The sequence below is a fragment of the Drosophila sulfurigaster genome, chromosome X (genome assembly GCF_023558435.1).
Source record: "Drosophila sulfurigaster albostrigata strain 15112-1811.04 chromosome X, ASM2355843v2, whole genome shotgun sequence".
Lineage (NCBI taxonomy): Eukaryota > Metazoa > Arthropoda > Insecta > Diptera > Drosophilidae > Drosophila > Drosophila sulfurigaster.
In genome coordinates this window covers 9,409,611-9,537,407 of record NC_084885.1, presented here as the reverse complement: position 1 = coordinate 9,537,407, position 127,797 = coordinate 9,409,611, and the positions used below count along the sequence as shown (strand labels likewise).

At 36.4% G+C, this 127,797-nt stretch overlaps 8 protein-coding genes and 2 pseudogenes across 10 annotated transcripts; 5 read left to right on the top strand and 5 right to left on the bottom strand.

Moving 5' to 3' along the window:
• Positions 1-53,853: 53,853 nt before the first annotated feature.
• On the bottom strand, positions 53,854-58,202 carry LOC133849235 (transcription factor btd). Its single transcript, XM_062285170.1, has 2 exons — positions 56,757-58,202; positions 53,854-55,987 (listed from the first exon to the last, which is right to left on the bottom strand). Exons 1-2 carry the CDS (start codon positions 57,473-57,475, stop codon positions 54,478-54,480), a joined length of 2,229 nt encoding a protein of 742 aa, XP_062141154.1. The 5' UTR covers positions 57,476-58,202; the 3' UTR covers positions 53,854-54,477.
• A 13,854-nt stretch (positions 58,203-72,056) lies between these two features.
• LOC133849223 (histone lysine acetyltransferase CREBBP) lies at positions 72,057-95,785 on the top strand. 2 transcript variants are annotated; one of them, XM_062285140.1, is made up of 14 exons: positions 72,057-72,204; positions 73,963-75,604; positions 76,100-76,666; positions 76,788-77,159; positions 78,109-82,470; positions 82,532-82,821; positions 82,924-83,081; positions 84,728-84,808; positions 84,901-85,849; positions 85,923-86,153; positions 86,216-86,446; positions 86,523-86,920; positions 88,288-89,938; positions 91,050-95,785. In XM_062285140.1, the coding sequence occupies exons 2-14, from the start codon at positions 75,550-75,552 to the stop codon at positions 91,956-91,958; spliced, it is 10,254 nt and encodes a 3,417-aa protein (XP_062141124.1). In that variant the 5' UTR covers positions 72,057-72,204; positions 73,963-75,549; the 3' UTR covers positions 91,959-95,785. The 2 variants fall into 2 exon arrangements, with proteins under 2 accessions (XP_062141124.1, XP_062141123.1); XM_062285139.1 differs by having other exon boundaries at positions 84,698-84,808.
• A 5,000-nt stretch (positions 95,786-100,785) lies between these two features.
• On the top strand, positions 100,786-101,238 carry LOC133847777 (ataxin-8-like; annotated as a pseudogene).
• Position 101,239: 1 nt separating this feature from the next.
• On the top strand, positions 101,240-102,210 carry LOC133847776 (putative uncharacterized protein DDB_G0271606; annotated as a pseudogene).
• A 126-nt stretch (positions 102,211-102,336) lies between these two features.
• LOC133849233 (nose resistant to fluoxetine protein 6) lies at positions 102,337-107,261 on the bottom strand. The gene is made up of 6 exons (XM_062285168.1): positions 106,824-107,261; positions 105,280-105,688; positions 104,263-104,336; positions 103,665-104,194; positions 102,741-103,397; positions 102,337-102,669 (listed from the first exon to the last, which is right to left on the bottom strand). Exons 1-6 carry the CDS (start codon positions 107,161-107,163, stop codon positions 102,403-102,405), a joined length of 2,277 nt encoding a protein of 758 aa, XP_062141152.1. The 5' UTR covers positions 107,164-107,261; the 3' UTR covers positions 102,337-102,402.
• Positions 107,262-110,581: 3,320 nt separating this feature from the next.
• Positions 110,582-115,603, bottom strand: LOC133847344 (F-box/LRR-repeat protein 4). Of its 2 annotated transcripts, XM_062282319.1 has the most exons (12): positions 115,470-115,603; positions 114,663-115,411; positions 113,403-113,496; positions 113,107-113,332; positions 112,669-113,035; positions 112,291-112,541; positions 112,116-112,225; positions 111,885-112,049; positions 111,645-111,810; positions 111,371-111,562; positions 110,890-110,959; positions 110,582-110,805 (listed from the first exon to the last, which is right to left on the bottom strand). In XM_062282319.1, exons 2-12 carry the CDS (start codon positions 115,008-115,010, stop codon positions 110,731-110,733), a joined length of 2,064 nt encoding a protein of 687 aa, XP_062138303.1. In that variant the 5' UTR covers positions 115,011-115,411; positions 115,470-115,603; the 3' UTR covers positions 110,582-110,730. The 2 variants fall into 2 exon arrangements, with proteins under 2 accessions (XP_062138303.1, XP_062138302.1); XM_062282318.1 differs by having other exon boundaries at positions 114,663-115,602.
• Positions 115,604-115,914: 311 nt separating this feature from the next.
• On the top strand, positions 115,915-118,470 carry LOC133847347 (tRNA-dihydrouridine(20) synthase [NAD(P)+]-like). The gene is made up of 3 exons (XM_062282321.1): positions 115,915-116,194; positions 116,263-117,249; positions 117,316-118,470. The coding sequence occupies exons 1-3, from the start codon at positions 115,966-115,968 to the stop codon at positions 117,564-117,566; spliced, it is 1,467 nt and encodes a 488-aa protein (XP_062138305.1). The 5' UTR covers positions 115,915-115,965; the 3' UTR covers positions 117,567-118,470.
• On the bottom strand, positions 118,252-121,191 carry LOC133847346 (mRNA-capping enzyme). Its single transcript, XM_062282320.1, has 6 exons — positions 120,665-121,191; positions 119,632-120,597; positions 119,384-119,522; positions 119,038-119,311; positions 118,607-118,803; positions 118,252-118,531 (listed from the first exon to the last, which is right to left on the bottom strand). The coding sequence occupies exons 1-6, from the start codon at positions 120,863-120,865 to the stop codon at positions 118,410-118,412; spliced, it is 1,899 nt and encodes a 632-aa protein (XP_062138304.1). The 5' UTR covers positions 120,866-121,191; the 3' UTR covers positions 118,252-118,409.
• Positions 121,192-121,924: 733 nt separating this feature from the next.
• On the top strand, positions 121,925-123,707 carry LOC133847957 (nuclear envelope integral membrane protein). Its single transcript, XM_062283303.1, has one exon. The coding sequence runs from the start codon at positions 122,037-122,039 to the stop codon at positions 123,456-123,458; it is 1,422 nt and encodes a 473-aa protein (XP_062139287.1). The 5' UTR covers positions 121,925-122,036; the 3' UTR covers positions 123,459-123,707.
• Positions 123,478-124,572, bottom strand: LOC133847958 (uncharacterized). Its single transcript, XM_062283304.1, has 2 exons — positions 124,347-124,572; positions 123,478-124,289 (listed from the first exon to the last, which is right to left on the bottom strand). Exons 1-2 carry the CDS (start codon positions 124,404-124,406, stop codon positions 124,011-124,013), a joined length of 339 nt encoding a protein of 112 aa, XP_062139288.1. The 5' UTR covers positions 124,407-124,572; the 3' UTR covers positions 123,478-124,010.
• Positions 124,573-127,797: the final 3,225 nt, after the last annotated feature.

Genomic DNA, 127,797 nt, shown 5'->3' with positions numbered 1-127,797 from the left:
CCAATCAAAAGAAAGTTCAGCAGCTGTCAAGCAGATTTGAATAGGAGTTGCCTCAACTGTCTGTGATTGGGCTCAAAGTGTTGCAGGAAAATCCGTAAAACATTTGCGTGAAGAAGGTGAGCAGCCAAACGAGGCCAGCAACATCCGGCCACTTGGCCACATCGTCCAAAGGGATGTGCTGTGATCTGCTGTGGTTGTGGTTGGTATTCATCATCAGTTTTGTCGGCGAGACGAATAGTTGAGATGACAGATGCGATGGCAGCGCCGCTTTTGTGGATTCGCCCCATTCATGCCCAATTGACTGATTGTAGCGCCTTGCTTATGTAAGTGTGTTCTTTCTGTGACATGCGACACACTCATTGCGTGTGTGTGAGTGTGCGTCACAGTCTGATGTGGGGGCGAGGGAGTCAACAGCAACACATCGTGTGTGCGCTCTCTTCTACACTCTATGGCAATTGCTGTCTCATTCACACTGCCTTGTCGTCAATAGAGACGGGGAGAGGACCCCAAAAAAAAACTGTCACCGGTTGGCTGGTGGTTACTTTAAGTGGTTACCTTTTCAGTTGATCCAAACCCACAAGAAAAAAAAAAAAAAAATACAAAATGCAAAATGCCAAGCCACACATCAACCAACCACAGCAACACGATTCCGACTCAAGTGCGCAACAGTTTTCGCATGAATAAACTTCTCTAATCCCACGTTAATGTCTGTTGTATCTGGCGACTAAGAAGGCATTTCGCATTCAGCACACTCGTCGTATACGTCATGCCTCAAGTTCAACTGCCAGCTGAGGAGCTGAGGGGAGTCGCTGTCACACAAAAGACTCAAAGAAGACAACACGTTGGCATGCAAATTTACAACTGAAATATGACAGAGAGAAATCAGCTTGAGTACTTGACTTGAATGCCGATCTACTATATTAATCGCTTATTTTACAAAAGACTTAAAATACAAGTATTATTCTTTTTTATACTAAATGCTTTTCGTAACTAAAGCAATCCATTTTATGTAGATCACTTAAGACATATTCAAAACGGAAAAGATATTTTCGAAACATTCTCCATAAATAATTGTATTCGTTATTTCAATGAAATCATAATAAGAATAACTTGGAATTATCATATATTTCGAATAGCGGAATATTGTTTTAATTTATTCTAAGTTGTTAAAAAAAACTTTTGAACTAATATACATATTTCTAAATTAGTTTCATAAAGCAAATCTGATAATATTCTTAATAAACAAGGACTGACGCTTTAATATATTCTTTGATATATAGAATTTAATTTTATTGTTGTACAATGCTTAAAATATATGTAAAAACTGATGTTAGTAAATTGAATCCAGTGATAAATTCAGTCACATTTCACTTCTTTAATGTCAAGTTTACATTGTAAACATTGAACAATTCATTAACGAGTTACTGATAGAAAAATAAACACACAAAAAGATCACACCTTCTATACTTAGAATTGTTGTTTTACCGTTTATAAATCGATTAATATTACTGACAAATTATAATGTTATTCTTTAAGAAAGTGGGCCAAAGAAAGAATTTTTTCAAAGCGTATTTATAATTTACAATTATAAGTTAAGATATTACTTTTCAATTTATTAGTTTCCTTTTTCTTTAATTTCATAATTTGTAATGAAATATAATCAATTTGATCAAAACTTTTTTGTAATATTTCCACTTGTAGATCATATTTATTTTATATAATGTATCCTAAAAAGAAATATAACTAAATTATTAATAATTTACAATTATAAGTCTATAACTTAAATCTATAATTTTAAGGTATTACTTTTCAGAGGTTTGTTTTTAATAACTTTCTCTTCCAGAAATATCATTTATATTCGTTTATATTGTTTATTTTTCTAAAATTTCATAATTCTTAAATAAATAAAATCGAATTGACGTAAACTGTTTTTTTTTCGACTTGTAAATTATTTATATATTTCAAATAAAGTGTCCTAAAATTAAATATAAAAACTATACTATATAATTAAATTTACAATAAATGAATATAATATGAAATCTGCAATATAGAAGTTATCAGATTTGCAAGCTTTACCCCTTAAAGTCTGGCTGCCGAGTTGAGTTCAAATATAGACTCGTAATTATGTGAGTTATTTACACGTGTTGTACAATTTGTCACATAATATTGATTAGCGCAGTTAAACGTTGGCCTTTTGTTCAATTTGATTCCCCGCTGCCAACGAGTCAAAGGAGGAGGAGGAGGAGGAGGAGGTCGGATATGACTTCATTTACAAATTCAATTATTCAATGCACGCACAACATAACGGAAAGTGGACTGTGCGACGTTTTGTGTCATCTGAGTTCAGCCTCAGCTTCTGCTTCAGCTTCTGCTGCTGCTTCAAATTCAGCTTCAAGTTGACTGTGGGGCGTAACCCTGGCAAGTGTGTAAGGGAAGGGGAAGGGAGTAAGGTGATTATGGCGGGGCGGGGCGGGGCGGAGCGAAGCGGACGGAATCTTTGCGGCAATGATTTGCACTTTTCGTCATTGGAGCCGGCAACAATTATAATGACACTTTTATTGTCAGCCATTTGTACTTAATTAAACCATTTGCGATTTCTCAACAGCTTTTGCACGACAATCTTCCCCAAGTTCCCCAATCGAAAGACACACACCTGAAGCACCCAACAAAAACAAAAACCACCCAAAATTGAACAATTTACCACCGCTTTTATTACAAATTACAAATTAATTTTTAATTGCATTTATTTTATAGCACTTTCTTGCACTTTAATTGTTTCAGTTGCCACCTCTAAATTACGATTAAGTTATGCGATGGATCAGATTTCATTCGCTGTAGTCAGGTGATGATAGGGTAACTCATACTGTATAATGATTTATTTAATTCGATACTGTCAACTAGTTTTAGTTGTTGCTCGCTTAAGCGTTCTATTAAGAACTAAATAATTATCGTGTTCATTGTTCACATTCATTATTTTGATTGACAATGACTTTAACTACTCATTGATTAATGTGATCATTTTATCACATGTCTAAACACTAACATATATTTTTAATTCGAATTATAAAATGTTGTCAAATTCTGTAAAATTAATTGATTAATCTAACGATGTAAAAAGTACATTTCCTATTAATATTTTTCATTGATTCGCAATGTTTTTATTTGAAACTTCATATTAAATAAGATTGTACAGATGATAATCAAATGAATTCATTTCGTTTCATTAATTCTATTCAATTGATTTTAGGATACTCTCTCAACCATACAACATAAAATAGTTTATGCTTAACTCCTGATGTTGAATTTAATATTGAGGTTAATATTAAATTATTATTAAGCGCAGCTGAAAGGAAGTTAAAAGATGTATAAATAAATTTTAGCAATAATTTTTATTATTATGTGTAGCATAATATTTAAATTTTTAAATTTCTAATATCTATTACTATTAACAGCACTAAATTAACTTTCAGAGTATGAAATGTAACTACAGCTGACGAAATGTTTACTTAATCAGGGCTCTATAACCTAATAAAAGATACTTGTAAGTCAATTTTCGAGAATGGTAAATATATACTTATACAAGACATATGACGATTGACCCTATTTGTGCTATTTAATCAACCAATTCAATTACATATTAATTTTTTTAAGAAGTTTTATGTAAATATTTGAATTTAGAAATTATTCCTTAAACTAAATTAGAGCGACCGCAATTGTAATTAGTTTTAATTAGATAAATTATTGTCGATTTCAGTTATTGGGATTATGACAAAACGTCATGGATGGATTTCCTCCAAAGATCGTATCCTTAAATTGTTGTTGTAAGTGGTGTAAGACTTTAAAATACTTTTATACTTTTCATTCTTTTCTTTTTAATGAAGTTTCTTAGTAATTTCAATATTATTCTAATGGAATGTTTTAATTATCTAAAGAAGGAAATTTAAATTGATTTTATTTATACGCTCACAGAAATGTGTGTAGTTAATTCTGTTTCTAGGATCAGCGATCTGTCTCACTTTGAGGTCATTTTATGGCTATGTAATCGCCATACGCACAAAATATAATATAATATTCAATAGAAAAAAGGAGACATCAATGTGGGTCTTGGTGCCAGCATTTGGGGTGCATGGGAGCTGGGAGATGGGAGCTGTGAGCTAAAAATAGCCCATGAATGCGAATAGACGAATAATAAAGTTGGGGAGCCAAGCCAGAGGTAAAAGTTCAAGTAGTATTGCGTGGAATAAAAAACAATAAGGGCAGCAGCCAAAGCAACCAAAGCAGCCTAAAGCAACTAACCAACCGCAGTCGCAATATAGCTGTCTGTGCTAAGTGCATGTGTATGGAGATAAGTGTGGATATATGTATATATAATACATATTCGAATACATCTATATATGTATGTGTGTATGTGTGTCTGTGTGTGTGAGAGTCTCTTGTTGTTTTTTTCCGAAGGGGGGATTCATTCTCTAAATTGCTAGGCGAAGGCGTGTCGCAAAATCGTAAATCACTTTGAAGTGGGTCGTAGACGTCCAAGCGACGTTCGAAAATTACGCCGTTACAACAAAGACAACAACAACAGCCGCAGTCGCCGCAGCAGCAGACACTAAGCAAACCGTCTATTGTTCCACGTCCACGTCCACGTCCACGTCCAAGGCGAGGGCTAGTTGAAGTTGAAGTTGAAATTGAAGTTAAAGCTAAGCTGGGCAACCCCTCAATGCCCGCCAGCGACAGGAAAAATCACGCTAGGAGCTTCGAGTTGGAAGCTAAGAGACTCAGACTGGCGCTGAAGCTGAAACTGAAGCCGAAACTGAAGCTGAAACTGAAGCTGAAACTGAAACTGAAACTGAAGCTGCCTGCTGTCCTGACACACAGTAGCAATTGAATGTCAAAGCCAAACAACCTCAAATTTCGCTGAAATTGATCGATCGCAAATGGGAATCAATCAACATTTCAATTTCAATTATAAACCAATTCAAATTGAAGTATCAACAAAAGACGCGGATCCTTTTCGCATACAAATACTTTTGGCTTTCACTGTTTTCATCACGATGACAGACGTTGACACATTAGGGTTGTGACTTTATATTCATTTCTTTTTTGCTCGAGTACTTTCAGAAAGATCGTTTGCTTTTTCACATTTGGTATTTGGTATTTATTTATTCGTTTACAAAATCAGATATACCAACAATTTGTTCATTCTCAATTAGTTAAAAATGGTTTCGATTTAATTTTCAATTTATTGCTTTGTATTCCCTTTAAGCTTATGACATTAAAGGCTAGACACATTACTATTCTTATGGGTAATAAGGTAGCTTTGCTTAATAATCTGGTATATTTTGTACCCTATGGTATATCATATAAATAATAGTATATTGATATATTAAAATGTAGCTTTTAGTGTATTATATTATTAGCATAGATTTGTTTTTATGAAAAATATAATAGCACATATGATATATTTTATAGCCTTTGGTATATTTTTAGTATTTTTGGTATAACAAATTATTATATTATTGACATGGTTTTGCTTTTATGAAAAATATAATACCTTATATGGTATATTTTATACCCTTTGGTATATTTTAGTATTGTTGGTATAATAATTTATTATATTATTATTTTGTGAAAAATATAAGAGCACATATGGTATATTTTATACCCTTTGGTATATTTTAGTATTGTTGGTATAATAATTTATTATATTATTGGTATGGTTTTTGCTTTTATTATAAATACAATAATATATCGATATACCAAATGTAGTCTTTGGTATATTTTTGTATTTTTGGTAAAATAATTTATTATACAACATTATCAGCATATTTTCTTGAATTACAAATTGTTAGCGGGTATCTCACAGTCGAGCACCCTCTGAATATTTTCAAATGAGTAGGAAATAAATGTAATCAATATACGATTCATTTTGTTAATTATTGTAATACAAACTTGTTTTCATTAGCACATAAATAAATTCTCAACTGGTGCTGTCTTTTGGATATTTCATATATAAAATACTGAAGCTGCCAATTTGCATTTACTACGCTCAATTGCCATCATTGACAATTGTCAATGGGCCAGCGTTAATTATGAGCTGTTAGGCAATTAAAATTGAATGCCAAACGAATGCAAAAAAGGGACGGTTGCATTGATGAAACTGGGCTAAAAACCAGAAGCCAACAAATCGATGGCGCCATCAATGAAAATGTTCTGACCGTTTAGGCCACCACACGTCGAGATATTCGACGTTGTGCTAACCAGGTGTGAGAGAGTCGGATAATGACACAGGGCAGCGCGAGCAAAAGAGCAAGAGAGAGGGAGTGAGTGAGTGAGAGAGTGAGAGAGAAAGCGAAGCGTACGTTAAAGAGTGACGATAAACGTCTGATAGAAAGCAAGAATGGGTATAAAGTTGATGTGAGGAGCCATTAGCTGGCCGGCTTGTTGACCATTTAGTCTAATTATGATCATTTTATTAAGCTCCTCGGGCTGCAATCGATCAATTATAATACACAGAGAGGCGAGAGCTCACAAACACTCTCAGTGTTCACAGTCTGCAACAATTTTTGCAGTGTGTATCCTTGCTGTCTGTCCGTCTGTCTGTCTGTCTGTCTCAACCTTAACTTGAACTTCAAGTTGAAACGGTGGTTATATTCACACACAGTTGTTTTGTGGAACAACAATTTGCAAATTCGACATTTCGTCAACATGTTGCTCAACATCTCATCAAAACTATTTAAAAATAATAAATAACAATAATTAAGTGCAATGAAGCCGTAAAGGCGGCAGGCAGCACGCACAGCAGCGACGAAGCCCTCTAAAAAGATTGAGGAGTGATGACTACAAACGAGTGTGTGTGTGTGTGAGTGTGCTAGTGTGTGTGTGTGCGAGAGTGTGTGTGTGTGTGTGTGTGGAGTACTCGTGTATTGCAGACCACTGCACGTTGGCACCCTTTTCAGTTTAAACACAGGTTGTGGACCACGACAACAGCCGTAGCGACAGCAACAGCAACAGCAGCAGCAGCCACATCGAGTAACACCCTCAACTTGGCCCCAAAACAGAGTGAAAGAGACAAAGAGACAGAGAGAAAGAGAGGGATGGCGAGCAAAGACAGCTAAAGCTAAAGGTAACCACAGATACCCAAGTTGCAGCGCGAGTGTGTAATCAAGGTAGGTAGTCATTATATAGTAAAGCCAGCCTTAACCTGGGATTTATGTATAGCATTATATACGTACGATATACTCGTAACATGCGGTTGATCCATCAAAATTTTAAAAGCTCTATTAGCGAATAAGATTCAATTTAACTCCTCTTACATAATATTTATTCTTAACAAGTGAGAACGCTCCCCACATTTAAAGATTTTTGCTTTGCCACGCTGACGAACTGACACTCATATATAGTATTTATGTCATTACAATATGGGATATGCTGAAAAGAAAATGAAATTTCATAGCATTGCCTGATTTACATGATTTCTCCCGCTTTCGGAGTGATTTCAATTAGTATAGTTAACTGTTAATAATTCAGTACTTTGTTCAAGAGATATATTCAAAAATGGTTCTGAAATTAATCTAACTGAATTCTGTGTACAGAATAATGCAATGATTATTTAACATATTATTCCTAACTTCTGAGTGAAAGAAGAATTACGGTATTAAAGACACGGCAACGATTGCAAGAAGTCGTTTATAATTGTATTTTTCAAGCACTGCATAGAACACAGCTGTATGTCCATAATTTCTACTCACTACATACATACATACATACATATGTGCAGAAGGTAAACTCTTACATAATTCAGATATAAAAGGCCTTTTTTCTTATAGATAATTTTGCTACGCATATAAATACATATGCATATATTACAAAATAATGGATTTACTTTGTTGTATTTTATTTTTCAAAAACTCATATTCAGTTGGGCTGATCACTCTTCCATTTAAATACTTTTAGTGACATATCTTCGATTCCATAAAACGTATTCTGCCTCAATAGCGTTGAGATAATATGAATTTCGTTTAAACTCATATTTCTTATATTTATATAGCTCAAGAATATAACTACTATACTAGAGCTAGATGGATCTTAGAAACTGTTTCTGTTTTATGATAAAATATATAAATTGGTTTATTTTGCTTTGCGTACGAATTCTTTTATTATCTTAAAACAGAAAAATCATATCAAAATCAAGCTCTAATTATTTTTAAATGTATACAAAATCAAGAAATGGAATAAAAACATTGTCAATTTACATTTTCAAATTGAATTTTCAGTATTTCAAATTTGTGATTCAGTAGATTCTTAGATGAATCTTTACTGTTACTGACTCACAACTGATTGAAATTATAGTTGTGATTATTGGTTACTAACATTAATAATTAATAGAATTGTTTTTTTTCTAAAATTAAGTGCTTTGCTTATAAGAAAATAAATGCAAGCAATCAGATGACTCAGATGTTCTTCGAGTGAGAAACAAATTTGGCCAATTTGACAATATGGAATTTTAATTAAACGCTTCTACGCATTTTTGCTGATCGACAAGGAGAGAGAGAGAGAGAGGAGAGTTGTAAGTGTGTTCACTATCTTACTTACATTCGAGTGTTTCGCTTTGGATGGTCCACACAATTAATTACTATAGTCAACAACGTCAAAAAGTCGGCAAAGTCATCCACGGAATAGAGGCCCAGTTGAGCTGGTGTCCCAAGCTCCACCAGCTGAAGTCCAAGACGAAGTCGCAAGTCGAAGTCGCAACTCGAAGCTGAAACTGAAGCTGAAGCTGAAGCTGAAGCTCGATCTCGAATGGTGGATTGGGAACGGCGAGCGAAACATTTTTCTTCTTACCGCACAACCTGTAATTAACATTCGATACAAATCGAAAACGAAAGACACAAAAAAATTTATTATTGTGTATTAATAAATTTTATTTTGTTTGACCGCCGTTACCAACTTGTCCAGCGCACAGAAACTCCAGCTAACTCTTCCTTCCAGCGGCATAATTTTTTCTTTTTTCTTCTTCAGTCTCTGTTTTTTTACCTCTGTTTGCAGCCACAATTTTAATGCTGAAATAATTATACCCTGTGTCCATTAAAAATGAGCAATAAAGGGTATTATTGCCATTCTACAGACGTATGAAAAAAGGCTAACAAATTTCCATCCATCGTTGAATATCTATATATAAAGAATTGATGTATCTGAATAATGTTTTCTCTATTCATATCCAGATGTGAATCAATTAACATAATTTCACTTGTTTTTCTATTTGTCAGTCCTGAGGCTTTGGCCAGGGTATCCAATAGTCGATCAGTCTCCACACCCAGTGCTCTGACTTCCCGATATTCTCGGTACAGAGAGCCATAACTTAGTGACAATGGATAGTATGCGAAGAGGTGGGATTTTCATTCTCAAAAAACGTTAAAATATATACTCAGCACACACAGCCGATTCTATATGGACATGTCCTTCTCGCTGTCCATTCGAATAACCTCCAAAAAGAAAACTTTATTTATAGTACAACATCATCATACTATTTCTAGACTCAGATGGATCTGAGGTTAAACGATTTAATCAGATATAACCTCCGAAAAGAAATCTTTATTTATATTATAACATCAACTCTAATGCTTTAAACTACGAATTTTACACCCAGATTTAATAAGAATATATATGGATATTGTTACAATATTCAAACAACAAGATTAAAATAAAACTATTATAATAATCATTAATAAAAACTTCATAAATTGAAACTTGTTCAAAAACTAATTTCAATTTTCTTTTATTTCCGATCAAATTGTATAAAATTTATATATTTGTTTATAAGCCAGTTTTAATATAAAGTTTACCGGGTATACCATAGTCATGCACACTCGCAGCTTATGTTTATTCATACTTGTATTTTATTTTTCTTTTCTTTTGCGTTTCTTGTACTTTTTCTTTGCATTGAGTTTTGTACCCCTTTTTTTTTTTTTTTTTGTGTTGTTTTGCAATTTGCTTTTGTTGTCTGACAAGGCGCATATATCTTAGGCATTATCTTGTCATACAATCAGGCAGTCGCAAACCACAAAAAATTAAAAAGAAAAAAAAAACCCAAGATGTGAAAAATGTGAAAAATATGAAAAATGTAATGCTAACTTATGCGAACAAATTAAATAACACTCAAACGAGAACATCGAAAGTCTGTCTTGGGTGACAAATACATACAAAAACGAGTATGTGTGATATGTTTTAATTAAAATAACGTGTAATTTTTAACAATAATTAAGTGCTTTTTATATGAGAAACAAGTCGAAAAGTTTAAATTTTGGCAAGTGAAGTGAGTAAGTTGACGAACAAGTTTATTTTGAAGCAAACTTATGAGATTTGCAAAAACTAAATTACATAATTTCAGTGTGCAAAGTTTTAATTATATCAATAAATAATATATAATAAATACGTCCTTATGAAGTTTAGTCTTAAAAAGATTCCCATAAAATGTTCTTGTTATGGTACTTTATTGCTTCTACTGCAAATAAGAAAAGAAACAAATCATGTGACAAACTGACTTGGATTAAATTAATATTTAATACGTAATATTTTTATATTTCTAGTACTATAATTACTATACTAAACTTACTATAAATCCTATCACTCTTTATAAAACCCCTTTTTTTTAACTCTAAAGTAGCTTCACTTCTACAGCAATCACTTTTGTACTATCTATTTAAATTTCATTAAGATTTATATAGAGTCACCATAAGAATCGTACTAACTTAATGGAAAGCGATGGAACATCTAGGTTAGTTGGTATTCATAAAAACTTCTGATATTCACATTTTCAATATTAATTTGTTTTTAAAAGAAAGTTATGACTACAGCTGTGATATTTTAATATTAAAGTTGTCCACTCACTTAATTTTGTGACTGAATTTACTTAATTGTTAAAAAACAAGTAAGAAGATACCCGCCACCTATTTTCAATAAAACCATATTTTAAAACTTACCGAAAATACGAAAATATGCGAATACTGATATATCGATATAGTACTGCATTCAAAATATAACAAAGAGTACAAAATATACTATCTTGTCAGCCAAGTCTCGGTTGCAGTAGGCGTTATTTGTGTAACAAATTTTCAGTTATCATAAATACTGTTGCTATAAAAATACGAAAATATACCGAAAGCTCTATTTGGTATATACATGTAGAATTACAAATATACAATATGTGGTATTATGCTTAAAATATACCAAAATATCCTAAATGATACGAAAATATACCGAATGCTATATTTGGTATATCGATATAATACTACAAATATACCACGGAGTGCAAAATACGCCAGATATTAAAGTGAAGACACTTTTATCATTATTTACAAGTACATATTTTCATACATTTCTGAATATATGGCGAATATTATATTCGCACCACAAACGTTTTTTTAATAACAAAATTTAATAATTGTTTAATGAATAGGGAATAAACTAAACCGGGCATAAGTAATGGCAATTCTTCATAATTTTTGCATCCACCTGCTGACAGCATTTTCCACTTTCTTGTGGAAACTTTGAGCTATGCCAATATAATGAGGCATAATGTCAAATGGGAATTTCTATGAATTTTCCTTAAATATGTTTTCCTCGATTGGTGTGTGTGTGTGTGTGTGTGAAGTGGGCGAGGCATTTGAAATTGAAAACAAATTTGATCTGCATACTTTTTTTTCGAGGAGCCTACGTACTCTCATATATTGCAGCAAACTTTCTGCCTGTTAGTCTGTTAGTCTGTCCGATCTGGGCGATCTGTCCGATCTGGCTGGCATAGCATGAAGTGGCTTTTGGCCTGGCCCCATGTATGTGTCTGTATTATCCAGTCTCGCCCGTCTTTTATTTTGACATACAAATCTTTTGTCTGCGGCATATGACCAAAAAAAAAACAACAAAAAAAAAAAAAAAAGAGCGAAGAAAAAAACGAAACGAAAAAAGTGGGTTGGAGCAGAAATCTTCAACGCGTCGAGACACGTCGTAGTATGTGGCAAGAAAGCTGCAACATCGCTATGTGGCATATACGAGCATGTAGTCAGCCCTTGGGCCAGAAGACTTGCGCAGAACTCGCGAGTCAACGAGTCAAAGTCGCCATGTTCAAGCTGCAAAGCTGCAAAGCTCCACTCCACAGAGATTGTGGCAAGTGGCATAGCGACCGTGTGGCACCATCAAACGCCACGCCACGCCACATCATGCCGCGACCGTCGTCTTGGTTGCAAGTACATTGATAATGCAGACAAGCGATCCACCAACAGCATCCACAGCAACAACTTTGAAATTTCGAGAGCGTTGCGAAAGTGTTAAATGTTTACATTACCTGAAGAGTATGTTGCATACCACACAACAACAACAAAGCATTGCCAAAGTTTCGCTAATAAAATACCTAATCTTTATTTACAATCATTGAGCGATTAAATTCGCTAGAATTATGTAAGCATTATAATTGAAAATTAATGTTAACTATTGAGATATAACAGAAACACACACTGCGATCCTTAGAGCTTACTTACTTTCAACAACTTTACACTTAGAAACAAAAAAGATCATAAAATTGTAAATGAAATTAACTGCTGTATATTCTATTTAAAGACATGATTTTATACTTTTTCAGAATCAATTTAAAGACTCTGATAGATAACTTAATTTCTTGTAATTAACATGGAACAGTTTCCATTAATTTTCTCTCAAGAACTTCACTGAAAAGAGTTTAGAAATGTTCATCACAATTAATAATTAAAATAGAATTCACTTTATTCGTCTAATGTTTATTTAGAATCATCAGTTGATTAAATTCACCGCAAATAAATTAACAATGTAACTGAAATTCAGTGTTTACTTTTGTGATACAATACTTTATATACATTTTCAACTAATTTCCTCTCAGAAACAACTTCGAAATAAGCTTTTAATAAATAAACTAGACTGTAGACTAGAATCTTATTAAAGATGCAATAAACTAATTTAATTCTGAATTAAGTTTTGTATTAAACTCACTGCACGGATGTTAACAATATAATTTAAAATGAGTGTTAAATTTGTAGATACAAAAAAACCTTAGTACTTTATAAAGAAATGTGTACTTATCTCAAAGATGTCAAAATAAAATTAAACAGTAGATAAACATATTTATTTTGTAGAACATATTTTACTTTTTCGCTTCAATCAAATGATTGCGAGTAAAAGAAAGCGTAGATAGACTTGAAGTTTTTTGAAGAATATTTTATTCAATAAGAACTTATTTAAAATTATAGTTGTAATCCAATAATTGAATCAAGTGATATTCTGCAGATTGAAACCACTTTGTTATTAAAATAATTCTAATTTCTGTAATACTCAAATTATTGAAAAACTTTTTGGAAATGGAATTAGAAATAGACTTTAAATTTTATTTTACTTTATTGAACAAAATAAATAAGATAACGAATCTAAACTTGCATTCCTTAACTATATATATACATTAGAATTATTTCGAAATATTGTATACTAATTTCTGGAAGATTCTTAGTGCAGAGGATGGTAATAAATAAGCTACTGAATATATCAAATAAGTAATACTTTAATTGCCATCAGTGATTAACTGTGATTGAATTTCAAATGAAATTCATTAGCAGGATAGAGATAAATCAATCGTAAACATAACAAGCTAGTCTCAAGTTTATTTTCGTAGACTTCACACAATATGATATTCTGGGTCATTTGTGTTAGCTGCGAAATTGACACGTGCATTGATTTTACAGCTCTGATGTTGTGAACTTGTCAAAGAGTCTTCCCCCGCATGTCACAACAAGTCATCATCATGGATGGCATCTCGTCGTCATCATCTCATGGTAGTTGCTCTTTTTAATTAGCTGCTGTGGCATTTTTATGAGCTGCCAAAAGGGGTTGGCATCAGATCTTCAGCATTTCAATGGGCAGGTCTCTCTCAGTTCCACTGACAGCGCAATAAAAATAAATTGAGTGGCAGCAGAGTGTGTGTAGTCGATTGTATAGTGTATGTGTGTGTGTGTGTGTAGAATGCCACCCGCACTTGCAGCAGCCCCTAAGCAACACAGCAAAATTCAAAGCAGTTCAGCCAATTCACCCCCCACTCACTCATCCTGGGAGCAGTTCAGCCTCCTTCCTCAGCACTACCTTCACTTCAGCCCTCAGCTTTCTATTGTTGTTGTTGTTGTTGTTGTTGTTTGTTGTTTGTTGTTGGCCTCATCTGTTTGTTTATTGCTCGTCGGCGGTTGTGTTACCCTCCAACACACACACACACACACACAAACACAAACACAGTGAGAATATCAGCCCAATACTTGTTTCACTTGTACTGTGCTCCATTTTAATGCGTGCGCTCTCACTTAGTACTCTCTGTTGTTGTTGTTGTTGTTGTTGTTGTTGTAATGTTGCTTTCGCTGCCTTGTTGTTGTCAACGGCAATGGCCACGCCTTTTTTACGTTAATTTCATTGGGGAGCAAATTGCAGCGCTATTCCCTGAGCAAACTTGAAGCCGAAGCCAACCCAAACGCAAACGCAAATGCAGAACTCAAACCCAAACCTCAACTCAACTCAACTCAAACCCAACCCAAGTAAAGTCAAAAACAAAAATAGTCGAGTCCAGCCCAAACCCAATTCAAGCATATCCCTTCCTTCCCCCTTCCTATACATGTGTATATATATACATATATATCGCTTTGTAGCGCTTTATATTTTCTCATTGTCATCAACATTGTCAACGGTTTATTTGATTTTTTATTTACTTGTTTGTTTCTTTTTATATTTATTTTTATTGGTATTCGTATTTTCTCTTGTTTTCTTTTTTTTTATTGCCTTTCCTTTGTACTCGTGTCAATTGCGTGCACACAAAAAAACACACAACAAAAATTCAATTACAACTTTATTAAAAGTTGCATGAAAACCGAGAAATTTATCCACACTAATCAACCACATAAAAAAACTTTAATCTCTTTAAAATATATGGAAAATGTTGTCTACATTAAATCAATTGGATTTCTTATTATAAATTTGAGTTATTACACAAAGAGAAAATTGACTTTTAACAAATCATAAGTCAAATTTATTACCATAAGTTTCTTGAAATAAAAATACAATCTCACATGCAAGATTGACACAAATTGATTTTTAAGTTCTTTGTATGCTTTGAATTTGCAATAATAAAAAAATGAAAATCAATTTTTCAACATATTCTAGAGTTGACAATGATTCTATAAATAATTCAAATTTATTGTTCCAATTTTAAAATATAAAATAAAATATAAAATAAATTGTCAATATTCATAATTCTTTAAATAATAATATATATAATACATAGATGCTTTTAATCAATATATTATTTAAAAATTATCTTTTATCATAAATTTTGAAATAATTTGAATATCTCTTAAGATAAGTAAAATAAAAAAACGAATTAAGGAAGCAGCACTCAAGTATGTTCAACTGCGAGATAGCCGCTACTCATTTTGAATAAAAGGAAAACAAAGCTGTATTATTATGAAAGTATATCAAATTAATATACTTCTAAAAATACTATAAAATATACCAAAATATATTATTTTTATATATATGATACTACATTTAAAATGTATATGTACATCTCTTATAGTGTCTGAGGTCAAGGTGTTCATACGGACGGACGGACAGACGGACTGACGGAAAGACTGACATTGCTATATCGTGTCGGCTGTTGACGCTGATCGAAAATATATTATTCTTTATGGGGTCGGAAAGGACTCGTTTTGCCTGTGAAATGCATTTCCTATGGATAACGTGTATAAATATTCGAAAATATATTCTTAATTTTAAAATGATTTCATTTTGAATGGGTTTAAAGATACTATTCTCTATATTGAGAGGTATTTTCTCTATGGATTCAATTTCGTAAATGCTAAAAGATATTATTCCCATTATAAGGAGATCTTTTTTTTTGTGAAGTCAATTTTATAAAAGTTTAAAGATATTGATCTCCATATAAGAAGACATTTTCTGTATGGATTCATTTTCGTAAGGATATAAAGATATTATTTAATATTATAAAGGTTCGAAGATACTATTCTATAGATTAAGAGGTCTTTTCTCTATGATTTCAATTTTATATAGGTTTAAAGATATTATCTCGTATATAAGGAGACCTTTTCTCTATGGATTCAATTTTATGTAGGTTCAAAGATATTATTCCCATATAAGGAGACGTTTTCTCAAAGTTTGAAGTTATTATTCCACACGTATATTCTCTATGGATTCCATTTCGTAAAGTTTTAAAGATATTATTTTCCACTTAAGAAGGTTTTTTCTCTACGTGTAGCAAATACGAAAAACACTTGCCATATTCATTCATGGCAATTGCAAAACTATTCTGAACATCTGCCCAGCAAGGAGACAGCTACTTGCTGTCATTTATCTAAGTAGGACAGTTAGAAACAGTAGGTGCACAGTAGGTGCACTGTAGGTGCATTCATGAGTGCATTCATGGGTGCATTCACAAGTGGCGGGCCATCATCAAAGGGAGCAAATGAAACTCATTAGTTAATTTTTAGGTTGAAATTCGTAGAAGTGCATGGGCAAAAGTTATTTCAGCAATTGACCTAATTACATGCAAGTGCAAAACATTAAACAAAATTGCAGCTTCCAGAGCAAGAAACGAAAGAAAGAAGAAATCGTTTATTCATAGTACGAGCTCGCCTGGCCTGATCATTTATCATTTATCATTGAACTGGTTGCTTCTGATACTTCAGCCGCCTTGTTTAATTAGGCTAGGACAGGACCACAACAGGGCCAAGGACAGGACGGGGACAGGACAGAAGAGGGGTAGAAACTAAAATGGAAAACGAAAACGAAAAACAAAAAAAAAAAAAACGAAGAGCAACCTGTGCTATTAGTTTCTATGATAAATTGTGAGACTTTGCCTGTAATTTAGAGGCAACAAGAAACAATTTTGTAATGAAATTAATTAAAGTCGGCTTGCATGGATGCCTTTGTTGCTCCAATTAGGATGACGCCCAGAAATTTTCGAATTTAAATCTAATAAATGTTGCAGCTAGCTGCAGCATCTATACTACATACATATGTTGTGTTAGATATGTGTACCTCAACCTAGACCTAGATCCAGTCAAACACACGAGTGTGTTTGAGTGTTGTTCATGGCAGATGCACAAGGATACAAGGATGCATTGAGCATCCTCGTTGGCACCTGTGTGCGGTTGTCATGCGGTTGAGTTCTCTCTCGCTCTCTTCTCAGCCCGTTAGTCCAACAACTGTCTACAAATCATTCATCATTTGCACAACGTCTGACCCCTAGTAACATTACCATTTCAAATAAAAAAAAAGGCTTCAACTCCTCTTTCGCATCTACCAACCAACAAAAAAAAATTAAATGAAATAAAAAAAACCCAAACAACAGCCTCTCTCTCTCTCTTACTGTGCCCATCTCTCATATAAATAATTTGATTTTATTTTTTTTTTTGTTCGTTTTTTTCGCTGTCTGTTTGTTTCATTCCACATTCACTCTCTTCCGTTTCTTGAACTGTCCGCTAACCCATAATTATACGTCTTTGACCCAACGTCTGATGAGCTCTGGGGCTCTGTGTCTTGCGGATTGCTAAAACTTCTAAGGAAAACAAAATGAAAATATTCCTGGAAATTTTAGAAACCCTAAAAACTTAAAGCCCACGGCAAATGCATTCTTACATTCGCCACAGCCAAATTGCTTGCATTCTGCAAATGCAGATACCTCAAAAAAAAAAAAAATACAACAATAATACATAAAATATTTGGCATCATAATTTCATATTCTCAATTATCTAATTGCGAGATTAAACATATTATGTGAAAACAATCTTTATAAAAAAAAACAAAAAAACACTTTTAGTTTACTCGAATTTGTAGCGCAAATTAATTAAAGCACGTTTCTAACTTGTATACGTAATTTAATGAATACGCGCTGAGAAATTCTCAGAATATTAATCCTCTTAATTCAAAATGTGTGTAAGGTCTTGCGAGCTATCGCTTAAACGTGGGAATTCAGTTTGTGTATCTCGCGTATTAAGCATAAATTTAACCAGTCCATTTATATTAATAAACGAATATGACAGACTCCGACTAAAGATTGCTGAACCTTTTGTGGGCTTTCGTAGCGTATTGAAAATGTCAATGTTCGATAAAATTCAATATGTAGTAAAAGATTCAAGAAAGAAGACCAGACTAGACTAGTTTATAAGTTGTATTAGAGAGCTGAAAAATCAATCACTTGGAAGTAATAATAATAATAATAATAATAATAATAATAATAATAATAATAATAATAATAATAATAATAATAATAATAATAATAATAATAATAATAATAATAATAATAATAATAATAATAATAATAATAATAATAATAATAATAATAATAATAATAATAATAATAATAATAATAATAATAATAATAATAATAATAATAATAATAATAATAATAATAATAATAATAATAATAATAATAATAATAATAATAATAATTGGAGAACAAACTAAGCTGTTGCAATTTCACCTTATCACATAAAGTCTTCTTACTACTACTGTTATTCAGTTGGCACCAAGTTATGTTATAATAACCTTTTAAGCAGTCAATAATCATAATTGATTTTTATGTGGTGTCGCTGGTGGCGTCTTAAATGAAAATCGATCAGCAAGCGATGGAACATAAACAAATTTGTAAGCAAACTACCAGATTTGAGAGCCGTCAAAAACCCAACCGGAGATCATTCAGACCTGGCGCCACTAGGCTGGCCTATAATTAACCAAACAAAGAGCCGAATGGGCCGTTAAAGTGTCGAAGCCCAAGTCGAGCGTAGAGAGCAGCACTCTTCAAACCAAACCAAAAAAAAAGGAGAAAAAACAAAGAGGTGCAGCAAGAAGCAAAAGAATAAAGAAATACAACTATTTGAGCATTCAAAAAAACCCAATCAAAAATGCGGCAAACTACAAAGTAAAAGAAAATCAGGCCATGGAGGATTGCGGTAACACTCTCGATACTGTAACGAAATAACTGTCTGTGTGTGTGTGTGTGTGTGTGTGTGTGAGAGAGAGTGTAGGTGAATGTAGGTGAATGTGTGCGTGTCGGCATTAGTGAGGTGCCACCTACCCGACCTTGTCTCGGGATGAGCCTTCTTTTTCTTTTTTTTTTTGATTTCTGTTGTGTGTGTGGGACCTGTTGGTCTTCACAGGTTCCATGGGGTAAAGATTGACCTTGTTTGATCGCACGTTGAACTTGAAAATCAGTTCGGATCAGCAACCAACACCAAAAAAAACCATTAAGCCACAAAAATGTGCGCAAAAAAAACAAAAAAAAAAGGATTTCAATTTAATGACCTGCATATCAATTATTCCCTTAAATATCTCACAAATCCTTTAACTGATTTTAGTTAATCGTTTTCATTATTGTAATTCTGTTAATTATTATTTACAATGCTTTATCTTTATCTAATTTATATTGTGCAGTCTATAATAAAAGAGAATACTAAGTGTGTAAAACTTAATAACATAGTTAGAAATGAAACTTAGAATACAAAGTGTGTATTTTAACATAACTTAATGACATTGTTAGAAATTAAGCTTGGTTTTATTTTAGTAGAATAGTTATAATAATATTTGTTTTGCTCATCATATTTGTTTTGTTCTATAACACATACATAACATATTTCTTACAAATGCATAAAACCTTTTTTGGGGCTCTGCAAATTAAAAGCGCAGCGACAACGACTTTAATATATCATCTCAGTTGCTGTTGCTGTTCTTGATGTTGATGTTGATGTTGATGCTTCTGTTGCTGTTGCTGTTACTAGCAGTCCTGTAATTAGCCACAGAAGTTGCTGTCATTGGCAACTTGTCTGGCTTTGAGTTTTTTGGTCTGGGTCCCAGCCCGCATTCGAGTCTGTGCCTTCTATCTTGTGCCTTCTGCCTTGCTGCCTTTTGCCTTCTGCCTTTTGGCGTCTTCAGCTGCCGGCTGAAGGCAACTTCGCAACTTCCCAAATCCAAGTCAAGTCCATGGCTATGGCTTTGGCTTTGGCTTTTGCTTTTGCTGCCGTCGCAATTTTAACGTTGCTGTTTGACCACGCTGCCAGACTACGGCAACAGCATTTTAAATGTGTGCAAAAGGGTATAATCAAATTGAGCAAATATATCCGAATCGACCTATTTCAATAACACTTAATGAATTCATGTATTTCCACATTAAAATTAATAAAAAAAACTTACTTATTCTGTCATTTAAAGTAATAGATAAATCATTTGTCTAATATTTGCGATAATCTCGAATTTACAATATATTTTTTTGAACTTTTTTAGCGGACATATCAATAAAATTATTCCAAATTTATGAAATTATTTATCTGGAAATTACTCATAAGTAACCACATACAAAATTCATTAATTCTATGCGAAAGTTTTATAATAAATATAAAATATATATAATTATGATCAGTATTAATAAATTTGATCATTTGAAACCATAAAAAATAACTAAAAAAAAAAACATGTATTTTTGATAATGTTTTATTAGTTTTTTTATTTTAGTTTAAAGTAATTAATTATTTTATTTTTATATTTAAGTTTAAATTATTTAATTACTTTATACAATATTGCTGCTCATTTATCGTTAAGATTGCTTTATAGAGTATCTTCAAGTCAATCTCAATCGAATGCAACTTTTTTTTCTCTTAATTCTTTTTTTTTTGATTTTGTTTTGGTAGTAGGTGCAACTCATAACAGTCTAGACGTGATTGTATCACGAATTCTGTCGCCATTTTTGTTGTCTTTTCGCGTCTGCCTTGTTTTAGCCATTTTAGTCCACTTCGGTTCCTTTCTTGGCCCCTGTGTGCTGTCATTCTGCACAGATCCATACGGTAATGTGAAGAATTCCTGGTAATTTTCGGCCAGGCCCTTTTAAAATCTTTCAAAATTTTCTCATTAGCCACAAATGGCAGCTGTAGCTGTATCCAGAGCAAAATGCGTACACAGTGAGAATTATGGCAATCTAAAATCGAGTCAATAAAAGTTCACTTAAGAATTCACTTCATTTTAGTTCAAAGAACACATTTTGGATCGCACCCTACGATCTATAGTATCGAATCTCGAAAACTTATGAAAAGAATGGGCAATGGATTTTACTACTAAATAAATATTAAATATTACAAACATGATATTCTATTATTACTATAATTATAATTATTACTTTATATTGATTAAGTTTTGTTATACGAAATAAAAGACTTAAAAAAACAACAACACTGTCTAGCATCTACTAGTTTCATATAAGAGTATGTGTGTGAGTGAGATGGCAATTTAACTTAGAGCTTGCGCTTAGTCTCTTTGTTAAGGGACAGCATTTGTACTGTGGCCAAAATAGTAAATTTGCATACAAACAGAAAATTGCCTTGCAGAATTGTGTTGGTGTTAGTGAGATACATAGAAACTAATTTCAGCACATTTCAATTCCTTTCTCATTTGCACGCACACACATTTGCATTAGTTCTGTGTGTCGTCCCCATAACGGTTGATTTGATCGTGAGAGCAAAAATCCTTTTCAATTAGCAATCTGGACACAAAAATGTCCCAGCGTTGGCATGGGGCAATTATCGACGCTTAGTATTGCATACAGCGTGGCCGAAAATCATCGCTCTGGATTGTCCTGTAATTAATACAATTTATAAGCCGCGAATTGTGGCTTTTGTGTTGTTACGTGGTGTGTATTGTGTTACCTGTTTATCGTTTTAGTATTCAATTACTCGTTTGTTAATGCTTAAGTGCGTCTTTGTTGTTTTATTTTGTTTTTTCTCTGTGAAAGTGCAAACAGTAGCGTAGCGTCTCTTTTCGTCTCGTTCTCACACTCGACTACCGTTCCAAGTCCATAATTGTGTTAGTGTTAGTAAGTGGAGTCGCGCATTCTAATTGTCTCACATGTTTGCAAGGCAGTGAATTTCATATGAGTGTATGTGTATATAAGAATCAGTCTTGTAAAATAGTTGTGTGTGTGTGTGTTTTTTTTTCTTTTTTTCGGTGGCTATAAGTGTGAGCACATAAAAATATTAGTAATTATTAGAGCCTGGCTTATAAATATGTGTATATGTTTTTTTCATTTATTTTTGGTGATTATAAGTGTGAAAGGATTAGCATGCTACCTAATTACAGCATCTTCAGTAAAGGCGTTAAAAATGGAATGCTTGAGTAGTGAGGGTGAGTAATTAAAAAAGATACATACTATTTATGTACACTTCTATGTAAAATTGTTTTCCACTTAAGTGTTAGAGTTAGTTACGAAGCACGTATGCATAAGTGAATACACAAATAAATGCTCCACATGGTGAGCACTCTCTCGAACACTGAAATTTCCCTTAACTTTCTCTCTTTGACATTGTCTCTTTGAGCAACTTAAGCATGCGCTCTCAAGTTAAATTTTGCCCCTTGTTGGATTTCTCTTAAGTAGATAAAGTCCTTTAGCGTAAGCAATGCAATAATTGAATGTGCAGCAAATTTGTATATAAAATACGTGAATAAAAGTTGGCCATTAACATGAACAGATTTTTCTTATAGGTTGCAATAATTGAATTTTTGGTAAATGATTCAATAGCATCTCAATCGACTTTTACCTTTTTTATTTGTTTTCAAATGAACTTTCACATTTATCCTAGACATTAAATAGCACATTAAAAACAAATGTACATATGACTATAAATTTGTAAAAAAAAAAAAATTGCATTTTGCCAATAATTACTTTCCTTTGAAAACAACAAGGTATTTAAAACAAATTTATGATGCACAATTATTTTGTTAACGACAACACAAAATTATTATTTTTTGCATGACAACAGTGAAACATAAAAATTCAAACAAAAGCCAACCTTCCATTTACCGACTGATTTTTCGAATAACAAATATTAATTACAATTATGTAACATCACCTTAAATATAGATCCAGAATCAGTTAAATTATACAAATTCAAGCTTAGTAATTGTAAACTTTACAATCTGATCTAGATTCTATAACGAGATTTTGAATGGGAAATTATTATTTTATTCTTCGTTTTCACTTCTCTCCATACATTATAAAATTTGAATGAATAAATCGACTTTACTACTCGCTTATCATCCATTAGTTAGTAACTAAATTTAAAAACAATATATGTTTTAATTAAATACGAGTAATTAATGTACATATGCATAATCAACAATTGATCTAGAATGGACTTTCTTCAATTTTGTTGGTAGATGTTCTATGTGTATAATATTAATTCAGGTAACAAATTGCAGTCTTGTAAATGAGTTATTATATTTAAATTGTGTTATTAATTGGAATCAGTTTAAAATAACATTTTAACAGCACTAATTTAGCAGTTCACAGTTCCATCTCATATCCAAGCTTGTCAGAATTTAATTGAGTTGTCACGTAGACAATAAGAGCTAATGGATAAGAGATCATTAATTAATAAAAGGCAGACGGCAGAGAGAGAGAGAGAGAGAGAGAGAAAGAGAGAGAGAGAGATATTTGCTTTACACATCAGCAATGTAAATACGCGTTTATACAAGAGCTAAGTGTTTAACCCTCTATGGCAAGTTGCTAGTATGAAACAATATAATGTAGTAGCTACAAAATATTTTAATTTATACAAATGACAAAATAATTAGCATTACTACGTTGACCGAATATCATTAGTATAACGATATGGCGTCGCAACAACAACAACAAATACAAAAAGGAAAAAAAAAACATCGAAGCAGAGCTTAAATGAGGTACAAGCATGAAAACAGCGGCAACGCCTAGGGAACCGCAGCAAGTTGACGAAATACACATAACAAATAGTAGAACAGAGTAGAGTAGACTGGTTAGCAACTACATACATACATACTACAATATATATATTGTGGATATAGCTAGAGGGTCAGAGGGTTCGTCTCGACAGTGGCAGTGGTGACAATTTTCATTATTGACAAATTAATTGTCACCTTTTAACAAAATGCGGATCAACAAAAGAGAGACCTAAGACAGCGATAGCAAGTTAACCAGGTCCCCAGCAAGCTAATGGGCCAACATTTTCATACAATTATTGCCGAACAATTGTGGCCCATTGAAATCGTATAATTATGATCAGATCGGCCAGATACTTTGTGGGGGTCCCTTAAGAAAACCGTAAACGCTAAACACGTCAAACATAGATTAGCGCCTTTTGTCAGCCACCCCAAGGCCCAAGGCCCAAAGCCCGAGCTAAACAAACTTGTCTAAGTGTCATTAGTTAGCACAGGATATGAAACAAGTAAAAATGCTCTATTCGAGAACGAGCGAAGGAAACCCACAAAAAAAAATACAAAAATATAACAAAAAACCCTGCGACCTGCCCAAAAATACTCTAACATAGGTTGAGTACTTTCGGTCACATATGTGAATATATATATGAATGCAAAATCTGGGAATAAGAATGCATAATTTCAATATCTAATATCTCGTTAGGACTTGACTTGAACTTGATTCATTTTTAATCATTACAAATAGCATAAATTGTTTGTTTTATTATTGCTCATTAGTATGGAACACTAATATATAATTAAAATTATTTTTTATTTGAAATTTCTATACCTTATAGCTTCAGTATTTCTCGCCAGAACATACTGAAACTTTTAGAATCTCGCCAGACTAGACTAATTTTTAATTTACCGTCTCAAAAGCATCATAATTCAATTATTATTAAGTCGAAAATTATGTTCAATAAAACACTTCTGATCTATAATTTCTGTGCCTTACAACTTCAGTGCTTCTCTCCAGAACGTACTGAAACTTTTAAGATCACCTGAGACTAAAATAACTTTCAATTTACTATCTCAAAAGCATTATAATATGTTCGTTAGTATAGTTAGTTAGTTTCTCTTCCAAACTTTTAGGATATGCCGAGCTGGGTTAGCTTACAACTTGCATCACAATTTAATATAAAACAGACTTAAATGTATACATTTCTGATCTGTAATTTCTAAGCCTTACAAATTCAGTATTTTTCGCCAGAACTTGCTAAAATTCTTACAATATGCCAAGACTAAACCAATATTTCATATATTTTGTAAAATGCATCACAATTTATTTTATTAAAAATACAAAAATGTTAAATGCATGATTAGCCACATATGCCAAAAGAAAGCGTACAAGCTCAACTTGAACTAGACTCCAATTTTAATTAAATAGACACGCCATCGGTATGAACCACAAAGTTAATCATATTTTAATGTGCCACCCTCGCTGAATAGAATACACTCGGCAGCTCGGTAGAAGCTCAGGCGGGCCATTGACCAAGCTAATTACAATAACAAAAGCAAGAAGCCTTAGCCACTGAACTATGGGGTGCCATTAGCGAGACGTCCGAGTCCTGCTTTCACCCTGTGTGTGTGTCTGTGTGTGTGTGTAGGTGGACGAGACAGACTTGCATTGATTTCTGTACTCGCTAACCAACGAGTGGAATTGTATAATAACTTCGTGTCATTGTTCGTAACTAGCGGAAAAGAGCGCCTCCGGTTTTTTGAGGAACAGCTCCATTTGGGAATTGCTTTGATATGTACTTTACAAAATAGTTAACAAAGAGTCCTTTAAAAGTTTACAGAATTCAGCATAGATTTTTAAAAAGTCGAACAATACTGAAAGCATAATATATATATTATATATATTATTATTTAAAAACTATGATAAAAATAATTTCCTCAACACATATTTTAAATTAGTTTAACAATTCAAATATAATATTTAAGATGTATTTTACTCATAGTTTTAATATGAGTTCAAGGTGCAAGTACTTGGCTGTCGAGCATTCTCAATAGTTCTTTAGTTCTATCAATGGGTAACTGGCAATTTGTAGACAGTTTGTGTCTATTTCTATATCTTTGCGCCCTTGCAGCCAGAATGTAATTTATCAAATGCAGTCATTAATTTCATATTAACAAGGTGTGGATAGTAAATTATCTTGAGAGCATTTGCCTAAACAACAAAGAGAGCACATTGAACACTTGACAGCCAAGGAAGGAATATGTCATAGGTTGAGTGTAAGTGGGAATGTGTCCTGAATTATGATTAGATCTTTCTATGAGTACGTTGAATGCAATGAAAATAAATGCACGGCGAATAGATTTAACACTAATGATAAATTGAGTTATACATTGACTTTATAAGTATATAACCAGGAACAGAAGATACCACTCAAAAAATTGATTACCTTTGGCATGCAGTATAATACTCAGTATTATTTTAAAACTGTTCAGTATTTTTTATGTTTATTACCAAATTTATTATTGAGTTATACATTGACTTTATAAGTGTACAACCAGGAAAAAAAGACACCACTAAAAAAATTGCTTACCTTTGGCATGCAGTATAATACTCAGTATTATTTTTATACTGTTCAGTATTTTTTATGTTTATTAACAAGCTTCTCAAACAATGACAACACAAAAATATGCAATGCAATATAATAATAATAATAAATATGTTCAGTATATTACTTGGTATATTTAGTATATTACTTATTTACCACATTATAACTGCAATGAATATTATATCTAATTAAAATACTTCGAATTACATTCATGATCATTTTAAAAGACCAATATACAGAATATATAAAAACTTAGTATATTATTTGGTATATTAAGTATATTGCTTATTCATCACATCCGAACTGAAATAAATATTAAATGTGATGAAATGAGTTTGAATTACATTCTTCACAATTTATAAAAAGAAACTTTATTCAACTTATTGAATATATAGTGTACTATATAATAATACCATCCTAAGTATATTTTTTTGATTTTGTAGACATACTATAAAATACTTTGTATAGCATCTAATTGCAGAGATTTTTATTGCCTTTGATATAAAGAATGACACTTAATTGCTGAGATTAAGGGAAAAGTTGTGTTTTTATTGCTTTTGGCATAAAGAATCATTTGTTGTTCAATATCAATTTAAAGTTGATTGTATCAATATCATAATGAACATATTGCGGCACAGATGAGCGCACTCGATTGTAAAGTAGAATAGCATTCATTCTAGTTAATGCTGTGAATGTTGTACTTTCCAGAAGGTTTCATTTAATCCGTTTGCCTATTATATGATATTAAATTATCTGTCATTATGCCACACACATACACACACACAGAGGCAATTTGTGAGGCATACACAGAGGCAGAGGCAGACGTCGAAAAGGCACACTGTGGCGAGACACTTTCTAGTTTTAAGCTGATAGATAAATCTAGAAATGTATCAAACGAATGGCACGTGACCTTTGACACATTAGTGTCGGTTGTTGTCTGCTAGATGCAGCCATTAAAATTGAAAGTCGAAACACACACACAGAGTGGGAAAGAGAGAGAGAGAGAGAGAGAGACTTGAGCAAGTAGAAAGACAAACAGCCTGACGACGCAATTTACGCAATTGTTGTCAAATTAAAGTGCATCCGCTTCGATGGTCATTTAAAGCTAAAAGTCGTCGCCAGCAGCATCAACACCCACCCACAGATGTGTGTGTGCGTGTGTGTGTGTGTGTGTGTGTGTTTGTGTGTGTGCACATAATGAGGCATCGCATCATGTACGCATTTCAAAAACAGTTGCAAAATCTTCACTTCTCTTGCCTCCTCCTTGCTTGAAATGTGCGACAATGTTGACGCTAATAAATTATAAAATGAAACTAATGACAAAACACAACACACACACACACGCCATGGGGAGGGGGCGGAGGGGTAGGTTGACTGTGAGGGTGCCTTTAAAATTGAGATTCACAAGCGAGACAATCGAGGGGGAGAAAACCGCGTAATAATCGCAAATTGTATGAACAGACTGTCCGAGCGTACACACAACCTCCAACTCCAACTCCGACTCCTCCCCTCCTGTCCCCTTCTGTCCACCCATTTCCCACTCCCCCTCATTAAACTACCCTCGCACACTCACGTTACTTGTTTTTTGGCTGTTGCTTTAGATGTCAGCAGCCAAAAGCATTATTTTTGGCATCTAAAGTTTGCGGATAGTTTCTCATTTGATTTTTGTCGAACAACAACAGCAACAACAACTACTACTACTACGAAAAAAAAACGCTCTTTTGTAATCATTTCAAATTACTCATACGCCATGTAAGTTAATTAAAAATTCCATCCTTTTTTCATGCTGTATGCAACATAAAATTAATTTCGCGACGTGTTTTGCTAAGCACATCTGCAAGCAGAACCAGACCTGACACGCCCCCCAAACCGAAAACAAAACCCCCCCTCCCAAAAACAAAAAAAAGACTGCAACAAAAAAAAACAGAAGAAAAGAAAAAAACGTTGGGCGGCTTGTAGAGGCACACCTGCAAGTGTCATGGCAGCAAGATCGGAGACGAGGCAGCCACGTCGCCAACGGAGTCGTCGCCATTTTCAACATACTATACTACACACACACACATATATATGTATATATTGTATATTGTATCTGCTTGCTGCGCCATAGTGCAAAGTGTGCCTCAAACGAACAACTGCGAGTACACTAAGCAAAGCCACAGCGACAGCAAACCAGGCAAAAATAAAAAAAATAAAGAAAAATTATAAAAAGCCACATAACAGCGCGCAACAAAAACAAAAACGAAGAAATATAAAAAAATAATTTCCAGAAATTGCTTGCAACACTATACCAAGCACACACACACTCTCACACATGCACACACACACACTCTTACGGACAGAAAGCATTTGCCTTCGCATGCTCGCATGGCTTGTGGGTTCGTTGGCTGAATTTTATTTACGCGTTGCACTTTATTAGATTTTTATCTGGCTATGTTTAAAATGACGAGGTCTCTCTCTCTCTCCCTCTCTCCCTCTCTCCCTCTCTCCCTCTCTCTTTCTCTTTGGTATGAGCTCCGACAACGAGATGTTCCTAAGAAGTTCAAAGATACTCTCCTGTTTACATTATAACTTTCCACAAGGAACCAACGCTCAACTCGTTTCATTACACTTAGGCACTTACTTTTTAGTATTTCTGATCGATTTCGAGATGCCATGGAAGTAAAATGGAAATTTTACACGTACTCGAAATTAAAATCGCTGCCTGCCTAATGCAAAGCTTAATATATTAAAAGTTTTTAATAAACAAGTGAGAAAACTTTAGTCGAGTGTGCTCGACTGCCATGCTAAAAATATACCAAATTAATATACTGAATTAATACTAAAAGCTGTATTTAGTATATCAACATAATATTACTATTAATAGACGATCAACTAAGACAACTAAGTCTAGACCGAAGCAGACGTATTTTTTGGGCAGTATTATTATAAAAATATCACAAATTAATATACCGAACAACATGATAAAATGTACCGAAATCTGTATTTGGTATATCTATATACTCTTATACTCAAAATATACCACAGAGTATAATATATATTCCAGTTTGTCAAGTAAATCAACTAAGACTCGACCGAAGCAGACGTTTTTATGGTATCATTATCCTACAAATACTAAAATGTACTGAAACATGTATTTGGTATATTGACATACTATTACACTCAAAATGTACCAACGAATGTAAAATATACTAGATTGTCAACAAAATCAACTAAAACACGACCGAAGCAGAAATAGAAATGAAATGGATCAAATATGCGTTCTTTTATCTATAAATGTGCTTACTTATAAGTACATTATAGTCATACACTATTCCATGACTATTCTATGCTTTTATATTATTGAAAATTCAACGAAAATTTAAAAGTTTATTTAAAGCTAACTACACTAACAATCATTGCTTTAACCTTAATTAGAAGTTTTCTTTTACTATTTTACACCATGTTTAAAGAATAAATTATGTTATTTTCTACCTACAAATTGAAGATTAAATTAAATCAATGATCGATAACAATGACTAAGTACCTTAGCTCTTCCCTGCTTATTGCTGTTCTTATCAATATCGAAAGCCATCAGCAAAGCGTGATGTTACAACTGATCGTACAGATCAGATATGCAGTTAATTTAATGCACTTTTTTTTTATAAAAAGGTTAGCACGTCATAGCATGAGCAAAAAAAGGATTTGGCCTCCAAAATGTGATGCGAAAAGCGAAAGTTGTCCTACAGATGCTCGTCATCTTTTCAGCTGAACCGGTTGCTATTGAATGTTATACGAGGATACGAAGCATCTGGTGAAACCTCTCTTACGCACAATACAAAATTTGCAGCTTCTTTGTCGCTGTATGAGAAACAATTTTTATTCACACTTTGGCATTTCATGCAGTGATAAAAAGATACAGAATATCTCACTCTGAACTAGCTAGTTCATTAATAAAAACTAATTTATTGCTGTTGCATGTAGATAATATTCATTTCAGAAATCGAAAAAGTTAAACAAGGTACATATAAAATATAGTTTATTTGCTGCCCAACTGATATATCACTTCCTTGTTCATAAATAATATTTTTCACTTACTACAGTTGTCTCTGTTGCTCTGGGAAATTGAAAAAAAAGAAGATTCGGAAAACAAGTCAATGATTCTCGTGGACAAAGGCTATTAATAAATAATCTATAAGCTTAAAAACTTTAATCCTCTTTTGAGCGCGAGTGCACGTATGAAAATTAAAAAATTCATTGATTGTTATGAATGTATAGTAAGTAAAGGTGTATTGTCGGCTGTCTCTCTGTCCATTCGATAAGTAGAACAGGGTGTTACTCTGTAGTAGTCGGCAGCAACAGGCGCGCTACAAAAACCCATCGACAAATTGCATTTAAAGCCCACACCAACAACACACATACACATCAAGTCATTCAGACAGACGAACTTAATCTACGACTCATCTTGCTGACAGGCATCAATCAAAGCATTAATCTTAAATCACTAAGTGCGTATTGGGCAGAAACGTGGCGGGCATGTCTAGGGCGGCAACAAAAGATCACCGGTTCATGCGCTCAATTGAGCGTTCAATCAATGCTAACGCCCCTGACGCCCACCTCGCCACATACATCCACACATTGTACGAGTATGCTATAGTAGAGTAGAGTAGAGTAAGGCGCACACACACACACACACACACACACACACACACAGCTTCAACTACATCTCTACAGTAGTTAATATATTTTATTTATTTATTGATTTGTTGGCGTTGTTCGCGATGCTTTTCGTATTCATGGTGTTCTTCTTCATGCTCTTTTGTTGATTTTAAAGTTGAGTTGAAATTGCTATAGATGTTGTTGGGGAATCGTTGGTGATGTTGTTGGTGATGTTGTTGTTGATATTGTTGGTGATGTTGTTGGTGAGTTGTTGGTGATATTCGTGAGTATGACTGAGTTGGTGTGGTTGTTGGTGAATTGTTGGTGAGTTGTAGGTGAGTTGTTGGTGATGTTGTTGGTGAGATTGTTGGTGTGGTTGTTGGAGATATTAATGCTGCTGTTCTAGATATGATAACATTACTGATTTGGGTATTCGTGAATATGAGTGAGTTGGTGAGATTATTGGTGATGTTGTTGGTGTGGTTATTGGTGATGTTGTTATTGATGTCATTGCTGGAGTTCTGGGTAACATTGCCTGCTTGGTTATTAGTGTGTATGAGTTAGTTGGTGATGTTGTTCGTGTTGGTGAGGCTGTTGGTGATGTTGCTGCTGCTCTACTAGAGTGAGTAAGTTGGTCATGTTGTTGGTGTTACTGATGTTGTTGAAATTGTTGTTGGTGTTCTTCGTGATGTTGTTGACTTTCTTTGTTGGGTGATATGGTGTTGTTAGGAAATTTTATAGTATTGAATTTTTGTGTTGGGTTGTTGGTGAGATTGTTAGTGTAATAGCTAAATCGTTGGTGCTATTGCTGATGAAATTGTTGGTGTTACTCGTGTTGTTAATGTTGTCGATGTTGTTGAAATTGTTGATGTTCTTGGCGATGTTGTTGTCTGTTTGAAGATGACTATTTTATAGTTGGCTTAGGCTATTGATGCTGTTAATGTTGATAAAGTTGGTGATGTTTTTGTTGTTTTGTTGTTGTTGTTTTTATACACTGGTATTCTTATTATTGGTGATTTCGTTGGTGTTGTTGGTGTTTTAACTATTGTTGGTGCCTTTTTTGTTGTTGATGTTTTTACTGTTGTTGGTATTTTAACTGTGTGTTGGTGTGTTTACTGTTGTTGGTATTTATGTTGTTGTTGTTGTTGTTGTTGTTGATCGTCTTCTTCTTGAGCTTTTTGTTGGCGCTGTCACGCAGCTCTGACATTCAATTAAGTCGGCAAATAGCTGATACAAAGAAAGCGCCGCTCTTCGGAGTTCCCCAGTCCTGCAATTTCAACAGCACTGTCTTCTTTCAGGTCGCTCACAGCCTCTGATCGAAGCGACCGAAGCGACCGAAGCGACGTGGCGTCTGAACATGTTACACACTCCAGTGGCTGCTGCTGCTGTGGTTGCTGCTGTGGCTGCTGCTTCGACTGCACCTGTACATAATTTGCCTATTCACGCGGCTCCACTTTGAAATCAAATTAACAGCCACAACGCGCCGCCGCGCCGCAGCATATTCACTTTTGAAAAATCTCACAAAAATAATGTGCGGTCATCTTTATATCAGCAGTTTCTTTTTATACAAGCCGACCATTCAAACTGGGCAAAAAAAGAGTCTGCAATCCATGTAACAGGCATTAACAGGCATATCTTCAACAATGTATGAATATACGAATAACATACAAGATCAAGTATACACTCATATGCTACATACAGCTGCTTATTTTTGATCATTACCAATTGACGCTGCGTCTTCGTCCTGGACTATGTTATGTACTTATGTATGTCTAGAGAGACTTAAAAACTCTTCCTCTTATCATGATTATGTTTAATGCAAGATTACAAGCCAACTTCTCAAGCAGATAACAGCATTAAAGGAATACGTAAAATGTCTCAAAATAACATCAAACTTTGTGGAAAGATCTCAACTCGATTTAAACAACTTTGAAGATAATACATGACATACATTCTTATGGTATGTTTAAGATTATAAATAACATATATACTTAGACTTATACATAATCTTTAAAGTTGTCTTACGGCTTAAGACTTTTCACTTTAGTAAACTCTTTTTTATAGTATATTTGGTATTATTTAAGTAACTTAAAATTAAGGCAGATTACATTTTCAATCTTCTTACCATTTTATTATATTCTATTCTAAAAAGTTAAATAGAATAAATTAAATAATAAATCAACCATAATTCTAAGTTACTGAAATAATACTAAATATACTATCAAAATACTATCATCTTGTTCTTGCATAAATGCTTTGATCTCTTTAAGATATGATGAAGCAATTTGAGATACATTTACACCAAATTCGAATAATTTCATCCTTTAATGAGATGCTCAACATTGGATTTATATGAGCGAGAATTTGAAAAAGAACAGAATTCATAAAATAAAGAATTAATACAATACCATATACGACGAGTACATTTTCATTGAAGGAGATTATAATATATAGCTTACATTTATGAAGGTGATTTAAAGGTGAAAGGTTACTTTTATTAAAATAGTTTTCAGCAGAATGCAGGAAAATTCCAGTGCACCACAAAATTTCCATGGCCGTGAGAAATTCTACATATTGTAACTACACCCCTGTATATATATTTATAATTAAAGGGATTAAATATCAAAGTAAATTTGATATTCAAAAAGAGCAAGCAAGCGTTTAATGTAATAATCTATTAGTTCAGCTTACATTTGCTCTAAGCACATGACAATTTGGTTTTCTCAGCAGGCGAAAAAACATCGAGACAATAGTCAAAGTACACGCTTCACGTTGTTTGGGGCAAAGTCAGCAAAATGATCAACTGAGATTACATGAAGTCAATCAATTGAACAAAAACCAACAGCAACAACAACAACAGCAGCAGCCAAAGTGAAAAAAAAAAAAACAGAAATACAACAGGCATAAAATGGCAAACCCAAATCAAAGTAGAAGTCAGAGAGTCGAAGAGTCGATGCCACAACAGCAGCTATTTATTATTTTTTAGAAATAAAAACCGTTTGGGCGTGTCCCCTCGGCATAAACCGCCCCAGTCCAGCCCAGCACAGCCAGGGATCGACATTTGGTTTTGAGTTCTGAGTTTTTGGACTCACTACACCGCTACACCGGGCTCGATTTGATAGGACTTTTTGCATCAGGAGACTCAGCGCCGGTCTCCTTTTCAGACTCTCGAACTTACTCACAGCCATAAGCTTCGCCCCACTTTTTGAGATATACTCGTAGTAGAAAATCCATGTGAATATGAGTTCAAAAAATGCCGAGACAAGTGGAGCATTTGAGGTGAAAGTTTTGGGACAATAAAATACAAAATAATACACACAGAAGTAATTGTAAGTTTTACAAAATATCTATTAACATTTTCAAGCTAATGTATATAATTATAATTTTCGTTATTGTAATGTGTTTATAATGTCAGCCTTAGTTGCTGTATTTTTTTGAATAACATTATTTTTCTAACATATATAATTTTTCTAAAATTGTTTGTCTCTCAGTTTTGACCTTAACTTATTTTACGGCATCCTTAAAGTTGATTTTACGAAGTTACACAGACTGATTGATTACTCTGAGATTTTAATATGAATCAAGCGTGTTCCTATTGTAACTTCTATAACACTTCTTTTTCCAACAAATATTTTTATTCTTTTAAAGACAAATGTTTTAAGATCCTGTCTTCTTCCTTGTTCAGAACTGAGCCTAAGAAGTGGATCAGAAAAAACTGCAATACACAAAAAAATCTATGAATTCTTATAAAACTTTATCAGCAATCTTTAAAAATAATGTTTATTTAGTATTCATTAGTGTTAAGCACATCTGAGGCTGAAAACTCATACCACAAATATTTTATATCACTTCTGTGTAAACTAAGCCGTTTGAAGTCGTTGTTATTTTTAAATTTTAAATATATTTGAATTTATTTATAATATTTTCAAAGTATCTGCTTATAATTTTATAAAAACTAAATAGAAAAATATATCAAAATAAAAAATTGCTAAATTTTAGATATGAATAAAGAGATTAAACGAATTGAAGCAATATTGTTTCGTGTGATTGTACGGAAATAAATGATATTCTCTAAGTACCAATTAGATCAGTTAGTCACAAAAAACAAAAGCAAAAGAAAAGCAAAACCGTGCGGTATTATTTTATAATATACCAAATTAGTATACCGCAAAAAATGCTAAAAATATACATAAATATATGTATATTTGATATATTGTTGTAGTACATTAAAAATGTATCATTGAGTACATAGAATTTATATTTGGTATATTGATATAGTACTACATTCAAAGTAAAGTATAAAAAATATACAAGATATGAAATACGTAAATAGACAATTTGAGTACAAATTTTAAAACATACCGATTCAATACTTCACAAAAAATACTACAAATATACCGAAAGCTATGTTTGAGTATTAATTTTAAAATATGCCGAATTAATATACAACATTTTTGTTACAAACATTGACATAGTATATTCAAAATATACCATAGAGCACCCGCGCAATATTTAGTATACTGATATAGTACCATATGTATTTAAAATATACCACATTAATGTACCGGATAAGTAGTAAGTAGACAATTAGATTAGATATACCACTAAAATACTACAAATATACCAAATGCTATATTTGGTATATTGACATAGTAATTTCAAAATATACCATAGAGTTCCATAGGAGCTATATTTAGTATATTGATATAGTACTATACTAAAAATATACCAGATAAGTAGTATGTAGACAATTTGAGTATCTGCAGCCTAGCTCTAAAGTGTCCTTGCTCAGTTATCTGCTGCGCATGGCAAACGAGTTAAAGGACAACAACAAGAAGCAGAACGAATTGGGTGTCAACGCATGAAAATTAAACAAACACTCATTTTGTGCTGTGCGGTGCGGTGCGGTGCGGTGCGGTGCTGTGTGGTGGCGAATGCGAATGCGAGGAGGCCATAAAATGCCGAAACCCGAGCAGAACTTCAAAGACTTTGACAAAGTCAAACAAACGAGTGAACGAAAGAGTGAACGGGTGAACGGGTCAACGGGCTGCAAAAAAACCCTCCATTAAAGGCGCCCGTTCCTTAGTCTGAGGCAATGCCGCAGTGGCAGCCACAGCCGCAGCCCAATTTGCCCACCGCCACCCGCCTTCCTTCCCCCCCACTGCCTCTGGATTATTGGTTGTGTGTGTGCGGCACAAAAGGGTTCAAAATTGTTGGTCCACAGCGACGGCGACGTCGTCAACCTCATTTCAATGAAACGAGCAGAGGAGAAGAGTAAACAACAGCGTTTGAAAATTTGAATTGGGATGAGCATTACGTCGACATATTATGGATGCCAATGCCAACAACTGCGACTGCGACTGCGACAACGAACAGCGACCTCGACTACGACTAATTTTGCGTTTTGTATTCCCGTTCGACGTTTCCGGTGAACTTCCTCGTAGCTGTCACACCAATTCCATGCCACAGAAGATGTGCGTGAATTGAGTGAATTGAGGGCTGCCATCATCATCCTTCTAATGCTAATGCTAATGCTAATGCCAAAGCTAAAGCGCAGGCAATTGGAAAATTTATTCAATTGTTGGCAATTCAACTAAATAACTCATTGGCTTTATTATGTGCACCTAATTTAAATATCTATATACGTATATACATACATATGTATATAATCGTAGTCAGCTCTCGATTTTCTCTCGGTTTTCTGCTTGAATGTGCCACCCATTCCATTAATACTACTCTCGCATATACCCCATAATCATTGCCATCACATAATCAGTGTTGGTCCCCTTTGCTGGAAATAATTTGAAAATTTCAATTACTTTTGCTTTAGCTGGCTTGATTAAAGGCATATTGCCAGGACGTTCGTCTCTTCAGCTCTTCAGCTCGCCAGCTCTCCAGCTTCCCAGCTTTGCTTTGACCCCAGTTGAAGTTTTGTCATTCTGTCGCATCCACTTAACTCTTTAGTATGCATATGGAACTTCAGGCAGACAATAAAACCTAATTGTATCTTTCTGCACATCTAACACTTACAAAAGTGCAAGTATTTTTCTAAACAAGTAAGAAAGTTGCTATAGTTGTTATTGTATTGTAAAATTCTATTCTTTAAATTCTGTAGCTTTAAAATGACGCTTGTTATTCGATTTTTTTGATTTGCGGGGGCGGAGGAGGGCGTGGCAAATATTTGAAACAAACTTGATATGCGTGCAAACATAACAAATGCTGTCGAAAAAAAATTGTAGCTCTATCTCTTATAGTCTCTGAGATCCAGTGTTTCATACGGACGGACGAACAGACGGACAGACGGACATGGCTATATCGTCTTAGCTGTTGACGCTGATCAAGAATATATATACTTTATAGGGTCGGAGATGCCTCCTTCTACCTGTTACATACATTTCCTGCCGGCACAAAGTTATAATACCCTTCTACCCTATGGGTAGCGGGTATAATAAGTCGATTTTTTAGAAGTGCCCGTACTCAACTTAAAATATTAATCAATATTTTCATACCTGCTATCCAGTGAGTAGAATGATATTTTGTTGTTCTAGGCCAAAGAAGCCTGCTTGATCAGGCGAAACATTCATAACATAGATCTCTGGGACTCTAAGAAATATAGATATAACTTGTTTGTTAAAACACTTGTTAAATGAATATACCAAATTTCGGTATATTTTCAGTGGATTCATTTGGTGTATTTTTGATTGAAAATACTGCAATGTTTTGTTTCTATTGAGATTGCTAACAAATTGCTTGAACTAAAGCCAAGCTAAGAATTTGTTACATAATTTGTACAATTTATAAAGAAAAGTGTTTCAATCTATTATTTACAAAAACTACTGTCACAACTAAATGCTTCATCGATTAAAGATATTATTGGTAATTGATTCGCTTTAAGGTGCATTTGTATTGTACAACTTTACAAACTATTATCAATATAAAATTGTTTTATTTCATACAAAAATATTAAAAAAAAAAACTGTTAAAATGATGTATTATAAAATATCATTCTTTTATATTTTGCATATTTTTTTTATAATTTATATTTTATATGAAATTATGTAGATGAAATTTGAAAATACCAAAGTTAGTTTCAATGAAACGTGATTAAAAAGAGTTACACATATTTTTAATCAAATTCTTATCAAAATGGTATAAATAGATTATTGATATGTCTCATCTTGTATCGGAAATCTTCATATTTTCCATAATTTCCGTTGATACGAAATAATTGAAAGATCTGAGTATTGCAAAAATTAAAAAGATATTTTACTGATATTACAATTGTGAAATGATGAAAACTTATTTACCCTCTTCTCCGTTCTCATAGAGAGCATACAATATTGATTCACAATTCCGACACAGTAGCCAAATGAATGACAGAATTGCATTACTTGAAAATGCAACTATTAATGTATTTAATTACACGACATACACGACTCGAATAATACGATGTGGGACTTCACTTCACTTCCCGTCAGGTGTTGCGCGGTGTTCGGTTCGCAGAGTGAAATACGAGAGCCAATCAATGCTGAAGTACTGAAATGCAAACAGCTGATAACAGATCGCAAATGTATCTCATCGCATAAACATACTTACATATAAGGATACTTGAATACTTCGCTACAGAAACCAGAAATGTGTCGCATTGACAAAAATTGCGCACAATGCTTGAGTTTGCTTGAGTGCTCCCCAAAGTGACAGGATATGTCAAGGATATCCGCTGTGCAGAAATCTTTCTCGCTCTCCATATGTGTGTTTAATTTCGTTGTGTTTTTTTTTTTCGTTTTCGTTTTTATTTTCATTTTTCGCTTGCCAAAATGATAAATGCGTTTCGGACAGCATCCAATATTCATTGACCTGCGACAGAAGTGGCAGAAAGAAACATGGTGTCGCCATACAGGAAGACTAAACTTGACACATGAAACATCCTGTTTCGATAAAGGCAGCATCAGGCAGGACAATAAAATACAAATGCAAGCACATAACAATGAAGCACACCGAAAATTGCATACCCTAATATTTCCCCGTTGTTGTCGTAATATGCCAAACAGGATTTAATGAATAGAAGATTTGAAGAATTGGATTATTTTAATTCTAAATATTATAATTGATATACATATGTACACAATCAAGTTTTAATTTAAATAATATAGGTTAACAATTGCAGAAACTAGCTTATATTTGAAAGACCTTTAATATATAATCAAATCATTCTTATTATAAATATTTTTAATAACGAAATAATTTGAGAGATCTTTAGTATCATAAATCTAATAAGTCACGAACTTAATTTAAAAATGTAAAAAGTATGTTTGAAAGATTTTTAATAATCTAATAAATCTCATTATAGATATTTTAAATAACGAATTTAATTCAATAATTTGGAAGTCTGTTTAACAAATCTTTAATAATCATAAATCTAATTCCCGAACCCCATTTTCTAGAAATATTTTAAATCTCGAATTTAACTCAATAATTTTTAAGTGTGTTTTGAAGATATTTTATAATCATAAACTTAATTACAAAATCCCATTTTCTTTAAACATTTTAAATCACGAATTTAACTCAATAATTTTAAAGTTTGCTTGGAAAATCTTTTATAATCATTTATCTTATTATAAAACCACATTTTGAATTATATTAAATCACGAATTTAACTCAATAGCTTAAAATTTTTTAATTTTAAAAAGGAGATAAATAAAAATGAAGTATTTTAGAGCAAATTAGATTCAATATTCCTAAAGTCCAAAAAATATCAAGTGTTCTGTCCAATATAGAGAATGGGACTGAATGGGATTTATTGGAGTGTTGTCAAAGCTAATGATATCCTGAGATATCCTGCCCGCTGCTTGGCTGTTTCCTCACCCGCTGGCAATTGTTCGCTGTCGTAGGAAAGTCGGCATTTTTATGCATTTTTTATGCATATCGAGTATATGGACTTGTTGTTGTAACGATGTTCGACAAGTTCATAAAAAATTCAAACTCGCTGCTTCAAACAAAAATGTTTGTATACACCCCACACCCAAAAGTATCCACTCTGCTGCTGAATACCCTCTCCTCGGGTAATGATTTATGCAGTGAACACTTCTTTTTGTTGCCAATGTTATTGTTATCTTGTTTCTTTTTTTTCTCTGCTTTTTTTTTTTGCTGGTATTCCCGTTATTGTTGCTGTTGTTTGCATACTTGCGTCAAGTTCTGGTCAATGCTGTGTATATCGAACACAGCAGCGTTGACCATGCGGCATCCATTTTCGTTTCCGCTGCTTTTTTTGCTTTTGCTTTTTTTGTCATTGTTGTTGCCTCATTGTTGTGCACACAAAAAAAGTTTATTCCAATTGCGTGCCAGATATACAAATATGTATATGCATTTATTATTTTCGCCTTTTTTTTGCAAAATAAACGTTTGTTTTGTATGCACACAAGTAGTTTGTATTTATTCGGAAATTTAAATGTACTTTTTAAGTACCAACAAACAGCATATGTACACATGTAAACAAAAACAACAACAAAAAAAAACAAAAATATAATGATAACAAGCAAAAACGTTCTTGTTGAGAGTGCTTAACTGGGAAGTACAAATACGTAGATACCTCAGACCCTCTCAAATAGAAATATGAATCGAACATCATGAGTAAAAGTTATGCTATCAGTTCAGGATACATACATACATATACATATATAGAATAGTGTGGTGGACTAAGTTTTTTAAATTGCATTGAAAGTTTCAGGTGTTTTTGTTATTGGTGAAACCAGCATATTTCATTGATTGAAATACTTTTTAAATTAGTTCTGCGCTCGAGTTTAATTAAATTTATGCAAAAATTAACCACTAACTGAAAGTGATTGAACAGAATGAAAAATCAGCGAACCTATAAAGCATTCTATTCGAAACTGAATGTTTTTAGAGACTATAACAACTAGGGAAACTTGGAATTAAAACCTATCCGTATCCAAAAGTAAATATCTATCTCAATTCTTTAACGTAAACTTCATCATTTATAATAATAATAAACAATATAAAAGTTATTCAAGAAATAGTTTTAGAATACAGAAATTAAGCTCACATGTACATATGTATATATAGTATCGTATCTTATCTCAACGGTTGGTATATTAATCTACCATTTTTAAGCTTTATGGTATATATCATCATTTATGGTATATATTTGGTATATACTAGTGGATACTAAAAACAAAAAATTATGGAATATATATATGATTTATGATATATATTAGGTATATTCACTACTATACACAATTCATACATATATGTATGTATATACCCCAACATTTTTATTTTTTTGCCTTCCGTCGATAAGTCGTAGTCAAAATAGTGCAGACTCTAGCCTTATAATAATTAAGATTATCGTATTTCAAGGAAATTTGGTCGGGAGTGGATAAACAACGTAACAATTATACAAGAAACAATTTTTATATCAACACTATGTATTTATAGTAATTTAAACTACATGGCTTACTATAATATACTTTTATATCAGTCGACTTTACTAGTAATTTAATATACCATTTATTGAGTATTTTTTATTTTACTTTTATTTTTTTTAATTCTTTAAAACGAGTAAAAAAAGCAATTGAAAACACTCGACTGCAGCTTTCCCATAACTCGCTTGCTTTCTGATAATTGGTCCCATAAAATAACATTAATGTAATCTCTCTTTTTTTGGAGTGATTAATTACGTTACGCTAGAGCTGTCCATTGTGCGGAGGCGCCAGTAATATGTGTGGTACATGAAACGGATAGATTGAAGCCATTAAACTGACCATCTACTGCTATAAACTAAGCGATTATTTTGCATTAAACATGAGTCATGACATTACTAGTAATGTCGAATTGATTTGGGCAATAATTCAACTGCATTGCAGTTAGGAATTCTTGGCAAAGTTCCTTAAGCCAAACCCATTGTCTTTTCATATTTGTACTTTCATGGATATAGACCACAAGATACAATAGTTTAAGCAAGAGAAATGAGTTGGCGACTCTATACAAAACTCGTATGTAAACAAGAAAGTACTTCAAGCCTTACAAAGCGAACAAAAGCACGATTAAGCGGATTAGCTCGCATTAGGAACATCGAAACTGGGCAAAAGGGAAGATCATCGAAAGGTAAACAAGTAAGAAAGCCACAGTCAAGTGTGCGATCTAGCAAGCTGTCTATTTTCGGGGAATACAAAAGAGATTTTGTGTGACCAAAGTAGAGAAAATAGTGTAACTACATCTGATTGTTAACTTATTAATTTGCTTCAATAAATAGTTATTTGTTATCTTGAAAAGATTCTTAAACATTAACTGCATAGGATATATAGTCTTCAAATTTGTATTCTCAAAGAGAGATTCAATACCATATTAAAATAACAATCTTAAGTCATTTTGTTAAAAAATATTACTTAGTTCCTTTGCGCTTTTTCAATTTTGCACAAATATCAACATTCGCTGAAGAATTTTAAAAGTAAAAGTTAACAAATAAACCAACAAAATATGATGAAGTAGTTTCTGCAGCAGAAGTTATTATAGAAATGTACTCGCAAAAGACTGAACGGAGATTTCTTGACCCAATTTCGTTGAGTCATAAATTGAGTTAGCATTATTCTTATCTAGGCATTCAGAAAAGTAACCTTCAAAGGTGGTCTGAGTACTACACTTGACATCACATTGAGCTGATTAATAGTATTTGAAGATCATCGGACCCCATGGACAGAACAACTTTTAATCAATTATAAAAGAATTCAATTTAAATGTCTTAAGTACTTGTTAATAATGTGTTTGTAGTATATTATACTCTGACTCACAACATGGCATTTTTATATACCATTTCTAAGCGGTTCAATATATTATTAGTATAAAACAAGCAATCAATAATAAAATGTTGTGGAAACATTTTGTAGAAGAATATACTAGTTTATTCAGTATATACTAATATATTTAGTAAAATCTAATCACAAAGAAATTCTCAAACTTAGTTAAATAGTCAATTACCAAACTTTTGATAATAAAATTCAAAGCTACTTTTTTAATGCTGACAAATTTTCGAATGCAAAACTAATACATAAAAGTAGAAGACTTTAACTTTTACTTTTAAGGAACATTAGTTTTTTATTAAAACGAACAATAGTAGAGATTTCGATATTCTTTTTTGATTTACGTAAGTTTCATTCATTCATTCGTCATTGCTTAAATTATAATCAAATTTTTCTCACATAAGTATTTAAATAAATGAGAATAGCCCAAGCATCAGGTCCGGAAGTTCGATCTTTAGATTTTGCAAGAGTTTCGCAAAGGCTGAAGCATAAGAGGTTATTATGTTAATATACATGGACTCATATATTTAGTATACTCTAACAATGAAGATATTCTTAATCTAAGTTACATATAAATTTTTAAACTTTTTAGGTTTTACTTTTTGCTTGCTGACTAATTTTCTAATTATTAAAGTTAAAAGACTTTGACTTTTAGCGGTATGCTGATGGAGACTGAAAGTACACTTATTTTTCTCCTTAAACCAAGAATAGTAGAGATTAGGATACTTTGAAAATATAAAATAAAATACATTAAAATTTATTAGACATAGCAAAGGCGGCATAAAATTAACTATTTGATTTTTTTGTGTAAAGAAGTTTCATTCATTCATTTATCATGCTCAGCTCCGGAACTTTGATTTTTAAGATTTTGCAAGAGTTTCGCAAAGGCTGAAGCATAAAAGGTTGGGGATACATAGGAACAAGTTTGTAGGTTGTTTGTAGGCAATACTAAAAATACTAAAAATACTAAGAAGTATGTTAGTGTTGCTGCATGAAATGAACTGGCATGTCAAGCTTGTACACACTTTGTATTTGTAAGTGTTTTGGTCATAAATTTCAGCATATATAATTCCATAGTTGTTGTTGTGTCGTGGCCGCGCTGCTGAAGTTTTGTTACATGCATAAATCAAAATGTTGATTTATAATAATTGCAAAAACACACACACACACACACACAAGCAATGCTTAGAACTGTCAACCACATGTCAACGGCGTAACAACGTTTCAGGTTTTTCTCTCTCTCTTTCTCACTCTGTATATATAGTATATAGTAAATTTGGCTGGGGCAAATAAAAAAAAAATGTATGTGGGATGTATGTTTGTAAGTTTGGAAGGAACACAACGTAACTGTCAGCCATCACATCAAAGGCAGCAGGTTCGAGACAAGGCAATAGCAATCTGACAATCTGACAAACGAACCACAAATGAATTGTGGCGCCGCAACGCGGCAACAACAGCAACAACAACAGCAACAGCGGCAAAGGATACGAGGCGAGTGCACAAACAAAGGCCATATTAAATTAATTCGCTACGCCGTTTCTCTCTCCTCCGCCTCCGCCTCTTCCCCCAAATGCAACGAAAAAGCAAAGAAAATAAAAGAAATCGAGGGTTCTCGACTACTTCACTCTACTTCACGTTCTTCTGCGGGAAATGCGAAACGGGAAACAATTGCTACACTTTTCACTTTTCACGATCAATAAATTTTGTGGTCAGGCTGGAATTTGGATTTACTAATGCAAACACTTCTTTTATTTTAAATTAATCATTAAATTAGTTTTATATTTGAGAAACTCTCAAATTTCATATTTACCTAATTTCTAAATTTTTTACAATTATTACTATTTTATATTTTAAATATTTGTTACTATTATTTGAATGTTTTTCAACTTTTCCTCTAATTGTCAATTAATCAAATTATTGTATTCTATTTTACTATTCTCTTATTAATATTATTTACAATTATTATTATTTTATATTTTCAATATTTGTTACTAATTTTTGTAAGCTTTTCTAATTTTTCTCTGTATTCTGTTTTATTATTCTCTTTTCAGAGAATTCCATACTCATCTAACTTGTAAATTAATTACTATTATTACTATTTTCTGAATGTTTATCTACTTTTCCACTATTGTATTATATTTTACTATTATTTAAATGTATTTCTATTTTTCCTCTAATAGTCAAATAGTAAATTTATCAAATTATTGTATTGTATTTTACTTTTCTCTTATTATTATTATTTACAATAATTATTGTTTTATATTTTAAATAGTTGTCACTATTATTTGAATGTAATTTTACTTTTCGTCTAAATGTAAAAAAGAAAATATATCATACTATTGTATTGTAAAATAAAAATAACTAAATTGATGTAATCTTATTTCAATTTTATAAATTCATTTATTTTAAAATTTGTAATATTACTATTTCTATTTTTCATTTCAATTACATATTTGATTAAAATTATTTTATTTTATTTCTCAATTTCATATAATAGTAAAGTAGTCATTAAATTGTTAATATCTTTAACCGAAATAAATATTACTATTACGAATAACTAATTTTGTTTAAAATGTGTTCTATTGAAATGTTATATAATATTTTACTATACATAAAAAACACATAAATCCTTAGATTATTCTACATGAGAAATTCAAATAACCTAAATTACTAAATTTTCAAAATATTTGTCAAATAATTTAAAGTTTCATTCGTTTTCAATATATAGAAAATATAAAATTCATGCAATAATTGTCTTAAAATAAAAATGAGAAATAATTTGATCATTCTTCATACCAAATTATTAACTTACTTACATTTATTACATATAATTTTTTTTTTTAATTTCAATAATTTTTAATATAATGTTATAATTTTTCTGTTTTCTCTTAAAGTTAGAATATAAAAGTTAAAAGCAACCTTTTTTCCCAAAACATTTAACTTGTAATATAGCTTTTAAAATATTTAGTTTTTCTAATAATATCTTTTAAGTGTAAACTATTTGTTAAACATTATTAAATGGGATTTCTAGTAAATTCATCAAAGTATTTTGACAAAAAATAATTTTATTACGAAGTTGTATACTTGACTAATTTTTCCTGCTTTCCGATCTGGATTCCGATTACTTATGAGTGGCATCGAGGAGGGTCGAAGGAGGCACGAGCTAGAGAGGCAGGGGTTGAAGGCATAGGTGGAGGGAAGGGGAGGGGAGGAGTAAGGGGGCGCGGCATATCGACAATATGAATGGAGGCAACGTCTCGACGTAAACAAATGTGCTAAGCGCGAAAGAATAAAATCAAATTAAGTGCACCGCAAATGCATAACAAAGTAAATGCTAAAGAAAAAGAGAGTTCTTTATGTTAATGTGTGTGTGTGTGTGTGTGTGTGTGTGTGTCGCTTGTACTAAGGTGTGTTCGTGTGTGTGTGTGTGTGTTGCCTGGGCTCAAGTTGTGTGCATGTATTGGAAAATGCGCGTGGTCATTGTGGAGCCATTAGCGCAAAGAGTAAGAGAAGGAGATAGAGTGAGAGAGAGAGAGTGAGAGAGAGAGAGAAAGAGAGCTGGCGTCCGTCCAAAGTCCGTCCTTTCGGTTCTGTTCCTTTTTTATGTGAAGTCAGCATGAAAAGTCGAAAATTTATTGACTGCACATATGTCGCATTTTCCTTGGCTCCTGCTCAACTCGCTGCTGCTGTTGTTGGCTGTTGTTGTTGTTGGTCTTTAGAGTTTCTTAATACACACATCGCACAATGTACAATCGACTAATAACATGCCGCATAGAAATATTTTAATTTGTATGCCACAGATGTCAACAACGGCGCTTTCTCTCTCTCTCTCTCTCTCTCTCTAGCTGGCTGATAGAGTTGTTATTATTGGACACTTGACTACTTAAGTAGGCGAATCCAACTCGTATCCTTCCAATTTCAATGTGTGTGTGTGTGTTACGCTTTAATAGGCGAGACATTGATTGAGTCACGTGCTCTGTCCACAAAGATCGATCAAAGCTACTCGAACTATTAACACATATTATACAAATATGCATCTGAGGAACAACAATAAAATCAAATCGTCAGGGTCTAATCAGTTTCACATCTGCGCATTTAGCATTTAGTTGACGCTTCATGTAATCAATTATTCATTTGACATAGGCTGATGTGAAATATTCTTATAATTTTGATATCAGATTTAAGCCATATACTTCACCTAAAAACATACCAAATTTTGAGATGTAAGCATAACACATTTTAAGGAATCAACTTAGATTTAAAGCTTAGATTCTAAACACCTAATAATTGGAGTTACATATATCCAAATTTTGTAAAGATAACAAATAAATTTAAAAATAAAAATAAAAATTTAATTAAATTTAAAAAAAAATCAAGTAACCAAACCTTATAAAAGTTTATATGAAACTCGATTCAATGCAACTAAACAAAAATATTAAAAATTATTAAATGAATAAAAAATGTTTTATACGAAAATTCACATCAAAAACAAAATCAACATAGTATAGTATACATAACATATATCAACTAGAACTAGAAACTAGAACATTACCATTTATTTGTATGATTTTGTTGACATTTTCAAATATTTTGTATCTTTATGTCTATACGATTATTTAAATATTGCATTAGATACCAAAATACTAACGGTAACCATCCTGTAAAGGGTTTCAAATATATTTACACACTTATATTACATACTACATATATATCCTATAATTCATTCACACATTTTTCAGTCGACAGCTAAATTGTAAACTAGATTCTTTTAATTTTAATAAGAATTTAAAGGCTTTTCATTTATTAATTTATTTGTATTTTCCATTACAAATGATCAATTTAATTGATAACAAGAATATTAGCAAATTGAGATTCTCTAATCTTTATAACATATCTCTAAAGTCAGTTTTTGTTTCTTGACACCGTTCAAGAATATTCTACACATGGAGGCACAAAGATATCCCTTTTTTCTCTGAATTCTGTTAACGATTTAACATCTTATCTAGGGAGAGGGAGAGGGAGAAGAGATCTTAGACAAAAACTGTGCCATGTGCCATGTGCCATGTAATATTATTTTCGAAATAACAAGAAGCTGGTCAAAAATAAAGGAGCAACTGAGACACAATTTAAAAGTAAAATGGCAGGCAACAAAACAACATAATACACTCACATACAGAAATTTATAATTATCGTGGACCATGTCAATGACGCCCACAGCAAAGAAAGTATTTGTATGCAGGAGAATAAAAAAAAACAAGTAAGAAAGTTACAGTCGAGTGTGCTCGACTGTGAGATACCCGCTACCCATTTTAAATAAAGGCAAAATATTGCGGTATCATTTTCAAAATATACCGAAAATACTAAAAAAATACTAAAAAATATACCAAATGGTATATGTGGTATATCGATATAGTACCGCATTCAAAATATACCATAGACGGCACAATGTACCAGATTGTCGGCCAAAGCAACTCAGACCCCTAGTAAGTAGGAGTTTTTGCCCATACGAAAGTATTTCTTTAATAACTTCCACAATTTTTATCTGATCGCAACCAAATTTTCAGGAATCATAATTATTACAGTAATTATTGCATATACCAAAATTCGTGACTCTAGCTTTAAAATTACGCTTGTTATTCGATTTTTTTGATTTGCGGGGGCGGAAGTGGGCGTGGCAAAAATTTGAAACAAACTTGATCTGCGTGCAAACATAACAAATGCTGTCGAAAAAAAATTATAGCTCTATCTCTTATAGTCTCTGAGATCCAGTGTTTCATACGGACGGACGGACAGACGGACAGACGGACAGACACACAGACGGACAGACGGACAGACGGACAGACGGACATGGCTATATCGACTCGGCTGTTGACGCTGATCAAGAATATATATACTTTATAGGGTCGGAGATGCCTCCTTCTACCTGTTACATACATTTCCTGCCGGCACAAAGTTATAATACCCTTCTACCCTATGGGTAGCGGGTATAAACAGACGAAGAAAAGACGGCGCAAATTTGAGGGAAGAGAACGAAAACGAAAATGAAAACGAAAACGAAAACTAAAAAACAAGAGAAGAAAGATACTCAAAACTAAATACTTGTAAATACTAAGTGGGAAATGTTAAGGATTTTCTCGTAAAGTCATGCCCATGTGGTTGTTTTTCGCTCCTTCATCTTTTGTGCAGAAGGGTCCCTTAAACCGCATTCTCTCTCGCACCTTCGGACACGCTTGCTTAATATATACGAGTATAGTACAAAAGATACTCAAGAGCCTAAGCAGTGATAATCTCAACTTAATTTGCAGTCCTCTAAGGCCAAGAAATGCTGTTGTATATTGGTCGACAAGGATTATTATTTAGCCGAGGCGCTGCCACGTTTTGTCAAAAACATTATTCTGTGGAAAAAGGCGGTCTCGGTTTGTGTGTGTAAGCTGAAACACACACAAAGTGCGGTGCAGTGCAGCGCAACGGGTCAACTGTCAAGTGGTTGTATAACATTTGTATTATTTATAACTTTGATCAAAATTAGAGCGATCACAAAAGAGAGCGCGCCACTTGAACCAACAACAGCAGCAGCAGCAGCAGAAGTGTGTCATGAGAGACGTCGAGAGTGCGGAGAGTGCGGTTTTCTCGATTACCTCGACTCTCCAAGAAGAAGACTATTCAGAGAACGTGTGACAAATCCTACATACAAGATATCTAAGAGTACCTGCCCTTAAGTGTGTGTGTCAAACGGTTGTAGGTGGTGTCAGTTAGCGCCAAATTCTGAGAACCGATTCGATTTCTTGACTCCTCAAGAGATCCTCTACTTCACATATAGTATACAAAACGCTTCAACTACTTGCTATCAATACACATAGATGTAAGTACGTGTCTTTGCGTGTTGATTGTAACAGTAACAAGCATAATTAGTATTCAATTATTAGTCAAGAGGCAACTGCGGTGCGTATAAAATAAAGCAGTAACTGAATCTAATAAATGATAAAAATATATCACAAATATACCAAGCTATAATCGATAGCAAACTGATCTAACAGAGAGTCTCAGAAGTAGAAACTCTTAGAATTAAACGAATTCTTTTATGATTCAATCCTATTCTAAAATTTCGTTAATATATACAAACAAGATATACCAAATTAATATACTGAAAAAATACTAAGATACTCTATTACATTCAAAAAATACCAAATAATACAAAATATATCAGATTGGTAGTTAAAACAGTATATGTGGTATACTATTACATTCAAAATATACCATAAATTACAAAATATGTCAGATTAATATCCAAAGCAGTATATGTGGTATAATAATATACTATTACATTGAAAATATACCATAGAGTATAAAATATGACAGATTTGTAAGCAGTATATATTTATATGTGATATATTTATATATATATATATATATATAATCAAAATATACCATAAAGTAGAAAATATGCCAATTTGTTATTCAAAAGCAGCTTAGACCTGATTGCTGTAGTCTTTTTTTTTGTGCCATACAAGATAATTTAAAAAATAACTATTATAGTTATTATCTGATCTCAACCAATCTTTGAGGAATCATGCAGACTGTAATTACAATAGCTTCTAAATTACGTTAGCCATTCAATTTGTACTCAATTTAAATATTTCTCATCATAGACTTTAATTGCAAAAGCAGAAAATCAACACAAAAATATGCTAAATATATTGCGTATAGAGTCGAATTCGGATTAGCTGATATAATGAAAAGAACTGAGTCGAATTAGCTAGAAGCATAAATAAAATAAAAGACAGTCTTTGAATGTTAGCCAAAGAAGACGTAACAACTTTATCTTCGGGGCCTCAGCAAACATCTGAAAAAGGCAACTCTTAATCGCTTGGCATTTGTCGGCGAGCATAAGATCAAATTCAGCACCACAATTAAAACGTCTTCCTCTAGACAGGTGTGACAAGATCAAATTGTCTGCATCATCGTTGAACTCATGACAGTCTGGCTAAAAAGAACATTTGACTTTGGCAAACTACAGAAATGAGAACGCTTTTTGAAGTCAGAAAACTGATCTTCCCTCTGAATCACGAGTGGAAGATGATTTAAGGGCTAATCTGTTGCACACAATGTTTTAGATTGATTAACAAAACAAATAAGAAAGGTACAGTTGAGTGTGCGATATCTGTGAGATATCCGCTATCAATTTTGAATAAAATTTACGAAATAATACACCGCAAACATACTAAAATATACCAGAGGCTATACTTGGTATATTGATATTTAATCTGTAAAATAGCCGCTATCCATTTTGAATAAGAGATAAACTATGTGGTATGTAAAATATACTAAATAATACCCGCAAAAATACTAAAATATACTAGAGACTATTTTTTGTATATTGATATCTAACCGCTATCCATTTTGAATGAGAGAAAACTGTGTGGTATTAAAAATATACCGAATTAATATACCACAAAAATACTAAAATATACCACAGGCTATACTTGGTATATTCATATTTAATCTGTGAAATACCCGCTATCCACTTTGACTAAGAGAAAAACTGTGTGGTATTTAAAATATACCGAATTAATTTACCACAAAAATACACCACAGGCTATACTTGGTATATTCATATTTAATCTGTGAAATACCTGCTATCCATTTTGAATAAGAGAAGAACTGTGTGGTATTTAACATATACCGAATTAATATACCACAAAAATACTAAAATATACCAAAGGCAATATTTGGTATATTGTATGTACCGAAAATTGCGACATTGCTTCAAAGTTACGATTGTTATTCTATAAACTTATATTCCTCTATTTAAGACTTCTATTTGTATCCAAAAATTGCCTTGAAATAGCTGGCAACCGAAAGGCGTATTACAATTCATATTCGAAAAAAACAATTTAAACAAATATATACTGTTATGGTAATACAAATAACAATATACAAAAACAACATTTTATTTTCGTTTTGGTAATAAAGATGATGGCAAATAAAAATAATTAAAGATCATCAACAGCAAAAATGTATTTTAAGGTGTCAACATTTTTTGAATTCGTAATCATATGGAAAACTCTATTATTATATAATATTGTATTTTGTATTTTGCAGAGCATTCCATTTTCCAATTTGTATATATTTTAATATGATTTTGAATTATTTTTATTCGCAAATGAATTGTATTACCAACATTGGATCTTTCATTTAGCGATTTTAAATTCATTAAAATTCCTTAATCGTAGTTAAAGTATAAGATTTAAGATTGATAAGATTTACTAGTTGTAATCAGTTTGAAAAGAACAAATCGAATTAAACTAAAATGGCAAATAAAAAAAGTCGAATCCACATTTCCAATTTGTAGTAGTTTCCTTCGATTCGAGGAATGTGCGATGGAGACTACAATGAATTAATTTACTCGCATGTACTCGAATTCAACTGGACTGTTGTGGCTGGCATCAATCAATGTTAAAGTGGCACAAGCGCCACGACCAAAGAAACGAAGCGAAACAAAACAAAACGAAGCGAAGTGAAAGAAACAAAAAATCTGTATAGATTAATCGATTCACTCATGAGTTATACAAATGTTGACACCGCACTGGGGAACCTTCGGTGGCTGAGAGAGTTTATTGCTGGGGGTTTTGTGGCCAAAAAGGGTTAGGCGTAGTACACACTAGAGTGAATTGTGGATAGGAGATTCACACGAGCGTTAATCATACGACGCGTTGACCGCAAAATATATTTTTAGTGCGCTTTTTCGCCTCTCCTTCGTCTTCACTTCTCACTTTTCTCTCTGAATGCATAGACTCGGACTCTGAGGCTGACTCTGGACTCTTGGGCGCATACTAAATAACGAATAAATTTTATTGATTTATAACTGAAGTTGTGGCCATTGCCGTTGCCGTTTGCTTTTGTACACACACTCATAAACCTGGAGCCCCTTCGCACAAAGTTTAACACGAGTTTACTTTGAAGTGAGACTGAGACTGAGACTGAAACTGGGACTGCGACTCAGTCTCTGTGACTGAGACTGAGACAGCGGCTGAGACTTCGGCTGGGACTGTAACTCTTGCCTTAATGATGATAAATGATCATGTTATGATTTGTTAATTTTTCTTCAACTTTTTTTTTTCTCTCTTACAACAAATTTTATTGCGTGTAAAATACAAATATCCATCGAGCAACTTATGAGTAGTTATGTTTTCAGTTTAGCTTTCTGTTGTGAGTTTCTGTTTTTTTTGGTCAGTTAATGGCTCTAAAATGTTAACTTTGTACTCATCTGGAAGAAAAGCAGTTGAAATTCTGTTAACCAACAAAAATGGCCTAAAAAATGGGCTTATCATTTAAAACAATACATGATTTCAGCAGGGCATTAAAATAAACTATACTTTTATCGATGTCGATTTCAGCTCTCAATTAAACAACCACAAACCTAATTAATAATCATTTCAATATTAAGTAAACATTATATATAAAAGAATTTCAGAAACGATTTTTCAAAGATTTTCCCATTCAACTTGTCCAACATTTTTAAATATATGTGTGAATATTATTATATAGACTTAATTTACCGACTCATTATTATGATATTTCATTTATTAAATGGATTTAAAATTTTTGAAAATTCATTTTGGGATTTGAATGAAATTTCATAATTTTTATTGAAAATTGAAAATTTTTGAATCTTCTTGGTTCAAGTTTGAGATTTACTTGAAACAAGATTATAATCTTAAATTCAAAATATAGGTCAATCTAGATCTGTTTATAGATTTTCGAGCTTGATTTAAAAATAAACCTTCTTGACATCAAAGAATCTGGATTCGAGATTTAATTCTTGATTTTAGCACGTTTTTGTCTTTCTCCTAAAATATTATATAAAACATTCAGAAATATTTGAAATATATTAACTATATTTTCAGAATATTAACGCTTACTATATTACAACTGAAATAGTTTTGGAAGAAACTTCTGCTCGAAAAGAAATGAAAACTCAATTCGCAATTTGGTGTTGAATATTTTGTTATTTTTATTACAATGCTTTGTGCGTGTTTTTTGTGTTATTCGATTTTTCGTTTATATAATTTATCTTAAAGACAATTAACAAATCTTACAATGTTATGGTACACACACTTATACATATACAAATACATATATCTTATATATATTGAGAGAGACTGAGTATCTATGTACATACAACTACGAGTATAGCAAAAAAATCTTATTCTATTAAAAAAAATGCAAAAAAATGTTCTTACTTGTATTTCTCTTACACATCTAAATGTTTTTTGTTAATATCAGTTTTTTGTTTTGTTTTTGTGTTTTTTTTTTTCTTGTGTTTGTTTGTTCTTGTTTTTGATTTACTTAAAAACAACAATTAAGTTACTAGCAAAACAAAATGTAGACGACATCGGTTAATATTTTGGGATTGATTAGAATGCATTATATATATATATATAGTATGTATATATAGTATGTATGGCGGTTTCAACCGACTTTTCCACATATCGTAATAAAAAAAATGCAAAAAAATGAAACAAAATTCGAAAATTGTTGTTTGCCTTTTTGTCGAATTCTGTGTGTTAACAACATGGATTATTTTTGGGTGTTTGGGTGTTTGGGTGTTAATCCGCACTTAATGCCTAATCCGTGGCATGGGGATGATATGCGGCGGTCCACGCATTATGATGATGGTGCCCATGGGCGTGGGCGTGTGCATGGGCGTGGGCATGGGCGTGGGCGTGGGCGTGAGCATGGGCATGGGCAGCATGATGATGATGATGATGATGATGGGCATAACCATATCCCGGACTATTGGCGAATTCAGCGGACGGATAACTTCCACTGCTGCTGCCACTGCCGCCGGCATACTCCGATTTCATTGGCCCAATAATGCTTGCATATCCGCCATTTGAATTGTTGTTGCAATTGCTGCTGTTGCTGTTGCTGTTGCTGCTGCTGCTGTTGTCGCTGGCACCGCTCGCCAATCCGGACATCGTCAAGCCGTATTCCGCCGCCAGCTGTGATTCACTTTGCATCGCCAGCGCCGCATAATGTTGCGTCTGACTGTTGCTGTTGCTGTTGCTATGGCTGCTGGTGTTGCTGTTGCTGTTGCTGGTGCTATTACTTGTGTTGCTGCTGGACACTGCCGACGATCTCAACGATACGGGTCTGGCACTTGCTGAGGTAGTTTGATTCTGATTCATGGCACGATTATTACTGTTACTGTTGCTATTACTTGTGTTGCTGTTGCTGTTGCTGCTGCTGCTGTTGCTGGACCACGGATCGTAGCTGCTCCTGTTGTCGATGTGATGCTGCGGCTGGAACAATGGTGGCGGCAACGGTGGCAATCCACTCGACACAGCCGACTGATGATACAGATTCACTGCATACGGCGTGTAGCCCAAGCTGTTGCCGCTCGGCGTCTCTGGTTGCTCAAGTTTCAGCTGCTCGCTGCTGATGATGGGCAACGTTGTTGCCGATGATTTTGTTGTGGTTGCTGTCGTCGCTGTTGCTGTGCTGCTCTTTGCTGACTTTTTGCTCGACATCATCAACTTGTCATCCTTTAACTTCTCCTGCTTAATGGCAGCTCCTTCCACTGTTGTTGTCGCCTTTGTTTCGGCCGCCAGCGCTTTCTTTGTCTTCTTGTCCTTGAAGTGCGTCTTCTTGTGCTTGCTGAGGTGATCGCTGCGTGAGAATTTCTTCGAGCAAATGGGACACGCGTATGGCCGATAGTTGGTGTGCGTGCGTCCATGGCGCTGCAGCTCATCCGATCGCGAGAAGCGCTTGCCACACGTCAGACAGAGGAACGGACGCTCGCCGGTGTGCCAGCGGAGATGGGTCTTCAGGTGCGACGCCTTGCCGTAGAGCCGCTCGCAGCCGGGTATGTGGCAGATGTGCTGTTTGCGTCCCCGTTCATCGGGTCCCACAATCGGTGGCAGGCCGCTCATTTCGTTGGTGCAATTGGGGCACGTGCAGCGGACGGAGCGACGTTGCAGTTGCGTTTGGAATGCGATGTCATCGAAATTGAAGCTGGGATAGCTTTGCGATGACCATGGCTGGTGGGAGAACCACGCTGCTGAGGCTGATGCTGCCGCCACGCCCACGTTGCCATAGTAATCGGAGGCGTATTGCGCATATGGAAATTGCGATCTGCAAGAGAAATCGAGAATTTCAATTAGTATGTTTCATTCAATTCAGTTTTTCAACTAGTCTCCATTTATATAACTATCTATAAAGCACTTGCCAAAAGTTGGCAGTTTTTAGCCTTAATATTTGTGGAGATTTCAGTGTTTAAGTTAAGCACATGGACAGAAAGACGGAGGCGCAAATTAACTCGATTGTTTTACTTATGTGTCGATAAAGCACATGCAAAAAGTTGCGCTTTCTAGCTTTGCTGGGTTGTGGAGATTTTCGGACGAACAGACAGATACTATAGCTACTTAAATTATTTTATTCATTTAAATTAAATTATTTCATCATTATACATTAACGGTTTAACCTTTGAAACAAATGCAAAGAGTTGGCACTCTCGAGCTTTATTAGTTACGGAGTTCTTGTGGTTCAAACTTGCGGACAGACAGATACTACATCAAGAGGTAATATAACTGTATGCCTTTTAATACCTTTGCTATATACTAATTAGTCAATACACAAAGTTTGCAGTCTTTAAGTTTGACAAGTGCAAAGATCTTAGACTTCAAACTTGCGGACAGACAGATACTATATCAAGAGGTAATATAACTGTATGCTATTTAATACCTTCACTATATACTAACTAATCAATACACAGAGTTTGCAGTCTTTAAGTTTGACAAGTGCAAAGATCTTTTGCTTCAAACGAACGGACAGACAGACAGAAGTAATTTCACTAAATGTCAGTTAGTTAATAGATAGATAAAGGGGGAGAGAAAGCACCTACCTTGTGGGCAGTGATGTGTAGGCAGCCGTATTCCAGCCATAGGCGGCGCTGGCCACCGCCGCAGCACCCAAATCGGCTGCAGCTGCTGCCGCCGCCGCTGCTGCGACCGCCGCCGATGATGATGAGGTTGAGGATGCGGATGAAACGGCGGAGGAGATGGATGTGCCATTGGACTGGGCGGGATTGCAGGGGAAAATGCTGGGCGAGACGGATGCCGAGGAAGCTGCCGATTGCGATATGCTCGAGTTGGGCGATGCACTGCCCGTGGATGATGCCTGTGGCGGATATTGCATTTCCATTTTCATTGGCACCGACACCGACACTGAGTTTGTTGCCGCTGCTTGTGACGAGCCGGCGATTGTGGATGATGCATTTGACTGTTTGCCAAATAGCGTTAATGGCGAGGAAGCGTTTGAATTGCAACTGGAGGCGGGGGCGGAGATGGAGGCGGAGGTGGAGGCAGCTGCTGCTGAGGCAGACAGCAAAGATGCGTTCATGAAATCATGCATTGGTTGCTGTTGATCCTGCTGTTGCTGTTGCTGCTGCTGTTGTTGTTGCTGTTGCTGTTGCTGCTGCTGTTGCTGCATCAATTGCTCCTGCTGCAACTGATGCTGATGTAGCTGTTGCTGTTGATGTTGCTGATGATGTTGCAACACCACAGCCGATGTGGGTTGCGACAATGCGTATGGACTCAAATAATTGCAGGCTGCTCCAATCATATTGACAAATTTTTGCGAATGTTTCCACTTGTTTTTCGTTAAAGCTCTTAAGTTGCTGTTGCTATTATTGTTATTGTTAATGGTTGTGTGTAGTCGCTTTTTACATAGCCTTTTTTTGGTGATTTGGATTATTGATTTGTAAGTGTAATTATAACATTGCTTTGCACTTCAATTGTTTTAGACGCCTACGTTGGGCACACGTTCATTTAATTATAGCTTTCCACAACGCGCGCTTCTGCACAAATTTGTTCAAGTTGTTGTTGTTGTTGCTGTTCTTTTTGGCTTTGATAATTGCACTGCTCTTCTGTATGTGTGTGTGTGCGTTGACGTCGACGTCGACGCTATTATCAACAAAAATAAGTTTCGGACGCGCAACTGCAAGTTAGCGCAAATTTCGAATTTCGTTTCGTTATAAGTATTTTTTCATGCACCAGCCACGCACTAGTTGTATTTGTAGTCACACTTTAGCTGTGTTGCTGATTTTAGCTGTTTTAGCTGTTTTACTGTTTCTTCACACTGTGTTGTTTCGTCTTTCTCGTTGTTGTTTTGCGATGTGTTTTTTCGTTTGATGGGGCGAAGAGCGCGCGCGGGGTTTTCTTTCGCTTGTGTGTTTTGCTCGGTCGGTCGTTCGGTCGGTCGGTCGGTTTGTGCTTTTGCTTTTGCCTCAGTCGCTGCGCCGAGATACAACCACCGGTAATTATCGTTGTCGACTGAATTCCAAAACGCAGCGAGAGAGTCTAACAACGTACAAAACGAATCGCTGATGACGGCAGTAGGCAGCGACGGCGACGCAAGCAGCGCATCGGGCCGTCCTCTTCTATCGCACACAGTTTCGCGCCTCACTTCTGTGTGTGCTCTTTGCTGTGTGTGCTGTGTGGTGGTGGTGGTTGTTGCCTCCGCTTTGCCCGCTGGCTCTATCAATGCTGTGTGTTTGGCTCTTCATCTCGCTCGCACGCATTCGTTGTGCGCACACCCTGTTCGTGTTGTTGTGAGTGTGCGTATAACGACTTGCTGTCTTCGTGTGTATGAATGTGCGTGTGTGTGTGTGTGTGTGTTCGCATTATTATGTTGTTGTCTATTGGACCCGCAGGCGTTTTGTTTTAATTTCTATGTGTGGGTTTGTGTGTCAAAGCAATTGGGTGAGCAATATTCGTATGCGTGTGTGTGTCTATGTGTGTGCGTGAGTGTGTGTGTGTGTGTGCTCGTATTACTGCACTTTTGTTCCTAGTTATGATGCTACGGAACCGTTTGTACTTTAACACAAAATTCATAGATATTCGATGTATGTGTGTATGTGTATGTGAATATAGGGCCGTTATGTACATGCCTCCAGTATATTATTATCCTGGCAGTCATATTGAACTTGAGCCAAAAACTAGAATTAACACACACACACACACACACACACACACACATACATACCCACGGCTTGCAGCATAAGAATTTAATATGGGACAAATAAATGTTTTGTACAAATTGCTCTTTAATTTAATCCGTTAATCAACTATAATAATTTACACTCAATTAAATCAGATCACAATTTAACAAGCATATTTTTCAGAAATTTCAAAAATGTTTAAAGTAAAGAAACATGCGGAATAATCCAAATCAATTTCATCTCATTCATTTATTTATTTAAATATAATATAATAGCATTATAAAAAAAAACAAACTTATTGCTTTTAGATAAATACAAGAAATGAAAATCTCATGTCATCTAAAAAGTGCAATTGAAAATTTTCGATTCTCTAAATAATACCATCGCATTTAACACCTTTAAATTAAAAAACACACACACACACATACTAAAAACGATCCATTTTTATATAGCAAAAGAAACAATAGAAAGGGATGACAAAGCATTTTTGGTTGTTCATAAATGTGTCGCAATCCTTCTGGTAAGGATGAAAAAGTTGCAGGATAAGTATGCAAATTGTTGGCGGGTCAATAAAAATACAAATGTCTGCAGGAAGAATATTTATAAAAAAAAAAAAGGGTATCTGTTGCCTGCTACATTGAGAGCATAAAAGTAGGGTAGGGTAATCAAAACAAAATTGCACAACTTAAATCGTCTAAGTAAATGCGGAAAGCTGCAGATAAAAGTATTAAAGACATGTGTTCGACGTGTAGCGCATAATTCAAATATCAATACAATATCAGTAAAAACTAATAAATTTGTGGTCGCGCTCTAACGAAATCACTGTATTTAAAGGGGCGTTACCAGACACCACAGAAGTACTCTACTCAGAGAGAGGGAGCAACAACCACAACGAGCTACGAAGCTACGAAGAGGAGAGAAGAGAAGAGAGAGCTGACTGGGCAAGAGTGCGCTCTCGCTCTCGCTCTCGCTTTCGCTCTCATGCTGCCTTTCGAATAATGTCATGCGTGTGTGTGTGTGTGCATGTGTGCCTACATTAATGTGTGTGTGTGTGTGTATTAATCACACTACACTTTGTTGTTAATAGCTGCTCCTGCTAATGCTGTTGTTGTTGTTATTGTTGTTGTTATTGTTGTATATTGTTCAGGGAGCGGCAGCTCCATTGAATACGCATACGCAACGTGGTCCAACATATCACATATAGTATCTAAATAGCTGCTGCTAATAATGCTGATGAGCTGCATGACATGTAATGAAACCGAACTCACACACACACACACACAACTTTTCGTCGATTCCTTTGTCCTTGTACTTGTAGAATAATTAATTAGCGACTCTGCTTTAAGCACTGCAAGTAACGTTCTCCCAATCCCATCGAGAATAAGCTCAACTATATACATATACATACAACTATATATACATACATACATATATGTATGTTTCATTTATTCCTGTCTGTGTGTGTGTGTTCAACCTCTTTTTAAATTAGCTGCAGATATGAAGGACGTTAGTAGGTCAGGCAACAAATAACATACGAAATAATAAATCAAATACAACATTTATTATATTTGCGTGTATTGTTTTCTTTCCTTCTTCTTTTTTGGTCATGCAAGTAATCTTTTATTAATCAAATTAATTAGTTAACAGGACAATGGCAGTAAGTTCAATATTTAGTCCTAAATTCATTTATTTATTTTCACAATTAGATTCCATACAACATCATATGTACTCATCAATAAGTAACCATAACTAGATCGTCAAAAATTCAAAATTGAAATATAATAATACAAAAAAGAACAAAAATATATAATACATAATATCGTAAAACCTTTTCAGAAATCTTTTGTGATATCTCTCAATTAAAAACTCTAAAAAATACTCTAGCAAAAGATTTGATTTTGGTGAAATATTTATATATGTAATAATATTTAGTAGGGTTTTAGAATGTTAAGTATTTTCATATTTTTAGTATTTTAACATGTATTATAGTTATAAAAATGTAATTTGTATAAAATAAAATGTTCAATTGACAAATCTAAAATTGAATATTACAAATGTTGTTCATAATATCGTAAAAATCTTTTCAGAAATCTTTTCTGATATTTCTCAATTAAAAACTCTAAAACTTACTTTAACAAAGAGATTCGACAACTGAAACATTATAAGCAATGTTGTGAAATATTTATAATATTTAGCTTTACATGTTTTTTGGTATGTTTAGTATTTTTAAGAGTTTTAGTATTTTAGTATTTATAGTAATTCAATAAAGTATAGTTATTAGTCATTAAAATTTGATTCGTATAAAAAAGACTATAAGTACAAATATTTGAAATTTAATATTAGAAATGTTGTTCAACAATTTATAGTTTTGATGCTGCATTTACCAATTACCATAGAATAGGATAATAATCACTCTTTGCAAAACAAAATTGAACAATGATATTACAATTCCTTTCTTTTTGAAGCAAACAAAACTACATATTTCAAATTCGACTATTAATATTGTAGATTTAACTTTACATTACATTAAAATTGAATTCTTAAACAATATTCTTTGTAGTGTTTTTGTCTTGAAATTCTTTCGTATTTTGAGAAATGAATTTTTGAATTACAATTTTCATTTGGAATATTTACAATCCTCTGAGATCATAGTTTTTTATATGTGGATAATCCAAGATGGAAAGGGTAAGAAATGTATTTGTATGTAAAGTAATTTTTACCTGTTGTTGTATTTTAGTATCTCAGTTTTAGCTTTTGCGTTGACTTCTACGCGATTAACCAAAACAGTCAAACAAACGAAGAAAGCTTCTGGATGGTGTCTGCTTGGATTTTCTGGCAAAATGATATGCTAATCTCTTGGCTCGGATTTAGTGAGGATTATCCTGTAGTACCTAGTAAGAGAGAGAGATAGGTAAAGGGAACACGCTACGCCTGAGATACAATTTGCATCCAACTGAGCAGATTAAATGAACGCGCCATGATCTTTTGTTGGTGGTCTCGGATTAAACCGCACCCAGCCAAGTTTGAAAAGCGAAAGAAAGAGACTTGAACTGAACGCGAGACTGAGAAAGAGAGAGACAGAGACAGAGAGAGAGAGAGAGAGAGCTGGGAGGTAGCTGGGGGCCATAAATGCATAATCCACACTTTATGATCGCTTAGCAGGAAAAGTCAAAGGATCGTCTGCGGTAATCCGCAAGCAAAGTTGTGCATCAAGCGTCACCCCTTTTTGGCCTGACTTTATCGAAACTGTGTTGAACATCAGGTAGCCAAAGAGTCGAAGTCGAAGTCAACTCTCTATCTGCATATCTTGGCACATGGTCAGTCTTTCAGTCAGTCAGTCAGTCTCTCAGTCAGTCAGTCAGTCAGTCACTCGGTCAGTCTTCCAACTTCATATGAAATGTTTCATTACATTTTTCGGGGTGACCCGAAACGCTGCTTAATCTGTTTTCAACATTCTAACCCGTTACAGTCTCTCCCTCTCTCCCTCTCTCCCTCTCTCTCTCTCTCCCTCTTTCGCTCTCTCTCTCTTTCTCTCTTTGCCTGATATGCAGCTTAATGTTAATTGGATTTATGGGATTTTCGCATTTAAATCCTTTCACTGTCTGCAAATATTTTGCTCGTTGTGCTCTATGCTTTCAAGGATTAGAGCACAAATCTGGGGGTTTCTCAACAATTGCCTTTCAGATCTATGAACACATGCATGCTCGCAAATATTATATCTCACTTTTGCAATTCCACAAACATTTCCACTCTTCGATCCAAATACTTGATTTTTATATGCTACATTCAAAATAGTATCTTTTTCATGGTAGAACAGTTTTAATAGAACAGCTTTAATAGAAAAGTTTTAATAATAGAAGTCATAGAAAAATATGAAATCATCCAATTCCAAAAAATTTACAAATGCATCAAAAATCCAATACTTAGTTCCAAAAAAGACATTTTTAAAACTATTTAGTCTTTTTTGAACTAAGTATTCGAATTTTTATGCATTTCTGAATTTTAATATTGCATCATTTTATATACATATTTCTATTTTTATAATTGAAGTACATGGTCAAATATTCAATAAACACATCTAGCATCATTTCAATTTATTTATTTTTTTCATTGTGCATTTTGCATTTATTATATCATCATTTTATATATATGTATATTATATATATCATTCCAAAATTCTTTCATTAAAAAAACTTATTAACATTACATCTTTACTTAACTTTTATTGCATTAACAAATAAACAAAATTCTAAATAAAAAATTAATCTTTGGAATATTTATTACAAGATCCAACATAAATTAATAAGATTTTTTTAAGGTGTAAGTCTCAAAAGTTTTCTAAAGTTCAGAATTTCTCCTGAAAGCAAGCAAAAGCAGCACAAATGAATTTGAACCATAGTTTATTTATATTTTTGATACAATATACATCATTATAATGCTAATCAAATTATTATAACAACATAGTTGCATCCATATTATAATTTTACCAAAATTCGCATACCTACTAATGAAATTTGTATTAATATTTTAAGGCAAATTTAAAGACCAAAGAATTTTGTCTCATAGTCAGATAGAGTAAATTATAACTTTTTACTTTTGTTGGGAATATCGTGAATATCGTTTTACTTCTGAAGGGAACATTAATAAATCTTTTATCTAGCGTTCCGTAAGATAAAAAGATTCAATCTTAAATATAATAAATATATACAAATACGTATGTTTTATGAATTGTATTAGACCTTTGGAAACTTTGTATTTTCTTTCAAGGTTAAAATGTATTCAACTCTTGGCGAGGTAATTTCTTTTTAGTTCATTGTTAAGATTAGGTAAGCAAGGTGTTGGACCCATATAAGCTCAATATTCTTAAGCAAATATAATTTGTCTACTCCATTATTCACATGATTGTTGCTATTGAATTCATAATGCAAAATTGTCAACATCAAAAATTAATTTGTATATTTGTATGTTCCCTAAAGTGTTAGAATACTTCTTTAAATGACCTAGAATTTACATTTATATTATTTTCATTATTCTGCTCTTAATTATTATAATAACTTTAAAAATATTTAAGTAAAAGCAAATGTAATTGAAATTAAAATTCATTTCGCATTGCAACAATTACCATCATAACGGTTCTTGTATCTTGAATTAAATTCATTTTTATAATTGATAAGCATCAAGAATTTTCATTTTAAGAATCAAGAATTTCATAATCAATCAATTCAAAATTTATTTCAATATTGACAAGATAAATAAATACTTTGCAGTTGTTTTTAAGATTTCGGATAAAAATCATGTTAATTTAAGCAAGTAATCGACTGTAAGATAAGATTGAATCCAAATCAATATACCAAAAAATAAACCTAAGGCTATTAAAGGCCATATTAAAACTCAGCAAAAATAATGAAAATTATCTAAAGATTTAAGAAATTGAAAATGTTGGAATATATGATATTATATGAATATACCAATACAATCAAAATATATCATAAAGAATACTAAAACTGGAAAGAAACTGAAGAAAATAAAAATGATCGAAACTTTTTTGTGGAAACTCAAACAAGTAAGAAAGAGTGTCAATAAAAACATATTCTACAAATATACCAAAAATATGCCACAAATATACAAACATGTGTCGATATTTGGTATATTGATACAATACTACATTCCAATGATACCATAGAATACTAAACATACCATTGCAATAGATTTTTTTTGCCATACAAAAGTATTTCTTAAATAACTTTTACAATTTTTAAATGATCGCAATGTATTTTATACATATTATATTACCTTCTACCCTATGAGTATATGGACTATTGTGGTCAGCGTGCCGCAAAAATACTATCATATACTGAAGGCTATATTTGGTATATTCATAAAATACTTCCCCATTGCATTAGATGTTTTATGCCATACAAATGTATTTCTTAAATAACTTTTAAAAGTATAATACCATCTCTCCACATTGTGGTCGGCTTGTACACTTGTTTTTTACAACTAAAATGGATACTAAAACATAATAGATAAGTATTATAGGGATACCTATAAGTCTAGAAGTACAAGTGCAGAAACTGGAAACTCTAAGAAATTTGGAAGGGCAACAGTTGGCAGTTGGCAACAGAAGTGTCTCTCGGCTCTCTTGGATCTCTTGGCATCGAGAATGTGGAATGTGGAATGTTGTTGCATGCGCTATTTGCACTAAAAATGTCAACAGCATCAATTTACAAGCATGTTCGGTCTCTCTGCGAAACGCCGACGATGAAACAATAGGATTCTAACACATTCCTGGAAATCATATGACACAAATCTCAAACTATCTTCGATTGCGTGCACTTGTTCACGAGTCTTAAGCAGAACCAATACATCACACACACATACAGATGAGAGAGAGGGAATCGGGAAAAAGGCAAAGGAAAAACGAGACACACACACACACACGCAGATAAAGAAGAGCCGCCGTTTGTAGTACACACAGTAAATGGGGTGTCGAAATGATAATCAGTTGGGCACCCCGCTGTTCTCTCTCATTCCCCTCTGATCTTCAGCCGCCCTACTGTGTGCAAGTGTGTGCGAGTGTGTGCGAGTGTGTGTGTGTGTGTGTGACGGCGTTTTACTTTCGCATTCAAACGGGGGCAGCAAACACATTGTTCTTGCTTTAGCTGCCCTTTTGCGAAATACAAATAAAAAGGTGGTCAAGTCAATGCTGCAAGAAGAAGGCTTCAAAGCAACGTGCGACGAACGCAAAACTAGCTCACAAATAGCCACAGACAATGAGACATTAATTGGCCCAACTACAAATTGCAACTGGTTGTTCTTTTCTCTTCTTCCTTTTTTTTTTGTTGTTTTTAATGCTACCTGTCCTCGAGCCTTTGAATTTGTGTGTCCCTTGAGTAACCTGCGCCAATTGAAAGTGGCAAACAAAAACGTTCGTTATGGGAAAATCCGTGTGACAGGCAACAACAAAAAACAAAAAGGGAAAAAGACGATAAAAGGAGGCGACTTTGAGCCAAGTAAACTATATTTACTCCTCGATTAGCGCCAACTGTTGATTGGCTTTATGGGGCACGTGGCGTCTCAACTGAAATGTTTATTTCATTTCATTTACATAAAGACGATTAACATCAAATTTACAAAATTACCTAACAATATTATCAATCTCAATTTAAAAGTAGATTACAAGTCTTAATTTTCAAACTTAAAAAAAACTGCTTGAAATGAGATTTTTGGGTAGAAAAGATTGAATTAAAAATTTTATTATAAATATTATAAAATTAATATAAATTCATTTTAAACGTTTTATTTTATGATTAATGTTTAATGGAATGTTTTATTTTAGATTTTAAGGTAAATTGCAAATCTTGATTTACGATTTGTTCGCTCTTAAATATTAAATCAAGACTTTTATGCATTTTGAGATTAAAAACATCTTATTTTAAAATTCAAATCTTGTTTCAAGAACACTATATACATATATAGAATTCAAAAAAGAAGATTGCAAATCGATCTAAATTCTGTCATTTAAGATCTTTTCGATCTTCAAAAATCTTTAAACAAGATTTTTACATTGAATAATCATAAAACAAGATTTTGTTATTAAATCATCGTTTTTAAATTTAATAATCTTTTAAGATCGAAAAGATCTTAAATGACAGAATTTAGTTCTTGTTTTTTAAAATTGTGGAATTTCCTTCCTTCAAAATTAGAACTTTATTTCTGGTGTTGATGCGCTTGGCTCAGAAAGTAGAGATGCCGCAATTCATTGTGCCTTGTGGTCGTAGGTCTTGGGTTCAAACTCCAGCATTCGTTTTTTAAAATAGTGAAATTTCCTTCCTGCAAAATTAGAACCTAGTTTCTGGTGTTGATGCACTTGGCTCAGAAAGTAGAGATGCCGCAATTTATATTTTGCCATGCGGTTGTTGGTCTTAGGTTCAAACTCAAGTCGGGTTCGTATGCAAAAAGGTTTTATAATGACAATATTTTTTCTGTGTAATTATGTGAAACTAAAGACTGTAAAAAATTAATAAATTTGTTTGTGAGTTCACTGACAAAAAAAGAACAAAATCTTAATGACCAAATTTTCACCAAGAACGTCAATTCTTAAGTTAAGATAGAAATGCAGATTATTTGCATTAGCTATATTAATAACTAGAGAAATTTGGAATTAGCCAAATATCAAAAAGTATAAAAAAAATTAGTGCCAGCAATACATTAATTATACAAAGAAATTATTCCAGTAATAGTTTTAAAATGATTACAATATATGTATAAGTCAAATATAATTTATTAGATACATATAATAAAAAAATTAATTTTTAATTTAAAAATTATAAATTAATAATTAAAATTTACGAATTTAATGTATTCTGGGGGTACTTAAAAATTTGAATATAATTCAGCATTCATTCCAGAAAAAACCTAAACTTCTTGTTTGATTTAATTTACCCACCATTTTTCATTTGATCAGATTTCCAAAAGAAAATCAATAATCTTAATATTTAACAACCCAATACAAAATTTAGAAATTCAAATTCTGCGCCAACTTATACTCCATTATTTTGGTACCAGATGGTCTCATTACTTGACATATTGTACTGCAGAAAAGCTGAATGATATGACTCGAAAGCCAGCTGTTTTGAGTTGTATTTCGCGACACCAGGTGGCGCTAGCCAATTTGCTGTTGATTTGAGTAGAAAATTTCGATCTATTAGTATATCAATTAATAAGCGACTAACAGTTTGTAGCTATTTAGCACAAATGTCAGTCAGAAAGTGTTTTTTTTTAACTTAATCAGATAGATCGGCAAATATGTACACATATCCATTATTGACTCAGTGTACTAGGGCCAAAGCTAATTGATGTGACACTATTATCAGCAGATTCATGTAATTTGTTTCAACAGATGGCGCTATCTTAATAATATCGTAATTTTCGGTAGGTGGACTAAAGATTCTGCTGCACCTTGCACTGCAAGCCGAAGATAGTTTTTGGGATTCATATTTAGCGCTAACGCAAAATATGATTTTTGACATTAAATCCACAGTATGGATTTTCATATTAATTTTTAAAAGGCTGAATGAGATTGCAAAAAAATAATAAAATACTTATTACTGCGCTGTTCATAAACAGAAAATTCTTTAGATTATAAGTTGCAGGATAGTCTTTACTATATATTTTGAATTAGCTTCTATATTGCTGGCATTGGAAGATTTTACGATCTCAACTCAATGTTTGCGAGGTAATGCAATTATGAATATCACCCGATTATATATAGGCGGACCGTTCTTATCGTAAACAGCGATGGCTAAACTCACTCCATAGGGACGACATTTAGTTTGATTCATTGCCATCTGCACTCTCCTGCAAAAATTGAGGATGCTGAGATTTAATTAAGTTTTTATTATAGACAACCTTTTATAATATCGAATTATCAAATCAAATTCTTCTTCCATACAAGTAAAGTATAAAATGTTCGTTTCAAAGTTCTCATATTGTCTGAGTTTAGGCGACCGAACATTTCGGCAATTGCTTATTCCCTTAATTAATATCCTGCTGTTGTTTTTTTTTTTGTATTATTATAGCTATTTGCTGCTTGTTTTAGTTAACTATCATATTCATCATATATTAAGAATAAGTATGTAACAAAAGCATTTGTAAATTTCTTCAATAAGCTAAGACACTAACCAAAGCATATACTTCAATCAAGGCTTATCAAAAATACGAACAAGCTTTAGCTTTTGAACATTATTTTAAAATGCAGCCGTAAATGCAAATTATGTTAGTATTATATGATTATGACATAAAATCAATCTATTGGAGATAACAATTTGTTGTTTTGATTATGACAATCAATTTGCATATGCAATTACATTCAGTGCAACTTAGATATTTAATTATAGAGATGCAGCTGCTGCATCAGTCTTAAAGGTTGAAAATACGCAAATGTTGACAGGCGTAAGACTAAAAATAACCAATTTGTCTAAATACTTGACTATTCAGCTAATGCGTTTCAAAATATGTATTATTGTTTACTTCCGACAAGGTAGGCTCCAAATCGAGTGGACTGTAAAATATAAGGATTGTTACTATATTTTTTAATATGTATGTATGTAAATATATGTGTATGTATATATGTATGTATATACTCAACCAATCTATTCGAACACATTTGGTGGCCAACAACTGTTGATATGGGCATTGAGGGAAAGTTCACGTAATAACCAAATTGTTTATATGACTCTGCAGCTCATCAGCATCTTACCATTGTAGTAAAGATGTTATTTCATAAATGTTGAAATAACATTTTGTTTAATATTTACAAACTTTGTAGAATTAAAGTACCAATCGATGCACCTATATCGACAATAACATTTTTCCCTATCGATATAAAGAATATTCGATAATTGATTGTGGGCTAAAACAATGTGACCATTATAACATGTAGTACGCCACTTGTTGCTGTATACGTTCTAAGTACTTTAAATAAAACTTGTAAACTATAAAATAACAGAAAAATTCCTTGTTCTCAACTGACTCAACAAAAAAATTTAGCGATATTCCAAATGCAATATGCATATTTAAATTTTTTTTTCATACTTTTCTGATAAATTTTGTATAATATTTTATTTAGTTAATTTAAAAGAGACAAATTGGACAACTATGTATATTGAATTATAAAATACGTTTTTTTTTAAGTTGACTTTTAATATACATATATAGAGTTCACTTAACAAAAACTATAATAAAATATTTATGTTCTAATCCTAAATGTTCTAGACAAATGTAAAACCTGTTCAGCTTTTCAAATTTTCGCGCCTCATTGTAAGTATTTTAAAAATATACTAAACATTTTGTTTGTACAAAAAGATTAAAATTTAAAAAAAAAAATAATGATTATAGACCAAATTCTATTAACAGAATGCAACAGACAATAATTCTGAATTGTTTTATATTATTTGGATGTAAAAAAAAAAAAATACAACGATGTTTAAGCACTGTCAAAACTATCGATGCATTAGCAATATCGATATAGCAACTCGATAACAATTTAGCTCATTGGATTATCATAGAAAATGAGCAATTTTGCATGACTGTAATAGAGGAATAAACAAAAACAACTATTATAACATTATTTATGAATAATGCATAATTTCAATATTAAATTTTAATTTTTTTGTTGTTGTTTCCATCGTGCTAGTTGTTGTTTCTCAAACAATGGGCATAAAGTGAGCTGTTTGTTTGCCGACTCTTTTTAAATACGAATAATATAATTTTCAAATAGTCATATTCGTACATAATACTACAATAACTAAATATTAATTTGCTATTGTTACTTCCTCAGTTTCACAATTGCCACATCTATTTAAACGGCATTTTATGACTAGATATTGTGCAGTGCTTCCAAGTAAAAATAATAATAAAGCAAGACGACACTTTTAACCAGCTGTGGATGCACTTTTATGTAAAATGTATTTCAACTGGATTTTAGCTTGTATATTTTTATGTTTGTGCATTATCTGTATTGCCAACAAGATGACAACAAGTTACAATAATTGGCGCAATTTAGAGGGAGTCAAAAAACTGATGCTCATTTCTACGCATGTTGTATATTGATGTGTAGGTACACACATACACCCATACATACACACATTCATACACTCATACGCATACATCCATGGTTTTGAAGTCGATTCAATAATATATACATAGTTTAATTTGCCGGCTAACAATACAATAATAAAAAAAAAAAAACAGAAAAAAAATTAATTTTTAACTAAAGAATAAACCACAAAAAGTTAACAATAAATTTGAGGATTATAATAAAAGTGTAAAACATTTTGCTTGTCAATCGTCACATTGGCTTTTTCACAAGCAAATTAATTTCATGCTACTGCGGCTGGCTAACCAGCAGCGAAAGATACTCGTTGGTGCGTCTCGTTGAAGAGTGCTACATTATATTTGTCCCACTCGCACTCCTTCAAACTTGCCAGAATTGTGTATAGTTGTTATTTTGCCATCTCTTTTTTATCTGTGCTCTCGATTAATTTAATGTTCAAGTGCATGTGTGTGAGTTGTATGTGCTCGTTAATATTTCGTATGTGTGTGTGTGTGTGTGTGTACAAAAGTGTGTAGCAAACAAAAGCGCGCAACAGCTTTAACAAAAAATTAAATAAAATTACATTTAACTGGCAAAACAAAAATCATTGATAAAAATTGACAATTGCATATTTATTTATTTCGTCGGTTATTTAAGTTGCAAGTGCCGGCTGCTAGACAAGGACAACGATAGTTCCACATCCTGGTAGAAACTCCGCTGAATTTTGGTTTTCATGAAACCACATAGCGTTTAGTGTGGCCGCCACGACTAAAAACATGCACATTGGCCACACTCTACACCACAATGTATACACTCGTTATTTTGTTATCTTGCGATTCTCTCCTACACTCAGGCATACGCACACATACAAAACTCACGCACACACACTCACGGCGCATGCCGCCTAAAATGTCCAATTTCGATACCTAGTGGGAATTTGTGACTGCGCTCTGTTTTGATATACACATAAATGTGTTAATTCCAACCAACCGGCAATTTTATATGGCTTATTAAATGTTTATGCATGTTTCCATATTTTCAAAGTGATTTTCTGTTGTCTATTCTTTTATTTTCTATTTTACTATCTCTTGATTTCTAAAGTAACTACAAAAAAATAATAAATATATATATATTCATTTGTTATATTAAAATAATTTCTTTACAAATTTTATTTTTTTGAATGTACAAAATTCGTTTTTAATTAAACATACGTATAAATATGTTTGTATTTGACAAAGTATATAATATTTTGCATTTTCCCAGGCATATATGAATAAGTAGAAAATATATGCCACAAACACCATACAAAGTAAACCAAATGTGTATAGCGTAGTGCTAGTTCCCAAGTCAGCAGTGTGTAGTAAGCGATTTCATCACCCAACTTTGCAGTTAGCCATTGCTTAGCATGACACTCTTTTTGGTGTCTCTCAATGAGAGCGAATCTGAGCGCGAGAGCGTGTGCTCTCATTCTCTCTGTCGAGTACCCTTACTCGTCACTGTCGCCACTGGCTGGCTGGCTGGCGTTACTGGTCGCGCTGTTGTTGCCGTTGTCGTTGTCGTCGTCTGGCACTAATACACAACACAGAGTCGCGGTCGTTTCAGCTTCAGTCTTTCTTTCTAGTTCTGTTGCTACTCGTTCGCGAAATCAGTTGACTTTCTGCTGCAACACAAGCGGACTGAAAATTTTTGTTTTAGTGTTGCAAAAATTTTTTTTATAAATTATCTAAAATAACAAAAAAATGTGAAAAATATATGGTAAAAATGCGAAATTTTAGAAAAATACAACAAATAATACAAAATTGAGTGCGCTGTAAAATAATTTTTTTTTATTAAACAAAACAAGTGCGGAAATTGTACGAATTTTTTTTATAATTTTCTACACAATTTTATCGAATTTCGTATTTTGTGCAAAAAATTTACAAATTTTTGTAGCGCTGTCAAAAATATTAAATACGCGTTCAACACAAAAATTTCTGCAATAGAAAACTTTGATACGACGATGAAGAAAACGGACGAGCAGCGCCACAAAAAAAAAAGGAATATATTTTCTGCCGTCTGTTTTTCTTTCTTTTTTCAATGCTGCTCGCACTCGTTGTCAGTTGCCTGTGCTGTGTGTATGCGCACACCAGTGTGAAAATACCAATACCAAAGTAAACCGACGTTTATTATGTGCGCTCTCTCTCTCTCTCTGTCTCTCTACTCACTGTATACTCGCTGACATTATTGTCTCGCTACATTTTGCTGCTACGTGTGTGTGTGTGTGTGTGTGTGCGCGGACGGCGCGTCTCAAGCGAGACGGAGAATAAACGTTTACGAATATGTGTGCGTGTGTGTGTTGCTATATATGTACATGTGCACTGGGCGCGCGCCTATTGTATCGAAGTGTGCTTTTTTTTTTGTCTGCGTATGCGTGTGTGTGTGTGTGTGAGTGAGTGAGTGATAGTGTGTATGTATTGCGATGTACTCGCCAGCCGACAAGCACAAGCAAGCATTCGTAGCGGCGGCAGCGACGTTTCGCTTATAAGCGAAAAAGCTTTCGAAAAGCTTCAGCTGCACGTCGTCTGCTAGTGTATGTGCATGTGTGTGTGTGCTTTACTGTGCTGTGCTGTGCTGTGCTATGCTCTGCTCTTTGCTGTGTGTTTACTCGTCACTCGCACTCGCACTCGTCTCTTGAAAACAACCGCCACTGTTCCAACATATGCGTGTGATGTGATGGAGCCGCCTTTTGAGATGCGGAAGCAAAAAAATAAATAGAAATTTTTTATAGATATATTTTTTTCTTTTGATTTTTTCTGTAAATGATAGATAATGAAATGAATGCAAAGCATAAATCAAGTATTTATTTTTCCCCAATAATTTGGGGCATTGTTTACAAAAAATTGCGCGCGATTTAAAAAGTGGCGCACTTGGCGCACGCTGCTCTGGCACATTTTGTGTTGCGTGCGTGTTGGCCAAGTAAAAGTGCACACACACACACACAAACACACACATGCATATAAAATCATGACACATAGAGAGTGAAACACGTAGACGAATGCGAGGCGAATACGAATATACGAAGCACAAGCACAAACAGCACAGAAGAGCTCAGCTCGCGCGTTCAGCGAGTTGGCGAATACTACGAGAGCAACACACACAACACATGCACACACACAGACACAGCCATGTAGTGAGAAAATAGCAGCGAGTTGTATTCAGTCGGTCGGTTGGTCGCGGTCAGCAGGCGGCTAAGACAGCAGCAGAGCGGCTGAGGCAGTGAAACAACAGCCGCACCGCACCGCATGCGGATAAAATACGAAAAATCAAATCAAAAACAAAAAATAATGAAACGCATTTTGCAATATGTTGTTGTTTAAAAATATATATTTGTATTTCAATTTCAATTTGATGTTCAGTTAAAAAGTTATGTGCGTGCAAAATTATAAATCGCGCGATGCTGCGAATTCGAATTCGAATGTGATGCGTTGTGTTGTTCTAATTTTTTTTTTCTGTTGTTGTGTTATGTTTTTACAGTTATGTGCGATGTTCAATACAAAGCGAATGTAAACAAGACGACAGAAGCAGCAGCAGCAACAACAACAACCGAGCAGCAACATCAACAAAAATAAAAGACATTTTCAACATGTGAATGCGCTTTACAAGAATAACAGCAAGAAGAAGAGGAAGAACAACAACAAGAACAGCAAGAACTAACTGTAAACCAAAACGAATATGAACAGAAATTGAAAGTGGACAAAAATGCAAAAATAATTCAAAAATGTTGCGGCAACAACGGCAATAACAAATCATTATCAACAACAACAAGAACTGCGACGACAGCAGCAAATGCAACAATTTCAAATTTGCGCGCATTTGTTGCTAGGGAAACAAGAGCTACAAAATCAGCGGCAGTGTCTTCTTCTTCTTTTCGGGTGTCCATCATTCAATTGCACTGACAACAGAGCAGCAACAACAACAGGAACAACAAGAAATTTACAAAAAATCCTAGCCAAGGCCGATTTAACAAAATTCGGCCAATTTGGTGGATTTTGTAGATTTTAAACACAAAATGCACTCGTCCGCATGCTGCTGTAAGACAAACAACAACAATCACTACAACAACAACAAGAACAGCAACAGCAGCAGCAGCAACAACATTAACGAGCAGCAGGAAGAAGAAGAGCAGCAGCAGCAGCAGGAGAAATATCCAAGGCGGGAACTGGAAGTGGAACTGTTGGAAAGTGCATGGGACGCCAGCAGAAGTGGAAGCAGCAACAGGAACAGCAACAACAACAACGATCTCAACGGCGAACCAACGGAGGAGGAGGAATCAGCGAGGACGTGCTCAGCTGGAGCGCTCGCGGACGTCGCGGTGACGATAACGCTGACGACGCTGACGTCGTCGACTTCGTCGCAGCGGCAGACGGCAGCAGCAGCAGCAGCAACATCAACAAAAGCAAAAGGAGTAACAATAACAAAGGAGTTACGTTTGTCAACAACTCCCGCAACAACAACAACAACAACAACATTAGTAGAACAATTTAACAAGCCAGTGTGGATCAAGAACATTTGAAGCTGCAGCACTTAAGGATAACGTATATATAGAGAGAGGATATACAAGCGATTTTATATATAGTTATATATATATATGCATATGAGTATGTATATGTATAAATAAGTGTATGTATATATATATATGTATATGTACAACATATGTGTGTGTATATATATGTATATGTATGTATATATATATCCCCATATATATGTATGTATGTATGCATGGACATATGTATGTGTGCATGTACAAAGGAGCTACGATATCCGTGCGAAAACTGTCAATCAAGAAACATATTTATTGTTCATACTCCTCGTCAAACTCAACTCACAACTCAAGAATTTGTCGTCGTCGATCCGAGTTTTGTTTTCTGTCACATTTTTTTTTTTACGGTCTTGCAAAAAAACAAATCAACAAACAAAAAGAAAACAAGCAATCGCTATCATCGCAGGCAACAACAACAACAACAACAGCAACCACTCCAACAACAACAACAAGAACAGAAAAACTTTATATATATTTTCTAAGACGCGTTTTGCTGCCAAGGCAAGCAACAAAATCTATATATGATGGCCGATCACTTGGACGAACCACCTCAGAAGCGGGTCAAAATGGATACAAGTAAGTAATCCTTTCTTTCTTCGATAACCTTTTGTTGAAGTCCATGCTACACACACAAACTGTGTCTCCACTTACACTCAAATGCTAAATATTTCGATTCCGGAATTTTGATGTCCTCCTCAACTATGTTGTGTCAAAATTAAAACTGTGACAGAGTGATTTAGCCAGCACAAAGAATATATATAGAAGACATCCAATTAGCTTTATTGACTAATATGTCAAATGTAGAGTCACTTTGATGAGTGAGGTGCACAACCGATAACTAATTCTTATTGATATCGAAACCGATTAACATGAGAAACTATGCAACCGATAACTAATTCTTATTAATATCGAAACCGATTAACTTGAGAAACTATGCAATCGAGGACTTATTCTTATAAATATCGAAACCGATTAACATGAGAAACTATGTAAACGATAACTTATATCGAAATACTAGACAAAAATACCAAATTGTACTCACCTTTTCTTTTCTTTTACCGTTTCGTTTAGCGGATCTATTCTTTTTGGAAGAAAATCTACCCGATGAGCTGGTTTCCTCCAACAGCGGCTGGCCAGATCAGCTAAACACCGGCGGCGGCGGAGTTGGCGGCGTTGTCACAACGACAGCAGCCAACGCAGGCGGCGCTGGCGGACCAAATAAAACACCTGCCCAGGGACCCGGCCCGGGACCGGGTGGCCCAGGAGGTGGTGGCGTTGTGGTGCCACCGCAAATGAATGGTGCCGGCAGCGGCAATGGCGGTGGTGATGACGGCAGTGGCGGCAACGGCGGTGGCGGTGGCCCAGCTGGCAATCAACTGCGTCAAATGCAACATCATCAGCACTTGCAGCATCTGCTACAGCAGCAGCAGCAACAACAGCAGCAGCAGGGCAATAAGGGAGCCGGCGGCGGTGGCGGTGGCATGGTTGTGCCCAGCATGAATCAATTGGGCAGCAAATCGCCCAACCTGCAATCGCCAAACACGGCCGGCATTCAGGTGCCAACACAAATGGGCATGGTCAACTCGATGCCAATGTCCATCTCGAATAATGGGAACAATGGCATGAATGCCATACCGGGTAAGTCTTCCTTTCGGAACCCGAACCTCAAGTTCATATTTCATTTGTTCCTCAAGCTGATGACAAACTTGACAACATTTCCCTTTCTCTCTCTCTCTCTCGGTTGCAATCGTTTTTACAGGCATGAACACCATCTCACAAGGCAATCTTGGCAACATGGTGCTCACGAACAGCGGCGGCATGGGCGGATTGAGTGGTGCCGGTGGCATGGTCAACACATTGAAGCAACCAAACGCGGCATCCATGATGAACGCCGTGCCCGGTGCGGTGGGTGTGGGTGTCGGTTCCGTCACCGGTTCAGTGCCTAATCAACAGGGAATGCATATGCAGAACGGTCCGATGATGGGTCGCATGGTCGGACAACAGCATATGCTGCGTGGTCCCCATTTAATGGGCGCCGGTGCCGGTGGCAACGGTCCTGGCGGCAACGGACCCGGCGGTGTTGTTGGCGCCAGCGGTGGTCCCCGCATGCAAAGTCCAAATATGCAGCTAGGTGCGTATCTTTTCTTCTTCCTTCTTCTGTCACATTTATGTATGAAAAATCTAAAGATCTATATAAAACGAACACTATGCCCATTGATTTTGTGAGTCAAAATAGCTATGATGTTCTATTCTCCTGTTGTATTTAAAGCCAAATAATAAGTTGGTATATTACTACCACAAAATACTAAAACAATTGAGAGGAGCACCGATAATAAGTTGGTATATAACAACCACAAAACACTAGGAAGGAAATTCCTTCGTATCGAGAGACTACAAATTGTGCATTGTCAAAAAATGAGTAATTTGTAAATGACTATGATAATCCAGACAGAGTACATTTGGTATATTAATGCCATAAAATAATAAATTTCCAAGTTTTAAATTTCAAATCGAAAAACAAACAAGAGAAGTGAGTTTAGATTTGATTTTACTAAATTTGACAGTCAAATAATTAGTGAATTTAGAAACCACAATGATAAACGAGATGCTACCGAACAGTATATATAATTAGCTGTAAACAATTGGTATATTAATGCCACAAAATACTAAATTTGCTAGTATCGAATGTCAAATTAATAATCAAGCAAAAGAATTGACAGAATTGATTTTACTGAATTTTTTGGCAGTCAAAGAATTAGTTAATTTAGAAACCACAATGATAAACTAGATGCTACCGAAGAGTATATTCAATTGGTATATTAATGCCACAAAATACTAAATTTCCCAGTTTCAAATGTCAAATCGAAAAATAAACGAAAGAAAAAGTGAGATCCCAAAATGAAAGAGTTTTAGTTTGTTGAATAACGAGCATATTTCAAAATCACAATGATCACAAGAATAAATATATATTAGTATATTACTACCACAAAATACTGAAATACTGAAATACTACCAAAATGGGGTTTCCACTGTCAATTTGTACTCACTGTGTGTTCTATTTCAATAACGTTTTGTTAAAGGCCAACTAAATAACATGCCTTTCGGAGTTGGCAACTACGGAGCGCCCGGCGGCAACAATGCACAACAGCAGCAACAGCTGTTGACCCAGCAGATGGCCCAACGTGGCGGAGGCGGCGCCGTTGTGGCGCCCAACATGAGTGCGAGCATGCCACCGCAGGGCAATCGACCCATTGGCACCGTCGTGCCCATGTCCAGCTTGGGTGCGGATGGAACGCCAACTGGAGCGCCTGGTGGCCTGCAACAGCAACAGTTGGCGGCAGCGAATGCACAAATGAATCCCCAACAGCAACAGCCCGGTGGATTAGGACCACGTGCACCGCAGCCTCAGCTCTTGGGTCATCCCCAGCAACAGCAGCAACAGCAGCAGCAACAGCAACAACAACAGCAGCAACAACAGCAGCAGCAGCAGCAACAAGGGCAGCAACAGCCGGGCACATCTCAGCAGCAGGGCGTTCCACCGGGAGGAGTACCAAACGCATTGGGCGGCGGAGGCGGCGGGGGTGCTGCCTCGGCGCCAAGCATGTCCGATGAGCGCAAGAAGCAGATACAGCAGCAGCTGATGTTGCTGCTGCACGCACACAAGTGCAACCGACGCGAGAACCTCAATCCGAATCGCGAAGTCTGCAGCGTCAACTATTGCAAGGCAATGAAAGCTGTCCTCGCTCACATGGCCACATGCAAGCAGAGCAAGGACTGCAGCATGCAACATTGCACCTCATCGCGTCAAATACTGTTGCACTACAAATCGTGCACACGCACCGATTGCATCATCTGTCTACCGTTCCGCCAGAATCATTCGCTGTTCCAGAATGCGAGTGCTGGCACCCCAACCGGAGCGGCTGGCTCGACGCCGCTCCAACAGCAGCAGCAGCAGCAGCAGCAGCAACAACAGCAGCAGCAGCAACAACAAGGACAACAGCAGCAGCAGGTGCAGCAAAATCCGTCCGGTGTTGGCGGCGTTGGTGTCGTCGATGGCAAACCTGTGCCACAGAACGCTGGCGGTGCACAGAACACGGCAATTGTGTTGCCACAGCAACAACAACAGCAGCAGCAGCAACAGTCCGCTGCTGGTGGTGCTGGGAATGTGGCCAAGAGCAATGCGGATATGGCACAGCAATTGGGTCAGCAGCAGCAGCAACATCAGCAGCAGCAACAACAGTTGCAGCAACAGGAACTGCGTCGCTTTGAGGGCGTTGGTCCCACGGTGCCGGCTGGAATGCTTGGAGTGCCAGCTGGCATCCGAATGCCAGGCGGCGGACCAGCGGTGCGTGTGTTTGGCGGCGGCGGACCCGGCGGACCGATGCCAGCCGGACAGCAGAATGTGTTGCCGGTGGCGAACGAAGTGAACAGTCTGCAGCAGCAACAGCAGCAGCAACAGGCCACTCAACAGGCTGGACAACAGATGATGCTGCAGGGATGCAACACAGTTGCGCCCGGTGGACGCAGACGCGCCATTCCCAACATGGTTGAGCAGCAAGCGAATGCGCAACAGCAGCAGCAGCAACAACAATTGGGTAACATTCCAGCGCCACTGTCGGTCAATGTTGGTGGCTTCAATTCCAATGCCAATTTCGTTGGCGGCGGCAACAATGACAAACAACAACAGCAACAGCAGCAGCAACAACAACAACAACAACTGGTTGGTCAAGCCGATCAGCTGGCAAAGATTAAGTTGCTGCAGGCGCAAGCGCAAGCAGCGGCAGCCCATGGCAATGCCGTCTCAGGTGGTGGAGCACCACCCGGCGGCGGTGGCGGTGTTGGTGGTGGAGCGGGTGGCAACAATGCCGGCGGCCCAGCTGGCAGTGTCCTGATGCCGGCCGACACAACGGGTGCCACGTCCGTCTCGAGTGTGACGGGCGGCGGCAGCAACGCTGGAAGCGGAGGCGGTAGTACAGCTGGTGGCGCGGGAGGCGGCGGTGGTGGAGCGGGTGGTCCGGCTGGGGACAATGAGAAAGACTGGCGAGAATCGGTGACGGCAGATCTGCGCAATCATTTGGTCCACAAACTGGTGCAGGCCATCTTCCCCACCTCGGATCCGACGACGATGCAGGACAAGCGGATGCACAATCTCGTCTCGTACGCTGAGAAGGTCGAGAAGGATATGTACGAGATGGCCAAGTCACGATCCGAGTACTATCACCTGTTGGCCGAGAAGATCTATAAAATCCAAAAGGAGCTCGAGGAGAAACGTCTCAAGCGCAAGGAGCAGCATCAACAGCAGATGCTGCAGATGCAACAGGGCGGCGGCGGCGGCGGTGGTGGAGGCGGTGGCGGTGGACCAAATGGACCCAGTGGCAATGTGAATGTTGTCAATGCCACCTCACTGCCCAACAATCCACTCCAGCAGCAGCAGCCACTTCAAGGCGGCGGCGTTCGTCCCATTATCAGTCCGATTGGACCAACTGGCATGCTACAGCAACAGCAGCAGCAGCAGCAGCAACAACAACAGCAGCAACAGTTGCGTCCACAGGCACCGGGCATGGGCAACTGTTCGAATCAGCAATCCAATATGGTTGCTGTGACCGCAAGCATGCGCAGCCATTCGCCCGGCGGCAATATGCTGGCGATACAGCAGCAACAGCAGCAACGCATGCAGTTCCCGCAACAGCAGCAACAGCAGCCACAGCCTGGCCAACAGGGCATGCTCGTTGGACCGCCCGGACCCAGTCCCGGTGGCAACATGGTTGCTAATCCGGTGTTGTCGCCATTCAATGCGCAGCAGAACATGCAAACGGCGGCCGGCGGTGTGCTGACCAGTCCGGTGCCCAGTCAGCAGCAACAGTTCATCAATGCGAACGGCGGCAGCGGAGCGCAGAATCAGCAGCAACTGAGCGAGATAATGAAGCAACGATTGCTGCATCAACAGCAACAGAATGCGGCAGCAGCAATGCTGATGCCCCAATCGCCCTTCAACAGCAATGCATCGTCAGTTCCCAATCAACAGCAGCAGCAGCAGCAGCAACAACAAACGAATGCGTTTAGCTCGCCAATGCAACAGAAGACACAGCAACAATCGGCGGTGAATGTGCTCAACAATATGCCGCCGACACCAACCAGTTTGGATGCATTAAATGCTGGCGGCGGTGCAGCTGGAGGAGGAGGTCCTGTCAGCGGTGGCGGTGGCGGAGGCGTTGTTGCAGCGCCAAGTCCATCGCCCAGTTTCATGTCGAATGGACCAATCGGCACGCCTTCGAACAACAATCCGCCATCGGTTAGCAGCAGCCTGATGCATCCGCTGAGCAATCGAGCCACGACACCGCCTTACATCGCCGGCTCTCCAGTGCCGCCAGCTGTGGCCAGCAGCAGCACACCGACAGCGTCTGGTGCAGCATCGGGAGGTGCTGGAGCAGCGGCGACGGCGGCGGCGGCAACATCGGCCAGCAACAACAGCAGCAACAGTAGCAGCAGCAGCAGCAGTACGACTAGCAGCAGCAGCAACAGCAGCAGCACGGCAGCGGCGGCAATCACAACAATGACCACAACGGCAGTGACAACGCCGCTCAGCTGTGCCTCATCCTCGGTAGCAACACCCACATCCACATCGATTGCATCCAGTGGCAATGGCAGCGGTGGCGGCGGCAATGGCAATGGCAACGGCAACAGCAACTCAACGCCATCCGCCAGCAGCACGTTGCTGTTGATGGCACGCAGCAGTGGCAGTGGCAGCGGCAGCGGTAGCAACAACAGCAACAGCGAGAACAGCAGCAGCAGCAGCACGACAACAACAACGACGGCAACGACAGCAGCCACAGCAGCAGCAGCAGCACCTCCGCCCAGTCGCATGATGATGAGCACCTCGAGCAGTTTGTCATCACAGATGGCGGCACTGGAGGCCGCAGCGCGTGACAATGACAACGATACGCCATCGCCATCGCCCGGTGCAGGCAATGATAATACGAATGGCAGCAATGGCGGCGGTGGGATGTCGTCGAAGGGTAAACTGGACTCGATCAAGCAGGAGGATGAGATCAAGAAGGAGTTCATGGACGACAGTTGTGGCGGCAACGGCGATAGCTCGCAAATGGATTGCTCCACCGGTGGCAAGGGCAAGAATGTGAATAACGATGGCACCAACATGCTTAAGATGGACATCAAGTCCGAGGACGGCGAGGATGGTGATGTCAAGATCAAAACCGAACCGATGGATGTCGATGAATCGGGCGCCGGACGTGGCGGCAGCGGTGTCGCCCATGGGCCCGATGGTGCTCCAATTGTCGATGGCAGTGGCAAGGATGATATGAATGGTGCCATCTATGTGAATGCTGCGGGCAGTGCGACGGACATCAAGATCAAATCGGAGACGAAGCCACTTGTGCCCGAGCCACTTGCACCCAATGCTGGTGACAAGAAGAAGAAATGCCGTAAGTTGTTCTTCAATCTTTAATCGATATGATAATAAAAAAGTTTTCTAATCATTTGCAGAATTCAATCCAGAGGAGTTGCGCTCAGCGCTGTTGCCAACGCTGGACAAACTGTATCGCCAGGAGCCGGAGTCAGGGCCTTTTCGTTACCCAGTCGATCCACAAGCGTTGGGCATACCCGATTACGTTGATATTGTGAAGAAGCCCATGGATCTGGGCACCATACGAAACAACATTCTCACTGGCAAGTACAGTGATCCCTGGGAATACGTCGACGATGTGTGGCTAATGTTCGACAATGCCTGGCTATACAATCGCAAAACATCGCGAGTCTATCGCTACTGCACCAAGGTGAGTTTCATCATCCGTTATCATCCGTCACCGTCATTAAATATATACTGATCTCGAATTGAATTCATTCATTTCATTCATTTTCTTTACTTTCACCTTTAGCTATCGGAGGTGTTTGAGGCTGAGATCGATCCCGTTATGCAGGCGCTGGGATATTGCTGTGGTCGCAAGTACACATTCAATCCCCAAGTGTTGTGCTGCTACGGCAAACAACTGTGCACGATTCCACGCGACGCCAAGTATTACAGCTATCAAAATAGGTGAGTTGTTGCGACTCTCGTCATGCAATACGTACTACTTCATGCAATACATCCTTTTTTTAAGTGTACCCAACACTTGTATACTACTTACTATATACTGTATATACTATGTATTTATACTACTATATACTGAATATACTATATGTGTATAGATATATACCACTATATACTAAACATACTGCATATTCTATGTATTTATATGTATACTACTAAATACAGTATTTATAGTATAGATAGTAGTATACTACTATATACTGAATATGCTATCGATATATACCACTATATACTGCATATACTATGTATTTATACTAGTATATACTGTATATACTATATATTTATAATACTATATACAGTATAGTATAAATAGTAGTATACATTGTAAAGTAGTATATGAGTATAGTATATACGGTATATAGTAGTATTTATATTTAGGTTATACAGTATGTATATGTATGATACATTTATACTACTAAGTGCTTTATAGACTATAAATGCATACTAGTATATACTGAATATATTCTATAGCAGTATATAACTACTATGTACTATATATACTATTGATATATCATACTGTATACTATATATACTATAGATATATACTACTATATACTGTATATACCATATACATATATAATACTGTATACTATATATATACTCTATAACACTAAACTCCCTTTTGGCGCTTAAGTAAACTTCCAAAAATGTTTCTCAAATCAACTCGTGCTACAGTCGCCATTTGTCCTAGTTCCTTTTGCTTTTTTCTGTTTGTTCGATGTTTGATTAATACTGCGATTACCATAAGGAATATAATTAGGATGCACACTAATGTGAATGTTTGGGGTTTGTCCTTAAGGACATATGTGCAAATGCTATTGTCAGTTGTTTTATAATTTAAATGGATGTCAAGTGTCAATTATTTTCATTTTTTTATGATTTCTTTTTCTTGCTTGCTTGCATACATAAATGAATAACTCTACATCGACTGAACTATCGAAAGTACAAAGAAGAATAGCATAGCTTACATTTGGGTTCAAAATTGCATTTTTAATGATGTGTAGAAATCTCGTTGAAGAAGTATAGTTTATTTCTTTGACATTGTATTGTGAATTATCTCTGACTTCTAAGTATGGTTTACAGAGACTGGGTATAAAACAGCACAGAATTAAGGAACTTTTTTTTTTGAGAATGTTTTAGTTTTCCCTCGCCAAAGCCATTTATTTATTTATGTATTTATTACTGTTCTTGAACATTAATAATAATGACTAACAACATATATTGGAAAACAATAATATCGGAGCTTTTGGATGTATAATAGAATACAATTTTATACATTAGTCGCGTATGTTATTTTGAAATCGAAATATGATGATGAATACATATGAGACAGCAAGAGAGACAGAGATTATTATTTTTTGATTCATTTTGTTTGTTGCTGCTTATATTTTGAATTGAATTTTTATTATTTTGTAAATCGTGTGTTGTGCTTATCGTTAATTGTTCGTTCTATTGTCATCGCCTCCCCCAAAAATAAATCTCATCGTCATCGTCATCGTCTCATCGCAATCGCAATCGCAATCGTAACTTGTTGTTGCCCATGAAAATCACACAACAAACAGTCTAAAGGAATACGGTGTTGCATCAAATAGATACACGTTCTGCCAGAAGTGCTTTAATGACATACAGGGAGACACTGTGACCCTGGGCGATGATCCGCTGCAGTCTCAAACGTAAGTTGAACAAATGAAAAACGAATTCAACATCACAAACTGTTATTATTATTAATTATTATTATGTGTTCACTTCACGTTTTGAAACACAGGCAAATCAAGAAGGACCAATTCAAGGAGATGAAGAACGATCATCTCGAGCTGGAGCCATTTGTTGATTGCCAGGAGTGCGGACGCAAACAGCATCAGATCTGTGTGCTCTGGCTGGATTCGATTTGGCCCGGCGGCTTTGTATGTGATAATTGCCTCAAGAAGAAGAACTCCAAGCGAAAGGAGAACAAATTCAATGCCAAGCGTTTGCCGACCACCAAACTAGGCGTCTACATCGAGACGCGTGTCAACAATTTCCTTAAGAAAAAGGAAGCCGGCGCCGGAGAAGTGCACATCCGTGTCGTCTCATCGTCGGACAAATGCGTTGAGGTGAAGCCGGGCATGCGACGTCGGTTCGTTGAGGGCGGCGAAATGATGCAAGAGTTTCCGTATCGGGCCAAAGCTTTATTCGCCTTCGAGGAGGTCGATGGCGTCGATGTCTGCTTCTTTGGCATGCACGTGCAGGAATACGGATCGGAGTGTCCGGCGCCGAATACGCGACGTGTCTACATTGCCTATCTCGATTCGGTGCACTTCTTTCGACCTCGACAATATCGTACCGCTGTCTATCATGAGATATTGCTCGGCTACATGGACTATGTGAAGCAGCTGGGCTATACGATGGCCCACATTTGGGCGTGTCCGCCGTCTGAGGGCGACGATTACATATTTCACTGCCATCCGACTGATCAGAAAATACCAAAGCCGAAGCGCTTACAGGAATGGTACAAGAAGATGCTCGACAAGGGCATGATTGAGCGTATCATTCAGGACTACAAGGACATACTGAAGCAGGCCATGGAGGATAAGCTTGGTTCCGCCGCCGAATTGCCTTATTTCGAAGGCGATTTTTGGCCCAATGTGCTCGAGGAGAGCATCAAAGAACTCGACCAAGAGGAGGAGGAGAAACGCAAACAAGCTGAAGCCGCCGAAGCAGCTGCTGCTGCCAATGTAAGTACATTTAATTCGACGATTTCTTTATTGTGGATATACATTCGAATCTTCTGTTGCATTATTATTACAGCTCTTTTCCATTGAGGATAACGAGGTGAGTGGCGATGGTAAGAAGAAGGGGCAGAAAAAGGCGAAGAAGTCAAACAAATCGAAGGCAGCTCAGCGTAAGAATAGCAAAAAATCCAATGAGCATCAATCGGGCAATGATTTGTCTGCCAAGATCTATGCAACGATGGAGAAGCACAAGGAAGTGTTCTTTGTCATACGCTTGCACTCGGCACAGTCGGCTGCAAGTCTTGCGGTAAGTTCATTAAACCTGATGCAAATTGAATCATGTATTTAACTCTCCCCTTCCATGCACAGCCTATACAAGATCCCGATCCGCTGTTAACCTGTGATCTGATGGATGGTCGTGATGCGTTCCTCACACTGGCGCGCGACAAGCACTACGAGTTCTCATCGCTGCGACGCGCCCAATTCTCCACGCTGTCCATGTTGTACGAGCTGCACAATCAAGGCCAAGACAAGTTTGTGTACACGTGCAACAACTGCAAGACGGCTGTCGAAACGCGTTATCATTGCACAGTCTGTGATGTAAGTTTTATTCTCCTTTTCCTCTTAGCCACCATTCTTCATCGCTCACTTTTTATACTCTCTCTTTTTCCTTTAGGATTTCGATTTGTGCACCGTGTGCAAGGAGAAGGTTGGCCATCCGCACAAGATGGAGAAACTTGGCTTCGATCTGGATGATGGCTCAGCACCGGCCGATCTCAAGCAAGCCAATCCACAGGAGGCTAGAAAACAATCCATCCAGCGTTGCATTCAATCATTGGTCCATGCGTGCCAGTGTCGCGATGCCAACTGCCGTCTGCCCTCGTGCCAGAAGATGAAGCGCGTTGTCCAACACACGAAGAACTGCAAGCGAAAGACAAATGGCGGTTGCCCCATCTGCAAGCAACTCATCGCTCTCTGCTGCTATCATGCCAAGCATTGTCAGGAGCAAAAGTGTCCAGTACCCTTCTGTCCGAATATCAAGCATAAGCTGAAGCAGCAGCAACTCCAACAAAAGTAAGTACTGAGAGCTAACAATTTATAGTTAAGAGTTACGATTACGAGAGTTTTCCTTTCGCATTATACCCGCTACTCATAGGATTGAAGGCCGAAAAAGTCATCTCCAATTCCTTAAAGTATCTATACTCTTGATCAGCATAAACACCCGAGGCAATAAAGCCTTGTCCGTCCGTCTGTCTGTCTGTCCGTATAAAACATTGAAGCTTACAGACTATAAGAAATAAAAGCTATAATGTTTTTCGACACTTGACACACTAAATCACTAATCAAGATTTGTTCAGATTAGCAAGCGTAATACCAATTACGATCCTATACAAGTTTTTCGAAGTTTTTTAAGAAATACTTTTGTATGGCAAAAAAAAGCCTACTGCAATGGGACTGACGATCTGGTATATTTTGTACCCTATGGTATATTTTAAATATAATTCTAAGTCGATATACCAAGCATAGCATTTGTTCTATTTTAGTATTTTATCGATATGTAAGTTCGGTATCTTTCGAGTAGGTATATTTTGAATGTAGTACAAAACGCATATACCAAAACGTATCCTTTGGTATATTTCAGTATTTTTGGTATATAAATTCGGTATATATATTATGAATATAGTACTATACCGATATGTCAATTATATTTCCGGTACATTTCAGTAATTTTCGGTATAGTTCAGTATTTTTTCGGTACACAAATGCAGTGTATTTTTAGCATGTATATTGAAAATGGAATACTACACATACCGATATACCAAACACAACCTTCGGTATATCTCAGTATTTTTTTCGGTATATAAATTCGGTATATATTCAGTACATATTTTGAATGTAGTACTATTCCGATATGTCAAGTATATTTCCGGTACATTTCTGTATTTTCAGTATATTTCAGTATTTTGTCGGTATATTAATACGGTATATTTTAAGCATGTATGTATATTGAAAATGGAATACTACACGCATACCGATATACCAAACATAATACATTTGGTATATATATTTCAGTATTTTTTCGGCATATAAATTCGGTATATATTCAGCACATATTTTGAATGTAGTACTATACTGATATGTCAAGTATTTCCGGCACATTTTCAGTATTTTTTGTTATATTTTAATATTTTGTCGGTATATTCATACTGTATATTTTAAGCATGTATATTGAAATACTACACACATACCGATATACCAAACATAACCTTTGGTATATGTCAGTATTTTTTCGGTACACAAATTCGGTATATTTGTAGAATATGGCTTTATTAATAATAGGTAGCGGGTATACCACACTCGTCGATCTCACTCGACTGCACTTTATTTAACGCTGTACTTAACCCATCACCTCAAATTCATTCTTTCCTCCCTCCCCCCAGATTACAACAGCAACAATTGCTGCGCAGACGCGTGGCCCTCATGTCCAGAACAGCTGCGCCAGCGGCGCTACCTGGGCCAGCTGTGAGCGGGCCCGTGGTAACAGCCGGTGGCGTCGGAGTCGGCGGCGTCGGCGTTGGAGTGCCAGTGGTTGGGATGTCGGGAGCCGGTGGCCCGGTGGTTACCCAACAGGTGATACCCGGCCAGGCGGCCATAATGCCAGCGAGTGCCGGCGATATGAGTCCATCGACAGTGCCGGTGCCGTCACCGGTCTCGGCTGCGGCTGGGATGGGCGGCATGGCATCGCCGCATCCACCGCATCAGCCGGGCATTGGGATGAAGCCGGGCAGCGGTCACTCGCCGTCGCCGAATGTGCTGCAGGTGGTCAAACAGGTGCAGGAGGAGGCGGCACGGCAGCAGGTGCCGCACAGCTTCGGCAAAGGCGTCCCGATGGCGCCGCCAGTGATGCAACGATCGATGGGCGTCGGTGTCGGAGTCGGCGGCGTCGGTGTTGGTGTCGGGCCCAACCAGGGCCCGATGGGCGGCATGGTCGGCAATGTGGGCGTCAATCAGCTGGCCGGCAATGTCGGCGTGGGCGGACCAGGAGCTGGTGGCCCACTCTCCGGTGGGGCCAACTGCAACAATGTGCTCAACGCCAACAATCTGCTGCCCATGGAGCAGTGGGGCGGCGGCGTTAATGTTGGCGGTGCCGGACAGCAGCGGTATGCGAACAATGCGCCCAACCAGCAGCCGGGCGGCATGCGACAGTCGAACCAACAACTGATGCAGCAGAACCTCCAGCAACAGCAGCAGCAGCAGCAGCAACAACAGCAGATGATGGGCATGCCGCCCAATCAGATGGGTGTTGGCGTTGGCCTCGGTGTCGGTGTTGGCGTCGGCGGCGTTGGTGCCGGTCAAATGCCTGTTCTGGGCGCTGGCGTTGGCATGGGCGGCGGTGGCGGAGGCGGTGGTGCACCGCATGGCATCGGCATGGGTGCGCCCATGGGCGCGGCAGCTGGAGGCGGTGGCGGTGTTCGACCGCCGGGCGCTCAAGGTGGTCCGGTCGGTGCCGGTGGCTCGGGTGGCGGACCGAATATGGTGAATGGACCGCCGCTGAACACACAGACGCTGGCCCAGATCATGCAGAAGATCAAGAACAATCCGACCAACGAGAGCAACCAGCACATACTCAGCATTCTCAAGCAGAATCCACAGATAATGGCGGCCATCATAAAGCAGCGGCAGCAAAGTCAAATCAATGCTGCTGCCGGCGGAGCTGGCGGCGGATCAATTCAGTCCGGCAATGGACCCCAAACGGCGCAACAGCAGCAGCAGCAACAACAGCAGCAGCAACAACAACAGCAGCAGCAGCAACAACAACAGCAACAGCAAGTTATGCAACAGCAGCAAATGCAGCACATGATGAACCAACAGCAGCAACAGGGTCCGGGTCCTGGAGGTCCCGTTGGTCCCGGCCAGCAAATGGGACCCGGCCAGCAGCAACAGCAACAGCAGCAAGTGAACCTGATGCAGGCGACACAACAGCAGCAACAGCAACAGCCGGGGCCACCGCATCAGCGCATGGCGAACATGCAGAATGCAGCGATGATGATTCCAAATCTGCCGCCCGGTGTGACAACGCAAGGCAACATGGTAAGTTCAAGTCGAAAGCACTTTCAATAATGAACCCCCCAATGAACGGAAGCGGCGGCGGAGGCGACGGCAATCTTTAGAGGATTGATTGTAATTCTTGTTTTCTGAGTAGTAGTTTAGCCAAGATGACAAAATCCAAAACAAAACAAAAACAAAATTTTAACGAGTTTATGTTTCTTTCGTTGTTCCTATTGTGTTATGTTTAAACTGTTTTTGACCCCACAATAATAATTCGCATTCATTGATGCCAGTTAGGGACAGTTTAGTTTCAAATAAAAAATTTATGTTAATAAATAGAGTTCGAAACCATATTGCTTTCAAACGTGCTTCTCTCAAAGTTAGTGTTTGATTAAATTGAAACAAATTATAAAAGTGAAAGCTCATTAATATTGTCTCCAGTGTTTGTTACAGCCAAAACAAGATTGCTCCTTTGTATTATGTCAAGACACGAAGAATTCGTTGTTGTTGTTGTGAGAAATGTACCAGAAGTGCATATATATATTTGTCTCCTTCTTTCTAATACGATCAATCTCTCTTAATATCAATTATGCAGTGTTTGTTACAGCCAGAAGAAAAAGATTGCTTTATTCCCTACCTCACTCAAGAAAAGAAGAATTTGTTAACAGTTGGGAGAAATGTACCAGAAGAAGTTTGTTTGTCTCTTTCTTTCTGATACTATCGATCGATTCTTTTATTTAATATGTTGATTGCAAACAAAGTTCGCTCAAAATTTGCAATTGTATTTGATGAAATTTAGAAAATATGATTAAAGTTAATGCCCATTAATGTTACATCCAGTGATTGTTACAGCCAAAAGAAGATTGCTTTATTCCCTACCTCAATCAAGAAAAGAAGAAAGAAGTGTGTTTGTCTCTATCTTTCTGATACGATCGATCTCTCTTAATATCCATTATCCAGTGTTTGTTACAGCCAAAAGAAGAAGATTTAAGTGGAATACCATTCCTCAATCAATCAAGAAAAGAATGATTTGTTCACAGTTGTGAGAAATGTATGAAAATCGAATTGTATATGTATATATTTGTCTCCTTCTTTCCGATGCGATCTCAATCTCTCTTCTCTCTCTCTCTCTCTCTCTCTTTCACACACACAGGGTGCTAACCAAAACTGGAACAAGATGCGCTACATGCCATTGAATCAATACCCACCACCATATCCTCAACGCCAACGCGGTCCACACATCGGTGGCGCTGGCCAACAACAATTTCCGGGCGGCGGGGCAGCTGGCAACTTTAATCCCGGCAATGCCGGACCTGTTGCTGGTGTCCCAGTGTCTGGGGCCAATGTTGGCGGCAGCGGGGGCGGCGGCGTTGCGGGTCCCGGCTCTGAGCAATACTCGTTAGCGAATGCAACGGTGCCCAATATGCTGCAGCAGCAACAGGGCGGCGGCGGCGGGGGCGTCAAGCAGGGATCCCAGCAACAGATGGGCGTGATGCAGCCGGGCATGCAGCAGCAACAGCAACAGCAGCCACTGCAACAGCAGCAGCAACAAATCATGCAGGTTGTGGCTGGCGGCGGTGGCGGCATGCCGAATACGACACCGGGAGGAGGCGGTGGCGTTGGCGGTGGCAACACCGCATCGGTGATGGGTCCACCGACGCCGCATACGCTGCAACAGCAATTGATGCAATCGCAGCAGGCGCGCTCATCGCCACCGATCCGTTCACCGCAACCGACGCCATCGCCACGCTCAGCTCCCTCGCCTCGCGGTCCCTCGGCATCGCCACGTGCCCAGCCGTCGCCTCACCATGTGATGAGCAGCCAATCGCCGGCGCCGCAAGCGCCACACGATCCAATGCACGGTCATGGGATGCACCATCAGTCACCGCTGCCGGGTGTGCCTCAGGATGTGGGCGTTGGCGGTGTCGGTGTCGGAGTCGGTGTCGGAGTTGGAGTTGGCGTCGGTGTTGGCGTCAATGCTGTTGGCAATGTTGTCGGCAATGCTGGCGGCGTGCTGCCCGATGCCTCAGATCAGCTGACCAAGTTTGTGGAGCGGCTTTAGTGCAACAACAACATTGCCGGCGCCGGCAATGACAACAACAACAAACAAAGCAGCAGCAACAGCAGCAGCAACGTTCACTTTCGTTGCAATGGGCAGCCAACAACGGAGCAGCAACATCAACAGCAGCAACCATCGTCGTCGTCGTCAACATCATCATCAGCGTCGTCGAAATCGCCGCATTACTTTTGATTCACGGCGCATTTTCGCATTGAATGTTGCTTCTTCGATTTAGACAGAGAACTTGTCAACAAGAATATTGTGTGTTACAACTTTATAAATAATTTTCTTATGTATAGAATTATGCTTAGGTTCGGCTATCAACTAACTAACTATTATACTACACATACATACATACATATATCGCTTTAGTTCATTTCAATTTCAACTTTTGTGTAGCTTATTTTATTTTATTGTTTTTTTTAAATTTTTTTTAATTGATCCTCTGATTGTGTTATCATCACTTTACATACTTATATATTTACATCATGCAGGAAAGGATTATTTTCACTAGTTTTCATATATAGAACTATATATATATATATACGTATAGAACATATTGTGGCACTTGATAAGTTTAGGAAGGATTTGAACAAAGCTCATACAGCAACTGAAACGATTTTGATTATGATAATTACACCATATTGATTATCACTATTATTTTAAATCATATTTATCAATATTTAGTGCAATCGGTTAGGTCACACACACACACACACACACCAACACAGCATACGGAAATAGCAAGAACTAGAAATATTCAACGTAAAACGTTAAAATTATGGTTTTTCTTTAGAGTACACAACAAGACACAAGTACACAAAAACAAAAACAAAAGAAAGGAAACTTAAAGAGCAATGCTGAAGATGCTGCGAATTAAAAAGAAACAGAAACAAAAACAAAAAAGGAAAAAATTAAGAAAAAAGTCGAGAATAATATTAACTAAACCAAACACAAATTTAAAACAAAAAAAGGGAAAAACTTAGAATACATTATATATATACATATATATATGATAATACTAATAATAATAATAATATTGATAATGATAATGATAGTATCTGGATGTATATACACTCTATTTTATTTGATGCGTCTGTACTGTATGCAATTTTACCTACACGTTTAAAAAATCAAACAAAAAAAACAAAAAACACAAACAAAACAAATTTCAATGATGCAGAGATGGTTTATATAGAGTATATTTATTATTATTTTTAATATTTTTTTGTACCTAACTTTAAGATAAAAAGAAAAAAACAAACAAATATCATTCTAAAAACAAGAGACATGCAAAACGACACAAAATAATAAAACAAAAAAAAATAAATATATATAATGTATTGAGACTATCAAAACTATCAAATGCATATAGACTATATACAATATACGATAAACAAAAAACAAAAAAAAAAGAAAAAAAAAGAAACCCCGCATATGTATGTATAGTGTTTTATGGCTAGCAATTCTTGCGCTAAGTTGTTCGCTATTGTCAGTTTATTATGTGCTCCTTATAGGAGCTTGAATTGGGAACACATTCACACACACCTACACCTACACACACACACACACAAATATTTTTATATGGATATCGAATCACTCACACCAATACAAACAGAAACAGAACACAACATAAGAAAACGCCGGCAGACATACATATATACGCATCTATATACACACGTTTCATATATACGCCAAATATATATGTACTATGTATGTATGCGTGCTTCACAAACAACAACAACATACTATAGACAGAAAATGAGAAAGAACATCGCGATATTGTATAACTCTCCTTTTTTTATAAACTTCCAATTGACATACAACAATAACAAAAGATATTGCCTACACCATAATAAAATAGTGGTAGAAACAAACTACAACAACAACTAGAACACCAACAACAACAACAAGAAACAAGCAACAACCATTTAAGCAATAGTCAAAATAAGAATCATAGAATTTATTGACTAAATCAATCGATAACTAATTCATACAAATTCTTGTTTTTCTTTAAGTTTTAAGTATGTACGTAAAAAAAAAAAGTAAACCCTTTTTTAAACTTATACTACATATATATACATATACATATTTTGTTTGCCAATAACTGTAAATACAAACATTACATAATTTACTTAGTATTTCATTTTGTGATAGCGCTGGAAAGAGAAAAACAAAAACAAAAAGAATCATATTTAAAAAACGTTTTCATTTGTCTCAAAATATCAAGACAAAGTACATAATGTTAATTTTATTGATTATTTCAACTGTAATTAATACGATTGCTATTTATAAACGCATAACACATAACAAAAAAAAAAAAAAGAAGAAAAATGAAGAAAGAAAAGAAAAGAAAATTGTAGCAATAGGGAGCTAAATGTAAGGCTCGCACTATTATTAGGTAATAAGCAGTTAACTTATAGTCGATAATTTTTGATAAGCATCGGATGTAAGCTCATCATTTTTTTTCTATTATGATTATTATAATTACATATAATTACAAAAGTTGCCACCGCCCAAAATTTTGTGTACAGATCGAGAGAAGAGAGTGAAGGAGAAAGAGAAAGAGAAGGAACCGAGAGAAAGGGAGATAGCAAAAGCAAAGGATTAAGAAAGACAACGCGTTCAACATTTTGCAACATAAAATATACATACATACATACACATACATGCATACAAAGTGTATTCACATAGATACCAAATTGTAAAAATGCCTTAAAAATGCGTTAACAGGAGAAAAAGCTATGTTAAATGTAAATGTAAATATACACATACATACATACATACATAGGGTACATATATGTATGTATAATAACATTATATGGAGCTGCACACTTTGTTATGAGGTACTTTGCTACATACTATATACATATACATATATATATATTTGTAGACATATATGATGTATATATAAGTCAAATTCAACAACAACAAGAACGTAGATTGTAAGCATTGAAAAGCATGCACAGTACATACATACATACATTATACATAATACAACAGTTGACGTGTTTTTAAATTGCCCAGTTTGTTATTTAAGCAAAGACTTTTTGTCACTACGAATATCGCGAGACACGCAAAACACGATGAAGGGTCGCAACAACAACAACAACAACATGAAGAATAACAACAACAACTATAACAAGGAGAAATATGGGTCACAAGGCGCTACCGATATTGCCTAAGACTCTTTTTGCACGAATGAAAAACAAGAATAAAATAAAATCAAATATGAAGAAAAAAAAAACAAAAACAAAAACAACAACTAACAATAGAGTATGTCGAGATAGTTGCTACGTTTGCTTCTTTTCTGTTCTGTTTTGTTTTAAGGTCCAGTTGAAAGCAATTGACGAAACGTTTTTAAATCGAGAGTGTGTGTATGATGATGATGATGATAATGATAATGATGAAGAGCGTTTTGAGAAGAAGAAGAATACATTTAAGCTTCGACGCTTCTTTTTAATAACAACTTTTTTTTTCTGTTACTTTGTGTGCGAGAGTGAGCAAACGATAGGACGCGAGAGACAGATAGAGCGAGGGAGAGAGAAAGAGCATATTCCAAAACTATTTGTGATTACAATTATATATGAAAACAGAAAGCAACACAATTAATTATTACGCGAAATAAGAGGTAAAAACCTAGCATGTAAGCCCTAGTTTAGAACGAACACACACACACAACAACAGCTATATACATACCGTACCACATATACATACATATGGATCTGTATGCATGCATATTGAGAGCCGATGAGTAGATCAGTAAACAAATGTAAATTATGAAATGGAAGAAAAAACAAAACAAAAAAGAAAGAAAAAAGAAAAAACAAGTATCATTTATTCTAAAGGCAAGTAGTGGGCATAATGCCCGCATTGCTGACATGTTTATTATTATTATAATTATTATTATTATTATGCATAAAAATGTAGTTTCTTAAAATCATAAATATAATATAAACGAAATAAGCTAAACAAATAACAAAACAACAACAACATAGTTAAGTCAAGTGTAAACCAAGCCTTAGTAAAAACTAGTTCTAATAACAAACAAATGAAAAACAAAAAAACCAACTTACAAATACTAAAAAAGAAAAGAAAACAAAAAACAAAAAAAAAATGAAGCAAAACAAAAATAATCAACACAAAGGTTACGATACGATAACGACTTGTAATATACTGCGAAGTGTATGAAGAAAAAGGAGACAATTTGTTTTCAATGAATTGCTTTGATTATTATTTTCTTTATTGTTTTTCGTGTTTTTTTTTTTTACTTGAATTAATTGTATTTTATATCTTGAAATATATCTATTAAAAAATGATTAAACAGTAACATAAAAAAGAATGAAATAAAAAGAAAAAAAAAAACAAAAAGAAAAAGAAAATAAAATGAAATCACACCCAACAACCACACACTGTAATTAACAAAAAATACTTTGCTTGAAAGTGTAAAATAAATTAATTTAAATAAAATACGGAATTACAAAAATTTACATATATTTCGACGTTTTTACTTAATGGAATGGATTACGGGTAATTACTAATCGGATGCGAATTGACATTCATAGTACTTTGTACTTATGTATGTATGTATGTACTTCAGTCTATCTATGAGTAATTTTCGCTATCTCTTTCACATTCTTTGCTTCTCCTTCTTTTTCGATGTTGCGACATCGAAAATCGTTCGATCCCTAATTATAAAGAATCCATACAATAACTGCACTTTGAATGCTTAAACTTTCGTCAAGTCATAGAGATTATAAAATTAAAGATTAGGGAGTCTATGAGGAGAGTATTCTTGGAATATCTGTATCTGTATTGGTCGAGCCACCGTCAAGTTACATATGTACATATATACATACATATATGTGAGATCACTTTAAAATTTGTATGTGAACCCTTTAATTTATTTGTTTGTTGCTGTATAGCAAGTAATATTTATAATATAAATATATTTAACAATGCAATAATATTGTTTTTCTTTTCGTGAACATAAAAGGATTGAACATTTTTCAAATCAAATCTAAATGAATTATAACTTAAGGTATTATAACTTAATGCCAAGTTACCAACTTGTAGAAAATACAATCTTGAACCATGACAAGATTACGATATTAATTACTATGTATGTACATATGCACATACATGTATATCTCAGAGACTAGGAGGCAGTAAAGATAAACATGTGTGTACATACATACATACATACATACATATGCCATTCAGAAAACAAAGTAAATATGTATGTGAGTTGGCAACGCTTGAAAAGGTTGCCAACCTAATGGATTTAGATCTTATAGCCTCTTTCCACCGCACGGTTTTCTTTGGTTTTCTTTGGTTTTTTCACGTTCAGGCCGAATGTTACGTTCGCCCCATGTAAAATCCCATAAGAAAAAAACGTCGGTTTTTCTACGTTCGCGAGCTACGTAGAAATAGCGAACGCACTTTTTGGGTAATTATGCGATATTTTGATCGATATGACAACCAAAAAGAGCTCACCACTAACAAAACAGCTGACATTTAAGTGCGCCAAGGTATGAAAATAGAAAAATAAAAATTTTATTTTGCTTTTTAAAGCAAATTTTTTATATTTTAGATGAGCCAAAAAACTCGCAAGCCGTCAATATCGTGGAGTGGCATCCACAAGGCTATGTTGTTCGAGTTATGGGAGGAGAAATGTAGTGCCTTTTTTGGCCAATCCACAAAGGCGCTCCACAAGGGTGCCAAACTCCTCCCTATTAATTCGAAAATTATCTTAAAAAAATGATTCGTTGTTTCCAGGAACATCGCGCTCCCAAAAACACCCATGCTGCTGCTAAAAAGTAAATGTATTTATGTAAATATTACATTGCTGCCAGCAATGGCCTATACTCTATACTTCGCTAATTTTCCCTCCACTTCGTTAAAATCCTCATAAAAATTCTGCAATTTAATAAAATTTTCCATTTTCAAATGCGCGTGCTGTTTTTTGAAATGTTCGCCAACTCGTGTTTACATTTGAACAGCTGATATTTCAGAGCGGCCATATTGAGAAATTTACCGTTGCCCATATTTTTCGGTTCGTGCAGATGGAAACCCCGAAACGGGACTTTAAAAAACGTAGAAAAACTGAGTGAGGTGGAAAGAGGCTATTAATTGCGTCAGTCACAGTAAATGTGTCACGGTTCAGCGTTTACTTATTTTTGTTTAGTTACACAAGGATTACCTTCTATTAATACATACTACATAATAAAAGAAGCGTGAGCATTAATAATACCTGGCAATAATTATTTCATTATATCGTATCAATACATCGATGCCTGAACAATAGAATCGATCTTTGTGCAAAATCAATATCGATATAATATCGTATCGTGTGCATCTCTAGTTGCAATCTGTCTGTCGTGCCGGCAAGTCGTCTGTTGTCAAAAGTCGTTAAAAGAAAAGTCGCAATTTATATTACAGGTTTTTATTATTAATTTAACATTAATATTCTTCATTTCAGTAATTTGAAATTAACCAATAGCCCAAAACAAATTAAGCAATTGTGATATGTGTAAAAGTATTAAGTGATAATTGTGAAATACCAAAAACAAAACAATGAAAGTCGAGTGAAAAATACAACCCAACAATTCGAAAAGATAAGGTTCTCTAGAACCTATACTATATATATAGCATTGAGTTTTTCTAATGAGTCAGAGTCAGTGCACGGAGAACAGTTGTTCCATTAATTGAGCGAGTAAACCTATGTTTTGTGTAGTTGTGTGCAAATGGATCTGAGTGAGACATCTACGAAGCTTTAAAATATATACATATTCTGGATCCAGACGAGATGAGTTAATCATATCGATCCAGCAACAGATCTACTTTCTACTTTCAATTTGGTATTATGAAAATTTAGAACGAAATATATGTGATTTGGGTATTTCGTAGTCGAGCAATCCCAACTAGAGCGTTTATGATTGTTATATTTACTGCTGAGTGGACTGAATGCAGAGTGGTGAGCAAATAAATGCAATGAGTGAGTTAGAGTTTTGAAAGAAATTCAAATCTATCCGTCGACAATGTAAACAGGAATTTACTTTAATCTGCGAGAGATAGGAGAACGTAGAGTGGTAGAGCTGTAAAGGAGATTGAAGATTCGAGATTTTGGCCCGAATTTAGCTAGTGCTGAAGTGCAACAGCCTCAAGTTGTCTTTTGTCAAAAGACTTTGAAAAAAGAATAATCGGGGAAAAACCAAACATTCACTAAGTTTGTAGTACGTCTTCGATAAACTTTCATTGTTGTGTACGGATTTCAGCCTCCTTGCTCTTTCCGTTTATTGATAGTTAAATCAGTAAATTAGTCATCACAAAACAACTTTTAATATGTTTATGTGTTCTAGCCAGCTTGGTTAATAATTTTGTCAACATTAGCTTTTTTTTAAAGATATTTTTCTTTAATTGCTTTCGGTAGTGCATGCAAATTTGGGGTTTTCTCTTGAGTAGACAGTAAATGCGGTAGAAATTAAGATTGAAAGCCACAACTAATCTGTTGTTGTGTTTTACATCTGTACTGTAGTTAAACAATTATCCATTAACTAATTTTGTTGATTTAATTTTTTTAGACATCAACAACAACAGCAACAATTGGTGATCTCGTACTCAATCATTAAAAAAAACCAACAACAGCGAGAAGTCATGTCACAGGAACAGATTGCGACCCTGGCGCAGATAGTGCAAAGGATCAAGAACAATCCAAGCAGCGAAGATAGTCAACAGATGCTTCGCATTCTTAAGCAAAATCCACAGATAATGGCGGCCATCATTAAGCGGCGACAGCAAATAGAAATGAGTGCAGCTGACGGTGGAGCTAGCGGAGGATCAATTCAATTTGGGAATAGTTCCCAACAACAGCAAGAAGTCATGACACAGCAGCCGATTATGTTGAATGCGCCGCCGGCAAAGACGCTGGCAGAGATTATGCAAAAGATCAAAGATACTCCAGTCGACGAGAACAGCCAGCGCATGCTCCATATTCTGAAGCAGAATCCGCCGCAAAGAGAAATTAATGATCCTGCGGGTGAAGCTGACGATGGGGCGCTACAGGAACTAAAGCAAATGATGGAAGACATGATGATGAATAAGTGATACATGGCCAACAATAGCAACAAGCATCAATTACTTTTGGTGCCAAAATGTAAAAACCAAAAACAATGATGAAATTATATTCCCTGTAGCCATTTTTACAATGTACATAAAATATGTTAGCAGTATTTAATTCTATATATATCGAATTTAATCTAACATTGTATTTGCTGCAACTCATGTATGCCTTATTAAAGAGACAATTTTTATTGCGCGGTTTCTCCTGCACGTTCACAGATACGGTTGTTGTTGTTGTTGCTGTTGTTGTGCTTATTCTTGTGGTTGTTGTAGTTGCAGTTGTTGTTGTTGTTGGTCATTCGATGCCACGACGAATAGCCTCCAAAGTGCCAAGATAGACAGTGAAATACCAGGCGAACATCAATTAATAGCAAGCAGAAATGGAGTAAGTCATTCAATTATTTAGTAGCGCCATCTATGATGGTCAACTGGAACATAGTATGAAGGTTGAAATTGGTGCAGCCTAAAAGTATGCTACGATTATTTCGCAGGCTAAAAATAGCATCAGAGCAGCAAACAATTTTGCGTAGCATACTTTCAGGCTGCACCAATTTCAATCGCCGCACTAAGGTCTATTTAACCACCAAACATAGATGGCGCTACTAAATAATTCAATGACTTGCTGTATTTCTGCTTGCTATTAATTTATGTTCGCCTGGTATTTCACTCTGTATTTTGGCACTTTGGTGGCTATTCGTCATGGCATCGAATGCCCAACAACAACAACATCTGCATCAAGAGGACGAGTAACAACAACAACAACAAGCACTTGAGTAAGCAAGCACAACAACCACAACAGCAACAACAAGAACAACGACAACTACAACAGCAACAAAAACAACAACAACAATAACAGCAACAACAACAACTGCAAAAACAACAACAACAATAACAGCAACAACAACAACTGCAAAAACAACAACAACCACAATAACAACAGCAACAACAACCACAACAACTAAAACAACAACAGCAACAACTACAACAACAACAACTACAACAGCAACAACAACAACTACAGCAACAACAACAACTACAGCAGCAACAACAACAACAACAACAACTACAACAACAACAACAACAACTACAACTACAGCAACAACTACAACAACAACAACAACTACAACTACAGCAACAACTACAACAACAGCAACAACAATAACAACAGCGACAACAATCACCACAACTACTACGACCACTACAACAACAATAACAACTACAGCAACAACAACCACAACTGCAACAACAACAAAACAACAACAACAACAACAACAACAACTACAACAGCAACAAAAACAACAACAACAATAACAGCAACAACAACAATTGCAAAAACAACAACAACCACAACAACTAAAACAACAACAACAACTACAACAGCAACAAAAACAACAACAACAATAACAGCAACAACAACAACTGCAAAAACAACAACAACCACAACAACTGAAACAACAACAACAACTGCAAAAACAACAACAACAACAGCAACAACAACAACAGCAACAACAACAACAGCAACAACTACAACAGCAACAAAAACAACAACAACAATAACAACAACAACAACTACAGCAACAACAACCACAACAACTAAAACAACAACAGCAACAACAAAAGCCACAACAACTACAACAACAGCAACAACAATAACAACAACTACAACAACAACAACAACTACAACAACATCAACAACTACAACAAAAACAACAACAACAACAACTACAGCAACAACAGCAATAACAACAACAACAACTACTACTACTACTACTACTACTACTACAACAGCGACAACAATCACCACCACAACTACTACGACAACTACAACAACAATATCCACAACAGCAACAACAATAGCAACAACAACAACAGCAGCAACAACAACTGTATTTGTGGATTTGCAGGGGAAACCTAAAAGCAATCGCGCAATGGAAACTTCGAAAGTTATTAAATAATCTATTTAATGCGGCATATTATGTACATGAGTCGCATCAGATACAATGTTAGATTAAAATAGGCATATATAATATTTGAACTAGAATTGAAGAGTGCAAACATATTTGATGTATCTCAGCTGTTTAAAGGACTTTCAAGAGCTACTTACCTTGATTATAAAAAGGTGTCCTTGCGGGATTCTTAACAGTAATAATAATAATAATAATAATAGTAATATTTCTTAATATTCTTTCGAATATTAAAACACTGCTAGCAACAAAAGCTTAGAATCTGTTAATACTGAATTGTATAAAGACAAGCAGGATAGTTTTTATAGAAAATTGTATTGATAAAAAAAAAATAGATTTATTTGTAAGTAACATAATTACAGTTAGGCATTTGATGGATTTGCAGCTCTGCTGATTGCAGGCTCAATTTCGGACACCTTTTCAGCGTCGGTGGTGGCAGGAACAGGTTCTTGAAGGGGCTCGCTAGCAGCCTTGGGTTGATCGACGGGCGCGGGCTTCTTGGGAGCGGGCTTTGAGTCACCACGTCCGAAGATGGCCTTTTCAATGCCCAGAATGGGAGCCTCAAAGGCCAGTGTTGCAAAGATGGAGAGAGTCAGCGTGATACCGAAATCGTGCCACCAGCGCAGGATCTGAAAGCAAACGAAACGAGGATCGTTTAACATATATAAAAGTGAACCTCAAAGGAATAATCACAACTTACCGCATCGTAATCGGAGAAATGTGTGTCCGTCTGCAGACGTGCGGCATTCACCAGTTGAACGATTCTGTGGATCACGTACATGCAATAGGTAAGACGGCTGAAACCGGTGAAGAAGCTCCAGGAGAGGAAGTCGTTGATGAGACCACCGTGTCCATTGTAACAAGCCCAAACAATCCATCCAATAGCAAAGGCCCACGAGCTGCGACTGAGTGGCTCGAACAAAGCGCCCTCAATGAGTGGGGAATCCGGAGTGTGGGGCAGGATGCGCCAGTAGGGACCCCAAAGATCAGCGAGCATGGTGCCAAAGGCCACAACCCAGCCGGTGATCACCCAGTGCTTGGCCAATGGAATTTGACGTCCACGATTGCGTGTGAAGAGGAAGTAGCCGAAGATGACGCCAATCAACCATGTGGGAATGCGTGTGTGTGTTGGATAATACGTGAGGCGCTGGCGAAGATCAACATGATCGTCCTGGACACGGAACAGCGTGAAGTCGTTGTGCAAGAATGTGGCAACTGTGCAGCCCAAGCAGAGCAGACCAAAGATCACAATTGGGATGAGCGCCTTTTTGCCCCACTTCCACAGCGGAATTAGGAACAATGGGGACAGGAAATACAACTGAGTATCTACGGCTAGATACCAGGATTGCGACACGCACTGTGGAAATAAAAAGAAAGCAAGCCAAAGGTTAATGCAGTTATAAAGCATTATTAGTAAGATGTGAGTTGTATAGTACATTTTTGGGTTTCTAAGTTGTGGTAATGCAATTATTGTAATTGTGGAAAAGAGTTTGTAATTTAATAAAAAGGAAAACAGTAGGAATACTTGTAGGTCATAAAATGGAAACATTTCATTACATTTCACTGACTATTTCCCATTAGGAGTTCGAGAGTTCAGTCTGAGATATGAGGTCGCTTTACTTACAATGCTGTAGGGGAAGGCATAGTTCTGCACATAGAGGAGTGTGGCCCACCAAGTGTCCGCGCAACGTGCATCCTGGGTGCCCAGCTTGAACCACATGGGACCGGCGCCAGAGTATTTGTATAGGGACATGATGTAGAGGACGACAACGGCAACGACGGGAGTGAGACGAATGTAACGATGGAAGTACATCATGGGGATGTTCAGTTTGCCCTTGGTGCGCTCCATTTCACGGAATGCTCCCCAGCACATCAGCAAGCCGGACATGAAGAAGAAGGTGTCCACGCAGAGGGAACCGTTCTGCACAAGCATGGAGTACGGGGTCTCCAGCCATGCATAATAGATGTTGCGGTTAATGTGTGGCAGGTCATAGAAGGTCATATATCCGTGTCCGAAGACCACCCACATCATACTGAAGCAACGCAGACCGTTCAAGCAGTGAATCACATTTGGACTGTTCACCTGTTTCACTGTGAAGATCTTTGGTGCATTGTGGAGCACCGAGAAGGCCAAATAAAGTGGTTTCTTTTGTCCTGCAACAAGGATTAATCAGAATGTTAAACTCCGAATGGGACTCTGTATTAACAATGTTATATATTACCTCCATTGCGAGTCTGTACAAAGTCGTAGATACTGCTGGCTATCATGAAGAAGATAATCAGCGAGAAGAAAACGCTAAATGGAGAAGAGAGATATATTTATTTTCGAAATATTTGTTGGACTTTCAACACAAAAATATTGAAGATAAATGGCATGAATGATGAGGAAAATTCTGAAAGTCTAGAGAATGCTTCGAGTGCATTGCCTAGATCTCAATTAAATTGCACGATTATGCAAGCAATTTCAGATTAGCGATTAGCGATTCGAAGATTGGCTATCAAGCAAAAAGTGTGGTACAATAATCACATACTACTACATACAAACATCGAACGCGGTGGGGCGAGAGCTGTAAATAAACTTATTTCGCTATATTTGGCAAATCGTGGGCTTTTGCGTAACTTTTGATTTCCGATAATCGTATCGCCAATTTTCGATTTGACAGCAATTGTGCGAAATTTGACGTTTTGCGATAATGCCTGATCGGCTGATCAAAAATCCATAAACGAATCTATAGCACAAATAAAAAATGGTCATTTTGTTGCCTTGTCAAATAAATTTCCCAATTTCTGGGCACTAATTTGTGGTCAATTTGTGGGTAATTAAAAATGTTGAAGCTGATGCAACAACTACAAAGCGTTGCAATAATGTGTGAGCAAATGTTTTAAGAGTTGATCAGAGCTTCTATCGAAATAGCTAGAATTCACGTGAATAAGTTCGGAATGGATTAATAAAATATACCACAATACAAGGGTATATAAATTTACTTATTTTATTATACTATTATTTTTGTAGTACGCATTGTTGGAGTAATTTAAAGGGTTGTTCTTTACCATAAATAATTAATCAATACACTACGAAATATGCGGAATTCCCTACAGATTGCGATCTATATAAGATTGTTAGGTAGACGAACTATCGATTAAAAATATATAATACTTGTATATAACTTTTTGTTGAATTTGCAAGTTGTTATGAGGCTTGTGTGTTTGAAAATAGAAAATAAATTTATTGTACTTACATGGCAAAAATATCGACGCCGCGGAATTCGATTGGTGCATCATATTTACACCAACTTTCGGAAACCATTTGCTCGGTGAGATTGACATAATCAGTGCCATAAAAGTGTTCAATAGCGTATTTGAGAAGTAGATCAGTTTTCTCGGCACTGCACGTGCTTGGCACACAAACGCCCAATTCAAAGATTTGTGGATCAGTTTGCTTATAGCTGATACGTGCTGTTGAGGTCTCCTCATTCCTGCGCCTCACTTGGCTATAGAATTGGGTGATATTGAGACGCGTCAGGCAGTATTGACCGCGAATCTCATCGCCGTAAGTGCTTGAAGCCGCAACGCATTCCTCGTATTGACCCATGCTGATCAGATGGCCCCAGAAGAAGCCAACCGGTAGACGACCCCATGTGTCGGGAACTGCAAAGATCGTGGTTGAAGTTATGAAAAATTGCATTCTTTAGGTTTAAAGATATTCGGATATTCTTATGGCATTAAAAATATATACGCTAGAGAAGCGATTGTCTATTCTCTGAAGATTAGTATAAACATACAAATTATATCTGTTAATTCGCAACTATGAACTGTAGAAATAAAATCTCTCTACTCAAAACGAATTTCTGTAATTTTTTAATGAATTTAAACTATCTACAGTTTAAATAAACAAACCATAGTATACTGCTTTAGTTGCAACATTTGGTACATTTCGATTACAAGTTTTGGGACATTTTTCATTCGTTGGTACTTTTTCTTCAAATGGCAATTTGTGCCATGCATTAGATCACTTTATCTAAAAGGGACATTTGTTCTATGCATTGCATCACTTTGGCCAAAAAAAGGGAAATTTGTTCAATGCATTGGTAGGTACATTTTGCATAATGGTTCAAGGCGCTGCTAACGTCCTAGAACTTTAAATAGTTGAGGACATTTTCCGATACAAGTTGCCATGATCGCTTCGAATCTTTTTTAGTTTAGCATTTAATTTCAATTTATATTGAAATATAAATTTCGGAAATTTCTTCAGAAATCTTTAATGTGGATTATGTACACGATTTATCATACTTCACATGGAGTTAAGTTTCATTAGAACACATGATTTGTTGGAGTAAAGAAAAAAAATTGATCACTTCACTTGTTCACATTAATATTTCCAATAAATTGCCCATAGTTACTAGGATGAAATGGCATTTCAACACATTCATTGAGGTTGCTCACGTTTGAAACAGTGATTGAAATACAGCTGAGCTATATATCAATCAAATCAGGTTACTGTAAAACACACGCCAATATCTTTAATAGGGGGTAATCGTAAAACGTTGTTTATAATCGATAATCACGGTATAAAAACGATGTGGAATCTGTTGCATCATAATACGATTAATCAAATCTTATCACTTATCAAAATTTACAATATGCGTTGAGTTCTTATCAAAATTTGATTTTCAATTTGATTTACCACCGACAATAATACGAATTCTTCAATGGGATTAAACAACCAACGCAAAAAACAACAACAACAACTCAAAAAAAAAAAGAACAAAAATTTGAAGCTTACACTCGAGTGCCCACTCTTCCATATTGGCGATTGCGTCACGGATGCGTGCCACATCTCGATCACAGAGATCATCATTGTAGGCTTTGTTGCCATATGTGTTGCTGGGGGTCAGCAAGCCAGTGCTTGCGGTTTGATTCGAAATGGCAATTTGCTCCGCGGCAAGGGCAAAGAACTGATGAGCCAAGCTGCTCTGCATTGGCAGCGAGTGTCCCGTCAGCAGATCCTGGCCATTGTTCAAATGAGCCGTGGCTGTTGCTGTTGTTGTTGTTGTTGCTAGCAGCAGAATAAATGCTGTTATCGCCATTGCTGGCATCGCCAGCTGATGGAGTTTCGTTGTCATAATCCTGATCGATGGCAGAGGCGAAGCGAAACGAGGCGAAACGAGACGAAGCGACGAGCAGATGAGCACGGAATTGAATGCTCCGCTAACTAACTGTTTGGCCAATGGACACAATAGCTTTTTATAGGCTCACCAATGGCCACTTGAGGCGTCGTCAGCATCGACGTTGACGCTGACGTTGCGATTGTCGGTTGCGGTTGCGAAGACGCTCATGAAATTTATAAATAGTTGTTGGAACATACACATAACACACATTGTAGATGATGCAGGCCCTTGATAAGGAAGTTTATAATCAATCCCGCTTATCTGATTTTGTATTTCACTCTTTCCTTTTTGGCTACCTGCGCTGGATTTGCTTGGGATTTGCAGCACAGCTGGTATAAATTATATCAAAGTCAACTGTGCTTTAAAACTGTACAGATAAGCCATGTCGATTTACAACTAACCGCTCTTAATTCAATTACTGGAAATCCCGATAGCAGTTAGTATTGCTCTCGAACTTCGACCATTGCGCTTAAAGTGAGTAACTTTCTCACAGTGTTAAATAGTTTTGATAACCCATGTATTGTAGTATATTATAAGATTTAGTAATTGGCTCAGTAACAATGTTTCCGTGTTTGTTTCAAATTGTTTGTTATCTGGCATCTAACATACCTTAGATACTGTTAATTATTACTCAAGAGTTAATCAGTTAATCGAATTCATTTAAAAAGTTCTCTTTATTTTTTTTTGGGGTAACTAATAAACTTATTAAATTAAATGCTGTTAATAGTAAGTAAAGAAAATAGCCTATGTTTAGAAATAAATAAGCATAAATAATACATAAATGTATTTCATAGATTACATAATAACTTTTCATTCACATCGATGAAAGCAATTAATCCTTCCCTATGAAATTATTGTGAGCTTTTCAGCAAACTTATTTTCAGGATGATCATTTTAGGAATAAGTTTCAAAGTATGGATCGGACTGTTTGATAACCTCTTACATTCTTGTTCAAAATTGTATTTTTAAATGAAAAACTTTTATATTAATAGAATTATTTCTAATAGAAAATAGTTGAACTGCAAATTTAAGCTTTTATTTTGTAATAATATTTCTACTCCACAATCAGTTTTGTTATAGAATAATTAGTATTTATATATAATATATTTTATTGTATTTAATTAAACTCTGTATAAGCCTTTATCATAGTTTCTAAGGAAAATAAATAGCATGGTAAATTAACTAATTATAGCCAAAAATTTGGAAGTCATTTCAAAGTTATAATTTAAAATTCCTGATTTAAATGCAATAATATTGATTGCTTCTTATGAATATAACAAATTTTACACAATTGAATTGAAATAAAAAAAACTATAAATTGTTAGAACATAGTGCCATAATTAACAAGTAAGAAAGCTACAGTCGAGCGTACTCGACTGTGAGATACCCGCTACCCAATTTGATTAAAGCCAATATATTTTGCGGTATTATTCTCAAAATATACCAAATATACTGCAAATATACTAAAAATATACCAAATGGTATATGTGGTATATCGATATAGTACCGCGTTCAAAATATACCATGGACGGCTCAATATACCAGATTGTGAGGCAAAGCAACTCAGATCCCTAGTAAGAAGGCGTTTTTGGCCATACAAAAGTATTTCTTTAATAACTTCGACAATTTTTATCTGATCGCAACCAAATTTTCAGGAATCATAACTACTATAGTTATTATTATATATATCAAAATTCACAACATTAGCTTTAAAATTACGCTTTTTATTTGATTTTTTTGATTTGCGGGGGCGGAAGTGGGCGTGGCAAAAATTTGAAACAAACTTGATCTGCGTGCAAACATAACAAATGCAGTCGAAAAAAAAATATAGCTCTATCTCTTATAGTCTCTGAGATCTAGGTGTTCATACGGACAGACGGACAGACACACAGACGGACAGACGGACAGACGGACATGGCTATATCGTCTCGGCTGTTGACGCTGATCAAGAATATATATACTTTATAGGGTCGGAGATGCCTCCTTCTACCTGTTACATACATTTCCTGTCGGCACAAAGTTATAATACCCTTCTACCCTATGGGTAGCGGGTATAAAAAGCTTCAGGTAATAGCAATAATAAAAATAAACTAATAAATTATGAAATTGCATAGTACTTGAGAGTGTAATATAAGAATGGAGTTAAGCGAAAGCGATTTCTAATTCATCAAATTCAAAGAATATTGCTATGAAACAATGAAATCAAATCTATTGACATTCTTCGCCAATGAAAATTAATGCAGATAGAATGGGTAAAAACCAAATCCAAATCAAAGAAAACATTGCTTAACAACAATCTCAAATATAAAAAAACTTCAACCCCATAATAAAAGTTAATTACTTGCATGCGTATTAATACACATTTCTTAAATGTAGAAACTAATTAAATAAATACGCTCCCATTCATAAATTTCAATAGAATCGAAATTGGGCATATCACGGATTAAAGTAATGCATACAGCTGGGAATATTCATTTGTGATAATTTGATTTGAACGGTGACTGGACTATAAACAGGAACAACAAAAAAAGAATTGTATGATTTTATTTATTATTTCCTGAGCTTATAATTTGCTGCCTCGGTGAAATAAAAAAAAAAAAAAACGCGTTAAGGAATATTCAATATAAAAATCGATTGATAAGATTAACTGATCCCATGATAGCCGTTCTATTGGATTGGCTCTGGCCAAGCTGAAGCTCCCACGCCGTTATTCATATATGATCTAGGCTGCATTCAAGGCGACAACATCGAATTTACAAGGTAGAGACAGTCAGACGGACACGCCACAAAGCTATAAATTTAAACATGCGTCAGTCGCATTATATAGTAAGCAAGGCAAAGCTTTTCTCATTGTTAGAAGAATCGACCTTTGCGACAATAGCTCTATTGCTATGTTGTAGAAACTGTCCAGTCTATAAGATAACAAATCTAGAAATCATTGAAATCACTCAGCTGAGTTATCTAATCTTTTTTATTTAATATGTTACTTGCTTTCGCCATTAACAGTTAAATATTTAATCACTTCAAGCTAAAACTAAATCTTGGTGATGTCTAAACATTGTTAAAATTTCAAGAAGTAATCTGTAACTACTTTGAAACTTCGGATTAGTGTTGAACACAATTATTTTGAAGAATGTACTTTATCACAAAAGAGCAACCAATATAAAAATTTATAACAATGATTATGTTTGTATTTAATTCGTTACAATTGGAAGCTTTGAAACATCTAAAAACGTTGTAAGATGTTTTATTTTGAATTTCATAGCAATCATATTTCTATGTAAGTTATGTTAAGTCTTCGATATTCATAATGTTATCAATAAAATCATGTTTGGTCATCTCTCTTTGGAAATTCGAAATTAAACAACGCACATGCAATGCAAGTTAATATCAAATTTATTCACACAGTAGATTCTATAGTTAATATCATTGAAACATGTTACCGCAAACGTTTACTTATAAAAATTACTCGGTGATTTAGCCTAGTATTACACAGACATCATGTAATCTTCATAGTCGAGACTACCTAGCGTTATAGATGCGACTGCTCTTGATATCCACATTGAAGAGTCGCGACCAATCCGCAATCACATCCAACTGCAATCGAAATTAGCAGACCAGCAAACCAATTAATAATAGAGATCAATGCAACACTTAAATATAAATATAAATATCACCTACATCACGATCCATAATACTGTCGCAAAAGCTGAGATCCAGCAATTGAAGCTTCGTACAATGAACCAAAATACTGAAAATAAAACAAAGTACAATGAAAAATGTTGATCAACTGTGAAATACCCGCTCCATACATTGAGAGAATGCAAAACGATGATGTAACCATCCAACCATCAACATATAATAAAATAATAATATATTACTTCACGCAATATGCGATAAATATATCAAAATAAAAAGTATTTGCTATATGAATTTGTCATTTCTTGAATAACAATAAATCAGTAGAATTATTATTGTTAATTTGAGTGTTTTGCTACAAAATTTGGTGGATTCATCTCATATACTTTCAGACAAACATAAAGGTAAACACGATCTGCTGATCAAATATATATTTATTTTATGACGACACAAATGGTTGTCATCCTCTCTCTCTCTCTTTTACGTTGTGGGTAGCGGGTATTTAGTAAATTAAATAACTCACTCATAAACTCGTTCGTGGGTTATGTTAAGAATTCCCATCAGATCCAATTGTTCAAGATTTTTGCCCAATGTTGCTATATGGACGAGATCACGTTCTGTAATGCCGCGCACAGCCGACAAAAAGAGCTTTTTTAATTTGGGACAGTTGGATAGAAGCTGATGTAGGCTATCTCCTAAAGTTGCTTCACGCAGGCTGCAAACAAAATTATCGAAGAACAGTTAGAAGTCGGATTAGGCATATTAGGCAACAAGAGAAAGAAAAACTTTAAACTTACCACCAGCCAAGATCGAGCTCCTCTAGATGCTGACATCGAGCTAGAGATTGCAGGCCGCGTGCGGACAAGAAATGAGCTTTCCACATATCCAGCGATACAAGCTGTGTGTTGTAAGTGCCAAGATGTGTAGCAACATTATCCATATTCACCGAGACCCCACAGAATGCTGCATAGAACATTAGAGAAGTGTTTGTTAATCAGATTCATTTACGCAGATCGAGTTCGATGATGATGACCCACCTAAATTCAGATGCTTGAGCTTGCGATTGCCTTCGAGCATGCTCAATAATAGCTCCGACTCAAATGCAGTTTGGAAAAGATCAAGGCGCTCCAAATTCTTTAGATTGGCCAGACACGAGAAGTTCAACAACGGCGGATCGATGGCACAGTTGCGAAGGCTTAATTCTAATTAAACAAAAGCAGAATACGTATATATGTACATATAATAATGAACTGTTTGTAAGGACTTACCTATCAGATTATCACAGACTATGCCCACAGTCTCAATGCAGCTGGCATTCAGAAATTTGCAAGAGTTTAATCGCAAGTGGGTCAGATTATCACCTCGTTGGGTTAGAAATCTGTGTGTTGAAAATGGATTCGTTAAATGAGATCGATTAGCAGATTATTTCGACTTTCGACTGACTTTTTAAACTCGGTGGGTGAGACTTCCCCAAATCCCCCGCACCATGACAAATCGAGTTTACGCAACATTGTTGCACGTCGCGCCAGCGTGCAAAGAAGCTTCGAGTTGGTCAACTGCCAGTAAGGCTTGAGACTCAGCTCTCCATATAGCAGCGGATGTGTGGAGATGTCGTAGAATAGACGCGACACTTGACCCATTCGGAAGAGTGACTTTAGGTCCAGGTAACTAAGTATTTTCAATAGGATTTCAAACTGCAAACACAAAAATAAAGAGAGAAAATGTAAGAGTGTAATTGATACTTTAAAAGTCTTAAACATATTTGTGGACTGATCGTAGTTATAATGTTCAAATGGATAAATTGAATTAAGATTGACGCACCGGCAGATCCGTTAAACATGTTTGTGAAGCGCTACTATTCAATTGCTGGCCGGGCTCCAAATTGTTTTCTATTAGAAACTGGCTCAGATCGTTGTTGATGAATTCATGCAATTTGGCGGCATAGTTTTCACGACAACTCGGTTGAAACTTAAGCGTGCGCAGCTTGTTGGTAATGGGTCCGCCACTTGTAACCTCTCGAGAGCCACCATCAAGACGCTGGAGACCTGCGGATGCGGATGCGGATGCAGATGCCGTTGCAATGAGCTGTTGCATGCTACGCATGGAGACAGTTCGTCCGCACAACATGATGGCATCGATCTCAGTGTAGTAATTCAATTGACTGTGATTGAAATCGATGCGCAATGTCCTGTGTGAAATCAGACAGATATCAGAGATATAAGAATCATGAAAGTGCGATTTAAGAGTGAAGCCTTTTACTTAGTTATAACGTTGGTCTTCTTCAAAGGCGGTGCAAAGCGTCGAGAGTCGCGTAGAGCGTAATTACTTCGAGTTCGAGGCTGAATCATATCACTGCTCTTCGCTTCCCACAAGCAGGTCCAATGCTTTGTGATGTTGTATGCCCAAATTCGCACAACGCCGCCCGGATTGAATGTCTCGAAAATGGCCACTTCCGTTGGCACCACAAACTTCTCGAAGTAGACAACTATTGACACGCAATATAAACAAAATTAAAATGAGAATACAGTTAACGATACTTTCTGTTTCTTACTTACCAATAAAATCATGTGTGGGCAACGTGGGCAAATTCTGTGATTGAATCTCTCGCATGGATGATGGAGCGCACTGCCACCAGTCACCATAGGTACGCTGTAAGTAAGTTAAAGTACAGTGAATACAGTTCTTAAAAGGTACGTTGTAAGTTAAAGTACAGTGAATACAGTTCTTAAAAGGTACGTTGTAAGTTAAAGTACAGTGAATACAGTTCTTAATAAACCAATAAATCAGCCTCAATTAAAATCAATTTATTGATTCCCTTTAAACCAAATATAAAGTATATCATTATTTCTGTTCCTTTCAAATATTATTTACTATCATTGCTAAAGCAAATCCCCAACAGATACATATAATGTAACAGACGAAATTCAAATCTGACGCAATATTCGAATTACAAAACTAAAGACAATCTATTTACAATTGTAATCCAGAATATAATGGCCTATTTACAAATCGATGACACACAAATTGTTTGTAGGGCTTCTTCCATTTGCAAATAATTTGGAATACAGTGAATATCGGCTAGAAAGAATTTCGTTAACTGCAATTATGTGCAAATAATTATATTTAACTTAAGAAATGAGGAACGTTTGCTACAAATTAAGTTTAACTTCATGATACTGTTCAATTTTGCCTATAAACAGCATTCATTTTAAATAAATAAAAGCCCACTGTAATTGGTAAATGTGTTTTTTTTTTGTTTTTGTTCATGTAGTAATTTGATTAGCATTCTCATACTTACACATTACCTGTTACCTACAGAAACTAGTTTTTATTAAACGTCAAATTTATTCTAGACCTACATAGATGCTTTTCGGACAATTCCTTTAGTCCGACACAGTTCATAAGGAGATGTTTAGTATAGGAAAATATTCGACCTATCGCTCGTTTACTAATATTATATTAACTAGCTCACTCAACTTAATTTAACGAACTTAACGAACTTAAGAACTTTTTTCAAGTTTCATTGGTTTTATTGGAAAGCAGAATGTATTTCAATCTAATATAATGCCTAATCAAATCTCAAATCTCAAATCTCTCATCAAACTAAAGTCACAAAATCAATGTACTAATCGGATTGTGATTAAACTTTGTTAGCATTTGTATTTGTTAAAAACATAGTAAATTTCTTTCAAGAAAAGGTTTTCAGCTGATGGAGAAAACTTTCACTGTTATTTGAAAACTATTCAGTCTATTTTTTTGAATATATACTCAATGTGCTATGTAGAAATTTGATTAGTCTGACGTCGTTTACTCACCATAGTAAAGGTCTCGGGATAGTCGCCATACGCAGGAAATTTGGTCGGTCTACCAATTACATTGGCGGCCGTATAGGATATGCTATAGTCGATGCCATATTGCGAACTAAAGTCCAGTACTCCTAGCACATATTGTCCCAGGCAGTAACCCTGATTATCCAGTGATTGCGATTGCAGTTTATTGTCCCCATCCCCATGCAGCCAACTGCTGGAGTCATTGCAATCACCATCATTGTCGCCATGTTGTCGCTGCTCCATTAGCATGGCGGTGAAATCAATGAGTTCATCGGGTTCGGTGTCGCTGGAGTTACCATCGTCGACGCCACCATCGTATGCCAGTAGAGACATTTTATGGCGTTGGGTTTGCTGGATAACCAGCGGATAAGAGGATAGCTGTGTATTCTCAGCGTATCGTTTGCTTGTAAAAATCCGATGGCTCGCTCCTCAACGTTGCAAGGCGAACGTTTGGCATACCGCGCTTTCCCCTCGAATGCTCTGCACTTGCAATTGCCTTGAGTGACTAAATCAGCCTCACGCCAACAACGTCGTGTTGCTGCACTTGCCTGACGTTATACAAGTTAGTTGAGCACAACGAACACAACGCTAATCCAATTAGTTAATATGGCGAATTCGCATTGCTTTTGGTGCTGGAGTAGTGTGACGTCTTGGCTTGGTTTGCTAGCTTGATGATTGTTTTGAAATGGGCTAGCAGCACAGGAACAACAACAACAACAACATTCGTGAAATCACTGATAACAAACAATCCTTATTTTTTGGCGCTATTTTTCTGTTTACTATTTTACATACGAGATACCACTGACAATTGATCGTCTTTTTTTGATGATTGTTTCTTTCCGTTTTGTGGAATTTCAGTTAATTTACTTGTGAATTTTGATAACAAATCCAAAACAACAACATAACTAGTTCAGCTCCTAAATGCAGTAATGAAAACAGTCGCACTGTTGCTTTCGACCAACCATCGATTTCGATATATCGATATATTCGTAACCGACAGTCCCAACGGTCTAGGCACGCTACGACTGCTGGGACCTCTCATGCATCATTTAATTTGTTTGAAAACCAATTAATGTGCTTAAATTTAATAATATGGAATGACTACTTTCATCATTAATTTAGTTTTATTTTTATTAGTAAGTGCGAGTAAATGCAAAAATTTATTGATCCAATTGTATAACCATATCAAATATGTAACAATGTTCGATGTGTTCGATAGACAGCTTGCAACATGTCGTTCAACTGAGTCGTACCAAAACCAACAGGCATCGTTGTATCAGCCGTCCGCATGGGACCCTCGAAGTGGTTGTCGATTTTAGATAAATTCATTAAGAACATGAGCATAGTGAATAAAAAGCGCCAATGCCTTGATTATAAAAACAAACTAATCCTGGCGCCCATGGTGCGTGTCGGCACATTACCAATGCGTCTGCTCGCCCTCGAAATGGGCGCAGATATCGTGTACACCGAGGAGCTGGTTGATCTCAAATTGATCAAGAGTATTCGTCGTTCAAATCGTGAGTTGTGCATACCCCGTTTACACGCTACATTCCATTACATAAAACGCATTTTTGAATTCGTTTAGCTGCCTTGCAAACCACTGACTTTGTGGATCCATCCGATGGCACGATCATATTTCGCACATGCTCGCTGGAAAAGTCACGCGTTGTGCTCCAGCTGGGCACCAGCGATGCTGCGCGAGCCTTAGCCGTTGGCAAATTGGTGCAGCATGATATTGCCGGCATCGACATCAATATGGGCTGCCCCAAGGAGTTCTCGATTAAAGGCGGCATGGGTGCCGCGTTGATGGCAGTGCCCGATAAAGCCGCCCACATACTGAGCAGTCTGTGTTCCGAACTCGATATACCGGTAACATGTAAGATACGTATACTGCCTGATGTGGAGGAGACGATTAAACTAGTGCAGAAACTGGCTGCCACGGGCATTGCAGCAATTGGAGTTCACGCCCGAACTCGCGATGAACGACCGCAACATCGTCCACATCCGGATGTGTTACGAGCACTCGCCGATGCCGTGGATATACCCATTATAGCCAACGGCGGTTCCAGGGACATGCATGCCTACGAAGATCTGCACAAGTTCCAGCGACTGTGTGGCGCCCACAGCGTCATGGTTGCACGTGCTGCCCAACAGAATGTGTCCATATTTCGTCCGGAGGGTCTGTTGCCCATTGACGATGTGATATGCAAGTATTTGCGTCTCAGCGTCGATTACGACAATGCGCCGCACAATACTAAGTATTGCGTGCAGAGCATACTCAAGGAGTTGCAGGAGACGCCTCGTGGCAAGCGTTTTCTGCAGTGTCAGACGCTGCAACAGATATGTGAAATCTGGCACCTGGGCGATTATTGTCGAATGCGCCAGCAACAGCACAAACTTCATGGCAACATTGGACGTTCCGATGTGGTACCGCCATCCGAAGATGACGAAGAAGCCGCGAGCAAACGTCGCAAAATTGAGAGCAACAACGAAGACTCGAGTGCCAACGATGCATATGACGAGGGCGTCATTAGCCGCAATATGGCTTTTCTGCGTTCCACATACCCGAATGGTAACAAGCTCTACTCAATTGTACTTTCCAATGATTGGTCATATGTGTACCATTCTTTTTTTGCAGACAATTCGCTGCCAAAAACGTTGCTCTACGTCCATGCTGGTCGCTTGGATAAAGAGGCGCCCAGCTATGAGACACAGCAATGCAACAAGTTGTTCCGCTCGATATGCAGCTTTGATGGTCAACGCTACAGCAGCAGTTTCTGGGAGAAGAACAAGAAGCAGGCCGAGCAGGGTGCAGCTTTGGTGGCACTGCTAACACTGGGACAATTGCAAGAAGAAACGCTTCGGGACAATGGCAGCTTAGTTAGTTAGTTAGAATATCCTTCATACTCCAATATATGTAGTTACACAATGTATAAGAGGATCGACCGTACGATTTGACGAAACTACTATCAGGCAAGACCTGTTGCGCCTGCTGTGATATTGTAGCAGTTGGTTAACACGATTGTTCAAATTCCGCAATGTTCACATTTTATAGTATATAGTCGAGTACAATAATATGGCTGTGACAATCGACAATGTTTGCAACACGCCTCCAAGTCTACACACACGATTTTATGTTGAAAATAAAATCAAAAATTACTTGTTGATACGATTAGTTTTGCCAAAATAAACTAAGTAGTAAATCTATTCTCGTTTTCATTTTTCGAAAAACATCAATATTGACAAAAAAAATAAAGAAAAGTTTGTCGCAAAATCACGAACTTTATTTTGAAGATCAATTTCAACTTCTTTTGTCACCATAATAAAATAAGTTTAATAAATCTGTTCCTTGTCTTAAGTTTTGAAATTTCCATAGATTTTTAGAGTTCTTCAGTTACTTAAGATCAAATCACTTGTTAATTTGACTATTTTTCGTAACACAAAGTTTAAGATTATGCATTACATTTGCAAAGTAATTAAATTATCAAACTTCATGGTTTATATATAATTTATGTGGATTTATAAACATTACACTCATAATGCTCTCAATTCTACAAATCCAATCACTTAATGCTTGTTTTTGTTGTATTGAATTGAAATGTTCAATAAATACATTTTATTTTTGAAATAATTATGAATTTATTTATTTCCTAGTGTGTGTATTTATGTGGTGAGGGGGAGGATGCGGTTGGTAGTGTAGGAAGGGGATGTGGGAGACTTTGCTTAGATTTACTAGCGTCGTTGGGCGGCCGGAGGAGGAGGCATCATTGAATGATCGTCGCGGAAGCCGAAATTTGCTATAAAATTGAGTAAATATTCCTTGGTGATGGGATGCTTGATACTTTCCACGACGGCTGCAAAATTGAGAGTGTGTACATTAATTATAATATAGTATATAGAACATAATTTTGCATATCAACAATACTTACAGACTGCAGTGTTGAAGCTGTTGGGCAACTTCTTGTCCGTACGCTCGCGCATAAACTCCCAATTTCCGTATTGATTCATCGTGCACTCAACTATTTTATTATCCAAATCTCGAATCTCCTTAGTTAGCTTTTGCATGCGACCAAAAGGTGCATCATGTCCGCCCACATAGAGGAAGCCCACTTTTTTTGTTAGCAAACTAAAAAATAAATAATACAAAATTAATTCATTCAAACTCCCAACAAATTTTGCTCTATTTAACAATGTAAGATAACATTGCATTTCATAAATGGGATACAGATATGTTCCCGTTGATTAAATGTTAATTTTTTCAAATCAGTAAAATAAAAACTGATCTCAAAAATGACATCTCTACATTTTGAAGATATATTGATATTGATCGCAGCTTAAACATATTTTGTCAGTTGCTTACCCCTCTCCACGTTCTGTAATAATCTTGAGACGAAAGTCCACGGAATTGAGTTCATGTGGTTTCCATTTAAACACATCGGGACAAACGCCGGCTGTGTACGGCAGCTGAGAGGGTTGAAAGATGAGGCCGTCAGGCTCATGGGCCAAAGAACGAGAAAACTTTTCACCCAATAATCTGGCCGATGTTCGTATTTCCCAAAAGTCTTTGTTGCGAACGCTGAAAGGCTCCAGAGCGCGGTTAATGATGCCGTGCTTCATGGCCAGAATGCGAGGTCCTGTTACATTGATTAATGTGCTTTACTTAATAAATGGTTTGCATATGCGAATGTTTCAAATCGTGCACGTACCTATAACATCGTTTTTAATGTATTCCAGGCGATGTGGATAAAAGGCTTCTTCGCGTACATCTCGTCCCGCCAGTCTTACAATATCGTAGACAAGAAATCGCGGCGTCACAGTCTCTCCAATCTTGTCTAAAACCATTTCCTGCGCAAATATTATAAAATACAATTTAATTTCGAATTCATTCGAGTATCCACGCAAGCTACCTTGACAAACATTTACTTATGATAAAAAAGAAAGAAAGAAAACTTACACCATCGAGCAATGTGCCATCGAGATGTTCGTGCAGATTCTTGCCGAGCACAAATGTGACATTTTCGACATGAAAACACGAGTTATTTCGATCCACAAAGTAGACCTCATCGCGTCCATCAATGAGCATCATATACCGCGTACCGTCGGCCTTCCACGACACACGATATGGCATCTCGCTAAGTCGCTTAATGTTGTGTCTGTCCATCGAGACAGGCTGTGCGCCGGGGAATCCATTCTTTTGCCATTTACACCAGTCCTGCACCTTGTGCTGCAATGCTGTCAGACGTGGCTGATCTGCCACATGACGTACGCCGGGCACACCGGCCATGAATGAGGCATTCTTCACAATTAATTCGCGTCGTCGTTTTTCCTTTTGCTGGCCTTCCTCACTGTTGGCATCCCCATCGCCATCAGCATCCCCAGCAGCAGCGTCATCATCATCAGCTTTGGCACCTGTAGCCGCTTGTGAAGTGGATGAGCAGTTGTCATCCGAATGGAGTCGCTTTAAGCTGCCGCGATCTGCAAAATCATCGCTGCCATTGCTATCATCATACTCCAAGCACCAGTTGGGCTGCTCTGGCGCTTGGGGTGCATCCTCCTCGTCGTCGTACCGTCGGAAGAGCTCATTGATATAATCCTGCTTGTAAATGCCTGGCGGCCGTGTGTTGGCAAATATGGCAAGTGCCGCTGCCACCGAGCAATCCATGCGCTCCACCATATACGAGATAATAAGGAAACCGGTGCGATTAAAGCCGTGTGTGCAGTGGACAGCGATCACATCGAATGGCCGCTCGCTGATGAAGTTGTCCACCAGCTCGATGAAGCTGCGCGTCTGCTCCACGGATGGTGTTTCGCCATGGCCGCGGCACTGCAGCTTAATGTATTGCGCGTCTCGTTCCTCGACTGTGCTGCGATCGTAAAATCGCTTCGTGTTGGTCAAATCGATCCACAGTCCGAGCTTCAGCTATAGAAATCGAATATTCATGTTATACTAGTATATGATCATAATAATGAACTTGTTGCCGTCTTACCTTTAGTGTCTTGCAGTAGTCGAAAACCATTTCGGGCCGAAAGGTGCATTCAATAGGCATTTTGTCTTGGAAGGCTTGGCTCAGCGGTGTCTTGAATGCAATGAATCTCTCGGATATCAGTGTATCACTTTTCCGTGGGCAATATAACCAACGATTTGGTAATGGACCTGAGCCCCTTTCGCCGCGCTGAGACTGAGACATTATTATTATTATTAATTATTTGGCGACACTGCGGAGGACGGAATCGACGGCACTCGACACGTTCAAGTGAGATTTGCGATGGGGAGCAGGGGCGAGGGGGCTATTAAGGGAATAATTGTTGCCAGCAAGGTAGGTGAAGAGTCGACAGCAATTGCGTTGCGTTTCGTTACTGGTCCGATGGCAACAATTTCGACAGTTTCGGGATATGAATCGCTGTCAAAATCGCGATCTGCTTGCGTTGTTCACTTTTTCACAACATCTTCAATTATGTGGTAGCGCACTCTCGTTGTGATTGCTTGCTAGCTTTACTTCTTAGTGATGGAAATGACATTTCTACAGAGTGACCGCAATTTCAAATTAAATAAATATACCATTTGCCTTCACTACGTCCAAAAATACTTCATGCGACAATTGCTACATTGGTCACACTATTTTATTGGTGATGTGCACTGACATGGCGCTAGATTTTTAAATACTTTGATTTTCAATTAATTACGCTATTATTTTATCTATTTGAACGGCATTTCATAATTATATCATCTGCTATAACACATTAAACGCAAATGCAATATGTTTTGAAAATTATTATGCCATTACCATGATACCAAAAATTATCTAATATACAATATAGCTGCAATATTATGAATACAAAATATGAAATGGCTAAAATTTAAATGATTCACAAAAGAATAGCATAGTTAATGTCAAATTATTATTGACAATGACAATGACAAAATGATAAACCAGAGGAAGCCAAGCGTTAATCTTCAGATTAGATAACAGCTGCTACTCAATTTGTATTTTAAGAAAAGCCATTTATTTATTTATACACAATCAAATACGGATTATATTTAAATTACATTTGCGTACTATGTACATTTGAATCCATACCAAATATATATTTTTAAGACCCCGCGAATTTGAGCAGCATTGCCTGTTTTTTTTTATTAAGGATAATTGAGCAGAATTCGATAGTTCGTTATCGAAACTATCGTTGCATTAATTCAGAGATGCTTTAGTGTAAATCGATGTTTCTGTACCTCTAGCGTCGCATCGATAGAGATGACGGTTAATAGTGCGTCTCACTCGACTCTAAATTCCTGTTTATTTGTTTTGTGTTTTGTGTGCGGCAAACTCATTTAGAATTTAAGTAAAAAAGAATTGTCGTAAAATGGGACAATGGCGACGGCAAGCAGAGCTCGCCACTGGACTGCTACTGTTTACTGCAGCACTTGCAGCGGCAGCGTTGCAGCCGGCATCAAAGCCACTGACCGACACTGTTTACTTGGCCGAAGGAACCTCGATCGACATCACTGCCAATGGATTTGGACACAATGTGCTGCGCACGTATTGTTATCCTGGGAAAGGACACTCAGTCTTCAGCCTTTTTGAGACGGTGGAATTTGCCCTGTCGATTGCCAACGATGATTATACTGAATATGGCGGCAAGACGCCCGGCGAAGTGCTCGAACACTACAAGGAGCAACGTTCGCTGTTCAGCTTTACGCTCTTCTCGCAGAAGCGTCAACGCATTCAACTCTCGCCCTTTGAACAGCAATGCATTGGCGTCTCCTCGCGTCAACCGTATAACGTGAGCCTCAAACATTCCCAACTCGATTTGTGGCGTCTGCTACAATTTGGTGTGGGCATCTTGATCTTCTGGAGCGCTGCTCGTCTGGCCAAGAACAGTGTGTTCTACTACTTGGCTGGCATTGTGTTGGGCATTTGCGCCTCGTTGCTCGTACTGATAGCTATTGCCTCGAAGCTAGTGCCCCGTCGTCCCATGATGTATGGCGTCCTAATTGGCGGCTGGACAATTGGATTGTTTGTGCTCAAGCAGCTGGCGGACAATATACGCGTCATCCTGCTGACGTATCGCGAGTATGTTATGTGGTATTTGGCCATCACGGGACTGGCGTCGTTCCTCTTCTGCTATCGCATTGGTCCACCGAAGAATCCGCGATCCCAGCACATCATCAGCTGGGTGCTCCAGGCCATTGGAGGCGCCTTGGTCTATTTCAGTAGCTGGCACACAAGCGCCTGTGTTGTGCTCATGGTTGGCGTGTTTGTGGCACGCTATTTTCCCGACTCGTTGCTGCAGTATGGTCAGCGATTGTACAAACGTCGTTTTCCGCCCAAACGTCGTCTGCTCACCCAGGAGGAATACTATCAGCAGACGGTGAACGAGACCGCTCGATCGTTGGCCGAGTTGCGTGACTTTGTCACGAGTCCCTATTGCAAGCAGTGGAAGACGATGTGCAGTCTGCGGGATCCGATGAGATTTGCATCGTTTGCGAATGGAGCGCCCCATCTGTATGACGAGGAGATTGAGGATTATTCGCGCACCATTGAGGAGTCCATGGAGGGTGCCGACGAGGAGGAGGCCGAGGATTATCTACAGTGCAACATGTACTATCGTCCATCGGCCAGGCGCAATCATCAACGTCAGACACTGTCGTCGCCAAGCTATTATCAGCCAGCTCGTCATTTGCCAGTCGCGGCGCGTCAGCAGCTGGAGCGTAATGCACCGCAGCGGACAGAGCCTGACGATGATGATGAGGAGGAGGATGGCGACGAGGATGAATATAATTAAGACTTTTTTTTGCCACAAATTTAAGACTCATTTAGTGGATAAGCTAATGATGCAAATGACTATTCATTAACATAAAAAAAAACTCTTCGGGCGTTTTTTTGTTCTTTTTCTGTTTTGTGTCCTAGTCCAAGCCAAAAATGATCGATCGTACTTAAGACTATATTCTAGCTCGTAAGTTTCTTCAGGTTTACAAAAAAATAAACTTAATGTTCTGGTCTCCGTTTTCGACTCATTTGTAAAAAGCAACAACTACTGTTTCTACACATTTAAATATTATATATAATAAATATTAAGCTGAACTACTGATTTTTCAAAGACAAATTTTCAATTCTCCTTTCAACTGATAAAAAACAGCGCTGATCTCTGACTTGAAAGATTACGTTTCAAGTTCGCATATTTCAGTCTTAACAAATCTTATTTATATAATAATAAAAATAAAAATACAATTTTTGGTCCATAGCTCATGCCATCTCGCTCTTTATGGTGGGGTAATTTTGCCGTCGTTTTTTTCGGTTGCTCACGTGTCATAGCAACCAGCTACTGTCAGCTACATCACATGCCAACATCTTTCCTCTCGTTGCGTTTCAAACGCTTTGGCTCGCTGCTATGAAAAGGCGAGGACGATGAAGGAGAACGCTTTTCTCCCACCACATAGACGACTTTGATTCGTTGCATTAAATTCTCCATTTCCACCGGCAGTTTTTCATCGAGAACATCATGTCGTGATCGTTCACGACGCTCGCGACGTGGCTGCGGCACCGCAAATCCATCGTAAATTTGCTGCAGCTGAGCCAACGATAAATTCTCCACATTGGGCACAAACAATGCGCGCTGCAAATGTAACTGTCAATTATTTATCAAAATAGCGTATAGTATGTGCACTTAAACCTTTTTGAACAACTCCAAAATTGCGGCACGCGCCGATTCGTCACATTGCATGGGTTCCATGTTGTTTTTGCTTTTGTTTATGTCGTCCTATATTATTCCATAATATAAACATTTCAGTTCTACTATTACTAAGATCAAGTTGACTGTAGAGTTTTATCACTTTGTTAAATTGTAAACATTCATACGTTGTCCAATTAGACAAATGAACAGCTGTGTGCAAGTGTGACCGCAAGTTAAAATAAAGAAAAAAATGTATTAATATACCAAATATACCAAAAGCGAAAGTTATTTGGTCACGCTTGAATGTGATGTATATTCCAAAGGTGCGAAATTTAAATTGAACTTGACAATACGTTTTTGTTAATATGTAATTACTAATTATAATCAATAGTTTTAAGTACTTAATAACAATACATTAAAAAGCGACCCCTTTATATCATTAATTGAAACTGTTAAAAATAATATAATTAAATGACTGCGCATCAGCTCAATGTGTTCACATATAGTTTGTAGCGTACTTTAAGGTAGTCAAATATAGTTAGCCTAAATTTCAAAGACGCTTTGTTATCGGCAAGTTTATGCTGATATTTACTATAAGGATATTGCGTAAAAATAAACTTTTTTGTTAGCACAACTCAAGTCAGCTGCAGTTGGGCCACTTAGACGTGAGCTCATTAATATGACACAAGAAGGATGTGTGTGTGTGTGTGTTGTATGTATGTGTGTGTAGCTAGCTGATGGGGCCGATTAAGGCGATCAATGAACCACATTGAGAGAGCGCATCTCCATGCTAAGCATGTATGAAGAGGTATAAATACATGTATAATTAATGCATGTTGAATTTCATATGGCGACTATCCCCCGGATAGCCTCTCTCTCGCCATCGACTTTGTTGGTCGATCGTCTCTGGTTTCCTCCACATATCTCTCGCATCGTTTCGTCTCGCACATTGACATTGACGCTGACAGTCGATGTTGGGCAGACGGACAAGGAGACATACACACAGACAGACAGACAGAGAGACAGACAGACGGACAATGCGTCGCTTCGCTTCGCTTCGACTCGACTCGCATCACATAGCGTTGCGTCGGGGGGTTTCAATTTCCTTTTGCCATAATTTTTGGCACTTTATGTGCCAGAAGATAAGAAATACTTAATATGCCTGACTTTCGTCTGTTTTTTTTTATTTTCTTCTTATTTTTGGGATATTTTTGTTGCACTTGTCATACTCTATACATTTCCGTAATGGGTATTTTACTAAGGGTTTGCACTGCTCTTTGTATTATCAATTAAGATTTGTTCACGCAAAGTAGTATTAAATTTAAGGGGAAACTCAATGCCAGGCAGTGTTTTTTTTTTATCAAATTAATTGTATATAATACAAATATAATTCAAATATAGCTTGACAAGCATCGAATACAAAAGTATAAGTGAATATTAGTGTTCCATATTTTAAGAGATCTACATAAACAAGAAAACTTCGATAAAATTATCCATGAAATATATGAAGAACCTGTTCAACTTAATAAGTACATTAACAACACAAGGATAGTATGTGAAATTTAAAGTTAAGTTACGCACGTTTTCAAATTTGCAATTAAAATATAATATAATTCAATAAAAATAATAAAATATTAAAAGTTAATTTTTCGATTGTTTTTACACATTTTACATTCATTTGGTTTTTACTTTCTACTACTTGGTTTTTTTTGATTAGTCTCTCACACCTAGGGTATTTTGCAGTCGAGCAGTAGCTGCGCTGTGCACTGCTTAATTGTCGTCTTAAGTGTTTAGTGCTAAACGTTTCCTTTTGCCCCGCAATCGAAGCTACTGTCGTTGTTGTTGCTGTCGTTATCCTTTGGTAAAGACAATTGTAAAACGTTTCACGTCCGCCAAAGTGTTTTTTTGTTTTCTGTCCGTCCAATTTGTCACTTCACTTGGCTGCAACACATCAACCAATTTTACTCAAATATCATTTACGCATAGCGGCGATCTCTCTAACTGTGTCCATCTGTGTGTGTGTGTGTGTGTGAAAGGCACAAGAAGCAGCAGAAGAAGAATAAGAAGAAGAATAAAAAACTAAAACTCTCTCATCAGTAGGGGGTCAGGGCAATTGCCTAACTGTTGCTTAGCTGCTGATTGAAAATTTTCCGTAAGTGCATTCAAGTATTAACTATGCGTGTCGCTGCTGCCGTGTTTGTGTGTGTGTGTATGTGTGCGTGTGTGTTCCCCTGCCTTGCCTAAGATAGTAATAGTTGCAGCCCCTTAAGAAACACACACGCACACTTAAACGTTCGCTCTTACTCTCTCTTGCTCGCTCTTTCAATAGTTCATTGATTATGTTAATATGAAAATGCCGCCGCATCGTCGTCGTCGTCGTTGTCGTTGTCGTCGTTCCCCTTGATTCCACCTTATCACTAGGCTCGTCTTTTGGTCTCGCCTCTTCCCCCCTCCCCTATCCATGCTGCTCTCCACTCGCGCTCCCTTGTTGTTTTAGTCTATTTTATTTACTTTGTCTTTTGACTCCGTTTTTTTTTCTTCTTCTTCTTCTGGCGCTCATCAAGTTGCTGTTTGTTTCGTTCTTAACGAAACTGAAACTAGGAATCGAAAGCCCAAAACGGAATCGAAAAATCTCTTTCATAATCTTTATGTTGTTGCATTTTATGTGCGTTGACAATTTTACCCCGCGCTTCTCCTTCCCCGCTTCCCCGCTTCACCCCATCTCCACTGCATTTGATTTTGTTTTCAAATTCGGAATTTACCTTTGTGGGTTTTCCCGTTCACACGTTCGCCCCATGGAAAATTTTTTCGTATCGTATAATTATTCTATATATATGTACGTATGTGTGTGTGTATGTTTGTGTGTTTGTATGTTGATCAGTTTCCAATCATTTGCATTTAAATTTGTGCATGTTTTTAGCTAAACTTCTTCACTCCACCGAACAGCAGCAATCTATCGATGTGATGGGGAAGGGGGAAGACCCAGAAGGGGGAAGGGTAGGAGTTAGTGGAAAGAGCGTGAAGAAGAACCATTATGGTTAAGGTAACGTCAATGTTGACGATCTTGTCTGTACTAACTCGCAACATATGTTTCTATAAACAAGAACAATATCAAGAACTTGGCTCCATTGAGAATTATCACGAAAGTCTCTTAACTTATTATTATTATAATTAGTAAAATTATATTGCATGCTTATTAATATTATTATTATAATTACTATGATTAGTTTGTGTGCTTAGCTGCATAATTATTTCTCTTTAGCAGATAATCGTGCTATAGTTGTAAATTATGGAGATTTGTAATATGAATATTTAATGTCATTCAAATTATATAATCTGCAAATTATATTTACAGACATAAATCGAATGATCTAACGTTACGTAAATCTATATTTTATATATTATTATATTATATTATTTTATTTATTGTATCAATTACCAATTAAACAGA

Coding starts and splice junctions, on each gene's coding strand:
- LOC133849235 (XM_062285170.1), bottom strand. CDS start 57,475: ATGATTGGAGCAGCCTGCAATTATTTGAGTCCATACGCATTGTCGCAA. Junction 55,988..56,756: donor TACACATCACTGCCCACAAG/GTAGGTGCTTTC, acceptor TTTCTCTTGCAG/ATCGCAATTTCCATATGCGC.
- LOC133849223 (XM_062285139.1), top strand. CDS start 75,550: ATGATGGCCGATCACTTGGACGAACCACCTCAGAAGCGGGTCAAAATG. Junction 75,605..76,099: donor GCGGGTCAAAATGGATACAA/GTAAGTAATCCT, acceptor CGTTTCGTTTAG/CGGATCTATTCTTTTTGGAA. Junction 83,082..84,697: donor TATTACAGCTATCAAAATAG/GTGAGTTGTTGC, acceptor CACAACAAACAG/TCTAAAGGAATACGGTGTTG.
- LOC133849233 (XM_062285168.1), bottom strand. CDS start 107,163: ATGACAACGAAACTCCATCAGCTGGCGATGCCAGCAATGGCGATAACA. Junction 105,689..106,823: donor GGAAGAGTGGGCACTCGAGT/GTAAGCTTCAAA, acceptor CGATCTTTGCAG/TTCCCGACACATGGGGTCGT. Junction 104,195..104,262: donor TGTACAGACTCGCAATGGAG/GTAATATATAAC, acceptor TCCTTGTTGCAG/GACAAAAGAAACCACTTTAT.
- LOC133847344 (XM_062282319.1), bottom strand. CDS start 115,010: ATGTCTCTACTGGCATACGATGGTGGCGTCGACGATGGTAACTCCAGC. Junction 111,811..111,884: donor GCTCAAGCATCTGAATTTAG/GTGGGTCATCAT, acceptor TGTTCTATGCAG/CATTCTGTGGGGTCTCGGTG. Junction 111,563..111,644: donor GAGCTCGATCTTGGCTGGTG/GTAAGTTTAAAG, acceptor TTTTGTTTGCAG/CCTGCGTGAAGCAACTTTAG.
- LOC133847347 (XM_062282321.1), top strand. CDS start 115,966: ATGGGACCCTCGAAGTGGTTGTCGATTTTAGATAAATTCATTAAGAAC. Junction 116,195..116,262: donor GAGTATTCGTCGTTCAAATC/GTGAGTTGTGCA, acceptor GAATTCGTTTAG/CTGCCTTGCAAACCACTGAC. Junction 117,250..117,315: donor GCGTTCCACATACCCGAATG/GTAACAAGCTCT, acceptor CTTTTTTTGCAG/ACAATTCGCTGCCAAAAACG.
- LOC133847346 (XM_062282320.1), bottom strand. CDS start 120,865: ATGTCTCAGTCTCAGCGCGGCGAAAGGGGCTCAGGTCCATTACCAAAT. Junction 119,523..119,631: donor ATGGCACATTGCTCGATGGT/GTAAGTTTTCTT, acceptor ATATTTGCGCAG/GAAATGGTTTTAGACAAGAT. Junction 118,804..119,037: donor ATTACAGAACGTGGAGAGGG/GTAAGCAACTGA, acceptor TTTATTTTTTAG/TTTGCTAACAAAAAAAGTGG.
- LOC133847957 (XM_062283303.1), top strand. CDS start 122,037: ATGGGACAATGGCGACGGCAAGCAGAGCTCGCCACTGGACTGCTACTG.
- LOC133847958 (XM_062283304.1), bottom strand. CDS start 124,406: ATGGAACCCATGCAATGTGACGAATCGGCGCGTGCCGCAATTTTGGAG. Junction 124,290..124,346: donor TTTTGGAGTTGTTCAAAAAG/GTTTAAGTGCAC, acceptor TTACATTTGCAG/CGCGCATTGTTTGTGCCCAA.